Source organism: Salvia miltiorrhiza, chromosome 2, assembly GCF_028751815.1.
Source record: "Salvia miltiorrhiza cultivar Shanhuang (shh) chromosome 2, IMPLAD_Smil_shh, whole genome shotgun sequence".
NCBI lineage: Eukaryota > Viridiplantae > Streptophyta > Magnoliopsida > Lamiales > Lamiaceae > Salvia > Salvia miltiorrhiza.
In genome coordinates this window covers 69,967,864-70,112,042 of record NC_080388.1, presented here as the reverse complement: position 1 = coordinate 70,112,042, position 144,179 = coordinate 69,967,864, and the positions used below count along the sequence as shown (strand labels likewise).

The 144,179-nt window shown below is 33.4% G+C and overlaps 9 protein-coding genes and 2 long non-coding RNA genes across 14 annotated transcripts; 7 read left to right on the top strand and 4 right to left on the bottom strand.

Moving 5' to 3' along the window:
* The first annotated feature begins 13,270 nt into the window (after positions 1 to 13,270).
* Positions 13,271 to 16,045, top strand: LOC131008782 (UDP-arabinopyranose mutase 1). The gene is made up of 4 exons (XM_057935808.1): positions 13,271 to 13,698; positions 14,547 to 14,797; positions 14,883 to 15,051; positions 15,509 to 16,045. The coding sequence occupies exons 1-4, from the start codon at positions 13,387 to 13,389 to the stop codon at positions 15,845 to 15,847; spliced, it is 1,071 nt and encodes a 356-aa protein (XP_057791791.1). The 5' UTR covers positions 13,271 to 13,386; the 3' UTR covers positions 15,848 to 16,045.
* Positions 16,046 to 58,627: 42,582 nt separating this feature from the next.
* On the top strand, positions 58,628 to 70,507 carry LOC131008781 (truncated transcription factor CAULIFLOWER A). Its single transcript, XM_057935807.1, has 8 exons — positions 58,628 to 59,077; positions 60,054 to 60,132; positions 60,244 to 60,308; positions 60,403 to 60,502; positions 66,705 to 66,746; positions 69,732 to 69,773; positions 69,870 to 70,009; positions 70,103 to 70,507. The coding sequence occupies exons 1-8, from the start codon at positions 58,893 to 58,895 to the stop codon at positions 70,215 to 70,217; spliced, it is 768 nt and encodes a 255-aa protein (XP_057791790.1). The 5' UTR covers positions 58,628 to 58,892; the 3' UTR covers positions 70,218 to 70,507.
* A 7,365-nt stretch (positions 70,508 to 77,872) lies between these two features.
* On the top strand, positions 77,873 to 79,974 carry LOC131008780 (uncharacterized). 2 transcript variants are annotated; one of them, XR_009096351.1, is made up of 4 exons: positions 77,873 to 78,126; positions 78,797 to 78,891; positions 79,009 to 79,075; positions 79,665 to 79,974. It is a non-coding gene; the product is annotated as an uncharacterized LOC131008780 (long non-coding RNA). The 2 variants fall into 2 exon arrangements; XR_009096350.1 differs by lacking the exon at positions 77,873 to 78,126 and adding an exon at positions 78,510 to 78,556.
* Positions 79,975 to 84,539: 4,565 nt separating this feature from the next.
* Positions 84,540 to 85,797, top strand: LOC131008779 (uncharacterized). The gene is made up of 3 exons (XM_057935806.1): positions 84,540 to 85,039; positions 85,148 to 85,233; positions 85,360 to 85,797. Exons 1-3 carry the CDS (start codon positions 84,751 to 84,753, stop codon positions 85,642 to 85,644), a joined length of 660 nt encoding a protein of 219 aa, XP_057791789.1. The 5' UTR covers positions 84,540 to 84,750; the 3' UTR covers positions 85,645 to 85,797.
* Positions 85,798 to 86,053: 256 nt separating this feature from the next.
* Positions 86,054 to 90,026, bottom strand: LOC131008778 (ADP,ATP carrier protein ER-ANT1). 2 transcript variants are annotated; one of them, XM_057935804.1, is made up of 5 exons: positions 89,761 to 89,995; positions 88,864 to 89,062; positions 88,228 to 88,517; positions 87,012 to 87,383; positions 86,054 to 86,838 (listed from the first exon to the last, which is right to left on the bottom strand). In XM_057935804.1, exons 3-5 carry the CDS (start codon positions 88,483 to 88,485, stop codon positions 86,530 to 86,532), a joined length of 939 nt encoding a protein of 312 aa, XP_057791787.1. In that variant the 5' UTR covers positions 88,486 to 88,517; positions 88,864 to 89,062; positions 89,761 to 89,995; the 3' UTR covers positions 86,054 to 86,529. The 2 variants fall into 2 exon arrangements, with proteins under 2 accessions (XP_057791787.1, XP_057791786.1); XM_057935803.1 differs by lacking the exon at positions 88,864 to 89,062 and having other exon boundaries at positions 89,761 to 90,026.
* Positions 90,027 to 90,600: 574 nt separating this feature from the next.
* On the bottom strand, positions 90,601 to 93,438 carry LOC131008777 (isoaspartyl peptidase/L-asparaginase 1). Its single transcript, XM_057935802.1, has 4 exons — positions 93,143 to 93,438; positions 92,490 to 92,723; positions 91,711 to 91,797; positions 90,601 to 91,178 (listed from the first exon to the last, which is right to left on the bottom strand). The coding sequence occupies exons 1-4, from the start codon at positions 93,302 to 93,304 to the stop codon at positions 90,699 to 90,701; spliced, it is 963 nt and encodes a 320-aa protein (XP_057791785.1). The 5' UTR covers positions 93,305 to 93,438; the 3' UTR covers positions 90,601 to 90,698.
* A 2,222-nt stretch (positions 93,439 to 95,660) lies between these two features.
* On the top strand, positions 95,661 to 96,684 carry LOC131008775 (uncharacterized). The gene is made up of 4 exons (XM_057935801.1): positions 95,661 to 95,910; positions 96,013 to 96,248; positions 96,328 to 96,446; positions 96,543 to 96,684. Exons 1-4 carry the CDS (start codon positions 95,823 to 95,825, stop codon positions 96,625 to 96,627), a joined length of 528 nt encoding a protein of 175 aa, XP_057791784.1. The 5' UTR covers positions 95,661 to 95,822; the 3' UTR covers positions 96,628 to 96,684.
* A 1,321-nt stretch (positions 96,685 to 98,005) lies between these two features.
* Positions 98,006 to 101,818, bottom strand: LOC131008774 (protein MICROTUBULE BINDING PROTEIN 2C). Its single transcript, XM_057935800.1, has 5 exons — positions 101,417 to 101,818; positions 101,249 to 101,332; positions 99,651 to 99,977; positions 98,775 to 98,993; positions 98,006 to 98,449 (listed from the first exon to the last, which is right to left on the bottom strand). The coding sequence occupies exons 1-5, from the start codon at positions 101,633 to 101,635 to the stop codon at positions 98,297 to 98,299; spliced, it is 1,002 nt and encodes a 333-aa protein (XP_057791783.1). The 5' UTR covers positions 101,636 to 101,818; the 3' UTR covers positions 98,006 to 98,296.
* A 3,368-nt stretch (positions 101,819 to 105,186) lies between these two features.
* Positions 105,187 to 107,358, bottom strand: LOC131008773 (uncharacterized). Its single transcript, XR_009096349.1, has 2 exons — positions 106,054 to 107,358; positions 105,187 to 105,965 (listed from the first exon to the last, which is right to left on the bottom strand). It is a non-coding gene; the product is annotated as an uncharacterized LOC131008773 (long non-coding RNA).
* LOC131008734 (uncharacterized) lies at positions 105,268 to 112,204 on the top strand. Of its 2 annotated transcripts, XR_009096325.1 has the most exons (7): positions 105,268 to 105,793; positions 107,379 to 107,479; positions 109,365 to 109,462; positions 110,058 to 110,266; positions 111,020 to 111,070; positions 111,851 to 111,994; positions 112,099 to 112,204. XR_009096325.1 is itself a non-coding variant. In XM_057935767.1 (6 exons), the coding sequence occupies exons 1-5, from the start codon at positions 105,430 to 105,432 to the stop codon at positions 111,064 to 111,066; spliced, it is 819 nt and encodes a 272-aa protein (XP_057791750.1). In that variant the 5' UTR covers positions 105,268 to 105,429; the 3' UTR covers positions 111,067 to 111,070; positions 111,851 to 112,204. The 2 variants fall into 2 exon arrangements, 1 of the variants encoding a protein (XP_057791750.1); XM_057935767.1 differs by having other exon boundaries at positions 111,851 to 112,204.
* Positions 112,205 to 121,876: 9,672 nt separating this feature from the next.
* Positions 121,877 to 122,392, top strand: LOC131009939 (uncharacterized). The gene has a single exon (XM_057937338.1). It carries the CDS (start codon positions 121,877 to 121,879, stop codon positions 122,390 to 122,392), a length of 516 nt encoding a protein of 171 aa, XP_057793321.1.
* Positions 122,393 to 144,179: the final 21,787 nt, after the last annotated feature.

Below are 144,179 nucleotides of genomic sequence, written 5' to 3'. Positions count from 1 at the left end.
GATCGCAACACCCCTCCCACAAACAATTCTCAAACGGCGGCGCCGCCCTCCTTACACCCCAAACACCACAAATTCAACAACAATGCAACATAAAAATCCAATCTTTATCCCTTCAAAGCTTCGAAGTTTCGTCCCCTTCGTGAGCGTTCTGAAGCCCAGATTTGCCCTGAGATTTGCAGAGATCAGCGTTCTGGGGCTGGGGCTGGGGTTGCGTGGCCGATTTGCAGAGATTGGTGTGTGGTCTGTTTAACGAGAAGGAGAATCGGCCTGAGAAGGCCATCGACTCGCCGATTCTCAAACCACCAGCGACGACTTTCGAGAGCTGAGAATTAGGGCTCGTTCCAGTGGGCAAAATTGAGAGAAGAAGGATAATGAGGCAACGCCTAACAGCGTGGACCAGTCGTCGGAGTACCAGAGCCGCAGAGGCGGCAGATTTGTTGATAGGAGGAGGGGTGAACCTTCGGTCTTGGCGAGGCGAAAGAGGGAGGGAATGTCAGGTGAGAGGGGGAGGGAGCAGAAACGTGTGTGTGTGTGTGTGTGTGTGTGAAGAGGTGGAGAAGATGAATTAGAATACTTTGTTTAATTAATTAATCAGACTTTGTTTAATTAAAATAACCTTTTAATTTAATTTCTGGGCAAAACGACACGTGACTTGCCATCGTGTAAAAAAAAGCCACGAGTAATGCCATGTCATCGCCGGTCAAACTTAAGAGCTGCCGGAATTTTCACCGTGTGTAATTTGCGATTAAATTAAAAGGTGGTGTATTCTGGGGCTATTTTTGAAGGTCATGTGCAATATGCAACTTCAGTGAAAGTTCGTGTATTTTTCGACTATGAACCATTTATCTAAATACTACTCTCTCGTCTCAATTTTTAGTATTCATTTGAGAATGTCACGAATTTTAATAAAGTGATGTAAGTGAAATAAGGATGCCACCTTTTTATAACTTAAATATTGTTTTCTTTTATACTAGTATTATTTATTATCATATTTTTATATAACACAATGCGAATCGGCATCTTTTTATTTGAATAAAAGGAGTTATGTTAAAGGTTGGTCTGCATTATGCAGATACAATCGGTTATAAACATTTCAATTTTTTTTTTTATCATTTTTTTAATTTTTTTTTTTATTCTCACAACCAGTTGTGAACTTGTGAGGTTATCAATAAAGGTAGCCTATGGAAAAAACACCTTACATCGCTGCCGCTAAATCTAAAAGTCCCATGGTGGTAATGTTTATCCACCCAAATATTTCTTGTGCTAGTTTTAAAAGTATAAATTATGATATAGTAATAATATACTTATTCTAAATTCTAGGAATAGTTAATACTCACTTCGTCTTAACGACAGCGGTGCGCTTCTTTTCAGCACGTGATTTAAGGAGAATAAGATTGTAATGTAAAAGTGTGTAAAGGTGTGTAAACTACATTGTTTGTAGTGTAAAATTATTACCAAAAAAGGAAATGCACTACTTTCATTGGGACGGCTAAAAAAGAAATACGCACAGCTTTCGTTGGGACAGATGGAGTATTATTTGGATATAACATAAAATTATTTCATTAAAATTATGATAAAATGTAGCATTATACAAGTAGTTGTTAATTTGTTATACTCCTATTACTATAGAATATCCCTCGGGAATTTGCGATGTGGAGCAATCTCGGCAGCAAAAAGAGAATAAGTAAGGTACCTTCAGAAAAGAAAATTGTGCATAAATCTGATAGTTCGACACTATCCCTACTTTCCTTGTCTATTGCGTTGGTAAAATCGACTATTGATCGGAAATGTATTTTTCGCCGCTAAATTGTCGGAGATCACTGACGAACGTTTGTCCGTCAGTAACATCGTCAAAATTCGGCTTACTTTTTTTATAGTGAGCTAATGAGCTCAAAATTGGAGATAAGTGTTTCTTTCGTCTCAACCCTACTTCGTCAACCTCCAAAACTCTTGCCTTTGATGTGCAGTTTGGCTTCACCTAATCCTTAGGATTTTTATTTCATGATTCTCCGATATGTATTAACTACTCTACTTAATTTGTATTCCCTCCGTCCCACAAAGCATGACCCAGTTTCCTTTTTGATTTGTCTCACGAAGCTTGACCTGTTTCTAAAAATGACAAAAAATTTACATTTAATTCACATTTTCATTTTTTCACCTACCACAGTTAACACACAAAATATCAATTTATTAATTCTCGTGCCGAAAAGAACTAGGTCATGCTTCATGGGACAGAGAGAGTATCATTTTGCCTAACTTTGTATGAACTGCGGCCGGACCGAGGCCATATTGGAAAAATGCACTTTCTTTATAATGATGTGATTATAAAGATGCAAACATGAATAATTGAATATTATGACAGGTTCAACACATTCGTTACCAAAAAAAAAAAATGCAAAATATACATTACTAATTTCAGTAAAAAAAATGGTCCATTCCCACCAATTTGGATGAAAAATAAAAATGGTGTAAGAGTTATACTTGTGGTAGTGGGATTATTTAAGTCAGATTAAGTACTTACATTTTTTTTTTGATCAGTAAAATTAAATTTTTATTGAGATGAAAAGCAAGGCACAAGAGATGCCAATCAAAACAAGAATGAAAGATTGAAACCCTTTGAGCACCACATGGTGAAAGGGATTCTCAACTCCAAAACTTTATAAACCTCATTCCAACTCCAAAGTCTACCCTTGATCTGTAAAACAAGTCTCTCAATATCCCAAATCTTTCCTTGAAAACGACTCTCGTTTTTTTTTTTTTCCAAAGCGTCCAAACCGTTCCCACCCATAACGCATTTAGCAATCTTCGTCCTTTCTTCTTTTTGGCAGCAGAGATGAAGGAAGTGTAGTGATGAAGAGTACCTCTAGGATTTGCCGTTTTGATGTGTAACCATTGGAAGATTTGTTCCCACACCGCTGCAGTTTTCGGGCAATGAAGAAACAGATGTTCCGTCGACTTCTCTCCAGCGACGCAGGCGTTGCATCCTCTCTCTTCCCAGCTAATTTGAATTTGTCGTCTTATCAAGTTGTCACAGGTAGCCAACCGATTTCTAAGACATCTCCACGCCGTCACCTTGGCTTTGTGTGATGTTGGAGCCTCCCAAACCGTAGTCATCTCAGCCGGTTGAGTTTGTTGCGCCTCTCTGGAAGCCGCCACCAAATCATAAGCCGACTTTGTTGAGAATTTACCGTCCGTAGTTGCCCTCCAAATCCATCCATCAGTTAAACCTGTAGAAGGGACAAAAGCCGCAACAAGTCTCAAAAGTTCCTCCACCTGTCCAGTCTCCCTTTCCCTCAAATCCCTCCTCCAATTCACCGACCACACCCACTCTTCTCCTTCCCAAAACCCACTCTCTCCGACGAGGCCTTTCTTATTCGAACACAAGTTATACAATCTCGGGAAAGAGAACTTAAGAGGTTTGTTAATAGCCCACACGTCCTCCCAGAACATTGTATTCATACCATCCCCGAGACGGTGTTGAAGGTGATCAATGAACCATCTATCATCTCTTCCTCCCCCTTTCTCCACAATTTTCGCCCACCACCCCCAACTGCCCACTTCTTCCCACCACCGAGCAATCCCCCTCTTCGCCCCAGACAAGTTCCCCATAAATAGATTTGATCACTCTCGCCCACAAAGCTCCCCCATCCACCAAAAATCTCCAAAGCCATTTAATTAACAGAACATGATTAAACCATTCCACATCCCGAAATCCAAGACCTCCTGTTTTCTTATTGGAACACAAGGAGCTCCATTTAAACCAGGTGATTCTTCCCGACTGAGAGCCTCCACCCCACAGAAATCTGGAGAACAAGGAATTGAGATTCTTGATCACAGTCTTGGGAATGAAAGCGTAGGCCAGTTGATATACCGGAATCGATTGAAGCACCGCTTTAACAAGAGTGATCCTCCCCGCCAAAGAGATAGGTCTTTTTCTCCAGCTTGCAATTTTGTTTGAGACTTTATCCACCTAGAACTTCCACTCGCTAACACCATTGCTTCGGCCTCCAATTTTGGTTCCCAAGTAAAGACACGGGAAGGAACCAATCTTGCAATGGAGAAACGAAGCCCATATCCTCTCGACTGACACATTCACTCCCACCGTCATCAGGCTGCTCTTGGCGAAGTTGACAGCAAGACCAGAGATAAAATGAAAGAGAAGCAACAGACTTTTCAGTGATTCCACATTTCGGTCATCAGCCTCTAAAATAAAGATGGTGTCATCCGCGTACTGGAGGTGTGTAATCGGCACTTCATCCTTACCAATCTTAACAGGAAACAATAACTGTCGTTCCACTGCCCTCTCAACGAGCACATTCAACCCCTTCCGCGACAATGAGGAACAAGAAGGGAGACATCGGGTCGCCCTGTCTCAAGCCTCTCTCCATTTTGAAATCTCTCGTTGATGACCCGTTAACTAGGACACTTGCCGTGGCTGACTGTAGACACCCTTGAATCCATTTCCTCCAAATCCCATCGAAGTTCATTATGTCAAGCAAAGTATCCAAAAAGTCCCATTGAACTGAATCGAAAGCTTTGGCAAAGTCAATCTTAAAGAAGATCCGGCTTCGTCGCTTCTTTTTTGACTCAACAACAGCTTCATTCAAAATGACCGCCCCATCGAGAATGAACCGCCCTTTAATGAAAGCACTTTGATTATCAGAGATGATCGATCCCATCACCTTCGTCAGTCTCCCCGCCAAGATCTTGGCAATGATTTTATACAAGCTGGTAATGAGCGAGATTGGGCGAAATTCATTCAACGAATCAGCCCCTTCTTTCTTCGGTATTAAAACGATAAAAGAAGCATTACCTCCTTTAGGAATTTTACCGTTCGCGTGGAAGTCCTTCAAGACCTGGAGGATATCCTCCTTAACTACATGTCAAGCCGATCTCCAGAATGAAAAGTTAAAGCCATCAGGTCCTGGACTCTTATCGCCAGAGAAGCTCCAGACCGCTTCTTTAACTTCTTCAGGTTCAAAACCTGAAGAAGTTAAGTACTTACATATTACCACATCTAACTTGAAGAGCATCCACATCCTTTGTATCTTAGGTTGTGTCTTAAATCTTCATTTCCACAAAATCCCCAATTCTACACTTTTATTATAAAATTCCAAATTTTCATTAAAATTAAAATTCGAACATTGCAATAAAATAAAAATTACGTAATTTAAACTAAAAAAATTACATAATTTAAATTAAAGAAAAAAAATTACAATAATTAAAAATTAGGTAAAAGAAACTAAAAGAATTAAAAAAATAGATTTAAAAAAAATAGGATTTAAAAAAAGAAAAAAGAAATAGACACAAACCCAACTTCCGGCCCAACGGCCCACACACCCTCTTCCTTTTTTCAACTCCCTCTCTATTTTCTTCCCCAAATTTTCTTCGCCATTTCTGCAATTAATCCCCAATTCACTTTTTTTTTAAATAAAGGTCGCACGTGTAGCGCACGCCAAGCACTCCCCCCCACCATCGACTCGTTGCGCCGCAGAGACGGCCTCGACCCTCGCCCAGGTCGCCAGCGCGGACGTGTCGCCGTCGACGCGCATCGCCCCAGTGCGCCGAGGCGGCGCTGGGAATGCTCTTAATTGTTAATAATAGTGGGTAGAAAAAGATTTCATTCATATAATTTTATGTCATAAACGTCCTTTTCCTGCAACAATAGTAAAAAAAAAAAAACGTCCATCTCCACTGCAAAGTAAAAATGAGTAAGAATCATTTATTGCAAAGTGAATAAGTACTCCTCCGTCCCATTAATAAAGACATAGGTCTTTTGGGCACGGAGATTAAGATGAGGTAGTTTAAGGAATTAAGTGTTGTGGTGTGTATTTGATTAGGGACTTAACTCTCAACTCTCTCTCTCTCATTTCTCGGACTACCACTGCCCACTGCCCACTGCCCACCACCGACCACCACCGCCGCCGCCGCCCACCACCACCGATTCCCTATGCTATGCTGCCGAAAATGGAGCCCAGAAAATCAAACTAGAAATCGCAAATTTTCCAAAAAAATTAGCACAAAAAACTGATTCAAAATTAGCATCAAATTGCAAACGAAAACTATTCTCATTCCAAAACAAAAATTGGCAGAAAGAGGAAGAACCATTTCAAAACAAAATTTGGCAGAATGGCGGCGGAGATGGAGGGTTTCATGAAACAACACAACCAAAAAATCAAATCATGAGAATCGAAAGAACACAACCAGAAATTTCGAATCCATGAAAATCTGTCAATTTTGTTCTCTTCGATTCCCAAATTTGAACCATGAGAATGGCGGCGGAGATTGAGGGTTTCAGAAGGAGAGTGGTGGCCTCACCGCTACGGCCGCCGGAGAAGGAGAAGAGAGGAGGATGGGCGGCAGTTTCAGACGCGCACGCATCTCGAGCGACGCCTCCGCCGCCTCAGAACCAGATCCGCCACTCTCTTCCTCTCTCAAATCGAACCTAGAAATTGAGGGTGGTGGTTTGGCAGATCTGGGTTTTGAAAGGAGACCAGAGCCGCGTGGTGGTGGTTCGGCGGTTCAGGGCGGTGGTGGTTTGGCGGATCTGGGTGGCGTGGGGAAGGGCGACGCTGCTGTTTGGCAGGGCTAGGGCTTGGCCCTCTGCCCCCGTCAGTGTATGCGCGAGCGATCGGAGGCTCACCGGAGGGGCGAGGGGTGCTCGGCGGTGGCCATGGTTCGCCGGCGGCGACTCCACTGAGAAGGGGGAGGAGATGGGCGGCGGGAGTGAAGAGAAATGAGGGAGGCGGTGGGACTGAAATGTAGATTAGGATTTTCTACTTATTTATACCATAATTAAAGTTCAATTAATTAGTTGTAATTAAGCTCTAATTCTTTCCTTTTTGGAAATGTGTCTTTATTATTGAGACAGCCCAATAAGGAAAGTGTGTCTTCAATAATGGGACGGAGGGAGTAATTATTTTAGTCAATTTAGGTATTTCACATGTCATTACAGTGGGCATTTCCAATGCAATTTTCCAATAGGGGTATAGAGATGTCAATCGTACCAATCTATCAAACTTCGGGCTAGCTTTATCATATTATCGGATTATTCGAATGTAGATTAAGGAGGGTGTATTAGTTCAAGATTTATGTAGATTTTAAAAGTCCGTGGATTTTAAAAGTCTATAGAATTCTCACGGATTCTTCATGATTTTAAATGAATTGTTGGTCGGATTTTTAATGAATTAGCAAGAATTTGGCATGATATTTTCGGACTTGAAATCCACAAACCCAGCGAGCGCGAGAATTGAACGAGCGCTAGACCCACTTCCAGCGGCCGCTAGGGGCCCATGAGCACTGGATACCCAGCGACCGCTGGGTTCCAGCCAGCGCTCAAACCATATAAACACTTGTCGTTGTTGTTGGTGACATCAGTCAATATGGTACATATAATCAAGCTGTTGCAAAAGAGGGAGCTTCTCATCCGTTGATGAACCCACGATCTTGTTACGACCCTTCGATTTACTCATCTCCTCATCTTTCATCTGTCCCCACAACACCGTGTAGTACCCCACTCCACATATGAACGCTCCTATAATGCTACACACATCATATAAATTAAATTACATATCCATATAACAAATTAATTAAATACGAGTGAGATGTAATTAACATCAATTACCTTCCATAATTATGTTTGTTGATCTCTTTAACACGAGATGAAAATCATGGCACCACGAGCGCTGAAGAAACTTGACCGCTGGAATCATGGCACCACGGGCGCTAGGGTCCAGCGCTCGCTGGCTTCTTGGCCGCGGGCGCTGGCACCCAGCGAGCGCGGGGATTTTGCAAGATTTGTGAATTCTCGTGGTGTGGCTTCGGATTTGTTCGTGCCTATTTTTTCAACGAAATCAATGAAAGTCATTCCAACTTTAAAGTCCATAGATTAACGAATACACCCAAACTTTAAAAGACTTTTAAAAGTCTTGAACGAATACCTCTAGATTTTTATAGACTTTTAAAAGTCTTGAATTAATACACCCAGATTTTCATAAACTTTTAAAAGTCTTGAACTAATACACCCAGACTTTAAAAGTCTGCAGAAATCTATTAAAGTCTTGAACTAATACACCCCCCTAAGTTGAATTGAAAAATGAACGACTATAGTTATAATTTAATTATTTGCAAAACCCTACACAAAATTTGTCATCGCTTTAGCTATTTCTACGCTAAATCTCAACGACATCATTCTCGAATGTGATAAAATGAAAGAGAGATATGATGAATAAATACTTAAGCATAAGTAGGGGAGAATACGTATTATTAACTTATACTAGTAATTTATAAAGTACGATTTTGAACTCATATTCATCCAAGAAATGGACTTTGTATCTTACTTTACTTAATTTTCAAAGATCGAACTCATATTCATACAATACGTAAATACCTTTGCATTTAGTTTGTAATTATATTCTCAAATTTTAATTTTTTTTTCTAATAAATTTTCATATGATAGTCAAAGGGTGAAATTTCTTTAATCCACTTTTTTAGTATTAAAAATACACGCTATATGCTTCAAATTTGATCAGAATCGGTGGCAATTCCATTTGCCGATGGTTGTGAAATCCATTTTTTTTAGGGGAGAAAAACAACTTAATTAAAATCCCGATGAAGAATATCTAAAAGCTAGCTCGGGAAGTCTGACTTCCAAATGGTTACATCATCAGTAGTAATAGCGAAATTCGCTAGGCTATGGGCAGCGCCATTAGCTTCACGCCGGACATGCCGGAAACCAAAAACACAATGTTCCTTTGCATGAGCAAAGGCATCAAACAGATCCTCGCAAAGTGTATCGAGACTTCTCTTCTCATCTTCAAGCACATGAACTGCAAGAATGGAGTCCGTAAAGACAATCATAGGGCCAAGATCATGATGGAGGTTGAAGCCAACACCCAAGAGCATTGCATGGAGCTCACCCATGAGAGTAGTGTGCGTATGACCGATCCTTTGCGCCATCGCAGCAATAGGTCTACCTCTAAAATCTCTGAATATGAGACCCACTCCCGTGCGAATTTCGTTCGCGTGAATAGATACATCAACATCTAAACGGAGAACACCTTTCTGAGGGGGAAGCCATTTTGTCGAACCTTCCTTAGGTAGGAGTTGTTGGTCCGAAAGGGCCCGGGCGCGAGTCTCCTGAAACTGGAGCAGAAAACGATCGCAGCTCCCCATTTAATTGACCACTTTTCGACAAAGTCAAGATAAAAGTACAAGTTTGACATAAAATGTACTCCCTCCATCCCAGCTTTTGTATCCACTTTAGTAGTAAATACTACTAAAAGTGGATACAAAAAGCTGGGACAGAAGGGAGTATGAGTGTTCCCTATTTCCATGCAAAATTTGTCAACATTGAAGGGCATTTTTGTCCTTCACCCTATATATATATATATATATATATATATATATAGAGAGAGGAGAGAGAGAGGAGAGAGAGAGAGAGGAGAGAGGAGAGAGAGAGGTTCAACAGAGAAGTTAAATATTGTGGAGAATAGAGAATTCGTAAAATAAAAACGAACAGATCTATAATTTTGTTGAACAAATCAATGTACCACATGAATAACAATTTGCCCCGGATTCGAATCCTGCTGGGTGGCGAGTTTTTCTCTATTTTTACTAAATACGTTTGTTCATTACTTATGTTGATCTGTTCGTAAAATATATGGATTTGTTCATTATGAATAAAAAGATAATTCTCTGTTGAACTCAATCATATATATATATATATATATATATATATATATATATATATATTTATGAAAGTGAGTATTTTTGAGATGCACATATTATTCTTGAATAGTTATATGGATTAACACTTTGTCAAATTTAAATGTTTGAATGCAAATGCAAATTGCACAATGAGGAGTTTCTAGTAGCTTAAATCTAACTTTAAATTTACAAAATAAATTGATTAAAAAATAGTAATTTTTGTTTTTTAATTGGCACGCACCCTCTCTCTTTTCTCACTATGCGCCCGCTGCTCACCCTGGGAGCTTGGCACTGCTGAGGGGCTTGTGCGAGTCAGGTGCATGCCCGTTCGTCGAGCCCCGTTATAGATACTCTTAGTTACGCTTTGATTGATAGTTAGTGCAGACAAGAAAGAGCCTGCATTTATATATGGATGGGGAAAAGTATTAAAAAATCGGTATATCGCACTTATGTCAATATTTGAGAATATCAACTCTTTTTTTTTTTAATGATAATGGTATAGATTTTTTAAATATTATTCCTTCTGTCCCACTCTAATAGGCTTGTTTTTTTTTTTTTTTTTTTTGAGACGTCCCACTAAAATAGACTTATTTTTCATTTTGAGTTAAAAAAATGTACTTAATTGATTTGGACCACACCACTTTTCTTCTCAAAAATATAAATTTTTTAATCTCCGTGCTAAAAAAAGTGAGTCCATTAAAGTGGGACGGAAAGAGTACTTAGTATCGATTTGTTTTGTTAGATGTATGTGAATGGCTTATTTTTTAAAAAAATTCATTTCATATAATAAATGTACGCAATCACATTATGACTAGTTTAATATTTTATCCATGTTGTAATCAAAAATATTTTAAATTATAAAAAAATAACTACAATGTGAATAAAATAATAAAACTAATTAAATTTATTTATGTTTTGAATGGGAAATTTTATACGAATCTCATTTTTTTTCTATTTGACTAGTCTAACCATAATATACTACCAAATAGCACCACTCTAGCTATTTCAAAAGTTCTACTCATGAGATTTGACAAGTACCTAATTGACGGTACTAATTACTAAATGTAGCTGATTAATCAATATATGTATAATTAATACTCTTCCATTCCATTTGATTTGCTTTGCTTCTCCTTTTGAATTGTTCCATTGAATTTAGTATATTATTTTTTAGTAATCAATTTTCATTATAATAAATATGAGTTTGTACATTTTAATACTCCTTTTTATTAATTTCTCAAATAAAAGTATTAAAAAAGAATTAGATCAATTGAGACGAGACTAAGGGAAGGGAGTGGATGTGAATAGGGATATCAATCGGGCCAGCCCACCGGGTTTTCGGGCTAACCCTATCGGGTTTCGGGTTAATCGGGTGCGGGCTAATCGGGTTGGAGATTTTTTCGGGTTGTAAATCTTCAACCCTAATCCTAAACTTTCGGGTTTCGGGCTAGCCCATCGGGCTAATCAGGTTAAAGGCGTAAAAATAAAATTATCATTTATATTTTATTATTCCTAATGATCTAATGTATAATGTATAAAATATACATAGATATTAAAGATATAAATTATATAGCAAAGCATGAAATGCAAAAATAAAAGATATTCAAAATTACATAAACAAAATTATATTAAAATGAGATAGTAAAATTTAACATGTATCAATGCACTAGAATCAATCTGGATTGTTACTGAATAATTAGTGAATTTGTCATGCACGTCTCATTGACAAAAAAAAATTGGTATCACTTTAAAATGAGATACTAATAATCAATTTCTAACAAATGAGATACTAATAATCAATTTCTACAAAAAATCCGTAATTAATTTCACTTTTTTTAATGAGATTGCACACACACATATTCTAACTAATTAATTTCACTTTTTTTAATGAGGCTACATATATATATTTAAGCAAATACCATAAATCTAAACATAGCAGAAGTTGTAACTGGATGCATCAGTTACAATTCCATCAGCCCACCGGCCCAGCCCATCGGGTTTTCGGGCTAGCCCTATCGGGTTCCGGGTTAGTCGGGTGCGGGCTAATCGGGCTGGAAGTTTTTTTGGGTTGCGATTTTTTAACCCTAACCCTCTAATTTTATCGGATTATTTGGGTCGGCCCACGGGTTTCGAGCTGCATTGACATCCCTAGATGTGAACAAGAAAATGTAGCATAGGAAACAACAAACTCCACAATAAAATGGACGGCTGACTTTGAAATCGTCGCTAAACAACACTCCTTCTGCCGCTTTGACTCTTCTCTCTTTTGTCCATTTCCCATTCAATCTACTCTTTCTCTATTCCATTTATTTAAGTATATTATAACGTGTTAACTAAGAATTTGTGTTAGGTCAAATTTATTCAAATAGTTAGCACCAAATGTTACTCCCAAAAACAAAAACTATAGTATTTTCTAATAAAAATGTTTAGCGTTATTTCTTATTTTATTATAATACTGCTAAATATATACCAATATGCATTATTACTAAAATAAAAAACAATTTCATATTTTATGGAGTAATTTATATTTTCATAAATTTCATATAAATTTCATATTCTTTTGTTTCTACTCCCCGTCTCACAAATCTTGACACGTTTGGTTTCGGCACGGAAATTAAGGAGTTGTAGATTAGTGTTTTAAATGTGTGGTAATAAAGTATAAAAAGTGATAAAATAGAAGAGATAATGTAATAAAGTGATAAAGTATGAAAGAAAATGTAATTAAGACCTCTTATTTTTGGTAATAAAGTAATGCTTGTTGATATTATTCTTACGAAAATCAAACTTATATCTTCAAAATACGTATTTTTTTCACATAAAAATACAATAATACAAACACTCGCTTGCTTTCTCATTCGCCTTTTTTTATTTTTATTTTTAGAGAATGAATGATCAATAACAATCATCATTCTGAGTTTTTCACAACATTAGTTTTTAGTATATTGAGCTCATGTATGGGTCAAGATCCGTTGAACCGCATTTCATGGGACCAAATTATAAACGTAATAGTATTTATTTTTTATCTAACCACTTTCTTTTTCTTCAATATTATGACATTTTTAACGTTGAACTTAACAAAAAAAAAAGGCATTGCATCGATTTTAATAAAATCGATTTACATTTATCAATACTCCAATAATTATCTTTTCAAAAGGGCATCTAAAAATTTGTACAGTGAAATTTGGGATTCAAACTCCACTACTTTCTGTTCCTGAAGTAAATAAAAAAAAATACTTCAACAATTGTTAAGTTTAACCAAAATTTTCGATTTGGGCAATATATCAATAATTCTTATTTTTAATAATTAAATACGATTTGAGAAACCCAAACAAAATCACACATGGGCGTTACAACTCCAACATATAGAAACAATATCGTTTAATATGTAAACTACAATAGTATTACAATGAATAAGCTCAAATAATCTTCCAACTCAAAATCTTTTCAATTGACGCGTAGAATCCCAACGGAAAACCAACTAGTCGAAATCATCGAAATCCCTCAAAGCTCATAAGTCATAATTATTTAATTTTATATTTGGAAATTTCCATTTAAAAAATAGAATTAATTGGTCATTTTAGCTCTGACCTCTTACAAATTCCCTTTCCCTCTCCTCTATGCTCTGCACTTTCTCCCTCAATTCAATTCAATCAGAATTCAAACAAGCACTGCATCTCAACAATGGCAGCCTCGACGCCGCTGCTGAAGGACGAGCTGGACATCGTGATTCCGACCATCAGAAACCTCGATTTTCTGGAGATGTGGCGCCCGTTTTTCCAGCCCTATCATCTCATCATCGTCCAGGACGGCGATCCCTCGAAGACGATCAAGGTGCCCGAGGGCTTCGATTACGAGCTCTACAATAGAAACGATATCAACAAGATTCTAGGCCCCAAGGCCAGCTGCATTTCCTTCAAGGATTCCGCTTGCCGCTGCTTCGGCTACCTCGTTTCTAAGAAGAAGTACATTTTCACCATTGATGACGACTGCTTCGTGAGATTCAATTTCCCTTTCTGTGTGTTTTGCTTTCGTTTTTTGTTGTTGCGTAATTTTGAATTATGCCATCAATCGTTTTTTCTAGGCTCTTTATATGTAGTATATTGTTTTATTGATTTTGCCAGATTATTGATTTTTTAGCGTTTGTATCATTGTATGCATGTGTGCGTCTGTTTTGTGTTTTGACTTTGCAGTGGCGGGATGATTTCGAAGATGGGATTTTTATTTTCTTTTCCTGCTCCATTTACCTTTTTTTTTCCTTCAATTTCTTGTTTGTTTGAAGGATTGTTTAATGAAAACTGCTGATGGCTCAGATCGACGGTTTATAAAATTATTGTAATTTAGTTTGCTGAATGCAGATTGAAATTTTAAGCTATCCCTCTAAATAATGCTGAAGTATTCTCATAGCCTAATTGTTATTCAATTATATGATGACAAAGTTTTGAGAAATATAAGCTATTCTTGCAGTGGCTTATATGTGAATAAAAATCATTTTGAGCTTATGTTCTTCCAAAACTGCATTGCTTTGCTACTTATACATCAAGTTTTAGATCTCTTTAGTTGCACAGTGTGTTGCTGTCGAACTAATGTGGTTAAGGTGGCAGATTATGGAGCTTAATGATGGATTATGATCCCTGATTATCATTAGGTTGATATACTCTTGTGTTTACAGAGTAATATCGAATTTGGCACCCAATTTAAATGTAATCGTGGTTAATTAATGTGTACATCGCCATTACACCTGCATAGTATATAGTAATCAGAGGTTTAAGTTTATAGGAGCATCGATCTTGGTAGATATAGCTGTGATCTTTATCGACTCATTTGTTCATAATCATATGCAGGTTGCCAAGAATCCATCTGGCGAGGACATCAACGCGCTTGAGCAGCACATCAAGAACCTGCTGTCCCCATCGTCTCCGTTTTTCTTCAACACCCTTTATGACCCTTACCGTGAAGGTGCAGACTTCGTGCGGGGTTACCCCTTCAGTCTTCGTGAAGGTGTGTCAACTGCCGTGTCTCACGGCCTTTGGCTCAACATCCCTGACTACGATGCACCCACTCAACTCGTCAAGCCACGCGAGAGGAACACCCGGTATAGATCCCCTCCTATTAGCTCGCTCAATCTTCTCGTGCTGCTGTATTTTGTCGAGATATTTTCTTATAAATGTTGTCTTTAGGTATGTTGATGCGGTCATGACGATTCCAAAGGGAACGCTGTTCCCGATGTGCGGGATGAACCTAGCTTTCAACCGCGAGTTGATCGGCCCGGCAATGTACTTCGGACTAATGGGTGACGGTCAGCCCATCGGGCGCTACGACGACATGTGGGCTGGTTGGTGCACTAAGGTAGTCTCTCCACACTTATTTCTGCTGGTTGGTGCACTAAAGTAGTCTCTCCACACTATTTTTGCACCCGCATTGTTAGTGCACAAAAACTTGTGTGAGACGGTTTAGGGATTAACAAAATATCCGGAATCCGAATAACCGAACCAAACCAAATCGGAATATTTGAATTTGGTTGGGTTTTCTCATATTCGTTCGGATTTTAAAATAGAAATCACTATTTTGATTTGGTTTCAGCAAAACTTGAACCGAAATCCGAATGTTCACCCCCTACATCTTACGAGTCCGGATCCAAACTCATACATATCGCTTTGTTAGTATTTGGTTGTGTTAGAACTAAGTACGAGTACCGATTTATGAGTTTCAACCCATGAAACGATTCCCATAAGAGACTCCCACTCGTTGGTAATGTTTTGAAAATTCATCCGTTGCACAACGCCTTTTATGGTGTCGATTGCAGGTGATCTGCGACCACTTAGGGTTGGGCGTGAAGACGGGTTTGCCGTACATCTGGCACAGCAAGGCCAGCAATCCATTTGTGAATCTGAAGAAGGAATACAAGGGTATCTACTGGCAGGAGGAGCTGATCCCGTTCTTCCAATCCGTCGCCCTCCCCAAGGACTGCACCACCGTACAGAAATGCTACGTCGAGATCTCCAAGCAAGTCAAGGCGAAGCTGGGGAAGGTGGACGACTACTTCAACAAGCTGGCCGATGCAATGGTGACGTGGATCGAAGCATGGGACGAGCTCAACCCGTCGGGAGCCACCGGCCGCCTCGCCAACGGCAGTGCCAAGTAGAAGAAGAGGGAGTTTGATTCACATCGGTAATAACTTCTTTCGGTAGATAATTATAGTCTAGTACCGGAATAGTTCGTTTTCTGCGAGATATTATTAGCTAATTATCTATTTAAGTTGAGAACCACACTAGTTGTAATATTTATATTTATATTAAGGTGGGTGGGTTTTCACAAGCTTTGTGGCAAACCTATTTGTAGATTTGAGTTGTTTTGTCTGTCTTATATTTTGGGCTTCTAGCGTCTTGTCCAAAGAGATTCTTCCTCTTTATAAATTGCTATTCAAGTTCAAATGCACCTTACAGCGGGGATAAAATGGCTTTGATAATACTACCATATGAGTACAATAATTTTATTAAATTTTTTTGTATATTACAACACAACTTTCAAATTCCGATTGTCTATAATATCAGTCTATTTTTTTATTAAATTAAAGATGTTGTGGCTATTGAAAAAGTACACATAGTGGTTGTACATGTGGAGAGGTTGTTTCATGTAGTTGGCTGGTCAGTCCATAGGAATATATTTGTTGACAATCATGTCACCTTTAATTTTGCCTAATTTTCGTCGATCTTGTAAATCCTACAAATCGTAAAGGTCATACTCCATTTTTTATGCCAAATGTTAAAAATTTGTGTTGTAAACGACATGGTTTTATTTAGCAAGCGATTTATTTATATTTTGTTTCTTCCAATTATCATAGTGAATTTAATGTCAATCGAAGACTTGGTATTTGATTTGGTTGGTTTTAGCCTAGATTTCATGATAGTAGTAGTGAGAATGATAAGTTTTCTTTTTTGCTAATTTACTCTAATATATTTGATAGGAATCAACACATTCAACATAATGTCAATCCATGTTAATCCAAATATTAGTATTTGATTTAAAATAGTGTATAATAATAATATTATCAATTTAACGAGTATTATATAATAATAGTACACATAATAATATCAATGGCAAAGATGGGACACCTAAAAACTCTCATTTGTGAGAACTCTTAAGTTCAATCCCAACTGTGTGCGGTTAGTTTTTTCACATTTGTGTGGGTAGTGTGATTCTATACTCATAATAATAATTAAATTTATAAAATATAAATCAAATAATTTAAGTCAATCTCATTTTGATAAAATAACACTAAACCATTAATATAACAAAATTAATAACCTTCATTTAATATAATAATTTTGTGCTCTTAAAAGTCCAAACTATATTATATTGTTATTAAAAGTTCATATTTAAATAACTCAAAACTAATTAAAAAAAATCAGAAACTACTAATAATATAAAAAGAAAAATATAACAACAAATATGTTTATATAAATAATTAAAATAAATCTATATACTACAAATTTTATTATTCTTAATTGCATTAAAAACTACTATATTTAAAAATATTTAAATTTAAAATAATTATATTTTTTACAAACGAAACGAAAATAATTTATTTGTTTTAAATTCATTTTTTATAATTTTTACATCGAATTAAATATCTTCTCATGTTTAACATCCAAATTTAATATTTTTTTCATGATTCAATGTTAACGATTTTTTGAAAAGAATTAAAAAAGAAAAAAGAAGACGGAGAAAAATCGGTGGGAAAACTCAAAAGAAGAAAGAACTCATCTTTTATATAGATTTATATCCTCCGTACAATATCACACTTTTGGAGGGCAAATGAAGTAATATGAAATAAGGCGTGACATATTTAATTGGTAAGTCTTGTATTATCTAATATTTTAATATAATGTTTGGTTGATTATATAAATTACGTGTTACATGAATTATGGTATGAGAATGAAAATTTGTAAATTTAATATATTAATATATGGCAGGAAGGTAAAATTATGAGTATTTAGTTTATTAATAAATTTATATATTATATAATTAGAATTTGTATTTTGTATCATATTTAAAAAGTGTTATACATAATTTCAAAAATTCATATATCACATAAGAGCCCTTACTTTACAAAATGTTGGTATGTGTTTTGAAAGAAACATATTATAGCAATATAGACATAATCATCCCTAGCAAATAATGACAGTTTAGAAATGAGTTCAACTTGTAACCATTCTAAGTAAACTTTCTAATAAGTAGTTCTCGATTTTGGACAAAATTGGTAGACATAAAAGCCGTCAATCACTGAAATGAGCTACCAATTTTCGTATCATTAATTGCATTTTTAAGATCTATTCATAATTTATCATAATATTCAACAATAATTTCTCCCACCTCTTTATTAACCTCAATTTAATACTCTTCAGATTTATCATTTATAAGATACGACGTTGGGCCGTAACCCTACAACAACTTCGCTTTTTTTTTTTTTAAGGAAGGATGGAATCTGCCACACATTTAATCTCTGTGGAATTTCTCAGAAAATTTTAATTTTGTGACCTACTTTTTTTGTGGAATTTCTCAGAAAATTTTGTGACCTACTTAGAAAGATGCTACATTGGTGAAGGGCAAAATGGCCCCACTGGTTTTGAACTTTTGAGGGCCCCAATTTAGTTGGTTTTATCCTTAGATTCCATGATAATAGTCAGATTTATTATTGTAGTGGGAATGTAATTAAGTTTTCTTTTTGCTAATTTACAACACATCAATATAAGTTCAATTCGCGAGGACCCTTAACAATTTCTACATTTAAATTGATTTTGTCTTGTTTGATTTATATGCTATTAAAATAATAAAATTAGAGAAATATCAATAATAAGAGTATTTATTCATGTATTTTTATTAATCATAAAAAATAAATATTTTTAATTTATTTCATAATGATGGTTATGATTTTGAACTTGGTTGCAAATATATCATGGTTTCTATATGCAGAAGCTAACTTAGATATGGGCATTACATTTATACTGTAGTATTAATAACTAAAACTGTAAGTGATCATAGGAGCAAATATTTTGTGGTTGTGTACGTCGTTTTTTTGATAATTTTAGATATATATGTCTCGCAAAATTATGTAATTTAGTGGTGATTTTTATTTCAATTTATCGAGTCAAGCTTAATGTTGTGATTTTAATTATTTAAGTACTCGTCATTTAGAATCGAAGAAATTGATGGTGAAAAGTGGAGAATTATGGAATTGAAAAACTCAAATCAACCGCAAATGACAAGTCAATTGTGACTGATTAAACAATGAGGTGAAAGATAAAAGTGCAAGTGAGCCACGACTGACCAATGAGCTGCGGTTGACTAAAGAGGCCCAACGAGACATCAAGATAGGTGAGACGCGGCTGACCGGGACAGTTACTATTCATATTTTGATGGAATTTTGAAAAGGAGTTGTTGGCATTTCAAACACTATCTTTTTCATTCTCTACGCCCCTCTTTCGCTTTCATGAAGCAAGAAAATTATAAAACACATGTTTATTTCGCTTTCTTTAGTATTTGGAATGGACTTGCACGTAGAATATCCTTCACTTTAATTCTATGTATTACTTTTTCTTTTACTTTGATTTATACTCTACGATGAACTAATTTCTAATTTAGGGTTTGGTGATTCAATTGAGTTTCATTGATTTGCTTGTTAATTATTGATGCACATATCCAATTTTATTTGATTTTCAATTTAGCAATTGATCACTGTTTTGTTATGTTTGCAACGTGTGGTATTGAGAGAATAACTCGTTGTTTGACCGTGGTTGAATTGGAATTAGACTTTCAAAAATGTATAGTATAATAGGTTAATTCACAATATTTAATTAGTGTAGCCTCAAACATAATGTGAAAGCTATGGTCTGAGCCTCTATGTTAGGATTATTTGTAAGTTTCTTCAGTGTGCATTAATTTCATTTGTTTATTGATTTTCTGAGAGATTCATCGCCCTAGAATCTTTAAATTTTGAAACATTTACTTTGTTTATTACTCCCTCCGTCCTATGAAGCAAGACCAAGTTTCATTTTTGGTATGTCTCACGAAGCAAGACCAGTTTCTAAAAATAGCAAATAATTTACTCTTTATTCACTTTTTACATTTTCACCTACCACACATAACACATAAAATACCAATTTCTTAATTCCCGTGCCGAAAAGAACTAGGTCTTGCTTCATGGGACAGAGGGTGTATCTTGAATTTATTTCTTATTGTTTTAGATACTACACTTGAAATACGGCTAGAATGTTTGAGATTTATTTGCTTTATGTGGGTAACACATAAATCATTAGCCATGTTAAGCTTTCTTCGTGGAATACGATTTGGTTTAAAACGGCATGTTTAAATAAATAAATCTAAATATTAAACAGAATCAAAATATAAACAAATACAGAATATATTTTAAAAATAAAATGATCCACGTCAATTAGTACTTAATACAACTCTGAATTTAAAAACGTAAATTTTCAACTTTGTATAAAGTGTAATGGTAATAGTTAATAGATTTAAATTATTTGATAATGAAATTTGTCATTGCACATTATTATTATAGAGCATTACGCATCATAATAAATAATTTCATACACAAACATAAATAAAAAATTGTAAAATTTTAATGAAGAGAGACGAAATAAAATATTTTAAATATTAAAAACTTCACAACTTATTTGTTTTAAATTCATTTTAATGATTTTTATATCATATTAAACATCTTATAACGAACTTAAATTTAAGATGCATATTGATTTTTTTTAATAAATTTTAACAATTAAATAAGTAAATTTAAAACCGCGTTACGGTGAACTCGAACCCAAAATCTTTGACCTTAGGTCAACACACACACATATTGAATATTTTTTCGTGAAGCTAATTTGACGATGATTAAAAATAAAAATAAAAGAAAAAAATAGTGAAAAAATTGACACGAGAAGAGAGAGAGAGAGAAACTCCCTTTTTATAGATGTCGTGTATTGTATAAATTAATGGATTAGTATTATGTTTCGAGTGAAAATTTAAAATGCCCTATTCCTTAAGCATTATATGCCATATTCTTTAAATACCCTTTGATTTGATGAGTTTATTTGATTTTCTGTGAAAGTCTTACACATTTGACCGATTTGACAGCTATCAGTCATAAAAGTCAACGATTTGATAACTATAAGTCAAGAATACATATGAATGTGTCCGCCCGAGCGGACACATAATCTAGCAACCCACCGGTCATATGTATTATTGACTGATAGTTATCAAATCGTTGACTTTTATAACTGATAGCTGTCAAATCGGTCAAATGTGTAAGACTTTCACAAGAAACCAAGCAAACCCATCAACTTCAAAGAGTAAAATAGGTACTGTATTTCACATAATTAGAGCATAGAATGCTTTGTATAATAACTTTGGGTATTTTTACAAAAAAAATTAAGGAAGTGGACATTTTTGTCTATTAACACTTATATTTCGGTTAGCTGTATTAAAACTATTCAATATTACACAAATTAAATATAGAAAGAGAGTGAAATTTTGCTACGTAAGATAATATATTAATATATGATCACGAGGAATTATGGTAGTTTAGTCTAATAATAAATTAATGTGTAATATAATTAGAATTTGTATTATATATCCCATCTTATAGGTGGTATCTAGAATCATTTGTATGATATATAATGGATATTTACTTTATGAAGTCATATATTATGAAACAATACATAAAGGTGTCATTAGTGTATTATACACTCTAATTATCCTAACAATTAATGGGGGGACTTTTTGGATGATTAGTTTTTATTTATTTATTTATTTAGTTTTTGGATAATTAGTTAGTGATCATTATGTTACTTTGAGAGATAAATGTTCATTGAATGAGCTACCAATTCTCGCCTCACTTAACTGCATTTTAAGATATTTTTATATAAAATAGAAAATTATTTTAGTTTTAAAAAAATTATTATATGTAATTTTTTATGACTAAAGATTTTAAATATGTCTTAACATTATATCCTATACCTTTATTTAGCTAAATTTTTTATTTATGCATACTTAATTGTATTATTATTATTATTATTATTATTATTATTATTATTATTATTATTATTATTATTATTATTATTATTATTATTATTATTATTATTATTATTATTATTATTATTTTATTTTTTTATTTTTTTTATAGTATTTCTAATTTTTCTCGTAATAGACGAAACTGGAACAAATAAAATTTTTAGATGTGAAAAACATATTCCCCTTCACTATACAGATAAAATGTATGGAGTGATTTTATAAAGAATAAAAATAAAAGTTGAAACATTTTGTTACACGTAAAATAAGAGTTTGTTTAATAGTAATCAATTTATTAAAAGTGTGCCTTACTATACATACATGTAAATTAAGGACCAGATCCATTTACAATTTATATACATGTACATGTCTAAAATTATTGAAAATTTAAAAAAATAAAAATATTTGCCTCGGACTAGATAAAATCTAGCCAGTGGGTGTGTGCGTGTATATATATAAATGCAATTAGTTAATGAATTAATAATTAATGGTTGAAATATATTTTTTGTATACATAAATTCATACAATATAATATATTGCAAAATATCCATAAAATGGGCTGGTCTTGGGTGCGACCGTCGCACGGTGTGCGACGGGTCCGCCCCGGCCCGCGCCCGACCTGGCCCGCAATCCAGACCCGAAATCCTAAATCCTAAATTATTACATTTGTTTATAATAATTATTACTTTTAATAAGCATGAAATATACATTTGTTCGCACAAATGTATACTTATATAAATATAGGTATTTTCCTTCATTTAATATACAGTATTATATTTTCTAAACCCTAAATTCTATAAAGTAAACCCTAAACCCTGTAAACTAAACCCTAAGCGTGAACACTAAACCCTTATTTATTAAATTGAGGTTTTTTATAAAAAGAAAAAGAAAAAAGCCTTTGAAAGCACAGTAATGCAGACTAGAGGCACGAGACTCGGAAAGGAGCTCGTCAAACAGGAAACAAAGCAAAAAGCGATTTAAAAACCATTCAAAAAATCGTCCACCTCCATTTCGTCCGACCAACGGCCTGTGGCGATATTATTCATAACACGCAAACTAGCACTTCCGCTATGATCAATGACGAAGTCCATCGGCTTCTGACCCATTTCCTCCGCATTTCTGAGGCGGCTTTTTATGCTATCTTCCTGATTCTGTGGAACGCGCGGACGTTCCATACCTTTTGGAGGACGTCCCCGTCGCTTAGGCGGTGCTTGCTCAACAAGCATTTGCATTCCTTGGTCTAAACCCTAAGTCTGAACACTAAACCCTAATAGGAGTATTTACTTTTAATAAGCATAAGATATACATTTGGTCGCACAAATGTATACTTATATTAATATAAATATTTACCTTCATTCAATATAAAATATTATACATATCAATATACATTTATATGAACAAATGTATATATTATGTTTATTAAAAGTAACCATTATTATAAACAAATGTAATAATTATGAGTATGGGTCAAACCCACGCGGGTCAGGGTTCCGGATCAGGAGGGCGGGCTTGGGCTGGGTCGACCCGTCGCACACCTGTGCGACGGTCGCACAGGAGAATTAGCGCCATAAAATATATTCTTTAGAGGAACATAAAATTAATACAAATATACATTTGATTACGAACATTCAATTAAAATCATTTATCGTGCATAAATTATGAAATTTTTTCTTATTATACATGTAAATCTAATTTTTGTTGAGATAAAATTAAGTAATTTAGATTATGTGTAAAATTAGTATTATATATATACATACATACTATATTAATTATATTTACTAGGATGAATGAATCTTTGTATGGAATGTAATAATTAATTAATATAAATAATGTCGAATTTGTATGGTAAATTATTGTAAATTAAAGATAATTATTGTGAATGAAGCAGATTTAAGAAAATTTGAAATGGTGAAATTTGAGAATATCATACATAATATTATCATTTTATTACTATATATATATAAGATTATAATATTCCACAATACACATAGGCGTAAAACAATTACTCTCTTGCCTGCTCCAAATCTCCCACCTCTTTGTTAACCACATTTTAATTCTCTTGAGATTTATAGGAGGATATGATGTTGGGCCGTAACCCTACAACAACAACTGCTTTTTTTTAAGGAAGGAATCTGCCACACATTTAATCTCTGTGAAATTTCTCAGAAAAACTTTAATTTTGTGACCTACATAGAAAGATGCTAAATTGGTGAAGGCCAAAATGACCCCACTGCTTTTGACGGCCCCAATTTAGTTGGCTTTTTCCTAGATTCCATGGAGTATATAATACAGTTTATTATTGTAACTCGAATAGGGATCTAAAACGAATTTAATCGAATCGAATATTATTAAATTTGATTCATATTATAAAAATAATTATATATTCGAATATTTTTTGAATTTTATTTACTATTCGTACACCGAATACTCGAATCAAATCGAATATTCATTTCATTTTTTTATAAGTATATTTTAAATAATATAAATCGAATATTTAATTCAAACGTTTCTACTATTTAATTCGAATCGAATATATTTAATTCATAATTTTAATAGTGAAAAATTCAAAAATAATATTTCAAACACTTTCGTTTGAATTACATTTGGAATCAAAGTATTTTTAAAGCTTTGATTATTATAATTGTTGTTATTTTTATTCTAAATACTTTTTTTGTTTATTCTACTTTATATCTATTTTTTTAAAAAAATATAAATAATATATATATATATTTTATATATATATATATATATATATATATATATATGGGAGGGCTACGGTAAAAACACTTCTTAAAATATAAATATAAACGTTTTTTAATGTACGAATTTTATCCAATAGGGTTACGAATTCATCAAACATGGTTACGAATTGTGAAAAATAATTTTTTGCTACCTTTGGGATTCGAACCCAGGACCACGAATTCATCCAACAGGGTTACGAATCAACCGTAGATCTTGATGATCTAAGGGCTGAAAATCATTTATATTTTATACACTTAAGAGTGTTTTTATTCTAGCCCTCCCCTATATATATATATATATATATATCGAATATTTTCGAATACCAAATTGAATATCGTAATTCTCAAATCGTATTTGATATTATCGAATAAAAAAAAAGTATTTGTATTCATATTCGAATAATAAAATTTTATAATCAAATGTCAAAAATTCGAATCGAATACAGAATCGAACAAAAATTATTTGATTCATTTTCACTTTTCTTTTTGCTAATTTCCTATAATGTTTGATTAAAATCAACACATTCAACATAAGTTCAATTCGTGAGGACCCTTAACAATTTCTATATTTGAATTAATTTTGCTTGATTCATACTCTTCCGTCCCACGAATTTTGATACGTTTTTCTTTTTGGGCCGTCCAACGAATCTTGATACGTTTCCATTTTGGATAATAATTATTACATTCTCTTTCCTACTTTATCACTTTTATTACTCTCTCTCTCTCTCTCTTCTACTTTATCACTTTTACTACTTTCTCTCTTCTACTTTATCACTTTTATATTTTATAAACTACACACTTAAAACACTAATCTACAACTCCTTAATTCTCGTGCCGAATCCAAACGTGTCAAGATTCGTGGGACGGAGGGAGTATTTCACTAAAAAAAAGTAGGGAAATATCAATAATACAAATAAAAATATTTATTCATGTATTTTATCAATCATAAGAAATAAATACCCTTAATTTATTTCATAACAATGGTTATGATTTCCAACTCGGCTGCAAATATATTAGATATAGGACACTACATACGTACACTATAGTAGTAATAACTAAAATCTGTAAGAGCATTCATGCTGGAGAATCTATATAGGCTCTTAAAAGTGGTCCCCACCATTTAAGAGATCACCTCTGTAGTCAGAGAGCCTCCACCCGGGCTCTTGAATTTATTTTTTTTATTTTATAATTATTTTTGATATTTTTTTCAATTAATTTAAATATTGAATTTAATAATAAAAATTTCATCAAAATTAAAATCAAATATTACATTAATTTTTAAAAAGACAATAATTAATAAATATTACAATAATTAAAAAATATAACTACGATCGTTCTGTGCATTTGGCCGTTTATTTATTTTTATTAGTATTATTATTTCAGGAAATTATGTGATTGGACTGTGCAATGCACGTGCCCATCCAAATGCCGTCCGTCCATACTCGGAACAGAGAAGTGACTCGATCGAGCCCCGTGCACACAAGCCCGAGGCCCCCACTACGGATGCCCTAGGCTATGTCATAGAAGCAAATCTAATATTTTGAACTGAATTTACTGGCCCAAACACCCCAACTAACTACATATTGTACATAGGTAAGACTTGTTATGTTCACTTCAAATGTCGTGTATAGTATAAATGGATTAATATTATGTTTCGGTTAGTTGTATTAAATTTATCCAACATTACACAAATGACAAATCAAATATAGCAAGAGAGTGAAATTTTGCTACGTAACTCAATATATTAATATATGATCCCGGGTGAAATTATGATATATTAATCTATTAATAAATTAATGTATAGTATAATTAAAATTTATATTATATGCCGACGAGGCTTAGTTGAAGTGGCAAAATCGAGGCACCCAACGATTCTCCTTTTTGAGAGCTCTTGGGTTCAATCTCATTTGCGTGCGGATAATTTTTCCATTTTTATGTGGATTACTATTCTCACCTTCGTGTGGATAGTGTTCCGTCTGCGTGCGATTGTTTTTCCACTTTCGTGTGATGCAGAAATTTCGTATTTTTTTTTTGGTCAGAAAAAGATAATATTATTAGTAAAAGTGAAGGTACCAGAGGTACCAGAAGTTACAAAATGAGATGAGAAATACAGTTTGTCATCCAATCCTGAAAACTCGCTTCGCCCTCCAACAGGTCGAAGATTTTACTCCAACTCCACATTCTAGCTTTAATACCACCTAACATCTTATCCATCTCCCAATTCTTGCTCTCGAATCTGCTTTCATTCCTCCCTTTCCATATAAGCCAGGTAGTGCACGCCCAAAGTACCGAGAGAAACTTCGAACTGATCTTCCTTGTCCCAAGGTTTGAGAAGGCTTCAAAGTGTGCTTCGACATTGTCGATTCGAACTGAGTCAACTCCCACCCATTTTTGTATTTCGTTCCACACCATTTCTGTCTTCGGGCATCGTAGGAAAATATGTTGAGCTGATTCTTCCTTCTGGCAACATGCATTACAAAAAGCTTCCTCTTCTCCAAGTGGGATCCTCCGTTTCACCAAGTTATCACAGGTAGGCAGTCGGTTTCTCATGATTCTCCACATTGTGACTTTCACCTTTTGGGGAGCACGAATCTTCCATGCTTTCGCATATCTCTCCTTGAGGCTTGATGTTGTTGTCTCCTCCAATCTCATTTCCTTAATTATTTTATAAGCTGTCCTCGTGGTAAAAACTCCCTCTTTATCTGCAGTCCATTTCCATCCGTCGTCCACACCTGCACAAAGATTGACATTGGCAACAACAGCGGACAGATCATTCACCAACTGATCTTCTCTATTGAAAAGTTCTCTCCTCCACCTCCAATTCCACTCCCAAGAGTTCCCCACCCAAGAACCCATATCACTAATGGAAGCTTCCTTTTGAGAACAAAGGTTGTAAAGTCTAGGAAAAGAAAGTTTCAAAGGTTTGCTCCCCACCCACCTATGTTCCCAGAATTTTGTTCCCTTTCCATTCCCAACTTTTCTTTGTAAATGTCTCACAAACCAAGTCCCCGTCTGTCCCCTTCCTCCAGCGATAGTACTCGCCCACCATCCTTTTTTACACCCCCTGTTTCCCCCAAGTTCCAGACCCTCCTCACCCCACCGGATATCCCCATATAAAGATCTCACTACCTTAACCCATAGTTGATCGCCCCCCGCGAGGTACCTCCAAACCCATTTTTTCACCAACGCTTCGTTAAACCACTCGAGATTTCTAAAGCCAAGACCCCCTTCCTGCACATTATCACAGAGTTCTGTCCATTTCACCCAATTTATCACCCCATCTGTTGTTCTTCCCCCCCACAAGAATTTAGCGCACGTGGAATTTATATTCCTAACGATTGTTTTAGGAATCACATCAAAAGAGAGTTGATAAATGGGGATAGCCTGCAGTACCAACTTAATCAAGGTAATGCGCCCTGCCATTGCGAGGTTCGATTTCTTCCAGCTTTCGATTCTTTTCTTTATCTTCTCTTCAAGAAAGCTCCAATCCGCCACTCTACTTCTTTTTCCTCCAATTTTCTGCCCAAGGTAAGTGAACGGGCAGGTGGCCGTTTTACAGTTAAGCATCTGTGCCATTTGTTCCATCTTGGCATTATCCATCTTGACTCCAATCAAATTGCTCTTTTTGAAATTCACCGTAAGACCTGATAGAAACTGGAACAGCATCAAAAGATATTTCATCGCAGCTGCATTGCCGTCCGAATCCTCAAGAAGAAATATCGTATCATCTGCGTATTGGAGGTGTGACACTTTGATTTTGTCCTTACCAATCTCCGCTGGTCTAATCATTTGTCTTCCCACCGCTCTATCGATCAAAGAATGGAGCCCTTCCGCGACAATGAGAAAAATAAACGGTGAAAGAGGGTCGCCCTGCCGGAGACCTCTTTCAAGACGGAATTCACCCGAAGGTGATCCGTTGACGAGAACGTTTGCTGTTGCTGAGGAGAGACAACCGTTAATCCACTTTCTCCATGTGGAGTTGAAGTTAAAACTCTCAAGCATGGCATCAATAAAGTCCCATTCAACAGAGTCATACGCCTTGGCAAAGTCGATTTTGAAGATCACTCTTCCTCTATTGCTTCTTTTCGCTTCTGCAACCGCTTCGTTAAGGATGACAACTCCATCGAGGATGTTCCGATTGCTGATGAAAGCTGATTGATTTTCTGAGATAATTGAATCAATAACCGTTCTGATCCTCCCGGCCAATATCTTAGTGATCACCTTGTAAAGACTGCAGATAAGCGAGATAGGTCGGAATTCGTCCAGGTTGCATGCCTCCTCTTTTTTCGGTATGAGCACGATGAAAGAGGTATTGCAACCTCGAGGAACTTTCCCGTTGACATAAAACTCCTGCATAACCTTCATGAAGTCCGTCTTAATAATTTCCCAAGAAGCCTTCCAAAAACAAAGGTTGAATCCATCGGGGCCTGGACTTTTATTGCCCTCACAACTCCAGATTGCCTCTTTAATCTCCTTTTCTGAAAATGGTCTGGTCAACCAACTTCTATCCTCTTCCGAAAGCTTTTTCGCCGTGAAGTTCTGAGGCAAGACCGGTAAGACTCTGCTTCTCTTCCTATAGAAACTTTCGAAGTGGGTCTTCACAGCCAACTTGATACAGTCCGGCTCCTCCAACCACTGACTTCCAACCTTCAGTCCAGCCATCTCGTTCTTTTTCCTCCTGCCAACGATAGCTCTATGGTAGAAGCTAGAGTTAACGTCGCCTTCTTTGAGCCACCGGGCCTTTGATTTCTGTTGGAGAAGTTCCACTCTATTCCTTGACTGGATGATAAGATGGGCTCTGACTTCATTCCTTCTAACCACTTCCCTCTCTTCCAATCCGCGAAGATCATCTTGACCATCTAATTCGGAGAGTTCTTTTTTAAAAGCATCAATCTTCTGCTCAATATCTCCGAAGGTCGATCTATTCCAGTCTTTCAGATCGTCCTTTAATTTTTTCAATTTTTCTTTAAATACAAAGCAACTCCAACCCTGGATCCTTGAACCTTCCCACTTCTCCTGAACCAGAGAAGAGAACTGAGGGTGTGAAATCCAAGCATTGACAAATCTGAATGGTTTAGGCCCCCAATCCATCATCTTTGTATTAAGTAAAATCGGGCAGTGATCTGAGAAAGTTCTTTGCAATCCTCTTCCAAAAGTCGCCGGCCAAGTACTAATCCATTGATTGTTAACCAAGAATCTATCCAGCTTGCTTTTGCAACCCCCATTGGTCTGATACCAGGTGAACTTTCTGCCCTGGGTTCTGATTTCGATCAGTCCACAGTCTCGAATGAAAGAATCAAAGCATCTTGCATCCCCCGTCCCATGGCTATGGCCGCGACCTGCTCTTTCAACCGAGTTCCTCACCGCATTAAAATCTCCCAGAATGCATACGCACGCGTCTTTATTTTGCTTCACAATCAAGTTGAGCTTATCCCATAACATCCTTTTCTCCTGAGAATCAGTTGGTGCATAAACGTTAACAAAGCAACACAAAACATTACCCGGTTTCCACCATCCAGTAACCACCACCGCTCCCAGTAAATCCCAGCTGCTCGAAGCCACAAACTTGTCTTTATTCCAGACAGTTAAAATCCCTCCTGACCTTCCCACTGAATTTCTTGTCACAAGTTCTGTATCATTTTGTCCCCACCACGATTTGCATACTGATTTTTGAAAAAGTTCCATTTTTGTTTCCTGTACACAGCATATATCCACATTTTGTTTTCTAATGATTTCACCAATTTCTTTTTGTTTGATAACATTCCCCAAGCCTCTAATATTGTAGGAAACTAAAATCATGGGTTACCTGTTTGCAATTCTCCCAGCTTCAAGTTACTTCCGATTTGTATTGAATAATCGTTGATAATTGTTGCCATTTCTTCATCTCGAACGTTGCTCTTGAGCCCCAATTCTTTTCCAAGATCCCAAATTTTTTTCCCTTCCGTCGGGTCCCCTACAATTTTCTTCTCCAAACTGTCCTCCGTTGTTGAATTGTCCATCGTCTGCTTCTCAACAACAGTGTCACTCTTCTCAGGTTCAGCCTCGGCTTCCATTTGGGCAATGAAATTTCCCCACTTCCTCTTTTCTTCCTTTTTGGTCTGGACTTTTGAAACTTTTTTTGGAGCTATTGGCCCTGCGCCAGCCTCCCCTTTCTTCGTCAAATCTTTTTTCTTTATGAGCCTTGAAAGTTTGCTCCTTTGATCTTTTTCTTGTTTTTCCTCCTTTTCTTGTAAATTTGTTTGAACACTTGACTTCTATTTTCTCGAGGACATTTGCCCCAAGGTCTCTATTTCTCTGATTTGTGAATTCGGGAGAGCTTTGGTTGTTTCTTCCACCTCTTGTGGATCTCCATATCTCTCTTCTTCCTGATATTGTGAGATAATTGCGAATTCTGTACCTTGTTCCTCTATTGAAAAAGTATCATCTGGGGCAGCAGCGATCTGTACATTAGCTACTGGGACAGCAGTGTCTGGGCTTGTCCCTGAGGATGGGCTCACTCCTGTTAATTGGTTTGGGCCGCCAGAAAGGATAAAATTTCCTCCCTCGCCACTTTGACCCAATAAATCGTCCAATTTTAAATTTAATGCACAGCCGAAAGCATTTTCACTTGTGGGTGGCGAAAAGTGTCTCGGTTGAGATGCAGCCGCCTCGCAGTAATTGAAGACCTCGCAAGTCTCCGGAACAACCAGATCATCCTCGAGATTTGGCACGGCTCCGTCATGATTAACGGACTCGGATTTTTGAAATTCTGATGTTGTCGTTGCCGGAGAATTCTCAATGACCGCATCCGCCGGGAGTAGAGATGTGCTGTCCCATGACCAATCCGTGTCTGATTCCTCTTCACAGTCGTTTACCTTCTCATGTTCATCTAATTTGACCTGCACTTCCTCGATTCTGATCTTGAATTCTGCTCCATCAACCCGGCAGGACATGATTCTATCAATGGAGCTAAGTCCCGTCGAGATTTGGATGAAAGCTTCATCCAATCTTTCTCTCTTCCTTGTACTATCATCGATTTTAAGAACCAATCCCATTTTTGCAGCCGCCACATTGAAGAATCTTGTATTCCATGCTTGGAGTGGAACCCCGAGCCACCTAGTCCAGATAATCCGTTGATGTTGAACGTCAACGTAGCTCCACGGTCTACACCATTGGAACCAAAACTTGTTCCACTCCTGAAGATCCTGAATCGTCTCTTCAACTGTTTTCTCACCGAGACTCTGAATAAGCACTAGATTTCCTCCCATCGTTGTGACTTTAAGTAGTCCACTGCATTCACTATTAATTTCCTCTTTTACTTCTTCCCATGCAAAATCATTTTTAATGATACCTGTGAAGGTGCCCGCGAGCCATTCCTTCTTCTCTTCCAAGACTTCAAACTGAAATACTTCATCCATCGGCGGTATTTCAGCTTTCTTCCCTGACAGAACTTGAAGGAAAGAAACCCCCACTTTCCTCTTATTGTCATGAGTTACTTTGGTCAGTTCTTGTGACGATTGGTTCGGCATTTTCTTCTCTGTTTCCAATCGATCGACCCTCTGTCTTGTTCTTTGGAATCTAAGTTTATACACTCTAATTTTAAAACTTCCAATCCAAAGATTGTTGAGGTCTTCCAATAAGACCTCTTCCTCATCTACATTGTCAAACCGAACGAACCCAAAAGGATTACCTTTTTTGTCACGTTTTGTAGGGCAGTAGACGTCGATCGGTTTCTTTACCGTACCAAATTTTCGCATCAAGAAATCGACACTGCACTCCTCGGGGATATTATGGAAGAAGAAGGTGACCACTCCATACTTCGCTCCTGTCGCCGGGGCTCGAACTGTTCCGGAGCTTCTTCCTGTAACAACTCTCCAATGAGAAGTTTTTGATATCCGAGGGTTTGGATGGAACTTCTGTCTTGCCGGAAAACTCTCGTGCCGAGAAGGGCCCGACCCTTTCCTTCTCACCTCTCTCCACTCTCCCTCCATTAGCTGCGCGTTTGCTGTTGCTGTTGTGGGTCTGTTCGAAGGTTCTGCTGCCTCGGTCGGGTGGTTGTTGTCCTTCCTTCAGTGGGTCGTTTTGTCGAGCACTTGGGGGGAATGTTTTCTGGGTATGGTTGAAGCGTGGGTGTGCTGTTATGGAGGTGTTAGGGGGTTGGGCTGTTGGCTGCTTCTGCTGCCTCGGTTGTTATGCAGAAATTTCGTATGCGTACGAGTTACTGATTTGATTATATATTAAATGACTCTAGTAATTTAAAAGAAAAAAAATATATTATATATGCCACCCACCTTCGAGGTGGTATATTGAATCATTTGTATGATACATAATGGGTATTAACAAATTGATGAGGAGTTATTGGAAGAATTGTTAGCGATCATTCGTTGAACAAGCTACCACTTCTCGTATCATTTAATTGCATTTTTGTCTGGTTACAAAAAAATATCTATAATATAACTAAATAAGTTATTCATATGCAAACACGACCTTTACATTATATAAAGAAGAAAAAATAATCGCATGCAGATGAAACCATTACCCACACAAATATGGATAAACTACACCACACGCAGACGAATAGACCTCTACACCACACAAAGATGAAAAAATAATCGCACGCAGGCAAACGAGACCACTAATCCACTAACCACACAAAGGTGGAAAACCACACCACACGCAAGCGAGACCTCTAGACTACACAAAAATAGAAAAATAATTGCACGCAGACAGAATCATTACTCATACAAAGGTAAAAAACTATATCGTACACAAAAATGAGATTGAATCCAAAATCTAAATGAGAGTCATTGAGTGGCTTGGATCCTTTATTATAACATTCACATGATACGAAATAATTAATTATAATACACATTGGAGTATAACAATTTCATGAGATTTAAAGGATATGAATGTTTGCTGTAACCCTACACCACATTATTTGCCACACATTTAATTTCTATGAAATCCCTCAGATAAACTTTAATTTTTGTGACCTACATTCAAGAAATGGTGAATTGGTCGAAATGACCCAATTGGTTTTGAGGGCCCACAACCATTAAAATGCATTATCAAACCAAATAAATTTTGGTACCAACATAAAGGACAAGAGACAACTATAGCATATAACAATATGTAACGCATTAAAATATATGTTGGCAAATATTGAGCAAACAAATGATATGTCGACACCAAATAAAAGGTACACATTTCCACGTGAAATCAACTTAGACGATGGGCCCAACCCACCCAATACGGCTGAGAAAGGGCGGAATCATCCAAAAGGGCTAAATTGGTCGACCAAATCCAACCCCTGCTTTCTTCACTTTTCTTATGTTTTAATTGTTTCAACACATTAATTCTTTACAAAAATAACGAATTTTGACTTGATTATTGTTTTCTGACATGTTTTACAAATTATTGTAATCATATTATTTTTTCAATTTGCAACGAAATAGACATGCTCAAGTATTTTCAGTAATCGAAAAAATTGTGTGCAGTGAGATAGAAATTATGTGAACTAGAATAGCAATGTATGCACGATTATTAGTTTAACGATGTTATTTCAACCTCAATATTGATAGGTTAGGTATGTGGAAGAATATAGAGTCATTTCGAGAAGTCGATGAAAGATGCGATTATGCTTCCGGATTGTAGCTATCCATCTCGTAGTTTGATAAACATGAAAACTCCACGATTTTTGCTTAAATAAGAAAAAGGAAGGTGTATTATGCGTAGGCAAAAGTCGCAAACGGAAACAATATGTATATGGCTCGCGAAGTAGTTCTAGTTCTAGTTCTAGACCAACTAATTAAGAAAACAATTTTAAATTATTTGAGCGTTGTAGTTAAATACGATGCACAATAAGAGCATCCACTGGTGGGTGCGATGGCCGGATCGAACCCGGCCTATCGCACCCACCACCGTTGTTGCTCCCGGGTGCGATGGAGGGGAGGCGAGCGCTCGCACTCGTCGAATGTGGGAGCGAAGGAGGGGGCGTGTAAACACGCGCCCCTTTCCGAAATTAAAAAAAAAAAAAAATTTAATTTTAACGGTCAAAAGACCGTTGCTCAACGGTCTTCGGCCGAATTTTTTTATTTTTTTTTATTTTTTTTTTCTTTTCTTTTTCACCTATATATATCCCCTTCAATCACAAACACAATTCATCCAACAATTCTCTTCAACTCCTAAAAAATGTCTTCATCCACCAATTCTTCCAACAATAATTCTTCTTCTCAAACACAATTCAATTCCGGAGCACCACCGGAGTTCGCCGCCTATTTGGCACGGAATGCAAGCTTGAAGGATGCACGATTGCATGCTCGCCTCCGCGACGATTTGGTTGAGCATATATGGGCACGCTTTGGTCCGGTTGACCCGTAGTTCGACGGCTTTAAATTATTCGAAAATTGGATGTTTTAAATATTTGTTGTTTTTTTTTAATTTTATTTGTAATGTTTGGATTTTTAATTGAATGAATTTTATGTTGTTAAAATTGAAGTTGTTTAATTTAAATTGAAAAATGAATAAAAGTAAAGAGAAAATGAAATTAAAATCTATTGCACCCGGGTGGGTGCAATACCATTGTGGGAGTGGGTGCAATAAAAGTGGGACCCATGGTATTGCACCCACTATGGGTGCAAGCATTGTGGATGCTCTAATAGATATAGTTAAAATAATAAGTAAACATATTGGGGATTGAAACTCAATATTTGACTCACAATCTAATTTTTTTTTCTACTTTTTGTAATTTCGAATTGTATTGCCCTTAATTTGAGGGGAATGGATTGGATTGAGCGCGAGTTCGGGTGATACTTTTAGCTAGGGCTGGCAAATCGTGCGGGTCGGATCGCTATCGGGTCGACCTGATATCAACCCGACCTGATAAGGCCAAACCCGAACCCGACCTGATAAGGGAATGCTAGAACCCAACCCGAACCCAACCTGATACACCTAAACCCGAACCCAACCCGAACCCGACACGAACCCGATAACAACCCGATTTGAATCGGATTGACACGACCCGATAGCGACACGATCTGATTACGACCTGATAACAACCCGATTTGAATCGGGTTGACACAACACGATAGCGACACGATCTGATTACTACCTGATAACAACACAAATTTGATTTGATTCATTCACATGAATAATAATATAAAAAAATACAAAATTCATCACATATGCTCAACAATCAACATATCCAATAAATCAACAATTCAACATATGCCAAACTAAAAAACCAATCAATATAAAGCATTAAACCAATAAGCTTAACAAAATATAATAAGCTCAAATGAAAATAACAATGCATCAACCAAGAGTCGTCAATTCCTAACATAACTACAACATAATCCAAGTGAGCTTAACAAATCAAAACATAACTAGACTAAGTGACAGCCTTCATGCAACATCAATAGTGGAGACCAAAGAAGATTCGGTTTGAGGTTCATCATCGCCATGTAGAAAGTCTTCGGCTAACTTAGATGCTGGTACTTCGCTTTTGAAGGCTTTGAACGAAAAAAATATGAATTAATATTAAATATATATCAATAATATAAAATGTTAACATTAATAACACAAAAAACTCATACCTTTTTCTCCAAACAACCAATCTCTAGTGCAAATAATTGATTGAAATTTGAAATGAATGAAACCCTAAGGGCTAAACTAAGAAATCGAAAATTTAAAAATTAAAATAAATATTTAATAAAAATAATAATATCACTATCGGGTTACCTGAATCCGACCCGAACCCAACCCAACCCGACCCGAAATTATCAGGTCCTTATCAGGTCGACCCGATAAGGACCCGAACCTTATCGTGCGTGTTACTAACCCATTAATTTCGTGCGGTTTCGTGTCGTGTTTTCGTGTCGTGTCGAAAATTGCCAGCCCTACTTTTAGCACTTATGTTATAATTTGTGTCAAAATACCAAATTATTATTATTTTTTTATTATTTATTACTCCATCCGTCCATCAATTCAAGGCCTACTTGCCTTTTTGGTCCGTCCACAAAAACAAGACCTACCTATTTTTGGTAAGTTTTTATTCATTATTTAATCAAAAAAGTCAAAGATTCTTTACAAAAAAGTGGGACCCTTTCTCCACTCAACTAATAAAAATACATTTTTTCTTAAAATCCGTGTTTTTTCATATAGGCCTTTAATTGGTGGACGGAGGGAGTATTTTGTATTTTCATTAGTACTTTTGGCACTAATATTTTCATTTATTCTAAGTAATTTGGTACTTTTGGCACAAATTATAACATTAGTGTTAAAAGTACTAAATTACTTAGTATTTTTTTTTTGTTTTGCTTTCTGTTAATACTTTTGGCACAAATTATAATATTAGTGTCAAAAGTACCACCTGAACCCGCGCCCAACTCGATCCAGTCCGCCCATATTAAGGGCAGTACAGTATGAAACTACAAAAAGTGGCCGAATTTTGTGTTTTTAAGATGGGATGACCAAATATTGAATTTCATTACTCAATATGACTATTTCAAAAGTTGGTTATTATCATTATAAGTTTTCAAATATTTAATTTTATACAACATTCATAATTTTTACTGAAAAAAAAGGAGAAAGAGAGTAGTACATTAACAAAAATAAAAGGTTTAATTTTCATAAATTGATTTTCAAAAAAAATGAAAATTTACAAATGGGCTCAATTACTTTTTCATAAAGTCGTAACTGATTTTAGATATATATACATATAGGGATGGGTTACACACTTATACTGAGAATGCTATCTTTCGTGAGAAATGAGAATGATTGTATGAACTAGTATATAGTGTTGTATAAATTGTAGTATAATACTACATAATCTTTTTACCTATATTCGAATCCTGGAAGGAGCGAAAATTTTATCTAATTAATTGAATTTCATTATGCAGTCATTACAAGCAGCTTATGCAAATCACAAGCATTTTATGCAACATATATACTAGCTTATGCAATTATTCTCCATTCTCACCACATTTGTCCATTCTCATTTGATCTTCTCCCTATATATATATATATATATATATATATATATATATATATATATATATATATATATATATATATATAGTTGAAATAGAAATTTTATTAAAAAGAAAAAAAATATCCATCTAGAGGAAATATATATATATATATTTATAGATATAGATACATGATATTATACATTTACAAATATTTTTCATATGGTATATTTATATTTACCATTTTCATATATATTTGATTTTGTTTAATTCATAAATTAATGCATATATTTTCATGAATACAAATAATAGAGATAAAAGGAGCATATAAATAATCTTACAATTTATGTTATTTGTAAAATTTGTCACTATACAAAGAATCCTTCAATTTTATTTTATTTACAAAATTGCCTTTAATTTTAGTTTGAAATTAATTTCAAATTGAATTTGGCTTTTTAATATACTCGTATAGATAAACTTTTTTTTATTTTTATTTTTGTTTTTGTTTTTATAAAAGTGAATCATCAGAGTATGAATTTCACTACATTTTGCTCAACTAAAAAATAAATAAATAAATAAATAAAAATCAAATATATATATGAAAATGACAACTATAGATAGCGTGGTGCTCAGAAAAAAAAAATGTTGATAATGTCGGTCCCACCACTTAGTGTATATCAAAATTATGTGTGGATCCTCTTCTTTCAGGTGGAATTTCAAATTTGATCTAAACTAGATTTGGATTCATGATTCCTATTCTTTGACTCACGACATGGATTAATGATATTCGGTTTCATATTACTTTCACTTCATGACTCTCCAGTTATGAAACCTGAAAAATATTGTGAAATCGATCATGCGAATAATAAACTTTTTGGATCTGATATATTAGTTTGGACTCACTCATATTAAAGATTTAATTAGGATTTTTTTAATCATACATATATCATATATAGTAGTATTAATATTCATGTAATTGTATCTGAAAATATAGAGTGAAACCTTTGGCTTGGTAGTGTCCTAGAAGTAGTTTCTTAGAGATAAACTAGATAACCAATTCATAGAGACAAATTAAACAATCAATTTTATAGGGTGTTTTCTTACTTTTCATAATAAATTCATAACAACTAAGAAACTTATGTTAACAACAAAATGTAGCTTAGTTGGTAAGACGCTTCCCCTTTAATCAATAGATCGGAAGTTCGAGTCACTAGAGATAAATAAGGAACCACTATTAATCCTCTTTTAAGCCAAAAAAAAAGGAGAAAAAAAAATTATCAAACCTATCTTTTTCTTTTTTCTTTTTCTTGAGAAAATTAACGAACCTATCTTTATTATAAATCAACTTTCACGTAACCTTTGAGTATTAATTTATCTCGCTGAATATGATGTTCGCATCAATCTCAGCTTCCATGTTAATTCCTTTTGTGACTAAATTAATCGAGGTTTTCTTTTCTTAATTATATAGAAAACCAGCTACGCATTTGTCTTGATCTAGTGTTATTAAACTATTAGAATTATTATATGATAAACAGAAAGTTGAATTAATAGTAGTAAAATCTTGATTCGTGGAGCTTGGAATAAAAAGAAACAAGATAATAAAGCCTATGCTCAACTTTGGCACGGCCGCCCTACTCATTAATTCAATTGGAATATTGGTGGCTGCCTAAATAATTGGGGTTCGGTTTAAAGGTACGCTTCACATTCAGGCTTAAATCTTATTGTATTTATACAATCAGGTGGTCTCTCGTGCGCTCCATTATATGGTGACAATTATTCCATTTTCAATTGTATAAAACCAAATTATTCATACGTGTATTTCTCTAAAATTTTATCTTCTTTTATTTTTTTGGAAAGAATTACAATTAGGTCTAACATGCTTCTGTGTATTTTTTATTATAACTAAACATTGATCAACTCCATCCCTTTAGTCGAATTGCCTCCGAATTTTGCTTTATTGCGTTTTACAAATTGTCCTACACCTTGGACCTCGTTTAACCATGCACTCGTAAGAGATGCTTGCAATACTTTCTCATTTAGCCAAACTAATATCACCTTTATTTTACAGACCAAGTCTAACCACACTCTCGCAACAAATGATTACGCGATTATATTCTCTAAGAGTTCTTAGCCTCAAAGCATTAAACTTTGGCTGAAAACGAAAAGTATAGTAATTTAATCGGATAATTGGACAAAAGCCCAAATGTTTATTGAGGAATTATAAATACAATTAAGTACATAAGTATCTCTATCATTGGGAGGAGGCTAACTTATTTAGCTACTAATAATAGCTAGATCTATTATGTACATAGAAACTCATAACTGAAATAAGAAAATCGAAAATATTACAAAGATAGATTTTTGGAGAGGGAAGGGAGTGTTGTTTTCAAAGTGTAGATGTTTTCAAATGTCCTTCTCTTTTCTAAAATTCTCCTTTTATAGAGGTCTTAAACCTTCTATCCCTCTTGAATTATTGGCCTCAAATCCTCCTTCATAACTAGCTCATTGTGATTTTGAAAACATCTTTGTTTGCCGGTCATGATTGCAAGGTGCCAAACAAATTTTCAGTGCTTTCACATGTCGTTAGCCGATAATGTTTTTGGTAGAGGTCGGTGGTTGAGATAATAGACCATTATTGGTTGATAGTGGTCCTCCTGTAGTTGTACTCACTTTTGTTATGTTCTTCTAGAGAGTATCTTCTTGTAGTTTTATCCATCAATGTCGTTGTGTTTTTGGGTGGGTCTCCTCCTGCCTAGAGTCACATGACTCTTTTCTCTTTGTCAGGCATTATAACACCCCGATTTTTCGTTAGAATAATATTAGATTATTTTTTAAAATATTTAGTGAAATTTGAAGGAATTTGAATTCATTTTTAGACATAGAATAATTAGATTGACAATCGAAAAAATGTACTTATTTTTAATTAGCAAATAAAATTTTATATATCATGATTTTCAACTTTTTCATCTTTATAGTTATTATGAAGAATTTATAAATGCAAGCTTGCTTTGTAATTTTAGATAAAATAAAAAGAAATTTATACAAATAATTTCATAAGTAAAATTAGGGTTAGGTCCCGATGAGAATCATATCTTTTCGTGAGAACTGAGAATTATACATGAATATATAAAATACATAAATAAAAGATAGCCAGATTGTGGAAAATTATAATACATGAGATACATGAACAAAAGATGGTCGGATCATGTTTATGTGTTATATTTAATTATTCACGATTTGACCATGTCTTATTCGTGTATTTTATATCTTTGTTCACAATTCTCAGTTCTCAGGAAAAGATGTGGTTCTTACTTGTCCTTTACTAATAAAGCTATATATATGTATAGGGAGAGGTTCAAGAAAGAACCATAAATAAAAAAAGAACGGAGAACCATTTTCATCCATTCGATTATCAAGATCTACGGTGGATGTATCATCTTGTTGGATGAATGCAGATCCTGGGTTTGAATCCTGAAGGGAGCAATTTTTTTTATTTTTTTGAGTGCATTAATTTTATAGTGAATGCATTAGATTTGATGGTTCTCACGTTCTCACAAATAATGTAGTTCTCTCTAGAACCACACCCTATATATATATATATATATATATAGGGAAGGGCTAAAATAAGAGCATTTTTTAAGATATAAAATAAGAATCATTTTCAGCCCTTAGATCATCAAGATCTACGGTTGATTCATAATCCTGTTGGATGGATTTATGGTCCTGAGTTCGAATCCCAAAGGTAGCAAAAATTTATTTTTCACAATTCATACCTTTATACAGCGAATTCATACGTGTTCTACATAAAATTCATACATTAAAAATTGCTCTTATTTCTTATTTTAAGATGTGCTCTCACGGTAGCCCACCCCTATATATATATATATATATATATATGGGGTGAGATCTTATAGTATCCACTCATCTCATAGTATATATAGGTCCAAATTTGGACCACACAATGGGGCCACATAGCTCACTAGGAGCGCGCCACGTGTCAGCAGCCTTCCAAGACCTTCTAAAGCCTTCAAAGGAAAAAAAATACAAAGGGGTAAAATAGTCATTTCAAAAATTATAATTTTTTTAACCGAGAATTCATTTTTTTTTCGTGGCCGTCGTCAAAATTATGCATATAATTGAACATTAATATGCATAAACATAAACTCAAATATGTATAACATTGAATAAAAATATGCATGAGAAAGTATCAATATGCAAACCCTCTGGTGTGTCTCTCGCTGTCGAATAATGTTATGCATATTTATATGTAACGTTGTGCATATTTATATTTTTCCTTATGCATATTCGTGTTGAACTATATGCATAGTACTATGCGACACCATTAGGTAGTTCTCGCCGCTGGTCATTTGACGGATCATACTTTTTCAGATGGGTCACATACTGATACTTTCTCATGCATATTTCTATCCAGCGTCATGCATATTTGTGTTTACCTTTATGCATATTGACGTTCAATTACATGCATAATTTTGTCGACGACCACGGGAAAAAAAAAAAAAGAATTTTTGGTAAAAAATAAATATATATATATATATTAATTTCTAATTTTTTTATTCCTGTTTTACCCCTGTGTGTATTTTGCCTTGAAAGACATCCTTCACATGTCACTTTCCTAGCGCGCCACATACACATATGATGTGATCATTAGTTAAGATCTATATACTATTATAAAGGGTGGGATCTACGCGATCCACTCCACACACACACACACACATATATATAGGGTGAGGTTCAAGAAATAACCACTAAATAAAAGAAGAACGAAGAACCATTTTCAGCCATTCGATCATCAAGATCTATGGTGGATGCATCATCTTGTTGGATGAATGCAGATCCTGGGTTCGAATCCTGAATGAAGCAATTTTTATTGTTATTTTTTTTAGTGCATTAATTTTAACAGCGAATGCATTAATTTTTACCGTGGATGCATTATATTTGATGGTTCTCACGTTCTCACAAATAATGTAGTTCTCTCTAGAACCACACCATATATATATATATATATATATATATATATATATATATATATACAGGCGCGCTCCAGTGAGACCCCCTATTTTTCGTGAGACATTGAGTACAATGAATAAGATATATATACTAATGAACAAGGGTCACAAGACAGTATATACTGATGAATAACGAAATTTAAAAATTTGGTAATGAATAAAACATATAAACTGATGAACAAGGCAGTATATACCGATGAACAATGTAGTATATACTGACGAATAACGAAATTTAAAATATTTCGCTCCCTCCAGGATTCGAATCCCGAGAAAAAAAAATCTCTCTTTAGATACAATATCAGTCATAGGATTGATGAAATAAATACACGAGATCGTGTCTCAGGTCTCATTAAAAATAGGGGATCTCATTATTATAAGGGGTGAGATCTACGTGATCCACTCCCCACATACACACACACACATACAGAGATATATATATTAATGATTATGCCTACGTTAATATAATACTCCCTCCGTCCCATTTTAATAGTCTTGTTTTCCTTTTCGGGATGTCTCATTAGAATAGTCATATTTCTATTTTTGGTAATGATTTTATACTACAAGTAATATGATTCCACACATATTTACACAGTTTTACACTTAAAAAGCAAATTTTTTAATCTCTGTGCCAAAAAAAAAAAACAAGATTATTCTATTGGGACGAAGGAAATACTTAACAGATTAAAATGAGTATACATGTAACATTTTTGTTAATTGTATTTTATCCTTATAACCTATGCAGTAAGCCTATAAGCTATCCTAATAACCTATAGAGTAAGCCTATAACTCACCAAAGCAATTAAGTAAGCTATAAATATGCATCACAATATATCAAAAGTCAATCAAAACAATTAGGCAAGCTATCAATCTATTCGGCTATATATTGCATCACATTATATCAAAAGTATAGCAATATCAAAGAAATAGATAGTTGGTTGCGGAGGTAAGTTCTTAATCCTCTCACTAACATTTTTTTTTTTATCAGAAAAAGTAGAATTAAATAAATAAAGTGGTACCAGAAGTACCAAGGCAGAAGCCTTAAAGGAGTTTACAAATCAGGTCATTGGAACACCACTCTTCCAAGTCCATCCTATCATCAACAATCTGAAAAATCCTATTCCAAGACCAAAGCCTAATCTTGATCTCCAAAACAAAATTTTTGCAATTCATGATAAAAACATTACACACACACGCGCGAAATACCCCCGGCCCGTACACATATATATAGAGTGCGGTTCTAGTATATATATATATTGTATATATATATATAGAGGATATAGAGGATCTCATTACATTACACACACACACACACACACTATATATAGAGGATCTCATTAAAGCGCTCCTCTATATATATGGAGTCAGGGGCGGAGCCAGGCCCCTAAAGATAGGGAGGGCAAAACATGATAAAAAAAAAATTAATAATTTTTACAAAAATTATATAATGCTAAAATATTTTTAAATAATTCCCTACAATTACTCATATTCTGAAAGCAACGTAATATCAGCTCATTGTCAATTGTCTCAAAAATTTCTTTCTCAATATAAGTAACTAAACAATCATTCATCCAACGATCACCCATTCGATTTCGAAGCCGGCTTTTGACAATCTTCATGGCATAAAAAGCTCTTTCCACTGTTCAGTGGCGGGAACTTATTCTTGAGGAGCTTTTTCTCTTTGACTTGCCTCTTCATTCGTATTTGATGATTTTCTGATAATAAATCTGTCCATTCCTATTTGATGATAAATTAATTAAAAAAATTAACAATACTATGTAATAATAATAAAAAAAAGTATTTAAAGTAGTTGATTTTGTATACCTTGTAATCCTCAAGTTGAAAAATCGATTGTGAAGATGAAAAAAATTCTCAACTTGTTGATGAATATTTTTTATTTTCGTTTTTATTACAGTAGAAGACAGACAGAGACAGAACATAACCTAGAGTGAAAATACGGCAATTTATAAGAAGAAAATACCATTTCATATTTTCTTTTGATAAAAGGAAAATTGTGGAAAAAGATAACCACAATTTCTCTTTCCTACATGGAGTATCTTTTATTTATTTATTTGTATCTTCTCTCTCCATAAGGTATATAACAAAAAAAAAAAAAAGGAATCAAATTTTGTTAAGTCCATTTGCCAATCACACTTGATTGCCCCTTTTTCCTCTAATTTTTGGTGGGGCAAAAATATACATATTTTTATAATTATATATATATACATATACTAAAAAAAAAATAGGAGGGGCAATTGCCCCACTAACCTATAAGGTAGCTCCGCCCCTGTATGGAGTGGATCATGTAGATCCACCCCTATATAATAATATATAGATTTTAAATAAGGACCACATAATGTGTGTATGTGGTGCGTTAGGAGAGTGACACGTAACGTATCCCTTCTAAGAGCTTTCAAGACAAAATACACACATGGGTAAAATAAGAATAAAAATTTTAAAAATTAAAAAATATTTTTTTATTAATTATTTTTTTATACCGAATTTTTTTTTTCCGCTACCGTCGTCAAAATTATGCATATAATTGAACACAAATATGCATAAAGGTAAACATATATAAATATGCATGACGCTGGATAGAAATATGCATGAGAAAGTATTAGTATGAAACCCATCTGAAAAAGTATGATTCGTCAAATGACCAGCGGCGAGAGCTACCTGACGGTATCTCATATCATTATGCATATAGTTGAACACGAATATGCATTAAGGAAAACATAAATATTAATAACGTTACACACAAATATGCATGACATTATTCGACAACGAGAGACACCAAAAGGTTTACATAGTGATATTTTCTCATGCATATTTCTATCAACGTTATGCATATTTGGGTTTATGTTTATGCATATTTGTGTTCATTTATTTGGGATTATTAGTTTCATATAGTGAGATTGTTATTTGTATGAGATGTGAGATTAATGAAGAAGGCAGTATATAGTATTGAATAATGATATTTAAAAAATTAGTAAAATTTTCGCTTACTTCAGAATTCGAACTGAATAAAAATTTCCCTGGCCTCTTTAGATAAATATCAGCTATAAAATACATTAAATCAATACCTACAAATCAATTTACGATTTCACCATATATGAGGATTTTCATCGGAACCATTCCTCATACATATTATGTGTATTTGTGTAACGAATGATATTTTAGAAACAATTGGTAGTTTTTACATATCATGATAGTTGTGGATCCTTTTTATCTTTACAAAAAATGACTATTTTTAAAGTTGAGACGCACTATATCTCAAACTACCTGCCTCTTTAAATTCTAATGTGGACGATCTTAATACCCAAATTAAAGAAACTATATATGCAATCTTATCCAATTAAAAAAAAAATCTTAATAGGATGGTCGCAAATTTAACGTTAATCTGGCTTGACATGGAAAGAAGACAAGGGTGATTTTTTTATTATCCCTTATTTTTTCTATGACAAATTTATTAATTAAAGAGAATCACTACTAAGAAAATGGCCTGTTATGACACCTTAAAATGTGACCAAAAATATATTTTGGTGACACTTTATCTATGATGGCACTTGGTGCAGATGTCATGTTAGAAAATGTAATAATAGGTTAAGTGTAATTATAGAACCTCCATAACTACACTTTCAAGCGTCATGAAAAAGGACATATAATGCCATTGAAAAGTGTCTTAAAATATTGTCTAAAACTACACTAATTTACAGGAACGAAAAATTATAAAATACCCCCATATATGTTGAGAATTAAAAAGAAAATTACATTTGTGCTTATGCAGCATTAAAGAGTATTTCTTTTTTAATATGTATTTCCACATCAAATTCGCGATGATCCTCAATTTTTAAGTAGCTAAAAACTTATTTCGGAGATAGATTTGCATTATTTCCTATAGTTTGGATTTTTAATTGATCAACATCGATATTTAATTTATGAATTGACTGAAAATAATTGATGTAGTTTGGAATACATGTGAGTAGTTGGCTTAACATGAACCAAAAGCTTCAAATAAACAAAACCTAAAAACTCAAAAAAGGTGAACAATTAATTTGAGTAAAGCTTTCCTATATATTGTTTATTGTACATGCATAACCGGGCTGAATATAAGTTTTTAATTCGTATTAATTCATGAAATATTAGACTTATTATATCTTTAAACAATAAATCTATGCAGCCACATCTTTAAATACCATTTAATAGAATAAAAAAGAAAATGGGTATGTGTGTGTTGGCCTAGTAGTAAGGTCTTAATGTCCATCAGGTCCTGGGTTTGAGTCATTCGTCGCGTGGTCTTTAATTTTTTTAATTTATTTATATAATTTATTAAAAAAGAAGAAGAAGAAGAAGAAAAAGAAAATGGAATGATTATTTGGTTTCCTCACTTCCCGTGCGATTATTCATTAAAAGCATAAAATTTATGTACGGTGCGTTCAAAGCAAATAAATTTTTAAAGAGCTGAAACTTTCGGGTATTAAATTAGTAAATTTTCATTTTTGTCACTTATATGTATACACAAATACTACAAAATTTCTACCTATTTTCTCATTTTTGCCGGAATAATACATAGGTACCGCATATAAATTTTATAATATATGCAAAGATGAGGTACTAATTTGTAATATATAATTGACCATGACATTTTTAGTAAAAGCAGAAAAAATGGGAATTGACACTAATATTGACCCATATATATCCAAAACCAAAAGTATGGATCTAATGGGATAATTTAAGATAGCATTCAACTGAAACACTTAAAAGTAATGTGACTTTCACATGGGATTGTGGAAAAAAGCTAGATTAATACTTTTGACTGTGACAGAGCAAAATTTCAACTTAGTACAGTTATTTAAACTCTTGTAGTTTAACATACTTAAAAGTTTATATTATTAAAAAAGGTATTGACATTAACATAAAGTTCAGCATATATACTCTATTAAAGTTTTATTTTTACAAGTATATTAATTTTAACACCACTCACAAGTTTGGACTTTAAAAAGGCATATATTAGTGAATTTTTATTATTTTTAAATTATAAGAGGTATCAAATCAAATAAGCATTTTGCATGCAGGCGAGACTTCAACACCACACAAAGGTGAGAAAATTATCTGCACATAGGCGGAACTACTACCTACACAAAAGTGGGAAAATTACCCGCACGCAGACGGGATTGAACTCAAGACCTCTCACAAAGGAGAGTCTCTGGGTGCCTAAACTTTGCCACTTGAATTAGGCCTCATTGACTATATTGGTGAAGTTGATGGTATGAAAGTTGATGATCGATATACACTTTTCTGCTTAGATTACACGTACATGAACGTGAAGTAGAATTAGAGATCCAAAATTAGAAGATGAAAGGACATAGAAAAGAATTGGGGATTCGACGTAGCAGCAGAAAAGAGAAAAAGTGAAAAAAAACTGAAGTTGTTTGGTTATTCGATGACTACTTCTTCGTCACCCGATTTCTTGAATTCACCTAATCTTTCGAGATTGTATAAGCATAAAATTATGTCATTTTGATAAGTATAAACGACATCGTTTTATTCTTCTTCTAATTATGTCACGTCAATTATATAACCATGTGCAAATTAAATTAAATCAATTATTCAATAATTACCACTAGAGCTCGTAATTCGGGTTGGGCTCTATAAAATAGAGGCCCGAAAAATTCGGGCCTAAAAAGCACGCCCAATTAGCCCGTCGGGCCGACCGGGCTTTGGGGCTAAAAAGTCCGGGGTTTTCGGGCCAAAAAGCCCGCCCGATCTTTAATTTTTCTTTATTATTTTAAAATACTCTATTACTAATTAGCCTAATTTATCCTCTTCAATTTTTACATTGCACATCTTCTTTGGTGCACATATTCAAGGCAAAACATAATATGTTAATGATTTGCTTACTTTATATATATATATAGGCCAAGGTTCAATGAAGAAGGCCTAAATGTAAGAGAGAATAGAGAAGTAATCTCATCCGTTGATCTTATCTAATCTAACGGACATGATTTATTCACGTCATGTTCAACAGATTTTTTCGTTGAACATATGGGGGGTCGAACCCTAGAACCCCCAAAAATATTGTATATGTTCAATATATTTGACGAATGTTCAACGAAAAAATCCGTTGAACATGGCGTGAATAAATCATGTACGTTAGATTAGATAAGATCAACGGATGAGATTACTTCTCTATTCTCTCTTACATTTAGGCCTTCTTCATTGAACCTAACCCTATATATATATATATATATATATATATATATATATATATATATATATATATATATATATATATAGGGAGAGGTTCAAGAAAGAACCATAAATAAAAAAAGACCGGAGAACCATTTTCAGCCATTCGATCATCAAGATCTACGGTGGATGCATCATCTTGTTGGATGAATGCAGATCCTGGGTTCGAATTTTGAAGGGAGCATTTTTTTTTAATTTTTTTAGTGCATTAATTTTAACAGCGAATGCATTAATTTTTACAGTGGATGCATTAGATTTGATGGTTCTCCCGTTCTCACAAATAATGTAGTTCTCTCTAGAACCACACCCTATATATATATATATATATATATATATATATATATTTAAAACAATTGTTTTGCTTACTTTAATTCGATCAATTTTTAATTATAATTTCACTTTTTTTTCACCTTAATTGTCCCAACATTGTAGTGTTAATTTGTATATAACAGAGCTTTTATATTTGCATTATAATAGAGTTTTATATTTCATAGGAACTTTTATATTTCACTAAAGTGTTAATAGCTTTTATATTTCATAAGCTATTAGTAAACGCATGAATCAAAATTTGATTTTAGTTTATAATTTTAATAAGCATTTTGTAGTACGATTTATATTTTTATTTTGTTTATAATTATCATTTAGATTGATTTTAATTTATTTAAATTTTTATGAATATAAAAAAAGAATTTAATAATAAAAAAATTCATTGGGCGGGTTGGCCCGACCGGCCGGTGGCCCGAATGAGGTTGGGCCGGGTTTATAAATTGGTAGCCCGGTCGAATTTGGTCCGTCTCGACCTGACCCGGTCAATCTCATAAGCCCGCAGGCCCGGCCCGGTCCGCCCATTTTGCCGGCTCTAATTACCACTTCAAATTTTAAAGGTAATAAAACTAAAATTTAATATTAATTTATAAGCAATTAACCCTTAAAAATACTAATAATTTATAATTTAACTTTTAATTTATTATCAAAATTGTCACTTTCTTTGAAAGATAGTATCAATTTGGAATCTTACGTACCTGTCAATTTGTCAACATCTTCAAGCTCAAATTGATTTTTATTGGAACGTCAATGTTATTATAATGACATCCATTTGTATAGTTGAAAAGGTCAGATATCAAATTGAATTATTTTATAATTCTTTATCTTAAGTAGTAATAAATGTAACCATGATTAATATATCACTAAAAATAAATTATAAAAAGGTATTCATCCAAACTTTGGATCAATTAACTCTTATAATTAATTGAAAATTCAAAAATTAAAAATAAATATAAAAAGTAATTATAAATTCTAAATTAAATTAATGAATCTTAAATTATATTAAGATAAAAAAAATAATAAACTATTAAAAAATAAAAATTGAATACGGAGTGCGACACAAAAAATAGTACAGATCCCAGAAACGATCACATATCCTTCGTGGGCAACCATAACGTCCCCATCACTGATCACTGATGTGGCAATTTTAGTTACAATAAGATATGTTAATTCTATTTTCTAACTAAAATTATACATTATGCTTGTCCACGGTGAATTAACGATCGATTCCGGTACAGATCATATAGGTCTCCATCACTTTCCATACCCGTAATTGATGCTCATATATGTACCACCAAATTTGGCCGCAAATATCATTTTTCTTTCCACCCTTATCTATTTCGCCCTTCTAATAATTTTTCTTTGGATTTTACATTTATAGATTATGGTGACTTACTGACTTCTTGATGTCTATTTTCCGAAGGAAATGAGGAAATTGCCATTGCAGTCAAACATATAAAAGAGACCACAATTTGTGATCATTACCAACCATCCTCCATAAATGGTCCACACACAAAAACAAAATCAAGTGGTAGAAGAAATTATCACTTGAGCATCAATAATCTTACTATTTTGAATTGACACATAGTGGAATGGAGGATCGTATGAGTTCATGAAGTGAATTAAAATCTTGAACTTAATAAATTAAAATAAGAGCCTCCACAACACATGACTTATCCTAGAATTCTTCTTATCTCCGCGATAAAAACATATGATCATTACCTTAGAATTTCACGAGTGCTCTAGAAATAATATATTATTCCATATAGGAAGGCCAATTCCCCATACTTATATAGGTGATTTTCACCACACAATATTCCATCAAGTTCGTTCTCATAAGATCATCCAAAAAATTGCTATGGTAGATTTCTATCAATAAGTAAAGACCATCAAGTTCGTCCAAAACGAACCACTCTGACCAAGGATATGGTTTAAGCAATAACAAAAGTGAAAATATATAGAAATGTAACAATCAAACGACTTAATCTGATCTGTTAAGTATTTCCTCATGAAGGTTGTAATCTCATTTCTTTAAATGTCTACAACACTAATATTTGTGTTAGTCCTTTCCATTATAAAAATCAGTCGGTCAGCGACTAAATTTTTCATTGCTAAAGATATTTAATGATGGATTAGTGACTGATTTATTCCGAATGTAGATTCATTATCGGTAGCAAAAACAATGATGAAAAATTAGTCCATTATTATATCTAACGACAGACTAACGATAAAAAATTTCGTTGCTACGTAAATTTCATGTCGTTGTTTGGTCGTCTGTATTTAATTACAGACTAGAGACAAAAAAAATTGGTTGCTAACAGCGACATAAAATATTCCATCACACTTTTGGTTATAGAGCTTTTGTTGTTATTATGTCGCTAAAAACAACAATGCAGATAATTTTTATTTTGTAAATATTTATTCATTCATTATATAAAAGTATTTAATTCATTAACACAATATTAATGCAAAGTATACAACATGTAAACCACAAAAAGTCAAATATATATCACAATAATTCATAGAAATCTAACAAAAGATCATATGTTCAATCTCCAACATAACAACAATATTCATAAAAAGCTCAAGAGGAAGATGGTGAATGTCCTCAATCGCTATCTAGCTTCGAAGAAACTCGCTTAAGAGCCTCCTACTGAGCTCGTAACTGAGCCTGAAATTGTGCTTGAATTTGTGCATGTGTTTCGTCCCTCGCCCTCAGCTCAGCTTGCATCCTTTCCTCGTATTATTAATATTCCATAATTTTAACTACATAATAATTAGAGTGGATTGTGAAAATACTCACTTTCCTTTAGTAAAATTATAAATTAGCCATTAAGATAAAAACTTAAAAAAATACTCACTCTAAAAAAAACATACTCACACTTACCATTTTACCCCTTCAAACACTACCCTTTAAAATATTTCCGCATTTCACAACCAGAATTTTTTGGTTGTGAATTCACAATAAGTTAAATTCACAACCAGAATTTATTTTGGTTGTGAATTCAAGTAGTTGTGAATTTGAGTTTTAAAGTTTGAATTCACAAGTAAAAGCATTAGTTGTGAATTTACAACTAGCAATAAAGTTGGTTGTGAATTCGAGATTTAAAACTCGAATTCACAACTAATACTAACAATTCTAGAATTTACAGCCAAAACAACTAGTTGTGAATTCAAGCTTTAAAACTCGAATTAAAAATCGGGATTTATTTTGATTGTAAATTCAAGTAGTCGTGAATTTGAATTTTAAAGTTTGAATTCACAACCATAACAACTAGTTGTGAATTCGAGCTTTTGGTTGTGAATTCAAGTAGTTGTGAATTTGAATTTTAAAGTTTGAATTCACAACCAAAACAAGTAGTTGTGAATTCGAGTTTTAAAACTCGAATTCACAATCAACACTAGCAATTCAGTCTTGAATTCATCAAATTGATTGTGAATTCTAATTTTGGTTGTGAATTCAAGTACTCGTGAATTTGAATTTTTAAATTTGAATTAACAACCAAAACAACTAGTTGTGAATTCAGATTTTTTATAATTTGAATTCACAACCAGCAATAGACTTGGTTGTGAATTCAAGAACATTCAGTTGTGAATTCATAGATGTGGTTGTGAATTTAAGAATATCAAGTTGTGAATTCATAGATCTGATCGTAAATTTAAGTATATTTAGTTGTCAATTCATAGATCTGATTGTGAATTTAATAACATTAATTAATTATCTAAAATCTCTTTCTCTTTGATCAATCCATGTAGGTCTGCATTACTTAACCACAATTATGCAAACCTCCCCGTATCCATCGCCGCCTCGCACAATTAAGCACAATATATTATGCATTACTTAATCAATTAATCAACTATTTCCATTGCAATCAAACAAAATTCTCTCTCTCTCGTATATTCGCAGCAGAAATATTGAACGCCAAATGTCAATTTCAAACCAAACTTAGATTGGAAAAAGTCAGAAATCTTTTTTAGTCTCAACTATCAAATTTCCCCCAAATTCGAGGTATGGCGTTCTCGATTCACTTGCCGGAAATTTCATTGCTCGCCGGAAGTGGAAGGCCTGAGAGAATCGCTCCGGCAACCAGAAGAAGAAACGTGATGGAGGCGGCGGCGATCAGCCGCGAAGGATCGGAGACCGACGAGAGAGGAGAGAAAGAGGAGAGAGAGAGGAGAGAGGAGAGAGAGAGAAAGAGGAGAGCCGAGCTTGTCCTGGAGGTACTCGACGAGCTTCTGAGCGTCGGCGAGGGTGAGGCCGAGATCGACGACCTTCTCCGGAGCCTCGACCGCGGCGAGGGGGCGGACGGCGGCGGAGGTGCGCGGAGCCTCGATGAGAGTTGTCGAGGAGAGAGAGAGAAAGAGGAGAGAGAGGAGAGAGAGAAGAGAAAGAGAGAGGAGAGAGAGATGGTACGGAAAAAAAAAGAGAAGAGAGAGAGAGATGGTACGGAAAAAAAGAGAAGAGAGAGAGAGAGATGGTACGGAAAAAAAGAGAAGAGAGAGAGAAAAGAGGAGAGAGAGAGAAAAGACTGAAAAAAAGAGAAGAGAGAGTGAGGATTTTGGAAAATTGCAAAAATATTTAAGAAGGGGTATTTAGTCTTTTTGGAAAAAAATGGGTAAAATTTTATTGTTTTCATTCTAGTGGCTAAAATTTATTTTTGCTATATAAAAGTGAGTATTTTTATATATTGACACTAATAATTATGTCGTTAATTTTAATTATTCAAATAATTTAGTATTCTTTATTTTGAACGAAAGAATAATTCTATCGTAAGAGTTTACTTATTTAAATTACTAATATTTCTTACTTTTAATGACGAAAAATTCCATAATAAATTCTTATAATGAATAATTTATTGCTAATTCCATCGTTAAAATATTTATGTAGCAAATTCGATGCAAAGTTCATAGTAAATTGTAGAAAATATAAAATGGCATTAGTCTATCATTAGTCCGTTATAATTTTACAATGAGATTAATTGCAACGTTAATTTCATCGTAGTTCAATAGTTTTTTGTAGTGTTCGTCAATGGATCGATTATATTCTTTTTTGACAAAAATTTCTGTGAAACCGGTTTACGGTGAAATTAGTTTCACAATAACACTATTTCAACATACAAATGTCATTTTATCATTTAAAAATATCATTTGTATGTTGAAATAGTGTCATTGTGAAGCCGGTTTCACCGGAGACCATATGTTCTTTTTTTACCTCATAGATTTCAATGAAATTACACCCTACTGTGAAACCGACAAGGATCCTATGGTAGATTCAACCTATTAATAGCTTCGATAACATATTTTATTATGTGTACTTATGTTGATGAGCTAAATATTTATAAATTATTGTGGACCACATTAGACAATTAAATAAAATATTTTCTTAAGTTTATTAGTAAAAGGATATTCAATTAATCATCTCTACTAGATAGATAATCCACAAGGAGACTTAACTTACTAACTATTTTAAGAATTAGAAGTATCCAATCTTTCTTTTTTTCTTTCTTTTTAAACTAGAAGAATCCAATCTTTAATCATTTATATCATGTTTATGTAGATGGACCAAACAGTTATAGATTATTGTCGACACATCAAACACGATCGAATATTTTCTTAATTTTAGATGATTAAAAGAAATGTAAAGTTATGTTCTCTATAATTATGTATAGACAACAAATTATACAACAGTTACTTAATTTGTTGTCTATAGCTTAATAGATCTTCGTTGTCTATGTTATATTATTTATATGCATTTTTCTTGTAGTATAAATAACCTACGAGGATCCTTTTGTAGGCTTAGCCCCCTATTATATTATCGAGCTAATTGTTAAAACAAGATCGTAACTTTAATTAATTTTACAAAGTGGACTATATGTTACGGAATTTGAAAATGATGACTATATATTACAGAATTTGAAAATGAAAACTATAGTCTTCGTAAAATAGGAGTGTAAATATAAAAAAATGAAAGCTATAGTACTCAATTTTTAAGTGGCAGCTGCGGAGGGAGAACTCAAGAAAGCAGAGATGCGTGAGAGAGCCCACAGCCTGATTATTCTATGCCTTGGTGATAAGATTTTGAGGGAGGTGGCCGGCCAGGGAGAAATTTGCAGCGGCGGTCTGGGCAAAATTGGAGGCGATATATATGACAAAATCGCTTGCGAATCGGTTATTCTTGAAGTAAAGATTGTACTCCTACAGAATCTTGGATGGAAAATCTATTGATGATCAACTTGAGGCATTCAATAAGATCATTGATGATCTTGAGAATGTTGATGTGCGAATAGGAGATGAGGATCAAGCTATTATCCTGCTCAATGCTCTCCCAAGTTCATATGATCAACTCAAGGATGCGATGTTGTATGGGAGAGAAAGTAACATCACTGTGGAGGAGGTTCAATCTGCTTTGAAATCCAAGAAGTTGCAGAAGGCATCATCAACATCATCTCACAAGAAAGAGGTTGTTGGTGAAGGTTTGACTGTAAAACAGAAGGGTAAAAAAACCAAGAAACCCAAGAAAGATTTCAAGAAGGGAAAACAAGAAAAAGGAAGGCAGGGAAACATTGGCTCAGATGATGAGCCTCAGGGGTGTTTCCACTGCGGGAAGCCGGGGCACTGGAAGAGGGACTGCATTGCTTGGAAGAAAAGCCAAGATTAGTCAAATGCCACTAAGAGGGTGGAGTCAGAAGAGAAAGAGCCATGGAATTCCGCGGAGGCACTGAATGTGCTAGAAGGGGGTCTGCAGTGGGTTCTTGATTCTGGAGAATGCAATTGATGCATTGACTAAAGCCTTTGCCTACTGCTAAGTTTGAACATTGCCTTGAGTTGGTGAATCTGTTGTTTTAAGGTCTGATACAGAAGTAAAGTGTTTTCGGAGGCAGAACTGGAGTTAGTTGTTGCTGTCGATTATTGACTTATGAAATCAATTAACAACAATATCTTTTTAAAAAATACTAAAAATTGCGATCTTATTTTAACAATTAGCTATTACATTGTCAACTTTGATCATTTAGGTTATCGTGTATCCACGTAGCTGGACCAAGCACTTACAGATCGATTATTGCAAACCACATTAGATACAATCAAATGTTTTCTTAGATTTAAATGATAAAGTTAAGAAACATCATATTATGGAATCCCTTGATGGACTATTTTATAACCAATTAATTATTTGGAAGAACTTAGAAGAATACATTAACTCTTGTTATCGGCTTAGGACCTCCCTCCTATGCCCTTAACACTTCGTTATTACACTCGACAATGAATGTTAATTACCCCAATGTACAATTTTTTTTTTTGAGGCGGTACCACAATGTACAATTAATTATGAACTCATTATGTATAACTGATGCAGCTAGGACTATCTTATATCAATTGAACAACTATATTTGTGCTAATAAAGTCTAGTTCAAGTGTCAAAGTTGAGGTACCTAAACACTTTCCTTTATAAGAGATCTTGAGTTCAATCTCATCTGCGTGCGGATAATTTTCCTAATTCAAAAGTAAAAATAAAAATTGAGCAACTATATTTTGGGAAGAAGTACGTTGGAAAAATTTAATCTATAATATATTTAAAAGATAACTTTCAATTTGAAATCAATTTCAAAATTGAATGCTAATAATTTCTATATTGTATGTATTTTTTTCTTTATCTTCTTATATACTATATTTTTATTTTATTTATCTTCTAAAATTGTGAAATTCGGCTGATTATAAAATATTGATATGCTTATAAAATTAAAGATCACGACAAAAACTTAATTTGATATATTTTATGTGACTATTGAATTTAAAATGTAAAAGTTAGTTTAAAATTAAAACTTAAAAACAAATATCTCTCTTATCTTCTTTAAATAAGTCCATTTTTAATTCTTACTACCTCCGTCCATGAAAGAACTTCCTAGGAGAAAGTGGCACGGGTTTTAAGAAAAAATATTGTTGAGTGTATTGAGAGTGGATAAAAGGTAGTTGAGTATATTGAGAGTGGTGAAAATGTGTTATAATTATTATTGAGAGTTGTGAAAAGTGAAAAGTAAGAGGATTATAAGTGGTGGAGTATAGTCCAAAAATATGTAGAAAGTTCTTTTGTGGACGTTCCAAAAAGGAAAGATAGAAAGTTCTTTCGTGGACGGATGAAGTATTTATTTTCATTTTTTTCTTTTAACTTACTATTATTTATTTATTTTACTTATAGTAAAGATATATAAAAATATTTCTTGTACATTATATAAGTGTAAATGCTAGTTATTGTGAAATAATTACTTAATCAATTTTCTCTATGTAGAATTATTTTCGGTTGATCAGAAAATTTTATTTATTGAGACATACTTGCTGAATCAATTTTCTACATGTGGAATTAGTTGGTTTCCGTCAGACTTCGGATACGGAAATTTAATTGAGAATTAATCCCCATCTGTACAAAACAAGGATTAATTAAAAAAAAAAACACTTTGTAGAATTTGTTTTTAATTACCATTATTAATAATTTATTATTGTGGTTCAGTGATATTCCTTTCATTTATAAATATGAAAAACTAAAATGCGATTTCTCAATATCCATTAACTTGACGCTGAAAAAAAAGTAATAGGTTAAATAGTCAAATTTCTCCCAATCTATAATTGTTATGGGAAAGTATGCAAATCTATTCCCAAATATTTTGGCATTTGAAAATTGAGTAGAATCATTGAAAAATTTCGATACCATCGCAAAAAATTCAATTCCGTGATTTTTTTGTGAGAGTCCATTTAATCCACATCAAATTCGCGATCATTCTATTCAACATTCAAGTACTTGAAAATTTATTCAGTGATAGATTTGTGTAGATTCTCATAGTTGTTGAATAACATACTTTTCCGTAGAATTTTAACAAATATTACCGCACTAATAAATTAAATTTTCTCATCTGATTATTTAATTGGACAATTGACTTGCTCGACGAAATAATAAATGTGTGCGATAGAATAATACGTTTATTACATTAAAAAGGATGGACGCTACATATTTTTATGAAAATTAACATATATTTTTAAATTGAAAAATAAGAAATTATAATTGATTTTATTTTTAAATAAATAAACATTCTGCTTGGTAGAAAAATTGTGCACCCGAATAATCATCCAATATTAATTGCAATTAAACAAGGAAATATGGGTGACCGTACATCGATGACGTGGCGCTCGTACGGAGATGGCGAAACCATGGTCAGACACGTAGACGGCATCCCGCTCCCTCGACCAATCAGAGGTAGACAACCATTTCCAAAAATCCACCTCCGGTTTCGGAAAACCACTCTTGTCCACATCTGAGGACTGTTCTTCCCAACAGTCGCTATATATTCCAAACACACACACAACGCGTATATACATACATACATACGTACGTAGAAATGAATGCTTCGCCCCCTCCTAAAACAAGGAAATAAATTTTCTCAAAAAAGAAAAAAGGAAATTAATGCTTAACACAAATGTACCGAGAGAGACACAGCAACAAACAAGTACAGAGCCAATATATATGTATATGTGATGTATGAGAAATTATGATGTAATTTTGTATGTGTGGTCTCCCTTTTACTATAATGGGTGAGGGGGAAAAATATCTGAGTGGTGGGGAGTGCGACAGAGCATGTACATGAAAACGGTAAAAACGAGAGCAACTCATCATCATCATCATCTTCTTCCTCATATAACATACACATACATATATATATAGAAATAGGTCACCATATATATATATATATATTCCACTTTTTCGCACATGTACCTATACATATATACATACACTCACCCACCTAGAGAGAGAGAGAGAGATAGAGCGAGTAAAAATGGGGAGAGGGAGAGTGCAGCTGAAGAGAATAGAGAACAAAATTAATCGGCAGGTGACCTTCTCCAAGCGGCGATCGGGACTTCTCAAAAAAGCTCATGAGATCTCCATCCTCTGCGACGCCGATGTCGGCTTAATCGTCTTTTCCACCAAGGGCAAGCTCTTTGAATATGCTACTGATTCGTGGTATGATTTTCGCTATATTATTTCTTTTCCTTTAGGTTTAATTCTCCGAGATTCCTTCGTTTCATTTTGATGATTTTTTATTCTGCGGTTTTCGATTGTATGAGTTTGGGACCAGATTTGATTTGTTTTTCTTCTTTATCTCCTTCACTCTCACATATACACAAATTTTACTCATCAAAAAGAAGAAAAAAACATCGGTTGTGAAATCATTCTTCCATTTTCCTATGAGTTTATCTGTATTTTGTTTGATTTTGAAAATTTTAAAAGCCGATTTATTTTTCGCTTATTTTCTTTTAGGGTATTATTAAACCAAAAAAAGTTTGCTCGAGTGTATTGACAGTAAAGTGTGTGGGAGTGTATCTATATTATATGTAAATATATTCAAATATTGCCTGCTTTTGCAGTTTCTGATTGTTACTAACCACTCTCCTCATTGTCATGCAAAACTTTCCTCACTATTTTATTAGTAGTATTTATTTCTCCCTCTTGATTTTTGATTTTTTTTTTATTTAATTTACACACTATTTGTTAACCAAATATATATACTAATGTTATCAAAATTATAAATGGTTCTTCGATCGAGTAAAATGATTATCCTAGAATCACTTACTTGATTTTATGATTTTTATTTCTCCGTATTATATTTCTAGTAAAGCGCATTACTCCAAAGACACAATGAGCTTCTATTAACTTGTAAAAATATAGTACTATAATATTTTGTTTAGTTTATTAATGTTGGTGTTCATTTTTGTAGTAGTGTTTTAACACTGAAAAAGGCTTTATTTTCTTATTACTTGAGAGCAAAATTCACTAATTTCCTTATCAAAGAATCAAATCATGGCTCTATTAAGAATGTGCTTGATTATTATCCTACAATTATATAATTTCTGTATATATATACATGAATGTAGAAATGTTTTAGTCCTTAAACAATGGTGGATGATACAAAATTTAACTATTGTTTTATTACTTGCAGCATGGAAAGGATCCTTGAACGATATGAAAGATATTCATATGCTGAAAGGCAGCTAAAAGAGCCCGACCTTGAATCACCGGTATATGGGATAAACATAAATTGATTCCATCTATATGTATATATTTTATAGGTTAATATTATTTTGAAAATAGAAGAAAATGCACTATGTATCTATACTTGCATTTGATAGGCAAGCTGGACTTTGGAGCATGCAAAGCTTAAAGCTAGAGTGGAAGTTTTGCAGAGAAATCAGAGGTACGTCATTATATTAATTAGTTTATAAGTACTGTATCTTATTTTGGCGAATTAAACATAGTCTATTTTGTTTTATTATCTATTTATTTGGCAGGCATTATATGGGAGAAGATCTGGATTCTCTAAGCATGAAGGAGCTGCAAAACTTGGAACATCAACTTGATGTATCTCTTAAACACATTCGCACGCGCAAGGTACCTTGAACTTTTTTTATTAATTATTTATGTAGAAAGCTCAAATTTTAGGCTAAAAACCTCTACAAATAAATTTTCATTATACATATTTTTTCTCATTAATTGAAAATTAAATTCAAACAATGAGATAAAAACTAAATACTATAATTCTAGAACGAAATAAAAACATAATTATGCAAGATACTCTTTGCCATATTCCATTTGGAAGTCTAGAATGTTGGAGATGGATGAAGTTTGTTTATTTAAGTATGGAAAGGATCAATGTATGTGCCTTTTTGTCTTCTGTTTAAGGATACTATATAATGAAATTATAATTACATTTGTGTTTCTTGTTTGTAAGTTGTAACCGAGCATTAAAAATTGAAGTGGGTAATTGCATATAAAGAATAAGAATGTAAATTTTTTTCTTCTAAGGGGAGTTCACTTTTGCATTATTGATAAAATGGATGATTGAGTATTTTTATCCTCAAAAGTAGGTTTACTTCAATCTCACCCTTTTAATGAGATAATAATCAAGCAAAACTAGCTTAAATAATAAAAATAATCAAGTGCTTTGAAATATTCCAAAATTTCAATAAGTAAACAAGGGATCAGTCTTATTATTTTCCTATAAATTAGTGACTTTCTGGTCACATGAATTAATTCGTTTATAATCTTTAGTTATAAATTAATCTCTTAGTGTCACATGGATTCATTGAAAATACTAAAGCTGAGTGGCCAGCATGAAAAGAAAGAAAAAAATGAAATAGGACGGAAATATATATGCTGAACTGACGTTGACGTACATTTAATATGCGTAATAAATTAATGACAGAAAATCTCGTGTTTACGAGGTAGGGCGGGTGATAAGATTTGTCTCATCAAATATCTGAGAATGGTTTTGGAAGTTGGTCAAACGAAAACCTTATTTTCTGCCAATAGTCATGGACTTATGATGTTAATTGTCATACTTTTCTTTTCGAAAGTCAGGTTTTAGTGTGGAATTAAGAATCCTCTATCCTACTCCCCTTTTAAAGGAGTATACTATTAATTTTATTATTTTAATAATTATTATTATAAAATAAATACTAATAATTATTACTCCATTCATCCATGAAAAAACTTTTTAAGAGAAAGCGACGCGAGTGTATTGAGAATGAAGAAAAGATTGTTGAGCATATTGAGAATGGTGAAAAAGTGTTTTAATTAGTATTGATAATTGAGCCAATAAGATGTAGCTCAAGTGGCAAAGCTAAGGCACTCGAAAACTTTAATTTGTGTGGTGTAAAAGTCTCGTTTTGCGTGCGAATTGCTTATTTGGTTATATATCATACTTCTTCTAATTCTAAAAAAAAAATCTTTCATGGACATAGGTAGTATTAGATAAGGCACCATGATTAACATTATTCCAAAACATTGAAATTTTGAAATATATAGGTATACACTCTAATTTTGGAATAATCAGTCCAAGTAATCATTCTTTAGCTAAAAATAGGAAATTAAATGTAAAATAATAATTAAATTAGATTAATAAATCCTAACTAATAGTTATAAAATTGAATTAAATTACAACATATTGAAATTAAAGAGAAAATAAAAAAATTCAAACGAAAGCTGGAATAGAGGGGACGAGGCCCATAATTAAGTGACAAAGCTCCCAACGAACATTGATCCCACATGTTGGTGTTGAATCCATCAAGGTCTATAAATTATTGTTGCAATAACAAAAACAAAGATTGAAAATAAAGAAATCACAATTTGAAAACAATTTACAATCAATTGCCTCATGAAAATTCAAGGGAACAAAAATCATAAATATCAACTATGAATGTGTTTTCTCCTATTGCAAATTTATCATAAGATAATGAGAACTAAGAAAAGATGAAAAAATCTTTCGAATTTTAGTGGGAAATATTATCACAATCTTTCTTTCTTTTTTAGGAAATGAAATACTATCACATTAATACCATGTGATAATATTATCATGAATTTGAGATGTATATGAGAGAAATTATATATGTTCCTCGAAACCATCTTATAGAATCTATATCAATAGAAAAAGAGCCTAAAACAGTCTAAGACACAACTTGTGGATTGCTTATTGCTTATTTTACCCCTGTTATATATTTATTGTTATATTTATAAAAATATAAATCTATCATGATATATATTTATTTGTCACCCAAATCTATAAAGAATACTTTATATCTATAGTTATTGATTAGGCTTATAAATAAATATATCCATCAAATAAATTATCTAATAAAAGTAATGAATTAATAGATTTTTTTAAATAATAGATTATCAATTAAAATAACATTAATTACATATACAATGTACGTTTTTTCTATTAATATGTTAAAAAGAGTAACGATGGTGAAGACATAAAGTTTTGCACCATTTTCCATATAAAAGAACGCACTCTATAACTAACTAGTGTTTTACCCGTGCAATGCACGGGATTACATATGTTGTTAAAGTTTTATTGTAACATTCTCGAAGACATTTTTGTATAATCTCTAAAATAAATGAGTGTTAAAAATATTTCATTATACAATTGTTATACCAATTATATTACTACTAAAATATATTTAAGACTATCATTTTTAATTACATAAAAATCAATGTAAAAATAATAATACATGAAAAGACAATTGGAAACTTCTCATCTTATTATTATAAATTTTGGAAAATTTCTTTATATACAACATTTGTAGTAGTCGAACATTCTACTTTATCTTCATTACATATCAAGATTTCAGACCCCTTCAACTTGTCTTCCATCGTTACAAAATACAATTTTGACTACTTTGTGATAAACCACACCAATTACATCTACATATATAAATGCATACCAATAATGTAGATATATCAAAATGTTGAGTTTATAAAAATATGAATTTTGAGATTATCAATTGAATATACATGTATAAGGAAATAATGAAATAAACACATTACCAAATAGCATCTTGTCATTGCAATGGAGGCCACTTCTTCAAAACTTTTTAAGTTAAATAGTTGGCGTGGAAAACCTTCTTCATAAATTTCAACTATATGACTACTATTAATAAATTTAATATAGTAGACATTTGTCGTTGTTCTATACTTTTTGTTGGAATCATGCATCACCAAAAAAAATTTTATGTCATAAACACTGTCTTTTTTCAAGATATGTTTGAACTTGGGGATCAACGTGCGATCAAGTGTAGCATGGATGCGGTCACCCTATATTAAAAAAATAACTAAATTAGAAAAACATAATAATGTTGCAAAAATGCTTAAATACGTAATAGTTTAGTGAATAGAGAATTTTTACCTCACGATCATGAAAAATACACTCATAGCTGATAACATTGTTGGTGCTTTGAGATGAGCGGTTGTATGCACGCACAAGTCTCATTTTAATTGTAGATCTGACATTATTTGATTGAAAGTTTTTTACTAAAGACCACATGGTCGGCATGCTTGTGATTAGAGAAATGATGAATATCAAAATGAGAAGGGAGTGTAAGTAAAATTTTAACACGAAAAGTTAGTTTATATAGGCCATGGGGATGCACATTTCATGGGAGATATATATGAAACTTATATATTTAATATATTATATTAAATGAGATACTTTGACAATGGAGTTGATTTTGGTTTGATATAATAAAAAGTTGCTGCATTTTTGGAGATATATGTTGTCAAATTTCACATTTCACTCTCTCTCTCTCTCCCACAAATTTGACGCCATGCATACCTTGAAATAAGGCTTCTTCATCGTCTGTTTAGCTGTGAATATCATACAAAAAATCTCATTGATCATGCATACCAATCCCTTCGTTTAGCGTGTAAATCAGTAAGAATTAATATGAGATATTGCTAGAGTTCGTAAATAAGTTTTTATTCTCTTGAATTGAAAAACAATCTATAGTCAAAAATTGTGTGTAAATGAAAAATAATATTCACTTTTGCAAATGACTACAAGATCCCATGCAATTTATATGTATTTATATTATGAATTTTAAATATTGGATGCTTTTCACAAAAGATTTAATTGAAATTGATAATTTTTCACAAAACTATAAATTTATATTGGATATTTCAATATAAATTTATCTAAAAATATATAAATTCACAAGAAAAGGATATTTTTCAAAAAAATATAAATTCTAAGTATAAATTCATAAATTTACTATTGGTGATTTTAAATTTTAAATATTGGATATTTAAATTCACACGGGTAAATTCACAATATATATATATATATATATATATATATATATCAAAATTTATATAAATTCACACTGAAAAATATTGGTGACTTTAAATTTTAAATATTGGATATTTATATAAATTTATCTAAAAAAAATATAAATTCACAAAAATAAAGGATATTTTTCACAAAACTATAAATTGCATGATATAAAATAGCACTGTATAGATTGTAGCAAGTGGGCCCCGCAACTTATATATATATCATCCTATGAATTAATGAACTTTCTAAATATAAATCAACTTTCCAAAAATAGATTGAGTAAAAGAGCGGGAATTTTTTTTGCTAGATGGACCAGCTTTTATATATGTATAGATTAAACACAATCAAACCTAAAACTAGGATAGCAAATTGGTCCGACCTAATTGAAGACAAAAATATCAGAGGTGTGTGTCGAGGTGGGAGTGTTGAGTTTGTTGGTGAGCATGTTGAGTTTGGGCAGAACCATGCCATCTAAGGCACTATATATAGATTCAGTGAAAAACATTTGATGTTTCACTTTTAGCTTTTCTTGTTTCCCTTTCATCTTTCTATTTATTTTGAATATTTTAATTTAATTTTGTAATTAATTAAGGTTTATTCCATTCAATTAAGGTGTATGATTATTCTTTATTATTTAGTTTTACTTTTATCAGTTAATAATTTATTGCTACGTTTGATCATTCCCAAGTTAGGGTATAATTTTTTTTCTAATTCTAATTTTTAAAAATAAAATTAAGTATACTTGTAATATTATAATAAATTATATTTTTAAAAATAATATTATTGAAATAATAGATATAATAGCAGACACGGTAGCACACACAAATTGTGAGACATTAGATTCTATTCAACCCAAAAATAAGAAAAGTGACAAGGATTTAAGATATATATAATTATTATTAATTAATGAATTCGATATAATTGTCATGTACTTAAATTCAAACATATCATTTTTTGAGGGAATATCCAAATTCTTACTCCCTTCGTCTCACAAAAGTATGCATCATTTTTGGTGACATGAGTTTTAATGAAGTTGTTAATATTATGAGTGAAGAACGAAATCTATTTTTATTAGTGTTATTATAGTGTGATAAAAAAAATGTGTTTTTTAGTGGGTATGTATGATAAAATTGTGAATTAGTTGATAAAATAGGAGTAAAAAAAAAGAGGTTTGTAGTGGGGCAATGTTTTAAAATGAAAAATGACAAAAAGTGCATACTCTTATGTGACGAAAGGAGTATTTAAGATTCAGAATTTGTTTGAAGTATAACTTTTAACTTTATTTGATCATACACTTTGTAGCGTGCTGATTTTTCAAAATTAGTAAATCAAAAGAATATTTATATTAATACATCATGTCAAAAATTACATGAATGGGACAAAAATGTAAAAGGTCAAGAGCAACGACTATAAAAAAAACCTTTTCTGTAAATTATTTGAAATATTATATTCGCACAAATTAAATTGTACGATTGTTAATTTATTATATTTATGGATTAGGAATGTTTTTATCGTATACAAGATTTGAGATGAACAAACATGACAAAAGAATATTCGTATGAAAGAAATTTTACAATAAGTTAAACCATTTGATCTCTCTATACCAATATAAAAATTTCATATTATATAATTATTAATTAGTTTACAATAACTCTTTCAAACGAATATTCTTTTGTCATATGTCAATTTGATAGAAATGATTTATTGAGAATTCATAAGTAGTATGAGTATTGAGAATTCGTATGAATAATTACAAATAAAATCATTTCATTTTGATGAACAATTCAATAATTTTTATGAAAAAATATTTTGGTCTAGAGTTCGAATCATGGAAGTGGTCTGTTCATCAGTTACATTGATTTTTTTGTAGAATTTGTTGATTTTATTCATTATTCTCATTTATCACAAAAAATTAAATTCTCAATTGAATCTAACACTATGTATATATGATCATGTTCTAAATCATAAGTTTTTACATTGCAGAACCAGCTCATGAATGAGTCCATTTCAGAGCTTCAGAAAAAGGTTAGAAGCTAAGCCTTCTTTATTTGTATCAGATTGCTTTAATCTTTAACATTTAGATTTATGTAACATATGAAAACAAAGTATTTCCACAGTTCCACTAGAAGGAAACCAATGATGGGGTTTTAAGAAAAAACTGATGGAATTTATTAATATTCCAAGGGGAAATTTGAATAACGATAGTTGTTGGACTAAAACGTCATACAAATATTTTAACCATAAACATATATAGTTCCATTTTTGTTGGAATTTGAATAAAATGAGTTGTATGCTTTGAAGGGTAGAAAAGTACTGTGGTGTGATATAACATCTTGAAATGTAGAAGTACACAATAAAAGTGTGTAAATTAGGTACCAACTTGACATAGCCTTGTTCTTTGGAAAAAAAAATTACTACTCCATCCGTCCCACAAATTTTGACACGTTTGGATTCGCCACGAGAATTAAGGAGTTGTAGATTAGTGTTTTAAGTGTGCGGTTAATAAAATATAAAAGTGATAAAGTTGGAGAGATAAGGTAATAAAAGTGATAAAGTAGGAGAGAAAGATTAATAAATATAGTTCCATTTTTGTTGGAATTTGAATAAAATGACGAATCATTTTTCCCGCTAGGAATTATTATGTTTTGGAATTTACTTATATGTGTAGTGAGATAAGTGTTGTATGCTTTGAAGGGTAGAGAAGTACTGTGGTGTGATATAACATCTTGAAATGTAGAAGTACACAATAAAAGTGTGTAAATTAGGTACCAACTTGACATAGCCTTGTTTTCTAGAAAAAAAAAAATTACTACTCCCTCCGTCCCACGAATCTTGACACGTTTGGATTCGGCACGAAAATTAAGGAGTTGTTGATTAGTGTTTTAAGTGTGTAGTTAATAAAATATAAAAGTGATAAAGTTGGAGAGAGAAGGTAATAAAAGTGATAAAGTAGGAGAGAAAGATTAATAAATATAGTTCCATTTTTGTTGGAATTTGAATAAAATGACGAATCATTTTTCCCGCTAGGAATTATTATGTTTTGGAATTTACTTATATGTGTAGTGAGATAAGTGTTGTATGCTTTGAAGGGTAGAGAAGTACTGTGGTGTGATATAACATCTTGAAATGTAGAAGTACACAATAAAAGTGTGTAAATTAGGTACCAACTTGACATAGCCTTGTTTTCTAGAAAAAAAAAATTACTACTCCCTCCGTCCCACGAATCTTGACACGTTTGGATTCGGCACGAGAATTAAGGAGTTGTTGATTAGTGTTTTAAGTGTGTAGTTAATAAAATATAAAAGTGATAAAGTAGGAGAGAAAATGTAATAAAAGTGATAAAGTAGGAGACAAAGATTAATAAAAGTGATAAAGTAGGATAGAGAAGATAATAATTATTATCCAAAATGGAAACGTGTCAAAATTCGTGGGACGGAGGGAGTACTAATTTCGAACTTTGGTGGAAACTATATACTCTTGGGTATAAGAATACTAAAAACATCTCAAAAAATGAAACCTAAGAAAGGAACTTTATACTAATTCTTATTAAGAATGAAATTCAAAGAAAACATGCAATATTAAGCCACACCTCGAATTAATTACTTGAAATTTTTCTCGAGATATCTAGTACTCCCTCCGTCCATGAAATAATTTCCTCTTTTTTCTTTTTAGGATGTCTCCAAAATAACTTCCTCTTTCTTTCTTTCCATATTTGGACAACTACCCACCACTAATAATATTTATTTATTCTTACTTTTCACCATTCTCAATACTAATTATAACATTTTTTCTCCACTATCAATATACTTTACAATTTTTCCTTAAACTCCGTGCCGTCCCCAAAGAGGAAGTTATTTCAATGACGGAGAGAGTACTAATTTTCAGTAACATGCATGTTCAATAATGTTTCTTGGAAACCCCACGGTACTTGTATACAGGAAAAAGTTGAAGCACTCTTGACTAAGACCATCTCCAACCATTTACACCAAACCCAAACCCATTTTCCAGTATATGTCACATCCAACAGTAATTCTTCTCCAACCATTTACACCAAACTCAAACCCAAAAGAATATTCTTTAAATATTCTCTTTCCACTTACTTTTTATATTTCTTCAATCATACCTACATATTTCTTTTAAATTATACATTTGCCCCAATTTTTTAATTAACAATTTCATATTAAAATAAATATTATACAGAAATTAATTTTATTATTATTATTATTAATTTTCTAAGTCGTCATCTTCTTCTTCTTCTTCTTTTTCTTCACTACGAAAAATGGCTGTTCGTGGTTCTAGCTATAGTAACACTGAAGATATCCTATTATCTCAAGTTTATATGCAAATTCTCGTGTAGTTTATTTATTTGCGTCTGCTTGATTTTCGAATTATGTTGTGTAATTTTAATTATGTTGTTTTTATGTGATGTGGTATTTATGTTATTAATATTATTTTAAATATTCTTGTATTATACATTTTAATATGTCATGTAATTAAAAATTAATCTATTTTATTGTTGCAAATTAAAACTCTATTTTCAACTAAATTATTCTCAACCAAATTATTATTATTATTATTATTATTATTATTATTATTATAAACCTACGAAAGTAACAAAAAATAATTAACTTTCATTCTAATCATTTAAACCTACTAAATTAACAAAATAATATCTAGCAAGAAGAGGGGTTAATTTGCACTTCTTAAAATTAATTAAGGGTTTTGGTGTAGTGAATAGTGTTACATCAAATTTGGTGTAACACTATTCAAATGGTGGTCCCAAACCCATTTTGGGTTTGGGTTTGGTGTAGCATTGGAGAGGATTTGGTACACCAAAATGGAGATGGCCTAAGAAAGGTGATTCAAATTAATGTTGGAGCTCTGAGGTCAAAAATATTATTGAAGATCATATATAAAATATCGCTAATTAAACATGATGCTCAATCAACTTGTGACATGCAATCCCACCACATTTTTATGATTCTCTTATACAAAGTCACGTTGTTGCAGGATAAGGCATTGCAGGAGCAAAACAACTTCCTAGCGAAGAAGGTGCGAGTTATAATTAACTAATTTGTCTCCTGCTACTTAAATTAAAACACCAAAGTTGAAACCTAAAATAAGCGCATGCTTATAAAATAAATACAGATCAAAGAGAGGGAGAAAGAGATGGCGGGAAGGACAACGGCGGCGGCGGCGGTGGCGGCGATGGAGCAACAGCAAAACCATCATGACTTGAACTCTTCTGGTATTGATCGCCCACAGACTATGGGAATCTTGAACATCAGGTATCCATCCAATCATGATTTCTGAAAAATTAAGAGAAAGAATTAAGAGTAATTTGATTGAAGACATGTTTTTGGATGTGAATTTGTACGCAGCGGCGGGAATATTTACCCAGTTGAAGGAGAAAACGGAGGCCGCGCGACGCAACACCATAATCAATTTTCGAATCCGGTAATGCCTTCGTGGATGTTTCACCACATAGATGGATAAAAACAACAGACATATTTATGCTGCGATCCACTCTATTATCTTCCTAGCCTAAACTAGCTAGGAGGAAAAAATTAAATGTAGAGAAAAAGAAAACCCCTAAAAAATAGGTGTTTTATTTCATGGATCGTGTTATCGTTGCTACAGGAAAAACAATCTCTAGGGAATTCGGAACTGTGTAGTCCAAAGACACTCCTAATATGCGTGTGCTTAATTAAAATTACGTGTATTTATTAATGTCGATACTTTATGTATGTGGTATATATATTGTACAGTATCGAATGCTTATTTTAGTTGTGTGTATGCATTAATTAAGACGTGTATGTGTAGAAATGTGTTTTTCTATGTTTAACCCTAGCTAGTTATTGCATGGGAAATTAAAGAATTTGTTTTTAAAATATTTGTGGAGCAAATAGTATAAGAAATATTCAAAATTTTCAAAAACACACAAGATCGACCCAACCCCCACTAAAAAGAATAACAAGATTAAATTTTAAGTAATTACGAACAAAAGAAAGAAAACAAGAAATGCTCCTTTGTATCAGACCGTTTACTTGCTTGGAAATTTAAGGGTTTAATTTGGTTTCTTGTTTGTCTGATAAAATTGATAATGACCTAATTCAAAAAAAGAAATTACATTTTCTCACAAAAAGATGTGGGTTTCCCACTTTATATCATTTTTATTATTTAATCGCTCTTCTTTTTAATGATGGTGTCAAACAGTAATGATCCGTTGTCAATGGGATAGAGGGAGTAAATCAATAAAATTTACAAAATATCTGTATCCATTTAATATGGTTAAAATCTTATCCCCTCCAAGATTCGAATTCAAACAAAAATATTTATTCATGTATTACATTGGTTTATTTTTAGAAATTATTAATGTATTCGTCCTTGCTCATAGGCATTCGCAATTCTCACAACATTTAATATTTTTAAGAGAACCTTTCTTTCTCTTTATATATATATAGGGTGTGGTTCTAGAGAGAACTACATTATTTGTGAGAACGGGAGAACCATCAAATCTAATGCATTCACTGTAAAAAATTAATGCATCCGCTGTTAAAATTAATGCATCCGCTGTTAAAATTAATGCACTCAAAAAATGCTCCATTCAGGATTCGAACCCAGGATCTGCATTCATCCAACAAGATGATGCATCCACCGTAGATCTTGATGATCGAATGGCTGAAAATGGTTCTCCGGTCTTCTTTTATTTATGGTTCTTTCCTGAACCTCTCCCTATATATATATATATATATATATATATATATATATATATATATATATATATGGGAGGGCTAGAATAAAAATATTTTTAAGTGTATAAAATATAAATGATTTTCAGCCCTTAGATCATCAAGATCTACGGTTGATTCGTAACCCTGTTCGATGAATTCGTGGTCCTGAGTTCGAATCCCAAAGGTAACAAAAATTTATTTTTCGCAATTCGTAACTCTGTTGGATAAATTCATACGTCTTCTACATAAAATTCGTACATTAAAAAACGTTTATATTTTATACACTTAAGAGTGTTTTTATTCTAGCCCACCCCTATATATATATATATATATATATATATATATATATATATATATATAGGGAGAGGTTCAAGAAAAAATCATAAATAAAAAAAGAACGGAGAACTATTTTCAGCCATTCGAAGATCTACGGTGGATGTATCATCTTGTTGGATGAATGCAGATCCTGGGTTCGAATCCTGAAGGGAGCAATTTTTTTTATTTTTTTTAGTGCATTAATTTTAACAGCGAATGCATTAATTTTTACAGTGAATGCATTAGATTTGATGGTTCTCACAAATAATATAGTTCTCTCTAGAACTACACCCTATATATATATATATATATATATATATATATTAGGGTTATTAGCATGTAAATACACAAACTTTTCTCAGTTTCTAAAATTTAACATGACTTTTATTTTCTGCCCACAAATACATGAACTTAACATTTTTCCTGATTTTTTACATCGATAAAGAAAAACTCAATTTACGGTTGACGTGGAGGCCATAATACATGACGTAGACTACGGAAGATGCACTTGAATAAAGTAGTTGTATTCATTATTTTGATTGGAGAATGAATGACTTGGTAATATGGCCTTCACGTCAACAATAAATTAGAGTTTTTTCTTGTCGGTGTCAAAAATCAGAAAAAGTGCTAAATTCATGTATTTGTGGGCAAAAAATAAAAGTCATGTTTAATTTCAGAAAGTGTGAAAAGTTTATGTATTTACAGGCTAATAGCCCTATATATTAGTATTAGAGTTAAATAGTACCTTTAACAGGCTGTAGTTAGAAAAATAGATCGTACTATATTCTTATTATGAAGCGAGTTGTTTTAAATCTTAAACTCAAAATAAAATTAGTAGAATGTGTTTATCAAAAAAATATTTAACTTTATTCTCTTGTTCATGTATTAATTGGGAATCTGGAAAATTGTATCAAATTATCAACTGGAAAGATTGGATTGATTTGAAGCTGTCAGTACTTGAAGGCCTACTTACTTTTTTTAATGTCACAAATTTCTGAATGTGGGCCTCTATGATTTAGAATAATTAACCAGTGTGTTTCGAATATTGTTCTATTCATATTTTCAAATAATTCAAGTTCTAAATTGGTACAAAAGTTTCTTTTAGTTCTCACATTGATATTCAAATGCTAGACGATTAATGTGGTGGTAATCTCATCTGCAATAATAATAATTCAAATGCATTTACAGCAACATTTTTGGCGTGACGTAGTATGATGTATATTGCATTGTGACAGAACAAAGTTTCTCTTGCTAAATGGCAAGTATCTTTTTCTAAAGAAAACATATGCTATAATTTTTTGAGATAACATCATATACTGCCACCATGTTTGAATATTCTTTTTAAAAATGAAATTGTTATTTTAAATTTTGATAAATTTGTACAAAATGTTTCTATATTTTGTAAGTAATGTTACGATACTCAAATTAAGGCATCAAATAGTCAAAGTAACACGACATACCTAATGTGAAAATACATGACTACTATAAAAATTTAAAATAATTAATTATCAATTAATTTATTGGAGAGAGACAGAGACGTTGAAGACATGTACTTCCTCCGTCCAAGATAAGTATGGCATAAATGTGAGGGGCATAGTAGAGAAAAAATACTATTAAAATTGATTTGTTAAGTAATCAATAAATACTTTATGAAATGTGAATTTTATAAATATTGTGTGTAAATAAAACTAAAGTATAAAGTTATAGTATAATATTCGAAAACAGAAAGATTATACTTATTGTGAACAAATAAAATAACAAAAAAAAATCACGATTATCTAATGAGCCATGTAGGAATTCCCTCGAATTAAGAGAAATAAAAGTTTTATAGGTGAGTGTCCCATCACATGATCTCTTGGTCAGTTAAACGAATTTCATATTCGAATCAGTCGTATTATAGGATGAAATTATCAATAAATTTGAAAATTTTATCATCCATTAATTGCATATTTATATTACATAATGTCTGGAGAAGTTGTCTGAACTTGTATATATTAAGTGGAATATTCATTCTTGAAAATTGAGCCTCTTGACGTAATTGTTAAAATTTACTACTAGTTTTAGTATTAATTGTTATTTTTAGTGTAACTTAATTGTGAAAAAGTCAATAAATTAGGTATTAAAATGTAGTATTTTTCCCTGTTTAAAAAGTAAAGTATTTTTAGAGATTAGAGTTACTTATTATTGTGTGTTTCCTTTTAAAATTAGTAATACAATAAAACCTCTATAAATAAATATTTTATTCAGGAATAAATTATATTTAGAAATAAAAATTCATGGTCACAACTTGGAACCAATTATATGAATAGGAATAAACTCTATATTGTTATAATTCATATTTTTTTCAGGTCCCCCTTTAAGAAAATACACCTCCATTTACGAATAATATATATACATGTGTGTGTGTGTCTCATTACAATTGATTTAAAATACTTGTCTAGAATTAAATGTGATAATAAATAACTTAACCTTTTTTTTATAAACTTATTCACATGAAATCTTTTGTGACGTTTATCTACATGATTAAGGAAGACATCCATGCAAGTCCATTTGGTGGTTGTAGTGAAGTCCTTTTTATTTGTTTATTCAATTCTTTGAATAGTTTTTATTCTCTTCATCTATCTTTCTTTTGTACTTTCCTTGCAGTTTAAAATTAGAAAAGGATCACCTTAAATTTCTGTTTAAGCATAATATGTATTTGAACATACTCAAAAATACTACTCCCTCCGTCCCTGAAATAAGTTTCTCTTTTTCCTTTTCGCGACGTCCCCCAAATAAATTCCTCTTTTCATTTTTTGACAACTACTACATCACTAATAATACTTTATTTATTCTTACTTTTCACTTTTTCACCACTCCCAATACTAATTATAACACTTTTTCACTTTTTTACCACTCCCAATACTAATTATAACATATTTTTCTCCACTATCAATACATTTTACCATTTTTTTTAAAACCCGTATCGTCCCCAAAGAGGAACTCATTTTGGGGACGGAGGGAGTATGATTTAATAGAGGTTTTATTATATTTTAAAATTTTCGTTTCTGTTAGCTAGAGGCGGAATATATTTTTAATTTCATTTTTGTATTGTAAAATAAAATATGGAAGTTTGTGGTCAATCGTGGCAGAGGAATAGCGAATGATAGTGTGTGGGATTGTGCGCCCTTCCCTTCATCCAATCGAGGAACTAAGTTATTCCGTACGTTTTATTCTATTTATTCTCCTTCAATCAACATTTAATTACTCCCACTCTCTCTCCTAACAATAAAGAGTGATGCTTTCCATGGTTAATTGCATCTTGCACCTAGTGCACCTAGGTGTTGGATGCAAGACACATAGCTTTTGCATTTTAAAATTTACTAAGTTAAATGCTAAATGCTTAGGTGTCTTGCATCCAGCACCTAGGTGCACTTGCACCTAGGTGTAAGATGCAATTTACCTGCTTTTCAGCCATACCGTCGCCACCCACAATTTATCTAAATAAAAAATAATTTAATTTATTTTTAAAATAAAAATAAGATTTAGGTATTTTATTATATTCTCTACATTGTAGTTATTTTTTCTAATTTTTTGATAACTTTTTTATTTTTATTAAAAAATAAATTAAAAATTAAAATACAAAAAATAAAATAAAATGGTAAGTACTCCCTCCGTCCCGCTAATAATGGCACGTTTCTTTTCGGCACGGAGATTAAGGAGAAGTAAGTTAAGTGAATAAGGAGTGTGGTGTTTGTGATTAAGGGATTATTAATTGTTTCTATTTTATCAAGACTTTATATGTCCAATTTTAATTCAATAATCTGAATAGCTTCAGATTCACATTCAATGACTGAGCAAAAATTAGAGAATCGTAGAATAAAAAATTAAGAAGATCGCAGCAAGATCACAGCCAAAAATCAAGATCACAGCCAAAAATTAAGAAGATCGCAGCAAAGATTGCAACAAGATCACAACCAAAAATTTCAAAAAATCTGAAACATTTGGCAACATTTTCGACTTTTCTTTCTTCTGCAACAAGATCACAGCAACATAATCTGAAAAATTCAAATTACTCAAAACTAAAAATTCCAACAATTTCTATAATAAAAAATCAACAAATTCCAAAATTAAAAATCGAAATTCAAGATCCATATTCACTAGCTGTTATCCATCCGACATGATGAGGGAGTGAAAGGGCAGGGCGCGGTTATCGTCACCTGAAATCGAGTGGAAAAATTGGGAATCTAGGGCTCGGTTCTTTTACAGAGAGGGGTGTGAAGTCTGTGAAGTCGCTGGAGTTTGTGGAGCACTCCGTCGTCGCCACTGCTACGAGCGCTAGGAGGTGGTGAAGTCGGTGTGGGCAGCGCACTCCGCCGTCGCGCACTCCGACGGCACTGTGTAAGATAGAGTAAGATAAAGTGAGAGACAGATCTGAGACGGACATGGAGGCGGAGTGAGCGAGGAAGAAAGAGGGAGCAGAGGCAGCGGCGGCGGCCGGTGCTGCATGCGCCGCCGCGGCTCGCAGCGGCCGTGCAAATAAGAGATAAATGGAGATCGAGAGGGAGAGCAGAGAGAGGGCAGGGAGAAATAGATCTCGAAAGATAGAGAAAGAATGGGGTTACCTGAGACAGGGTGGAGGCAGCGGAGGAGGGTGGGTGGACCGGAGTCGCCGCGCCGACGCCGTGGAGGAGGGTGAGGCGGCGAGGGTGAGAAAGAAAGAGTAATCGGGAGAGAGAGAGAGAGAGGGGGGTTAGGTTTTAAAGATGTTTTAATTAGGCTTTTAATTAGGTTTTAATTAACATTAATCACTCCCTTATTTTTTCCAAAATAGGAAACGTGCCATCAATAGCGGGACAACCCAAAAAGGAAAACGTGCCATTATTAACGGGACGAAGGGAGTACAATTTAGAGAATACAATAAAATAACTAAATCTTATTTTTATTTTAAAAATAAATTAAATAAATTAAGATTTTTCTTATTATTCTAGTATGTGGGTGGTCATAATATGGCTGCAAAGATTAATTGTACACTAAAAATGACTTAAAACCTTTTAGCACGAAAATTAAGAAAAAATTATAAATTGACTCAAAGTAGTAGAATCTACAATTTTTTTAAGAATTAAAATTTTCTACTTATGAAAATAAGCTACTTATAATGGGACGGCCCAAAATAAAATACAGACTACTAGAAAAATGGTCTATTACTACACTAAATTTATGACACTTGATAAAAGCTGTCATTATAGGTACTCAATCAATACACTAATCTCTTACTACATTTATATAAAAAACTAATACTACATCTCGAAATAAATGTCATAATAAGACTCATTTACTGACAGTACTAAATGTAAGGTGCTATACGTGTATGTAAAAAAATATATATGAAGAATTTTTTTTTAATTTAAAAGTTGGCTTTTAAACTTATTGAACGATATTTAATTATTTAGAATACCACCAATCAACTTCAATTTTATTTACTTAAAAAAATTAACTACGAGTAATCAATTCAGACTAAATAATCTGAAAAAAATGATTTAATAATATTAATTTATCTATCTAAAAAAACATTAATTAAAGTAAAAAAATGATAATGGTAACAAAGTTACACACCACCGCAAAAGGAAAAGAGTTTAGAGCACTCCCAGCAGAAATCTCAAAATTATACTCCTATATTCCTCCCTAAAGCTTCCCTATTTAATTTTAGGATCTTGATTTTATAAATGCATACACCAGATCTCCTATTTTCTACATAAAAATAATAATTATGTGTGGGCCCTACTAATTATAAGTTTAAAATAAATTTAGGGTGGGTGTAAATTTAAGATTGAATTTAGGTAGGTGTAAATTTTTTTGTGGGCCCCATCCAATTTAGGGGATCTGCTGGATGCATTTTTTATCTCATTTTCAATTGTTTTAGCCTAAATTTAGAGTTAGTGATGCATTTAGGTGATCTGCTGGGAGTGCTCTTAATTTGTTAGTTTTTTTTTTTAATTGCTAGTATAGTGAGGGAAATAATAGCTGAAATCTTTATCTTTCCCGGTAAAACTAGAGAGTTGGCGGTTATAAAAAATTAAGAAATTAAAAACTCCTAATTATTAAACAATCGTTTCACAATTATCGTATCCCCTTTTTCCTCCTAATCAAAATCCCTAATTTTTAAGAAGCGAATAACAAAGAAGGGCAAGAAGCCACCCGCTTTTCCTTGTTAAAATCACGCACACAAGAACATAGTAATTATCCGTATGCTTTTTTGTTGATGATAGTTCATGGGTTTCAGGTCACCGGCGGATTTCTTGGCCACAGCTGAGGATTTGAAGTTTCTATTGTCTTCAAATTAACAGAGTCTGCAACAGAGTGAAAGCTACTTTCTGGTAAAATTTTAATCCATCGTTTTCAGGATAGATATATAGTCGTATAAAGATTATGTGTGTGGCAATGTTGAACAATTTTTTTTTCATTCAATTTAAGAATCCGCTAGCTAGATTTTCTTAGTTAGTCTATTATTTTGTGAGCACAATTCTTTTCTTTTCATTGTTTATTTTTATAAATGATTCAATTTTCTCATCATCATTGGTATAATATTCGTCATTTGACTTTGAGATTTGTTGCATTTTCCCCACATTTAAGTTATAGTAGAATCCTCATACATTTCATTCAAAAATTTACAAACTGGAATTGAAATTGGTTGTCTGAAAACGTTAGCCCTAATTTTAAAATCTATATGTGCACTGAATTCTATTTTCATTTCCACTTTCCCTCCACCAGAAGGTGGAGACACAGCAACTGCGCCACCTCCAATAGGTATTGAAGCCAACCCTTCCAGCAGCAATCAACTTAGTTTTATTCTAATGCGTATGTAGCTTATCCTAGTTCAGTTAGATCAATGATGGAAATTTTCTAGTTATAATATGATATTTAAATATTTACTCATCAAGTAAATCACACAGTTTATAGTTGTCTGCATGTGTACCTATGCATTATTATTATATAGTATTACATCGTTGCGTATGCTATTTGTTGATGAGATTTTACTAGTTTCAGGTTCGCCGGCGAATTTCTTGGCCACAGCAGAGGCTTTCACGTTTCTGTTGTCTTCAATTAAACAAGGTCTGCACCATGGCGAAATATACTCTGTGGTAAAAAAATTTGTCCATCGTTTTCACTTTGATTCATCTATTGCTCAAAGTGTCATACGAAATCATAAAAATATAAGTATTAACTTATTCTCTTCATGTACTTATTTTTTCATGTAGGTCACACTTACTCAATATTGACACCGATTGAATATTGATAATTGCTCGGTTTACACTTAGATGACAGGTACTCTAAATTTTATCGACTACCTGTATTGTTTGCATAATCATTCTTGGCGTATGTCAAATTTATTAAATGGTGTGGATACTTATAGCATCTGTGAGTCATTTGGTTTTTGTGCTGGAATATGCTCTTTCACTTTTCATACCATGGTTTGTTTCTAATTTTCTTTGCCTTGTTATTTATTAACTTCATGTCATATTTTATTTCAATTTTCATGACATAGTTATGCATTGGTTTGTTTCTAATGTTTTGTTGGAAAAGATATAACTTTTGAAATTACAGTTTGCTTTTTATGCGTAGGAACCATTGAACATCCCGTTGCTTCTTTTTTATAATAATGTTGTGAAATAGAATTAGTACTTAGTCCTTTATTAAAGGTGAGATTGAATTTGTTTTATTGTAGAAATTGTTATTGACTTGCATTTCCCAAGTCTTTTCCTGTGAGATGTGTCCTTTTTTCCTTGTTAAGTGTTAGGTTGTTGGGATGAAAATGCTTGCTATAAAATGTCCAATTTTATTTTTCACATAAAAAATATGTTGTTACTATATTATGACTCCTTATTGAATATATTTTGGTTTGATTTACATGTAGCCTAGACGGATTTAGAGCGTTGCAAAGCTTGGTAATACAATGGAAGAGAAAATCTGGAGTGGATAAAGACATGAAAATGTTTAGATCAACGTCTCCTACATTTTCCATGGATTATTTAAATCAAAGTTCTTGCGGTGAACTCTTAGACTTCTTTTTATACTTGTGAAGTTATAGTAGAAGATACACAATATTTTATATTGTTTGGTATATGTTAGCAATTTACATTAATGTGGCGTAAGGCCATTTGACAGTTTGGATATCTTTATGTTCAATTTGTGTATTTTTTTAATGGATTGTTCATTAATTTTTATTGGGTGATTATTAGTAGTTTAATATGAATTTCATACTTTTATGTTAATATCAATACAATATTAATATTTTAGTATTAAACATTCTATTCATTTTTTTACACAATATATTAATTAGAAATTAAAATGTAATTATATTTATAATGTAAACATTATATTTTTTGGCCAGGAAAATTAGTGTAGTATTAGACAACATTTAGACACACTTTTTAGTGACATAATACGTCATTTTTCATGACGTTTTTAAGTGTAGTAATAGAAGTTCTATTGTTACATTTAACCTATTATTACATTTACTAATATGACACCTGTATCAAGTGCCATTACAGCTAAAGTGTCACAAAAATATATTTCTGATGACATTTTCAAGTGTAATAACAGTCCATTTTTCTAGCAGTGAATTTTTCATGAAACGATTGGAGTATATATTTTGGATTATCTATGTATACTAAAGAAGAACAATAATACTATTTGAACAAAATATGTTCGGATAAAATATGTCTAAATACTTTAAAAATTAAATTTATTTAAAATTCTTGGTTCAAAATAAAAAATAATTTAGTTAGTTTCATTATTTTCTCCATATTGTAGTTTTTTTTTATAATTTCATAATAACTTTTTAAAATTTTATTATTTTTAAAGTATAAAAACTACTAAAATAATAATAATGATTAAAAAATTGTTAAAAATTTAGAAAAAACTACAATGCGGAGAAAATAATAAAAGTAGCTAAATTCTTTTTAAATTTAAAGCTATTTTTTTAAAGAATTATTTTTTTTAAGTATTTAACCTTTTTTTGTTCGAACAGATTTTGTCTAAATAGCACTACTCAAAGAACAATATACTCCTACTACTATAATTTTAAATTATTTGTATGGTGAGTTCTTTATTTTATGAAAAATTAAAGCGTTTTCTTGTCTAAATAAAATTCAATATGAAATTAATAAAGATTATATAAAATGATCCGTGTAAAAGCCGATGCAACATTTACATTATTATACTCACTTCATGTCAATATTTTTGCCCAACTTACTACTTCATTCGTCTTACTATAATAGGCTCACTTAGTTTAGACACAAAAGTAAAAAACTTTTAAAAAAAAAAAAGTAGTGTGGTCTATACCAATTAAATATATATTTTTTTTACTCAATCATAATAGAAAACGATCCTATTCTAGTATAACGTCCCCCAAAAAAAACGAGTCTATTCGAGTTGGACGAATGAAGTATTTCGAACTATTTTATTATTATTGATTCATTTCCATAAAAAAAAATTAAAAGGTGCAAATCCTAGTACTTTTTTTAAATCAATTTACACATTTTCTTAAATCCTTATATCCATAAATTTTAGGACAAAAATAATGAAACAAAGACTAGTATTATTACAAATCTCCCTGGTCATTATTTCAACACACCAAAATTATTTTCTCAACCATGTTCTTTAACTTCTTTTTTCCACCAGACATCTCAATCCTGTTTCTCTTTCAAATTTTGCAACTATAAGAAAATAGAGTTTTAAACGAATAGTCTCTGACATTAAATTTTCTCTCCGTTATATTCTCATTTTTATGTTTTGATTTTTTTTTTAAATTGTCAAATTTGATCTATTTGATACTCATTAAATTTAGACAATGTGCTCTCATATAATCATATTAGGGATTGAAACTCAATATTTGGTTCTCCATCTTAAAAATACAAATTTTGGTAATTTTTTACAATTTCAGACTCTATTGTCCTTAATTTTGTGGACCGAATTGGGTTGGGTACGGGTTGGGGTGGTACTTTTGACACGGATGTAATAATTTGTGCCAAAATTACCAAATTACTTCAAACAAAAAAGTATCAAGTAATTTGGTATTATTAATTATGATAAAAATAGTAAATTAAGGCTGGATTCCAGATCTGAACTTTTCATAAATCTGAGTGAGAAACGTTCAAATCAATCAACTTATGTGATGAAATAAAGTATTGCACATGTGAACTAAGCTCCTCTACTAAATCTTTCAAGATTTTATTTTGTAAATGATAGTTCAGTAACAATGTATTAAGTCGTAGTTGATTTAATTAGGATCTAAGGGTGGATTCTAGAAACAATAGTTGGAAGCATTACATATATGAAACATTCTGCCCAAGTTGAAGATTAGTAATATTAAAAGAGAATAAAATGAATAGTTGCCAAACCCACTAAAATTAAAAATAGGATGTGCATGCAACTCTTATTTTGTCAACAATTACATGCCCACCCAAACAGCCAAAACTAGATTGCGACAAATTATTTATTAAATGAGCGATGACTATAGCCTATATATACATGCACGTCTACCGACAATTAATTAGGTCGCTCAACATCGGTACATAATATACTACAACATATACTAATTCTTATACTTTTTTTTTGAGGGATACTAATGCTTATACTAAATAATTAATATTAGGGGTGTAATCGAAACGAGCCGAACCGAATAGTGGTGTGCTCAAGTTTGGTTTGTTTAGTATCGAATCGAATCCCGAACTTTACTTACCGAATACTTTGAGGCTCACGAGCGGCTCACGAGCCTAATCGAGCTTATACGAACTTTCTAAATTTATATTTATATTCAAAATATTGAGTATTTTATTTTAAAAATAAATTATTTTATTTAAAACAATAAATATATTAATTATTTTCTTATAACAAACACAATTAATTAGAGATTTAATACAATTATTATTAATTTTAGTGGATAAATATAAGTTGTATCTACTAATAATTTATATTTTTCAAGCTGAATCACTTGACGAACATGTTCACGAGCTAACGAGCCGAATACTACTAAGCTCAAGTTTGGTTTGTTTATTTATCGAACTTCTCTAAACGAACTTGAACGAGCTTTTTTCGAGCAGAGCTCCGAATAGTTCGCGAGCGGCTTGGTTTGTTTACACCCCTAATTAATATATGCAATTTCACATACATCGCTTACTCAACCTTGAACAAGGACGACAATAACGGATTTGCAATAAATATTGTTGGACAAAAAACAAATTGTCAAATTCCTCGTATCGCCAATGAGGTCCAGCTTAAGTGGCAAAACTAAATCATTCAAAATTCATTTTTGTGAAAAGTCTTCAGTTCAATCCCACCTACGTGCACCTTTGTGTGAGTAATAGTCCCACCTGAATGCAAGTGACTAAGGTCCCGCTTGCATGCAGGTGAATTATCCATCTCTCTCTCTCACACACACACACACACACAAAGATTTTGTTTATGTAATTTATATGTTGTTTATGAAATTATAATTCTTGTAAATTTCAAATTTTTTAAAATAAAATTATAATGACCATAAATAAATATGAACCCCTTGATTATTTATTTATAGAACTAAAAATAATTAAGATTATAAATAAAATCAAAGAACTACATCAATTTTAAGTTCTTAATTAAAAAATCATTTTCACATGATCCTCACTCTATCTCATTACTAATAGAATTATACAACTAATCATATTTTATGTTGAGATCCAAATACTATAAAATAAGCGCATCGTATAACTTTTAAGATAATGTCACACGATATTTAGTGAAAAACGATTACAAATATTTAAGATTTACAGCATTTTGGTTCTTCATAATGGAAAATGTAGTAGCACAAAAGGAAACTCCTAAAAACGTAGTTTACATTATCCATATTTTAACCAGTTTATAAGAAACATTAAAATAATTGAAGAAGAGTTGTGGTCACGTTTGTAAGCAAGTCAAGCCCGCGATTGACTCCAATCATATCATTTAAAAACAAAGAAAAAGAAAAAAGAGGAAATCATACACCATTTATAAGCATTCATCGTAAATAACGCTAACATATAATTCACGTTAGTATGTGTTTTTCTTTTTTATTTTATACTTAGAGAATTATAACTAGAATTATCAATTACAAAAATTAAATAAAATTAAATATTTTCTAATCTTATCACCTTCAACTTCCAAGAGAGGTAACAAATTAATAAATCATGCTTTCATTTTTATATAATTTGTAAATTTGATAATCCTAATAATAATTTAGAGTGTCTATAAAAGAAATATATTTTAAATAATACTGATGTGATTTACTAGTATAACTATAAAAAAAGAATTATGAAATACATTTTAGGATATTACGCAAAAAAACAAATGATTAATTTATGCTTTTCTATCATTGAAATTACAAGAAAAGACAAAATTATCAAGGTGTAGTGGAAAACATCAACCATGTAGCATGTTTATAAAATAATACTCTCTTCGTCTAAAAAAATAATCATATACATTCTTCATCAACAATATTGTTTCTATTTTTATCAATTTGGTTCGTCCATGATATTGTTTCCACTTCCATTTATAACAGTAAAATTCACAAACTTTCACTCACAACAATAATGGGACCCAATCTCCACTCGCAATTTATTTTACAGGTCGTGGAGGGTATATGAAAAACAGCACATATTCCCAAACAAGAATTAGAAAACTTAAACATCAATTTGGTTGTAGTTTTGATGTCATTTTCACTATGACATTAATTTCAACAACCAGTCTAACATGGGTCCTTCTGCTTCACGGTAGGCACGTCGCACAGCCCCACCGTAGAAAAACACACACACACACACACGACACAGAATCAAGAATATGATCACCATGATGTTTAATATTGCAAACACATAATTAATTAAGTCAACATAATATATATAAGACTAAATGAGACAGTTCCACATACAAGTCTGAGCAGAAACAGAAATAGACGAGAGTTGCTTCTTACACGAGTTGAGGAAGAGATGCCTGGTTTCTGCATGAGTCGTGCTGCTACGCGCATCCGTGCCCGTGTTCGGGTCCGTTCGCCCTCTCAGCAGTACAAGAAAACTGCAAGTTTCATCAAAGCACAGGACAAGTCAGATGGGGTCAGTGAGTTCAGCTTCAACAGCTGTCTGCCCGAATCTGAATCCGGGAACAGGGTGATGATCGTAGTTGACTCCGGCCCCGAAGCTAGGGTGGCGCTCGAGTGGGCACTGTCTCACACGGTCCAAAGCCACGACACGATTGTTCTGTTGCACGTCGCCAGAAAGGGTACCACGCTGCGTAATTTTTTCCTCCAAATTGAACCAAGTGATCAGTGTTTTCGTATATTGTACCTTAAACAGCGTTTAACTGAGCAATGTGTATACCGTGTTTCAGATGGGAATACAAACGGGGAGATTGATCAAACTGCATACGATCTTCTGCACTCCAGCAAAAATATGTGTCAGCACAAAAGACCTGAGGTGAGTAGAAAGTTAAACCAAATGATTTTTCAGTAAATCTGTTCAGATTCTAATGATGAAATCTGCATTCGACACAAAACACGAAACTGTATCAGATGCTAAGGCATATCGTTCGCGATGAAACAGGTGCATGTGGAGATGGCAGTCCGAGAAGGGAAGGACAAGGGTGCTACCATTCTTGAAGAAGCAAAACGAGTAAGGGTCTCGTTACTGGTTCTTGGACAACGAAAGCAATCATTTCTAAGGCGACTACAGATGATTTGGGCAAGCAAGAGGAACGGGAGCAGGTTCGTGGATTATTGCATCCAGAATGCCAATTGTATGACAATCGCAGTTAGAAGGAAAAATAGGAAATATGGAGGATATTTGATCACTACCAAACGTCACAAGAACTTTTGGCTTCTGGCCTAGCCGAGTACCGCGGAAGCAAAGAGCTTTTAATTCCAAATGCAATCAATTGTATAAAACAGAAAAACAACATTTCATTTCATAGTGTACTGAATTTTCTGTCACAAAATTTCCAAAGATGAACAATTTGTAATTAAATAGGATCACATTATCATACTTGTACCTCATATCAAGCTCAAAGTCCATCTTGACAACCAAGAAACTGCAGTAACAAGTGAATCAATGTTAGCATAGATGTTGGAAGCCTGTGAAGTCCTGCAAAAAAGAGAAACTTTCAAGTAAAGTAAAGCAGGAGAGGAAATGAAAGTGTGCAACAATAAGAAGACAGAAAACAGTGCCATTATCATACTCTGAAAGTTTCTGCACTGTGCTTTGCTGTAGTAAGGAATCTCAAACTGTGAAAACACAAAAATTGCAATAGAAAACAGGAAGAATGCCTTTGCAAAGTAAATATCTTATGTCACAGTTAAAAGAACTTCCTATAGTGTAATGTCCACACAATGGAATAAGAGAACTAACGATAAACAAAGAATGGCTGTATCAATCAATATTCTTTTGCATCATATCACTGTACAGAGAAAACAAAGCTTGCCCCCGGGATTGCTACACGCTAACAAACCAACTAATTGTAAGAGGGAACAACCAAGGAGATTATCCTGCTTCCAATCAGAAATCGGACGGCTGAGAGCTGCATCCAACATATTTCGCCCAACTTTTGTATCTACCAACAAATATTCGTTTCCTTCAATTGAGTTCAGTTCTTGGAGCCATTTCATACTTATGTATACATTTTTTCCACCTTTCTTTACATGGGTTTTCAACAACAATGCCCTACCAGCTGAGTAACATTTGTGAGAAATAATTATTATAAGAATCTTCATACATGATTCATTTGAAGGCCTTCTGAGAGCTGAGGTTATAATGCGGTGTATATACAATTCTGTACAGCTTATCATATCCAGCAAGTACTCCAGCACCAGCGACACCAAGTAGCATGTTCGCTGTGACTCCTCTATACAGTGCTGCAAAACCTTCAACCCGAACAATTTCAACGAATGCTTGCTTGGCACTGTGATACTTGACTGATTGTCCGGACGTGAGCATCATTCTCCGTCGTAGAGTGTCAAATGGGTAGGCACATACCCCAGAAACCGTTGTCACACTCCAACCCAAGAAGAAGCTAGCAACAAAATTGTCCTGCAAAGTTCGGGTTATATTTAGTACTTATTTTTAACTACATTATAAGGACCAAAGTGAGCAAAGAATCTATAACTACACTTTACAGCTCAATAAATTATTCAGATTTGATCAAATGCAATCACATCCTACCAGGGGAAATTCAAGTAAAAGTAAGAATGTGATATCTTTACCTGAAACGGTCCAACCAAAACTACAGGTTTCATGGTGTCATAGATCCCAAAATACATTCCACGATAAAGAGTAATTCCCAATATCGAAACCCCAAACCCTCGATAAAGACCTGCCATTCCATCACTTGACAAGGTTTTACGATAAACATCCAGTAGCCCATTAAATTGGTGCTTCCCATTGATACGGCAGTCCCTAGCATCTGTCGCCAGTCGAGTCCTTGCATAATCTAGGTGATAAAGAAACAAAGAAGTGGTAGCTCCTGCAGCACTCCCAGAAGCAACATTTCCAGCAAACCACTTTAAGTATCCATCCTTCTCTTTTGAGCATCCGAACAAGCTTTTGAAGTAGCCTTTAAATGCAAAGTTGAAGGCCTGTAGAAAATCAGGAGAATGACACCACTTTTTTCCTACAAACTTTTAACACATAATTCTTCTTACCAAAAAAAAGAAAAAAAGAACAGGTGAGTTTGAAACCAAACAATTTGCATATATACATATGATAAATGGAAAATGATCAATGTTTCAAGTAAGTGGAGGTCGAAGAAAAAAAATGCGAGAACAGTCATAATTATATGGCAGAGGTGCCTTCAAAAACTAATGGCAATTGAAGGGGGAATCCATAATTCTCACAAAGAAGGAATAGGAGCATCCAACTGTGTATGATGAAGAGTGTGAAGTATTATACATCAGTCTGCTATGAGTCACTGTTATGTTCTACATATATCTCAAGACGTATAAGAAACAAATTGTATGGTTTTCATAATAAATCAATCTAGCCTGCAAACATATCTCAATTTAAAGTGTGTTGCAAAAGAGTGAAAGTGAATTGATTACATAAAAATCTGAGCACAATTGAGAAAAAATATATTAAGTGAGAGATAATGTAAAAATAGAATAATGCAAATGAAAAGATTCCCCAAGAAATTCAAAATAACTATAATGATTCATTAACTAAAACTTTAGAACACCTAGCTTAATGTCAATTGAAGAAATCACTAGGTTCTTGTCAAATAGAAATCTTACAATTAAAGATATTTAGATGCAGTGAAGCTATTAGTAATATGACAATCTAATAATTTATTTAAAAGAAAAATGTACTGATGCTTTCCACAAGCTACAATAACAGAAACATAACAGCGCCATCAAGTAAAAGCAGACCTTTCTGTTCAAAAAAAAAAAGAAAAAGGAAAAGAAAAGAGAGGAAGTAAAAGCATACCTGAGTGGGGAAATATCTTATAACATTGGCTTGATTACCCCTCCAAAAGGACAAAACCCCTTGCTCCCTGTAGACCCTCCGGAAGCAATTACCAACACCGCCATAAGGTCTTTGAAGCTGCCCTTGCTTCACTAACTCTCCTTGGTTCTGCAACAAAAGCTTCACTCTCTCAATCGGTGCAGCAGCAGTTTTTGCTGTAATAGCCGCAGTCCCTCCTAGGATGAAATCTATTGAAAATTTCTCCGAGTTTTTTGCCATAGAAGGCCCTCTCCCCCTTTATAGTTTCAGCCCTGAGTGACAAGCACACATCATAACTATGCAAGTATACCTTTCAAGTTTCTCAGTCTGTTTCGTGACTGTTGACAGAAAGTTATTTATATACAGAAAAGACAAGATAATGAAAACAAAGAGTGAAGAAAATCTACAATTTCAAGAAAGGGGACAGGAAATTCCTTAAGTTATTGGCATAGATACTCCAAACTGAAAGGTGGCAAGCACCCAAAGCAGGAGAAACGAAATGTAGTAGCGTATTCAATATACAGTATACAGAAAATGGATGTCTTTTGCTGTATGAAGAAATCAAGAGGAGGAATAACACTAAGGAAATTCATACTTCAGTTGGAGAGCAAAGATTACCTTAAGACAGCTTTAAACAGTAGAACTGCCAATTCTACATAACATGCTTCTCATCTCATAACATGGTGGGACAACATTTTAGTCTCCTGTCTAAGGGGGTGCCGGAAATAGTAAACTTTGAAATTTAAGGCTTTTTGGCGACGGGTCATAATTGAAATCTAAAATAAATAAATAAACCTTGAAATCTTCACATAGGAACCTGTAAACCAATAAAAAAATTCTATCAATTTTAAAATTATTCTGTGAAACCTTCATGTGAAAGTCTTCGAATCGCAACATTGGCATTGGAAAGCCCCAAATCTCAAGGTTTTCGGCGAAATTAGGGCAATTGGTACTAAAATTACACGCTTCGAAAGATTTTTAGGAGTTTCTTTATGCCATTGCCCTTTAGTAAGGACTGAAATTGCATTTTTATCCATCGACATTACTTGTGCAAGTGGAGATGAGCAACACTGCTAAATACAAATCTGGATTTGGATACTACATCAAATGGATAACATAATCACTTCTTTATACTATCCCATTTTTCATCAAAATGGTTGCAAATAAAAAATTCTCAAGCTCGCGCCAACAAAATAAGCTTTCTTCATTCGCTACTCAGGAATGATCAAATTGGCGGTTCCGCAAAATTCTAAAGCTAAAATAAGCTTTTCACACAATTCATTCACGTTCACAAAATCGTCAAGCAGATTACAAATTCATCATCATTACTCCCCTTTTCCTCAAATATTTCTCAGTAAACCGATGCATTAAATCTTCATTTCCTATTCCAATTTGAAGATTATTACCATGATTTCATAAAAAGCACCTTGAAATCAAAATGGAAAGAAAATGCACATATACATGAACACGGAACGAAAAAGAATTCAAAAGCAAAATGAAACGGGTAAGATTTACTTGGGGCCAAAGGGCCTGTGAAGGAGAATCTTTTCCTTGCTCCCTCAAGATTCAATTTTTTGCTTTTCCTTTTTGCAATATCTTTTGATTCCTTGTGCTTTTGCCGCCTGTGGTATAACAAATGGACCATAAAAACTCTAATTTCTTAGCTCGAAAATAAATACTATAAGAAAAAACTATAATTTTATTGCTAAGAATTCGCGCCTCATTTCAATATTTGGCCCACTCTTCTCGTTATATTTAGTTGGAGATTTATTCATTTATGAAAAAAATAAGGGGAAAGGATAATGTCGATGAGTCGATGACGCCTAATCACTTAAAAATTCTCACTGCTCGTCTCAAAAATAAAATAATAATAAAAAAAATCCCACTTCTTTTCCTTTTTTTATGAAAAATCAGAATTTGTAATTTACTAATTCTACAGTTATCACTAATTCACTTCCTTATTCACTAATTCACTACCTTATTTTCGGAGATAAAGGTTTTTATTCCTTCTTTTGGCAAAGCCAGTTTTTTTTAGATGGGGGTTGGGATTGGCATATGAAATTTGTTTTCTGATTTCTCACTTTAAAGAGAAAAGGAATATCAATAAGCTACGAACAAATTAAGTTATTTTAGTTCAATTAAGAAATTATAAATAATAAAGTTTCCTTTAAAAGAAGAAAGAAAAAAAAATTATAACAAAGCTGGTAAAATCTTGTTTTTGACAATTCAAGCGTTACTCATATTTTGGAATGGATCTTGGACTTGAATTTGTAAATGAATATCGATGAATTTAGGTTTCGTTCTAAATATATTTATATCGATTGATTCATCAAATTTCATATAAGTATTAAGATAGATATTGAATATTTTTTTATATATTAAAAATAAAAGATAAGAAGAGCATAAAATCCATTCTCACACATCTCATAACATGTCTGAAGTCATAAAAAAGCTCAATCACAAGACTCATCCGGCCATATCGCAACCTCAGTATAGCCAGCCTCAGTAGCGCAGGCTCTGAACATGCCTACCGTGTTGAACGGCATCGCAACGTCTCCAGCAGCCGACACCGCCACTAGACCCGCAGTGTGGCTTGGCGCGCACTCCTCAATCACATACGCCGCTGCCTCCTTGAGCGACAGCCCCTTGTACTCCATAAGAGCAGCCACGTCCCTCGCAACTGTGGCCCGGATGATGGACTCGCCCTTGCCTGTAGCAGACACGGCGCACAGCTTGTTCGCGTAGGTTCCTGCGCCAATGATTGGCGTGTCACCAATCCTCCCAGCCATCTTGTTCACTAATCCGCCAGTTGACGTGGCAGTGGCTAGGTTGCCATTCCCGTCCACAGCCACGCACCCGACTGTCCCAAGCTGACTGTCTCCATTAGGAGGCGACGCTTCTTCAACTTTCGTTAGTGGTTCTGTATAATCGATCTGGAAAAATGGCAATGGCGTGTCTCAGAAGCACATCATCCACTTTAGTATCAGTCATGGTTTCATATAATGCAGTACAATTCTAGAAATGAAGAATCTTAATTGAGCAAGTAGAGATGGAGCTGGTTCAACAATAGCAACTCATTTTGAACTTGATTGTTGAATGACCAAATCACGTAAACATTTCATCTATATGCCATTCAACATGGTGTAAACATTTTTAAGAATGTAATCTACCTAAAAAGAAAATTAAGGCTAGACATTTTCCATTTCATAGCAGCTAGTTCTTGCATTTTTGGTTGAGTATTCTGAAATTTGGCCAATCTTACAAAACAGACATATTACCATGTGAGTTTGACATATCACAAAATTAAGAGATGGGTCTAAAACGAAACAAAGGCGACCATTTGGGGAGAGAAGATAGACTGTCAAAAGCTAATACAGATCAAACACAATCATATGCTTATGCTCAATTTTACAGGATGATGCAAGAGGCAATGGTGATAAAGAAGTTAAAATAGGAGGAGCTTACCTGAACTCGATTAGCTTCTTTTGCTTGTTTCAGTCTTTCAATGTTTTCTGGAGTTATAAAATGGCTTGAATCTATAGTTTCCACGCCCTGCACACGCACAAACAAAAAAAAAAGAAGGAAGTTCAGGATCAGGACATATATGATTGACGTCAGCAGCTGAAGCATAAGTTTTCAATTCCATAATAAATAGTTTTACAGTCTAATAAACTATCTAGGTAGAGGACATTATTCAAAATACAGTAAAACTCATACACAGAGCAGAACAAGACACCAGAGCATTGCAGTAAATCAAGAATGTCATAATAAATCGACTGAAGATGAAACATGGATCAATCATGGCAACAAAACAATTCCACTTGATTTTACCAGAGGAAGACACACAGAAAGATTGCCAATCAGACAAGACTACTGTAGGTTCAAAATCTAAAGGTACCTCTCGTAATACAGTGTCAATGGTATCTCACTTATAAACTTCAGAGGTACAAATTGACTTTTTTTTTTTGAGAAAAGCTTATAAGCTCTTATTAGATGTTTTTTAGAGGTTATATCTCATTTGTAAATAAGTTGCTAAGTGTTTGAAAAGTGGATCCTTTTGAGATGTTAGTATTGACATATCTGTAATCAAATGGAACAAGCTACATGCCAACACATGCATACCTAAGAAAACCAAAACAGATAGTAGCATAAAGCATCACAGAAGTTTAATAGTATCATAAATTAAAGGGCAACAAGAAAATAATTACTCAGAAAAACCAATTTAGCAGAAGCATAAATCATACTTGATCCCTTGCAAAAGCCTCAGCCCCATCAAATCCAAGATATATATGAGGAGTTTTCTCCATAACTAGCCTTGCTAGAGAAATTGCATTTTTGACAGTAGTAAGGCCAGAAACAGCTCCACAGCGCTTCGTATTCCCATCCATGATACAAGCCTCCATTTCCACCGTCCCGTTGCTTGTCAAGACAGACCCTCTCCCCGCATTAAAGAGTGGATGGTCTTCCAATTCGCGAACCTGCATACATTACTTGAAATTACAGGATAGTTTTTCTGAATTTTCTGTAATACTCCAACTTGAAATAAAATAACAGGAAAATTTTTCACTTGTCTACAGAAGTAGAAATAAAAGAGGTGAAAAGAATCACAGTGCTGCTGCTGCCAGATCAAACAACATTCAAATTCCCCTAATTTTACGGTGCTAGATTGAAACTCAATAAACAGATGGATTTATGAATACTATTGCACTTTACCGTGATACATAAACAAAATTAGAAACAAAATAATTTGTAGGTTAAAACTCCATACTTGGATCCAGCGAAAATAATCTCACAAACTCAATAGACGCATTTAATCAGAAAGAAGCATAGGCAGGGTGAATCTAGGCAAGCAAGAACGCAAGATGGTGAAGAATAAACGGAGCTGGATAGAACGTACGACGAGTTCGACGACATCGAGTGGTGATCGACCAGCTTTAATAGCGGCGACGCCGACCTGCAGAGAGTGGCGGAGGGCTTCTTCTCGGGGCTGGATGCGCTCCGGCGGCAATGAGCGGGGGATTTCACCGCCGCCGCCGTGCAGTGCGATAGCCCAACCCATTCCGCAGCGAGCTAGTAGGTAGAGCAGAGCAGTATGAGCATCTTCTGCGTAATATTGGGAGCAGTTACTAGATTCCTTTTGTTTTTATTGGACGGACGGACATCTCCATGATTGAGACATCTTCCTTTCTTTTTCTTCTTCTTTTTTTAATTATGGGAAAGACTCAAGCATCTCGTGGTATTTTAAATTCATAGACATCTCCCTTTCTTTAGACTTTAGAGATAAATACTTCCCCGTCCCGTGAAGCTTGAACAAATTTTTTTCGACACGCGAATTTTAAAAATATTTTATGTGTTAGTAGGTGAGAAAATGAAAAGACGAATAAAGAGAAAAAAAACTTTTACCATATAAGAAAAATGCTCAAGCTTCGTGCGACAATTCGAAAATGAATATTGTTCAAGTTTCACGGGATGGAGGGAGTATTTACAACTGAGTCGTTAGTATTAGTTGTGAATTCAAGTTTAAAAACTCAAATTCACAGTTAATTATTTTGGTTATGAATTTGAGTTTTTAACTATAATTTATAATCAGTTTGATTAATTCACAATTGAATTGTTAATGTTAGTTGTGAGTTCGTGAATAATTTTTAAGGTTTTTTTATGTGAATGCTAAAATGATAAGTGTGGTCAATTTTAAATTTTTTTATCTCAGTGAATAATTTCTATTTTTATTATTTTAAATTGATTATTTTAAAAATCCACTAAAAAAATCATGAAAAATAGTATGAAAAGGAAAAAATAGAATGAAAAAAGATGCAAGCCAACCATAGAAATGCACTGATAAAAAGAAGAAAAAAGTAAAAAAAAAAAAAAGAAGAAAAATGGAAAGAAATTAAAAAGTAAAATTATTTCCTCCGGATGTCAGTATTCCAACAGCATCACTTCTCCCTCCTCAGAGTGCCTCCCCATTGTAAAACCCACCCTTTTGCAATTTTTAAGGCTAATTTTCAATATTTTTCAGTATCGCAGGTCCGAGTTTGGACATCATCAAAAAGCGTATATGATATATCAGACTTGATGTGAAAATATTTGCAGTGTAGCATAATAACATCAAAATTCGACATGTCATGTAAAATTTTTAAATTTAAAATTTGAGCGTTTTATTAATGGTGCTCTCTTACATTGAAAATCAAATTTATTGGATGGAAATTTACACCGACTCGACATTGGTGACAGATACAAAGAAAGGGAAGAAGCTTTTACATTTATTAATATGATGAAGATGGCACCACAAAATTTTATTAATGGCATATTCCATGTCTATGGGGAAGCCAATATTGACTGTCGTCATTTAATTTAATTTAGCGAATTTTTCTATTCATATTTTTAACCCGAATGCATGGACTAAAGAATTTTCAGCCCTCAAAGAATTAGAAAAATATTGTCACACCTACACGACTACACCGACCAAAATGAATTACTAGTATAATTTTGAAATAGATGAGTGGGCCCCATCATACAATAAATACTGCATACACATTTGCCCGAGACGACAAACAACCATTACGAGCCATTTGCTGATGCATGAATACTCTAATTTCCAATATTAGTTATGCATGTTTAGTGTAATTACATTATTTATGCTTGTATTAATTCATTATCTTATGCAGCCTCTTGATACAATGTATATGATTCAATACTCTCTATCCCATTATACTATATATCCTATAATAAAGTATAATTTTTTTCATTTTCGTTCATTCCAATTATTTTTATTTTAGGACACGACACACACATTAACATTATTGATTTTTCTAAAAAAATAATGGGTCTTTTACTCCAGTCAATATATTATCTACAAAATATTTCTTAAAATTTGTGTCATCCTTCAAGTGATACTCGCTTGAATTGTATATAAATTTTAATATGTACTACTCCTACATGTTTAAATATTTTAGTTATACACTTTTAGTTTTAAATACTATTGTTTTAATAATTGAAAAAAAAACTAGCCAACTACACTCAGTATTTATATATATATATATATAAGTTAAGTGGGGTTTTCATATTATATTTAAATATTTATGATAATTATATTTTATTCTATTTATAATTTTTTATATGATAATTAATTGAGTAGTGTTTATTTATATATAAAAAGAAATATAAAAATATTTCTCATACATTACATTGTACGAGTGCAAATCCTAATTTGATGTTTAAATAAATACAATACTTATTTGCAAAATGATTGAATATATTATTTTTATTTTTCAAAAAAAAAAAAAAGAACTTTTGAAATTGATCACGATTTGAATAGTTGGTTGAAGTAAATAAGTAATGTAAGTTTGATGAGGTCTCCTTGCAAATCTCCACGTCTCACTTCCATTCCATTATTCCATTATCCTCAACAAAATCATAACTGCTCATGAAATTGAACGTCGCAATAACTCCATTGCTCACTATTTACTCTTCAATTCCCTTCTTTTTCAAATTTAAAATTTCACTCTCACCACTCCCATTCTCCACCTCCAGTGCTTCCCAACCACGCCGCCGCCGCCGCCGCCGCCGCAACCATAATGAACTCACCATGCGCAGAGCCAAAGCTTCGATGTAGAGTTAAAGATTTAGTAGCATCATGTTTCAATACTCGCCGCCTACCTCTAGGTAATTCAATTATCAACAAACCTTTTCAAATTCTTAATTTATATATACTCCTTTTATATATGATCAAAACATTCAAATTAAATTTTCTTGTGTTTGATTTAGAGGAAGAGGAAGCAGCTGACAGCAAACGGCCGCCTAAAACAAGCTTGAAAGCGTCTACTTCTTCACATAAGAGCGGCGGCGGCAGTTGGCGGGCGGCGGCGGAGGCTGAGCCGCGCTTTGCTGAGGAAGACTACATAGTTTTCTGCTTCGGAGAAGATGGGGAAATTCACATGATAAATAATGACAGAAAATCATCAGAAATATTACAACCCTGCTGCAGCGTTAGTACCACAAAGGTGCATGTGACTAATATATGCATGTCACGATTTAATTTAATACTCCATTTCTTGATTCATTAATTTAAATTTGTGACAGATGATGAAGAATGAAGTTGAGCAGCCAAATATTAGTGGAAGCAAAATGGAGTCCTCTTTTGAGTCGTGTGATTCTAGCCTATCAGAAACCAGCACCTGCAGCTCCTTTGCCTTCCCAGTGTGAGCTCCAAATTAATAAAATTAAATCTAACATGCAAAAACATCATATTATATATACATATAATTAGGTTATATTGTTTTGAAATTTGAATGCAGGTTGGGAATGGAGTGGATAGGCAGCCCCCTTCACATGCCCAACGCAGAAAAACGCAACGCCTGCAGGCGATGCGCTACGCTATGAATATTTTTATTTGAACCACTCCCTATATATATATATATATACATAAATTGATTTTTCATGGTTTCTTGTTGCAAGATGTGTACTTTGATTACTCTTCATCTTGAATGGATATATACTATGGATTAATTTGATTGTACTTTGATTTTTTTTTTTTTTTTTTTTGAAACCTTGGATTTGACATCTAATTTCAAAATGCAGGCTTAATTAAGTTTATTTCCCTGCTTTTGAGGGGGAAATTAATGTAACCTTTAATATGAACAGTTGATTACAGATTGTCAGCAAACATGGAAGAGAATACAAGAGTTTGAGACGAAGTAGTTATATTTGAAGTGTTAATAGCCAAAAATGCCCCCTTCCTATTATTGAATGGTAAGAGATTTTTATAACTTTTTTTTATTATTATTATTTCAAGGCATTCCCAACCATACTACCATTTTGGAGTTTTGAATTGTGATACGAACATTATATAATTTATATTCCATTGTTTAGGTAATTATGAAAATGCATGTAAACCATTAACCAATAACGTAATTATAATTATGTTGTAATGTTATTGTAAGTTCTATCTTGCCGTGCTATTCTATTTCTTAATTTTTTTTTCTTTACCTTTATCTTTATTTGATTTCAAATATTTAATGTATCAACAAAAATGTGAAGACTTGGGGGAGTTGGGGAGGGGGAGCAGTGGGGTTTGAACCCGGGACTTCACTGTTCACACACAGGAGAAAAAAAAAAACAAACAAAAATGTGAAGAAGATTATAAAAAGAACAATGCATTTCATATGTTATTCCACTAAGTACATGATTACATTTCATTTAGACGAATAAATCAAATATATGCATTTTATAATTGGTTAATAGAAACATAGGCATGACGCTAAAATATTCAAACAAGAGGACACAACTAATTTTATTTATTTATTTTTATCATATTTTGTGTGATGTCATGGGTGTCCACATTGTGTGCGTGTGAGTGTGCAAATAGTATGCAAATCACATGGGAGAAGTAAATCATGCTTGAAAACCAAGTGTGACAAGCTCTGCATTATAGATTTGTTTGGTCATGTTTTAACAAGGGGACATATTGTTCATGTTATGTTAAATTGATTATTAAATAATTATTTAATCTCGACCAAAAAATTAGGTGGATGACAATGTGGATCGAAAATATGACGTGAATGCTACGTGGACTAAACGACATTATTTACTCATTTTCTATCGGATTTAAGTAAATGGAAGTGTCCACGTCATTTTTTCAATTCATGCGAGCATTGCAAAAATTAAAAATCGAAGGTCATATTGCAAAATAGATGTAAGTTGATGCGTTATTTTACAATTACTCCTGGGCAAGTTGAATAATGAGCGAAGATAAGCAAGCTACTACAATCACTTTTTCAATTGAGAGAGAGAGAGAGAGAGAGAGAGAGAGAGAGAGCTAACAAAACCATATCTTGTTCAATTACAGTACCATCTCAACATACAGCAATACAGTTTACTGAAATACCTAAAGGATTCTATTCCAAATAAATATCAGCAATCATTTAGATATCACTTCAATTCACAACAAGCCCTTCCAATCATTTTACCTAACACGACATGCAATAGCTATAGACATATACGTTTCAGAGAACAAAGCCTCAAAGCTGCGTGTTGGCTCTCGCGCTGGCTGTTAGGACTGTTGCAGGACTAGTGACTGCAGATGAAACCTTGCTCTTGCAGCAGCAGAGACAGATTCTTCGTTTTGCAATTCTTTAGAAGCCGTCACAGCAGTGATATAAGCTGCCCTTGCAGCTTCCAGTTCCTGCATATCCATTTCATGATCCTGCCAATTTGAGGAGATGCTGAGTGTTCGTATGGCAGAAACTCCTAGGACTATATCTGACAATCCAGTAGCTAATAACACAAATAGGCATCATACACTACAGACACAGTGACTCCATCGCTTGCAAAGTAATGTATGAGTCTGACATAACCAGTCAAAAATGGGGAAACGAGGGAAGGAGGGGAAGTGTAAAATAAAGAGCGACATAAATGTATCTAAAATTCTGTAGGAAGGAACTTAGTTTCTAGGTCATAATTGTTAGACCAAAGCTTCAGAATCCTCAGGAGAGAAAGAAGCAGCTGCCTCTGAATGGTAATTGACTTACTATTTCGTGATTCGGATCAATAGGATTGAGGACGTCATCATAATCTCCAGCAGAAAAGGCAGAGTCATCTCTTCTCAAGCCTTCAATTAATATCATAAAAGATGATATCTCCCCTTGCACCTTATCTAGATCTTCCTGGAGCCTCTCCGCTTTCTTGTTGGAAGTCATTGTCTCCCATTGTAACTTTTCAACAGCTGCTTGTTTGTCGGCAAGCTTAACCTGTAAAAAGAATTTTCCCCAGAATAAAAAAATAATAATTCAAAAAATCAATAAACTTACAGAAAATTCAGAGTGAGAAAGAGAGAGATTGGGAGAATGCTCACATTTTATGATGTTAACCCTAATCACATAAAGCTTCCTAGAAGAAGCTCAAGTTAAATACAATCTAAGGACGTCAAGTCAAACTTTTTTTTTCAACAGTCTTACTCCGGTAAAAAAAATATGCTTACTAATATCATGAAACCAAAGAGCTCCAAACTAATGCAAAGAGTGAAAAACGGATAGGGATTCCTGGGTGAAATATTATTTAGATCAGAAATGAATGTATATCAGAAATCAAGAAATCCGTTTTTATCATCTAAGGGGGAAGGATGAAGCATCTTTACGTGCTGCTCATTTTATTCATTCTTTTCAAGCCATATATATGATTGAAAATTACTAGAGCTATACTGTAGGTTCAGTGTTTCAGAGATATAAGATTAGATGAATATCCTAAATCCAAAGGAAAGAGATAGCGTAGAGCTAATGAATGGCCGTCCAAGATGCCATACTGAAGGATAATTTGGAAAGCCAGTCCAAATAAATAAACTCAGCAAGGTCCAGAACACAATAATATATCTGTAAACAATAACTTGTAGCTTATAAAAATAGCCATGCCTTTGCATCGGAAAGCTGTAGTTGAGTGGACTTAATTAGTGAGTCCTTTTCTGCAGCCTCACTTTTAAGTTCCTCATATTTTGTCTGAATTGAAGTCATCTCATTCTTTATGAGTTCTGCTGATCCCAAAAGTTCATCTTTTTCTGATAACTGCCTCTTCAGATCCTCTACTTGGTCCCGCAATGCCATCAGTTCTTCTCTATCCTTTTCAGAGAGCAACGTCCTCGAAGAAATTGATAGGTCCTCCGTGTCTGGACTGTCGGCTGCAGTCCTGTCTCCCTGGTCCCTGGGCTTTTTTGTTGGAAGAGTAGCACTCTTTCCAGCTGTCTGCAACATTGGCAAAAAAATTACTCTTTAGGCGAAATCATAGTGAATAATTGAAGACCATTAGGAAAGGTGTATAAGATCTCAATTCACTCACTAAACATGTACGATACTAAATCTTAGAAGTTTCTTATGTTTAGATCAACAAATGTACAAGCACTTAAGTCCATCAAAGGTGGAAATCTATGTTGTTCTTTTTCTATAGAAGCCATAAGAAAAATAGATACTGCAACTGTCTTTTCCGTTTCCTTTATTGTATTTCTTTTCGCTCCTTTCTCTTTTCCTTTTAATTTTTCCCTTCATCCTTGTTTATTCCCTTTTATCTACTCCGAGTTTTCTTCTCCTGATTTTCTTCTTCTTCCCTTTATTTCTTTTCTCTATTCCAACTGTGGTTGTAGCAGCCGACAGCATTATCAAAACTACTTCGCATCATCCAAACAACTGCAAATTCAACGTTTTGTTACTTTCTCTTTTCTTTATTTCCTTTTTGTTTTCTTGTTTTTCGCGGTTTCTCCCTACCTTTACTAGTTGCTACCCCCCCCCCCCCCCCCCAAAAAAAAAAAAACAAAAAATCCCTTTTTTAACTTTGCACAGAAAATATGCGTCTACACCACCTCAGTTTGAAGGAAGCTATTATATGAGTTTTATAGACATCACATCTGATCAAAGAAATAAGGATACCAACCACCTAACATCTATATCCAAAAACTATGCCTAAAACGATACCAACCATCAAACATCAAGAAGCATGGATAGTTGGATAAATAAATGTTACCATAAATCAGTAATTCCAATATTAAGTAGTAGTAAATAAGTCATAACTCTTCTTGCCACAAATAGAACTCCATCTAAAACCTAAGCAGTCTCCTATGCCACATTGCGATACAGATGCAGTAAAAGGGTCGAAGCTGCTAAACCCGTACAGATAACAAATCCACAGATATGTAGCTGATTCATACAAAATAAGAATAGATGCCCATATAGATTCGACTTAGTTAAGTAACTTACTAATTTAGTTAATCCAGTCAAACAAACTTCCATTTTGTGGAGAAGTATTTGGAAATTCATTTAAAGAGATCAATGCTAATTGGATTGAAATACTCTCCAACATTGCGCAGTCATAATAGATTATAGCATACATTGTTCAAACTGGATGATTACTAAATATGAAATATGAAATTGCAGAAATTTACAAGCAATTCAATTTGCAAATTCAACAAAGACATAGGTATTGCAAGTTCACAGACACACAGAGTAGAGGGAGAGTATTTTACCTTTTTATAGAGGGCTTCTCTAGAAGGCGTCTTTGTGTAGATCATAGAACCCCGCCGCTTGAACGAGGAATTCGATTTCCGATCCTGACGTTGCAAAAATTAAATTAGCAACAAAAAAAAATAAGAAAAAGAAGGGAACAAGAAAGTGAAATTGGCGTGGTTTGTTACAATGAGCGACTGGACGAGTGGGACCATCTCCACGAGGTCGTTGAAGAGGACCGGATCGACGCCTCCGGTGGCGGAGGCGGTGGCGGCGGCGGCGGAGAGAGAGGAGAGCGTGCGGCTGAGGTCGTCGCCGGAGAGCCATGACTTCGGGTCCGACCCGAAACCACTGGTGTCTTGCAAATCCACCAAATGCTGCTGGGATTCGTACATCCTCCCCTCCATTGATTTTGAAATGGATATCGATCAGCTGAATTTCCTGTATTTCAAAGAAGAAGAAGAAGCTGAGAATTTTGAAAGTGAAGGATTTTTGTTTTTGAATATCTCTTTAGTTTTTTCAAATTTTGTTGTGATTTATGCAGGTTTATCTGTGGACTGCTGTATCTAGAGTAACTGGAATTTGAATTCTTTTTTGGGTTATTAGTGCCTAAATACACCAACTTTGGGGCTAGTTTGGTTTTGCACATGAACTTTAAAAGGTGTAAAAAAATACATGAATTTTAATGTTGTAGCAATTTTATCACAAATTCAAATATTAGATATTTGAACTCCATAAAAATGTTACGATTTACGAGTTTAGAGATGTCTTATATGATATATTTTAGAGATGTCTTATACGATGTCACAAATTCAATTTTTTCTCAAATTAAAGATGACGTGGCAAGTCGAAATATCGACGTGTTTTCATCGGACGTTTTAAAAAATGACATCGTATAACACATCTCTAAAAGATATCGTATAAGACATCTCTAAACCCGTAAATTGTAAGATTTTTATAGAGTTTGAATATCTAATATTTGAATTTGTGATAAAATTGCAACAACATTAAAGTTTATGTATTTTTTTACACCTTTCAAAGTTCATGTGCAAAACCAAACTACCCCTAAAGTTGGTGTATTTAAGAGCCAATAACCCTTCTTTTTTTGGGGCTAACACGTGTTAATATTATAAATTTTGAGCGTTCACCTTCAAAAAAAAGTAAAAAATGAAACAGCATTAATATTATATATATTTGTGTCGATATATATATGATATATATGATAACAGCATTAATATTATATATATGATTTTTATATATTTGTGTCGATATATATATGATAATATTAATGTGTCGATATATATATGATAATATTAATGCTGTTATCATATATATAATATTAATGCTGTTATCATATATATCATATATATCGACACAAATATATATAATATTAATGCTGTTTCATTTTTTACTTTTTTTTGAAGGTGAACGCTCAAAATTTACCATTCTCCTCAAAACACAATCAAATCAAGAGGGTGTTTGGCTAAGCTTATAAGCTCTTTAAAAAAAATTATAAGTTGTTTAAGAGTTTATACGTGTTTGGCAAAATAAACTTTTAAAGAGTTTATAAAATGTAAAAATAAGCTCTAAGAGCTTATAAGTTCCTAAAAAATAAGTTATTCTACCCCAATTTATTTTCTCATTATCTTATAAGCAATACTCATTTGACAAAAATAATTCAATTATAATTTTTTATTTTTATTATATATTATTCTAATTTCATTTTTTTCGATTTTCTTTCTCTAACAAAAAATTTCTCTCACTAACTAAAAGTTCGCTCTCTAACTTATAAGATCAATTGTCAAACACTTTAAAAACTTATAAGCTCTTAAAAAATTACATCTTATAAACTTCAAAAACCTATAAGCTCTTTAAAATAAACTTAGTCAAACACCCCAAGTAATATCTTGTCGGAGCACCCTCGATCACCTTAAGCATCGTTGACTTGCTAAAGGCGATGTGATGTCGATCTTGATCACTAGAACTTTTCAACAAAATACAAGAGTTTTTAATTGAGATAATCTTTTAGAGTCACTAATTAATTAATTTTTTAAAAAATATATCAGTCATTGGAATTATACCAAGCAAGTCGAGAGCTTGTTTGAGCATTGGATGCTTTAATTTCTTCAGCCTTGCATTTAAAAATTCTAGCTTTGCATCTTGTTGCCATAGGTTGAACATAGGTCCTAAATCATTTTACAGTGAGTTCCTACTTTTTTTTCCAAATTTTATTTGAGCATGTTTTAAACTGTTACATCATTGCTCACGTCACATGCCTATAACTATTTAATGTTTGTGTGAAGCATGCGCATCAAAATTATATGCATAACATTAGACATGAGTTTATGCATGCTAAAATGTTTTATGTAAGTATCATTAAAGCCCAAATTATTATGAATCCAAATTATTGCAAATCTCAATAGTATATCTTTTAGATCCAAAAGTTACATCATTTTCAGAGCCCGCGAGATGTCCTATAACTTGAGTAACATGATCATTCTTTCTAACCTTTTTTCAAATGGATTTCTTCTTTATTTTTTTTTAAATGACATCAATTATTTATTTTCTATTCGATTTAGAGGCTACATGCGTAGAGATGAGAGCGTGCAATTGAGGTCTATCACTATATGTCCGAAGTAGGTAATTAAGAACTCTTATTTTTTAATTAATTGTTGCTATATTTATAGATGCATCAAGATTCATGGGACGGAGGTCGGAGGGAGTGTATTGTCGTTGGACTTTTCTTTGATTTTAAAATAGAGATCAATCAATTAAATTTCATCAACTAACTTTCGTTATTAATCCCCAAACTAAAAAATAACTTTGTCAAGCTAAAAAGGAGTCATTTTCACCATGGATACTAATTAAATTTCTAATATTTTTTTTTAAAAATACTATATTATTGGGAATTTTTTCTTTAAAAATCAATTATTTTAAAATTGAAAGGTTAACTATGATATAGAAAAAAATATTAAAAAAAAAACTATGATATAGAAAATTAGGTGAAACTACCAATTTCAGACGATGGTCAACATTGACAAGTATGGCACAAGGATTAAATTTACAAAACTTATATTGTTATATTTTATTCGGAAAGTATAAAAAGACTAAACTATTGGGAATACTTTTTTGAAAATCAATAATTTAAAAAAGATTAATTATATTATGAAAATTTATTTGAAAGTGGCGATTTAAAACAATGGTGGATGACGCAAAATCGACAAGTGGAACAAATATTTTGGGTACAATAATACAAGTTTTAATAAAATAGATGATGATTTTTATGTAATTAAAAAAGAATCTCACCATTGTAAGTCATTAATAATATGATTACTGATTCAAACTCTCTTTTTAATTCGGAGTGCTACATAGCATCTTCTACATCATTTATTCATATTTATTTTAAAATTATCATTTTGTTCATTTTTAATTCACATATTTTTAAAAATATTGAATCACACATTGAATTTTTAATGGACATTGCCGACTGACGAACCTATATGAAAATATTAGAAATAATATTAAAATATAATTCAATCATCTATCCTATATGACATCTCCGTATTTTTTTTTATCATTATTTATCTACATTCTAAAATTAATCTATATATTTTGGAATTATTTATATCAAATTTTTGGTTAGGAAAATTGTATAAGTTCACTATTTATATTGATAATACAAATACACATAATAAATTTAATTTTTTTATATATTGGTTAAGTAGCAAACACGTTCTAAATTCCTAATGTTTACAACTTAAAATAAATAGATCAATAACGTTTGTAAATTGAAGCAAATAAGTTATTCGTCTAATTAGAAGTTAAAAGGTGTTAGACGAAGAGACTTATTATTTGTGAATTAAAAATCTATTTATTTTTCACATAAATTTTAGGAATGTATTTTCTACACGCTACTTAACTATTTTTATTTTTTTTCCTAAAAAAAAGCTATTTGGTGTGGAACGGGTAAAATTCAATAAACAAATAAATATTTTAAACAATAAATAATTGGTGGGCATGAAGCTATTGTATTTATACGAGCAAAATCAAAGTTTAATTTCCCGGGAAGAGAAGATGCGTATTAAGGCTGTATAGAGTTCCATAAATTACGCCAACTCACAATTTGGCATCAAAAAATTTGTAATGCCATCTCCATAGCCAAACTCTTCTTCAATTCCATCGCAAAATCTCCCAATTCGCAATGGATTTCTGGCTGAGAGCTCGGGAATTCGCGGAGGAGGCGGCCAAGAAATCGCAGCAGTTCACGCAGGGACTCGGCTCCGCCGGTTTATCCGGCGTCGTGTCGGAGGCGTCAAAGCGCTCCAAGGAGCTGGCGGCCGGGGCGTCGAAGCTGTCGCAGGAACTCGCCGCAGACGCTCTGAAGCGCGCCGATGAGATCAAGGCTCACATTCCTCCCGCCGCCGTGGTTCTGAACGGTCTCGTCGATTCCGCTCAGAAGGCCGCCTATGACCCTGCTGATCTGGAGAGGTTCGGTGTTACGGATGAGTTGAGGGAGTTTGTGAGAGGCATTACGACGAATACCTTCCGTGATTTCCCGCTTGAAGGTATGCTGTTCTCTGATTTTCTGAGTGCTGATTTGAAAATTTTCGCCTTCTCTTTTTGTGTCATCGAATTACGCGTTCGGGTGATGAATGTGGTTTACTGGTGTTGAGATTTGATTCAATCGGAACCGCATTGTACTGTATCTGTTTTTCCTTGTTGAATGCGTTCCGGCCACTGCTGAAACAATAGCTGTTATAAATGCTAAACCAGACGAGAGTATGCGTAATTATAACGAAAACATGGAAAATGCGCGAATACATACTATCTTCATTGTCATCAGCTTCATCATAAGGTTAGTTACATATACACTTATGGGACAATGCTGACTGGAACATAGAATCTGGTCCTATAGCAGGCAACTACTGAAATTTATTTTCACCCTGATACAACAGAAAACAGAGGAATTTAACAGAAGTCCAACAAAAGGTTGCTATAATAAAATGAAAATTCTACTTTTGACCTTTTGCCTTTCTGAAAACAGTAGAGGTGAAGATTATAATCTGCCGGTGTCAAGAAGTTACCGATGGTCCCATATATGGGCATCAAATACTTAACTTAAGAAAGTCATTAGTTAGCCTTGTGATTCTGTATATCTTTTAGTTTTCCATTTATTTTTCTCTAAATAAAATCTTTGTACTCAATATGTTTGGCCTATGTGAAGATATTATTCCATACTTCATAAGCAGTTATTCCAGCAACATCATAAGGATCCGTAGATGCTTGCTGGAAGTTCTGAAATCCTAGGGTATTTAGTTAGGAATATAGCTATACGATCATCAAATGCTTCATTTAACATCATTTCCGGGTTTCGAAGTGTTGGCATCTTAAGAAATGAGATTAAAAATAAACAGAATCATTAAATTAAATACTAACTACTAAGCATTACATAAAGTTATCTATGGGTAAAACAAAATTACCTTTCCTAAAAAAACCTTTTAAAAACTTTATGGTGTACAATTGAATTTTAAAATCGTTGTCTATCATTTTAAAAATATATATACTTAAACAAGTTATATCTATAACTAATTCATTACAGAACTTACAAAAAAATTTACGAAAATCTTCAGTAAAAATGCAGTTGAAAACTTGAAATTTACTTAGGATGTGAGTGTATTACGAAAAACTTTCTTATATCACAGACAGCAGATTCTTTCGATCATCTCAAATGAGTTGTGTCTGAAGTTTCTTCTGGTAACATCAATTTAAACGATACTATGGTGATACACGTGAGGAAGAAAATAAATGAAAGTGGACAACAAGGTGCTTTATTCTCGAAAAGGATACACACAAAATTTCTATGACCTGTTTTTGCATTCTACTTCATGTTCTCTTTCATTCTTTGAGTGAAACTATCTTAAGAACTTTCTGAACATTATTTAATAAAGAAGAAGATCAGGACATTTAATGTCAATTTGAGATGTTGGGACTGAGTTGTTACAGTTAGAATAAATGTTTTTGGAATCTTCTGCACAATTTGTAGTTTTAGAATTCTTAGTCTCTTTAAAGATGCCAACGAAAATTCTTCAGTACCGATGCATCTCAGCATCTAATGCAAATATTTACTTCAATTAGCATTCTTATGTGCAGATGAGTCAAAAGTGTCTGATATTCCTACTGTCTCAAATGTTCGGCAAGATCTCACAGAGTGGCAAGAAAGGCATGCCAAGCTTGTTCTTTTGACAGTGAAGGTTAGAATCTTCATATCTATAATCTACACTTATCTTGGAGAGAGAGGATAAATCAATCCTTGGAAAACTATATGTTTCATCTGTCTGGAAGTAAAAAGTTCCTCTTAGGATATATAATAAGATATTTATTTCAACTCTCGTTTGAAATTTGCTGACATTTCAAACCAAGACTTAGAATTCTTGTGCAGAAGGGCAAATCAACATATACTTAAAAACAATACCAGATTGTTTGGCATGTTTAAAGCTTGCAGTTCCTTTGTGGGTATTGGACAGTACTAGGAATTATAAATAGCAGGGCCAGCTGCTGGACCTGTGGGGGGAATGAGCTTTCACAAACAAAATATCCAGTATGCAATAATTATATTAGAATGGGCTTCGAATTAGTGGTCTTAAATGGACCTATATTTTATGAGGTTAAAATTGTCCTATTCATGACTCACAGGGGTCATAAATTTTCAGTTCAACAAACTCCAGCATTTTCAATACGTACAAGTAAAAAATTCTTCAAAACACCATAAATGATGTAATGTTAGAATGCCTATTGCCACAGTAGACCATCATGAATTGCAAAGGAAGTATACTCTTCTTGTTCAGCCTCCCCATTGGCAACACAGAACTTCTCTGTCTACATTCCCTGCATATCAACATAATCATATGCTCTTATTTTGGCTGCTAAATATTACTGGACCTCCCTGGACTGTCATTATTTCTACCCATGCCATAATAGGCTACAAAATTTTTCCTACATCCTATGCTCAAATCATGCGCTGCCCGCAGCACAGAATCCAGTTGTTAGCAAATACCACATGTTTAGGTGAAAAATATCGCCAAAGGCAGCACCTCAATTTGACTCAAATAGGAGGAGCAAATGATTGGTGAATTAGGTGAGATGGCTTTCTATATAGATAATTTCAGTATCCAGTTGTCAGCAAATACCACAAGTTTAGGTTAAAGGAAAAAATTTCACTCTTCATCCATTTTACAAGACAAATATCGCCAAAAGGCGGCACCTCATGACTCAAATTGGAGGAGTGGTGAATTATGTGAGATGGTTCTCGATTTAATTATTTTCAGATCTCAAGTCACTGGTTAGAAATGAAGAATGCTGGAAGAGTTGAAGATGTTCTTAGTAAGTGGAGAATGATGGAGGAATAGTGAAAAGTTGTGTCAGCAGAGAGTGACCAACTGAAAAACCATGGAACTGAAACAAAAAATGCAGGGATCTCCACTTTAGAATTTAAATATTTACCAATGTACTGGGAGATGAAAAGGTAATAAAAATGAAAAAGGAAAGGAAAAAGATTGATGCAGAAACTGTATCAGTATATGAAAGCTGAAGGGAGATTGAGCCCAAAAAAATCGCATGGAAGAAAATGACCATTTTGTTGGGAGAGATGAAATAGGCAGAGAAGAGGGAGTTAGGGCTGAAAGAATTGACATTACTGTGTAAGTCAAAATTGTTTTGTCTTGAAAAAACAATCTATGTTAGGCCTATCTCATTCAACATCATTTGTAACTGTTACTGTTGGGATTCTGTCCATGTTATATTTTCTCCATGCCCTAGGGACCTCTGCCAGATAACAAAACATTTTGATGATGGGAATACTATCAAGGGACTTTCAATGATTCTTTGTTCTATATCGTTTATGTCTATAGCATAATTTGAATTTAATCGATCAATCTTTATTTTTACTGACACCGGAGTGGCGGAGTGATATGTTACCTCACATCATGAATTCATGATGATAACCTCAATCTGGAAAAGAAAAGGACAACATGTAGGCCAACCTTATTAGTTTGGCATTGTTTAATATAATTGAACATGAAATAACTTAAAATCATTATCGAATCACTCATGACCGTGACTATTTGCATTTGCTTTCAGGAAATCTCAAAGCTAAGGTATCAACTTTGTCCACGTGTGATGAAGGAATGGAAGTTTTGGAAGATCTACTTCATTCTTGTTAACAGTCATGTGGCAATGTAAGTAACGTAATAGGAAATTTTACACGAGTGCTTGTGTTTTTAATCGTAAAACCAGATAGAAGTAACGTAATTTTTCAGTATCACTTTGTTGCTTGACTTCATTTCATCTTCATTTTTTATTTAACTTACCTATTTATATGTGGCCCCTACTAGTGTATCATTTTCTATTTTGTTAAGGTAGATGCTTATCAACTTCACCCTGGTTATGTAATAATGAAGTAACAGGAATTTCTAAAGCCTTTTGTCGCTGCTTTCAATTAGCAGAACTTTCTTTGTGTCTCAAAGAATAGGTCTTGTAGATCTTACATTTGTATGTTTATCAATCATAGATTTTTATATATTTGTGTCGATATATATATGATAACCATGAATTCTCAGTTATATATGCGGATTTGTATCAATCTAACATCGAATCATATTGGTTTTGGAATAAATAATTTGGTGTAATTATGTTAACGTTCTAGATATTATGATGCTATACTGAGAACATTATGGACTTCTATAGACTTCTCTTTGACTGTGTATATTTCTATTTCTGTGGCTTGATCATATGGGTATTTTTCTCTTAATGTAACATGTTTGTTTATGTTAGATATGAGAAACGCTATATGGAAGTTGTAAAGCTCAAGGCAGCTGAAAATGTTACAGATGCTGAGGTTGAGGGAACTTCATCAAGTGTAAGATCTGAAAGAGCAGATGAGATTTTAAAACCAAAAAGCAATACTCAGAAGTCAGCATCTGCTGACAAGGATCTGGATGTATTTCTTCTTGGAGACCTTGAGGACAGTGATGATGGTCCAGGTACGATATGCTTAGCTTTAATTTTTTGTTATAACGAATTCTTTACTTACTCAAGAAGATTTTATCTTATATTTCTCCACTTTTTGGTACTATTTCTTGTTGTCTTAGCCAACTATCTGACCTCATTATTTTTAGGTCTGGTTAACCCAAAACGATCTAGTATTTAAGAAGCTAGATTTTTGTATTGCTTTGATTTTGATGGAAATCATACAAAGAATATAATGCCCTTTAGCGAAAATATTTTATTATTTTTCAAAACCTAAAAATTTGGGGGGTTCTTATTATGTGTTTTTTTTTTCCTTTTTTATTAGCATCATATTTTGTGAAAGTTTATTTTTTCTGTCTTAGGACAAGATTCATTTCTTTCCCTTAACTTTAGGAGAGTACCCTTTTCCTGTTACATATTGCAAAGTAATGTTCCAAAAAAAGTTATCAATTTTGTTCATAAGATGGTATAATTTTGGTCCTTTCTTTAGCTTTTCAAATCCGAAATCTTGATCTCTGCCTACCTGGCTACCATATAGTTAAATCATACATGAAGATTTGCAAGCCGATTTGGTTATATGCATATAACTGAAGGTCACTGCTCTTTTCTTTGATCAAAACTTCAAGATGACCATAAAGCTCTGACTTTTATTGTATTGTTCGTGTATTGACTGTATCCTGTTTGTCCTAAGTTAGAACTTAAATAGTGACAACTATTTGTTTTAGTTGTTCAAGTGTAGCATGTTCATCGTGTATTTAATTTCTCAGATGATGGGAATGATGGCTCAGATGATGATGGCTTTGAAAAACTATAACTAGGTAAGTATTGTTTCTCATTGCAGTTGCTTCTACCTCTATTATTATGTTGACAAGAGATATTATTCATGAATTTTCTTTCTATGGCACATGATTTTATTTTTCTCTGAGCTCAATCCTGCAGAGCCTGTGATCAGTAATCTGTTAATCCCCCAGCTGTAACTAAGAGTTGTATAATAAAAAGAAAGTTCATTTTCAAATGGATTTGAGTATTGTTTGCTTTAATCTATCAAAAAATACAAAAGGAACATAAGTTAAATGACTAAAGTCTCAGAGTCTCTTGCAACATATATTTATCATTATATTTTTCTAAATAGTAATTATGCGTCTTTCTTACAATACTTCAGCTACATTACATCCATCCTAAGTAACACTATTGTTTCCTATGTTCTATGATGTGCCATATCCATATTCGTCGTTAACTCATAAAATTGAGTAAATGAAACTGAACTTTACATGAGATCCACGTTACCGAGTAAGAATACACAAACGGGTCAAGAAGCACATTACACTTGAAACAAGTTAACTATTCTAAAATATTTCTTGTTAAATTCCCTTGGCTACTAAAACACAGTTATAATGGTCACTGTTTGTGAGTGGCATTAACAATCAAATTCAACAACCAAGTTGATCATTAGATTCTAAGAAATCAATGTAGAACTGTTCTCTAGCATCTTTCTTTCTGTAGACTTTCTCTAGATAGTGCATATTATTTTGCTTGCCTCTCATCTTTTGAACTAACGTTGATATCAACTGAGTTATTTTTGTAATGGATACTTTTAGGAGGATGATAAAGAATCTCAGTGGAAAGGGTTGCATACAATAATACTGGTGCTTCTTTGAGATGGGTATTAAAGCAATTCTAAGGAAAGGGTAGAAATCATGATGCTACTCATAATTCAACTGCTGCAAAATTTATTCAAACTAGTAAATCCCACATTCTCTTGTTTCAATTGAATACATTGAGACTGTTCATATTTCTATTTTTGGTGTCAATCTCTCTACTTAATAATCTTTTTCTTTGTGTAAAGGGTTGTTGGAGGGGAACTTGGGATTTGATCGTCGTTGATGTAATATGTAATTCATAGCCTTCCTTTTCCTATCATATGAAAGAATTGCTGACAATCATTGGTCAAATTATCCTCATGTTTTGGCTGGTTCGTGGCACCTAGCTTTATCATTGCCTAATTTGTTGGTTTATACGTAAGACCATGTATTTTAGAAAACACAGATACTCCTACTTATTATCTCATTTCCATCACATTTTTAAAATCTTGGCTATGAAATTGACCTCTGCAGTTTGAACATTCAAACTACATGATAAATCTTGTTAGCATTACATATTTCTGAATCTATGAGTCCTGCAATGAACATGTGAGACCACTGTGTTCACTGCTATAATCATAGTGTTGTGCTTATTCAGAGTCTAGACTCTCTTGGCAAAATCACTACTTATGTAGTTTTTATTCAAATTGGGTGCCTTTGGAATGTGCAACTTTCTGGTACTATAAATGTTTCTATATATTAGCTGGTGCATGTGATTTTCATAAATGTCTAGTTTCTCATTTATGTTATTTCCTTTTTAGCAGTCTAGATTGAATTCTATCCTATAATGCTACTTCATTTCCAGCTAGGTTGTGCATATTCACTGTCTTTGTTCAGCCGTAAAAGAATAGAGAAACTGTGCTGGTTCTGCAGCACGACTATTAGTAATTACATTAACCCTTGGATCTACTTATGTATAACAGTATAAGCAACGGATGTTTGTCTTGACTTGATTATTGCAGGTTTAAATTGATTCAATCTTCTGTAACTTGGCTTCTTTGATAGTATTTTATTTGATTGGCTCGACTTCTTCATGTTTCCCTGTTGTGTGTTTCTTAACTATTCTGTGAAATGTACACTGCGATACCAATTGAAATCTACAGGTTGGAGTAAATTGATGAGTGCCTCAGATATATTTCCAGAAGGTGATATGAACAAAAACATTGAGGTGAAATATTGTCTAAAATTGATTTGATGTTGACATTAGAATATGAATGTGCTCTTTTTCTTCATAAATACCTTTGTTTGAGTATGGTTTTGGTGGTTGGTCTATGTTGAATGTTGTTATGAGATTAGCTAGTTTGATTTCCCTGCTCATTTTCCATGAAATATTTGCAGAAAAAAGGTTATTGTTTGAAAGTGGAGATCAACACTCTGATCCATGTTTGAATCTATAAAAACAGAGTAATTTTCCTATCAGTTTTTTATATGGGTCAAAATTAAAAATATCTACTTTGTTAAAAAAAAAACATGTAGAAAATACCTACTTTAAAAAGAAGGGACACAAAAGTCCTTAAATGTGGCAAAATTTGCGTGAAAAATTAGTGATACTATGACTGACTACTCGAAATGAGTTTGTCAGTCGATAGTCGACCTGCTAATGGATTTGTTTGGACAAAAAATTCATTTCGAGTAGTAAGTGTGAGTGTCACCGATGTTCATGCAAATTTTTTCATATTCAAGGAGTTTTTTGTCCATTAAGTTAATTTGATTTTTTTTAAATGTTTTTTTTATAAAAATAGATCATTTCTACTTATGCCTTATCAAAACTAGGTAGTTTTATCGATCTAACACTCCTCGTATATTTATCCTAACTAATAATTATACTTAATAGTTAAAGCCACAGTTGAGTCAATTGTGTGCATGAAAATGAATTTGATTGCCATGATTAATCTGAATCCGTTTAGTAGTAGTAATCTTTGTTAATTAATTCCAGTTAATCACACAATAATACAATATGCTTGCTGATAGGTAGGTAATTGTTGAGGTTGGTTTTAGTACCAGTGGGTTGGAAAGCTCAAGGTTTTGAATTCATAATTTAGTGTTAAATGTGTACACATTGTTTAGCAGAACCGATCACCTACCCACCGTGGGTATGCATAATGTGCCCACCATGATGTGGCAATTGTAATTATAGTAAGATAATTTTAATTAGAATAAGATTTATTAGTTATCTTTCCTAATTAAAATTGTCACATCAATGGTGGGCACGCTATGCTTGCCCACGGTAGGTAGGTGATCGGTTCTGCATTGTTTAGATAGTTTGGAGTCATAGATTTCTACATACTTTTTAACGTAGCTTGGTTTTGTTTTGGTAAATTTTAAGATATTGAACATTTCTATTATTGCCAAATTTTTATCTGAGACCTAAAGTTTATGGAGTATTTTTTTTTTTTTTTGAAGTTTCTAAAATTTATATTTTGCAATGTGAGTGCAACTAAACATTAATTTTATTTTGCAACTGTGGCTTTAACTATTAACTAAACATTAATTTTATGCTGAGAGATTATCAACCCGATTAGTATCTGGCACGTAGACGACGTAGTTGTAGACTTGTAGGCTCAAAACTCAAAAGACCCATTTTTTTTTCTATTTATTAAGCAACATGAAAATATATTCAGATTGGCCAAGGCAAAGTTCACTTTCAAATTGTAAATTTTTAATCTTTTTATTTTATTTAGTCTTTATATGTTTATTGTTTATATGGGATACTTTTAACATTACAGAATCGTTCAGTGTGAACAAGATCGTTGAGGACTATTCTACACAAGCATGACTCAAAAAACATGGTTTGATATCTTTGTTATATTTTCATATTATATTTCGTATTTTGTTCTAACAATAATAAGGAATCAATCTGTACCGAAAAAAAACACAAATATTCTATAGTATGCACACGAACGACTCAAAAATCAAACTTTAAGGGCGTAATAAAATCTCAGAAGAAAATGTATATGAACTCACAAAAATCAAAACATGGAAAAAAGATTGTACTATAATCTTTTTTGTCGGAAAAAATTAGGGGATCCAAAATTTATTTATTCTTGTCGGACTGGAACAGATCACATGCCTTTAAATTAATACTATTAACACAGTTGTAGACTAGTAGTTCCCTCTTTTTTTTTCTTTTTTTCTTTTTAAACCAAATCGATTGACTTATTTTCTCTTACCAAAAATATTGGTGGATGGTATACAGTATGACTAGTTAAACGGTTATTTTGTTTTTCTGTCCAATGTCTCGACTCCATTTCCAAATTTGACCATTTATTATTATATCATACATATAGATGATTAAATGTAAATGCAATTACATCATACATATAAATGATTAAATGTAATGTATTTCTGTGCTTATAAGGTTTTAAATGAAAAATAAAAATCAGCAATCTCTTTTCCTACTTTTTTATTTCAATTCATAATAATATATATTTTTTTATTTTCCTTTTTAGAGAACATGAGAGAAAATAAGGGTGATAAATTTTTTCATATTTTCTTATTTTTTATTTTTATTTTCTCATGATAATTTTACATTTAAAGAGAACACATCCTAAATACTAATAGCTAAAATTCCCTTAATTCATGGGGCTAATTCATCTTGTGATACTTCTTTTTTCAGGGGAAATGTTATAATACTAATTCACAAATAAGTACATAACTATATACAAATCTAGAATTCATAAATTACATCGAATATTCGACTAAGGCCATTAACATGACACATGGTGAGTTGCAGAAGTTGCAGTGAAGAAATATGGTTGACCAATCACTAATTTATTTTCCTTTTGCATGAATATTGACTGACTTCCATCCATTCCTTTCCTTTTTTGCTTGCCCAATTAAGTTAGACTTCTAAAATATTAATTTAAATTTGATTTTGGAGTGGGCAATAACCTCTTAGAAAGCAGTACATACAATTTTCTTTGAAGATATTGGCAACAGCCAACATAATAGGTCCCACACGCCACGATTCGGAAATAGTAGTCTAGATGCTTTTTCTTTTTTGCCTAATATTAAAAACACTTGATACAAATTTTTTATATTCAAATTCAATTAAACTTGATCGAAAACTTTTATTTCTCGTTTGCACTACAACATATAGCATGAATAATTATAAAGCTGTTTGCGCATAATAAGACGGTCAATTTAACTCCCAAAATATTTAGTTTATTAATTCTTGATCACTTAATTACATGTACTTTATATCGGTGTAAAAACTAGAATAACCATTTAGTGATAATAAAATAAACTTTTTCTATCCATCTCATCAAATCTTACCCTTTTTACCGACTTTTCATGGTTTGTAGTATCCAAAATTTCCCCACTTTTAATTTCTTTCATATCCTTTCATTTTTTTTCTCTTTCCTTTTTTTTCAATTGATATAAATAATATGTTGTTCTTTTTCTATATTTCCTGATCGATGATATAAGAAGAAAAAAATATATCAGAAATAAGGAAAAGGGAAAGAAAAGAATCAAAGAGAACACAAAATAAATGACTTTTTAGACATAACAATAAAAATAACTAAAACCGTATCGTTTTTTAGAACCGACTATTTCGTTATTTCAAATGTCTACTTTAATTTAATCATGCAATGGTAACCATACATATATATATATATATACGACTGAAAACACTAAGATGAGTTGGGGTGTCACACCACAAGAGAATCATTAATTAATTATACAAATTTAAATTTTATCTAGATTAAACGTAACTAAAATAATTTTCAGTTTATTGGAGCATGGTAGCTTATTGATATGTGTCTTGTTTATAAGAATGAATAATCAGAATACGAATCTCAATTCTTTCATCCATAAAATAATAATAAAAAATGAATAATCTTAATTTATATAAAGTAAGAATATCCCCACCGATAAGATATCGAGTAATTTTTTTTCTCCAGCAGCTAGGGTTTCTCTAGGGTTGAGAGAATAGACTTTCGCTTCGAGCGGTGTTCTCCCTCGGTTTCGAAGGGTTTGCTGATCGGTTTGGGGGGGAGTTTTTGGATCAATGGATCCAGATGAGATTCAACGTTTGGTGGAACAACTTCAGTTATCAGAGGAGGCAAATTCAAATATTGTTACTCTATCCCAAAAACTCACAGAAGATCTGTTGGTTAACTCAAAATTTCGCCTTGCGGGGAAAGTTTTTGCGGGTAGACAGATTAATAGAGATCTTTTGTTAACTCACTTGCCTAATATTCTGCAGGCAAAGTGTCGGATTGATGCGGAGATAATTGGACCAAATATCTTTGTAGTTCATTTTGATTCGGTGGACGATAAAAAACAAGCTTTGTTAGGGGGGCCTTGGCACTTTTTCCAGGATTTATTATTGTTTGCGGAGATTGAGGGTTTTCAAAATCCTTCAGAGGTGAAGTTCGAGGAGTTTACGGGATGGATTCAATGTCATAATTTACCTGTGGCCTGCATGCATCCCGAGGTGATAAGGAAGATTGGGGAAGGCATTGGTCGGGTGGAAGAGGTTGATATGAATGCAGGAGGGAGGTGTCTTGGACGCTATGCTAGGGTTAGGGTTTCATGGGCTTTAGATAAACCCATGCAGCGATGCGTGAGACTGTTACCCAATGGAGAGAGGGAGGGTGCGATTATTTTGCTCCTATATGAGAAGTTACCAAACTTCTGTTTTAAGTGTGGGAAAATTGGGCATTTATTAAGGTTTTGTGATTCTTCTTTGGAGGCTACGGGACAACTGAAGTATGGTACTTGGTTAATGGCTCCAAAAACTAATGAGATCCGAAGAAAGCAGTCGAATGGTGACAAAACAAAAGCTGATTCAGTTGAATCACGTCCTTCAAAGGCGAACAAAGATCTGGTTTTGCGATCCTCACAGCAGAATGAGGGGGAGAGTTCGTCGAGAGGCCTACAGGAGGATCTAGCCACAAAAGATACTGTTCCCAAAACTACTAACATGGAAGAGGATAATATTATTGTGACCGATAGGGTTCTGAAGGGGGTTGGTGAGGGAGGTGAGGAGGGGCGAGTGGAGCAAATGGAGGAGGAGGAGGTCAGGAGACAAGACCGTTCTCACCAGAAAGTGGGTTCATGGAAGAGGATAGCTCGTGTTTCGGGTTGGGGGGCGGAGGGGAGAGGTCGTAGGGGAGGGAGAGGAGGTAAAGGTTGGCATGGGGAGAATGGGAGGAAAACTGATGGGAGAGTCTCCTCTGGGAACGAGGGAGTGAGGAGTGGGGAAGAGGGAGAGAGGGAGTTAGCTGGGAAGGATTCAGATGAGGAGGTTTTCTCAAGCACCTCTAAGAAAAGGCCGGGGAGTGCCGTGGGTGATGCGGACGCGGACTCTCCAATTCGAAAGATCCCGCGTCATGAAACGGAGAATACTTTAGAGTTGGCAATAACGGCGGAGGCTGCCTCGCAGCCCCGCCGAGCCCAATGAATGCGGTAATTTGGAATGCTCGAGGCTTGGGCACTCCTCGTGCATTCCATAACCTTTGCCAGCTAGTTGTTGGCGTGTCTCCAAGCATACTTTTCATTTCAGAGGCTAAAGTATGTGCGGCTAAATGTGTTAATTGGAAGGCGATTCTGGAGTTTGAGGGACATTTTGTGGTTAATCCGGTGGGTGCGAGTGGGGGTCTGATGTTGTTCTGGAAGAAGGATTGTGATGTGAATATTCGGAGTTATTCAAAGGGCCACATTGATTGTTGGGTTAAGCATGAAAGTACTGGATTTCGTTTTATAGGTTTCTACGGAAATCCAGAAGCGACTAAATGTCAGCAGTCTTGGGAACTTCTTAAAAGACTGGCGGATATTGGTGATGCTTCGCTCCCCTGGATTGTTGGAGGTGACTTCAATGAGATTATGAAACAAGAAGAGAAGATAGGAGGGAATCAAAAATCGTGGTCGTGTTTACATAATTTTCGAGCAGCGACTGAGGCTAGTGGTCTAAAGGTCATTGAAAATGATGCTCGGTTCACTTGGTTTAATCAAAGAGAGGGGGAGGCGGCTATTTTTGAATTGTTGGATAGGTTTTTGATCAATGAATCGGCACTTTTGGCTGTAGGAGTTTGTGAGGCGAATGTGTTAGATTCTTATGGCTCGGATCATAGAGCGGTTAGGGTGAGGTTGGAGAAACAGGAGACGAGTATTTCCACCGGGGGATATAAAAGATTTCACTTTGAGCAGAAATGGATGTTGGCGGAGAATTTCAACGCCGATATTTTATTGAATTGGCGGGGTTTTGGTGGAGTTTCTGTGTCAAAGCGTCTTGCTTTGTGTCAACAATATCTCAAAAAATGGGTGGATTCCGAGTATAAGAATCCTACTAAAACCCTCGAGGAGTTAAGGAAGAGACGGATTAAGTTGCTTAATCAGTGTGGAGACAAAGATGTTGGACAGGAATTACATGAGATTAATGTTAAAATCGAAAGGATCTCGGAAGCAGAGGAAATCCATTGGAAGCAGAGGTCGAGAGTTAATTGGTTAGGCCTGGGGGACAGGAATACGAAGTACTTTCAAAATTTTGCCTCAGAAAGAAAGAGGAAAAATAGAATTGAGGGCCTGGTTGATTCGATGGGTGTGGTGCAGAATAAAGATGAGCATAAGGCGATCATTATTCAGCAATATTTCAGGGAACTCTTCCATTCAGATAATCCTCGGGCTGAGGATTTCTCGGCGATCACTGGCTGTGTCAAGAGAAGATTCCAACAAACGGAAGTAGCTATCCTTGAGGAACCTTATACTAAGGAGGAAGTTCGGAAAGCTATTTTTCAAATGAACCCGAATAAAGCTCCTGGTCCTGACGGGTTTCCACCTATTTTTTTCCAAAAATATTGGGGCGAGATTGGAGGAGTCATAACTAAGGAGGTCTTGGGAATTCTTAACGGGGATGATAGTATTAAGGAGTGGAACAAAAGTTTGATTGTTCTGATTCCGAAAGTTAAGAAGCCGAAGCAGGTGAATGAATTCCGGCCTATTAGTTTATGCAACACCACTTACAAAATTGTGACAAAAGTGGTGGCTAATCGGTTGCGAAGAGTACTGGGAAAGGTTATTGACGACAATCAAAGTGCTTTCGTTCCTGAGCGGCTGATCACTGACAATATCTTAGTGGGATATGAATGCATGCATTGGCTCAAAAATCAAAAGAATGGGAAAAGTGGATTCGCGGCAGCAAAACTTGATATGAGGAAAGCATATGATAGAGTCGAATGGGGCTTTATTAAAGCTATGATGAAGGTGATGGGTTTTCCTAGCAGACTTTTGCGGGTGGTGATGGATTGTATCACTTCGGTGGAATTTGCTTTTGCGGTGAATGGAAAAGTGTTTGGTTCTCTGATTCCTACGAGGGGAATTCGTCAAGGATGCCCTTTATCGCCGTTTTTATTTGTTATTTGTGCGCAAGGGCTGTCCTCGATTCTTCATGAGTATGCGGAAAGGAAAGCTATTGAGGGATTACGAGTTGCTAAGGCTAGTCCGGCTATAAGCCATCTCTTTTTTGCGGACGATAGCCTTTTATTCTTTAGAGCTACTGCTGGCGGGGTGGCTGCTGTTTGGGATGCTTTGGATATTTACTCTGTAGCTTCGGGGCAACTGATAAACAAAGACAAATCTGCTGTTTCCTTTAGTCCATGTACTCAGGTGAGGGATAGGGAGATTGTGGTGAATACTTTGGGTATTTGCCAGACCCAAGGTCATTCTGTTTATCTTGGTCTCCCTACTATGGTGATGAAGCAAAAGAGGATCCAATTTGACTATTTACGGGAAAGGGTTTGCAAGAAGCTTGGATCTTGGAAGAATAAACACTTCTCTATGGGCGGCAGAGAAGTTCTCCTTAAGTCAATCATTCAAGCGATACCAACTTATACCATGAATTGTTTTAAGGTTCCTATGGCAGTGTGTAGGGATATGGAGAAGGCTAGTGCTAATTTCTGGTGGGGAATGACTGATAAAGGCCCAAATATGCATTGGACAAAGTGGCAGACTCTATGCTCCCTGAAATCGAAAGGTGGGATGGGCTTTCGAGATTTGGTCAAGTTTAATAAGGCCCTTTTAGCAAAACAGGTGTGGCGTCTGATCAAGTTCCCTAATTCGCTTGTTGCAAGAGTGCTTAAGGGTCGTTATTATAAGAACGGGGACGTGTTGAATGCAAGCTGCCCCCCTGCGGCCTCTTACTCTTGGCGATCGATTTTGTGGGGGGGAGAATTGTTGAGACGTGGTGTGAGATGGAGAATTGGAAATGGGCGAAATGTGCGAGCTTTTAAGGACGCTTGGATTCCCAATGGGGGAGACGGTACAGCAGCTGATGGAGTTGTGAAAGATGAAAATATTATGGTGGCTGATTTCATTGATCAAAATAAAAGGTGGAATGAGGAGCAGTTGAAGGAGAATTTTCTTCCACATGAGGTACATAGTATTATTTCTATTGATCTGCAAAGAAGAGATGAAGATGACAGATTTTGGATTCATGATGAGAAAGGGAGATATACTGTCAAATCTGGATATCTTTTAGAGAATGATTGTTTCATGCCGAAGGCTAACACGACGTCTGAAATGGAGGAGGAATGGTGGAAGTGTGTTTGGAAACTCTTTATTCCACCTAAGATCAAGGTTTTTGCATGGAGATTTATGAAGAACCTACTGCCTACTGCTATAAATTTGAAGAATCACCATATCCCCATTAATGGAATTTGTTTCTGGTGTAATCGGGACTGGGGAGTGACAACTCATTCTATTATTTACTGTGAGTCCGTGCGTGATGACTGGAAGAGGACCAAATGGTGGTCGTGGTTGAGAGGTCGAGAATGTATCGATAGTGAGACTCTTTGCCGAGATTTCTTGGATGTTTTTGGTGTTGGGGATTTGGAGTTTTTTGTTACTTTCTTATGGTGGAGCTGGAAGAACCAATGTGATGTTAAACATGGAAATAAAGCTGATGGACCGATGGAGCTCATTGAAGGTGGTGAGAATTTTCTGAATATGTTTTAGGAAGCAAGCTGGAGATCGAAGGCGCCGATGTCGGTATTGCCGAAGGAGGGAGATAAGAGGTGGATTCCACCGTGCCGGGGTATCTTCCGGTTAGACGTGGATGTCTCTATCCATGCGAATGGGAATTTGGTTGGAGCAGGGTTTCTGGTTCGAGATCATGAAAGAACGGTGTTAGCGGCGGCTGCGAGACGCATTGGACGAACGGAGACCACTCTTATGGGTGAATTACACTCGATCTTGCTGGGTGTGGGTTTTTGCATGGAACAAGATTTTTGCCCTCTTGAGGTCTTCACTGATTCACTCTTGGCGGTGCATGTTTTGAGTGAGAAGACGAGGGGGATTGATTCTCTTTGCGACGACCTTTATGATGCTTTTATTTCTGCAAAGGAGAAGATAGTGCTTGATTTTAAACATGTTCGTAGGGAAGCTAATAGAGCGGCCCATTTCTTGGCTAATTTAGCCGTGTGTGTTCCTGATGCAATGATCTGGAGATCTGATTTTCCATCATCTCTCTTAGATATTGTTCATCGCGATTTGAATTAATAAAAGGTCTCTGGTTGGTCTCAAAAAAAAAAAAAAAAATATCCCCACCGATATTATATTTCTCATGAAGAGTAAAATTATAGTATGTTAAAATCCAAAATAGACATGATACTAGGGATGTCAATCGGGCCAGCTCACTCGGGTTCGGGCCAACCCATTCGGTTTCGGGTTATTTTCGGTTCGGGCTAGTCGGTTTTTTTTATTTTTCGGGCTAAAATTTTTCGACCCTAACCCTAACCCACTCGGTTTCGGGCTGGCCCGTTCGGGCCCGCAAGTTTTACAATATTTTTATATGTTTTTTTATATATAAGATAATCATATTCTTTTAATTAAAATATGTCGTATTTTTTAAATCAAGACATTTCGCTATATTTTAGATACAAAAATTAGTATTTTTTTAACATAAGTTTACATATTATCTAACTTTAATTTCGTTTTTATAAAAATTGTATATAGATTTAATATAAATAACTATCTTTATTTGACTTTTATATCATAGATGTTTGTTATTAACTGGGAAAAAATCAAAACATATTCTACAAGCATCCAAATGTTATTATTGAATTAAAAAGTAAAGTATTAAAATTTAAAAATCAATTATTAAGAATGTGTTCGGTTAATCGGGCCAACCCACTCGGTTTTCGGGCCAACCCTATCGGGCTCGGGCTATTTTCGGTTCGGGCCATTCGGGCTAAATTTTTTTCGGGCTAAAAATTTTCAGCCCTAACCCACCTTTTTTATCGGTCTATTCGGGTCGACCCATCGGTTTCGGGCTTTTTTGACATCCCTACATGATACTAATAAAAAATGAGCCGTGCACACAAATATGACTATACTAATCACAAACGTGAGCAATCACACAACCTTAAGCAAATAAGGTTAAGTTTTTTTTTTTTTTTTATCTTTTTTTCTTTGTTTTTGTTCTTTTCAATTTTGGGCTAATTTACATCGTCCTTCACGTTGGGCCCCTACGGATTTAAGGAGGCAGTGCCTATCATTTTTGTTCAAAAATTGAATTATTTAGTGTTCTCGTCTTCAAATTTCAATTTTTAATTAAGTTTCACAAAATACGAATTAAGAAAATTGAAAACGACACATAAAATCCGTACTGACTTTTGATGACCCAACCGACACTCCCGCCACCGCTACCAAATCTAACACCACTCCCTCAATTTCTCATCTCATTATCTCCCCATTTTATCGCCCCTCTAAATTAAGAGATATTTATTCCACCCCTCAAATAACTTTATAATGAAAATACGTTGTAATTAGTATTGAGAGTGATAGAAATGTGAAAAATAAGGGTAATTGACATATTGTTAGTGGTGAAGTATAGTCCAAAAATAGAAAGAGAATTTTTTTTGTGAACGTTCCGAAAGAAAAGAAATTTAGAAAGTTTTATTATGGGCAGAGGAAGTATTTAAATTTTGGAAGATTTACACATTCACCTAGTATCAAAATTTAAAATTTACTAAAGATTTTGAAATTAAGTTCATTATTTGGGATAATTATCTTTTCAAGGTGTCAATTTTGATCGTTGGACGTCTAAAATTACAATTCGACTGCATTAATTCTCGAACTCATCATGGACTGCACCGTTAAATGAATTGATTCCTTAATATTTTTGGTATTTGTTCGTATAGAGTAATTTTTGGTATTTGTTCGTATAGAGTAATAACTCTATCAAATATTTCATACAAGTCTTTGTTATATTTCATGTTTTACTATAAATTGTTTTGGACTTTGCCTTTTCACTCTTCCCCTTTAATTATGTGCTGTATAATATCACGAGTCATAATACTGTATAGCTGTATAATATTAGTTATCAACTATTGCATTATCCCACTCGCACGTCAACCATCGGAATTATCTTATTATACATGCTAATATGCTATGTTTATTTCATAAAGTAAATTTAGATGGAAAGGATACATTCATGTACAATGGGGGTAGGTGAAGGTAAATAATTGAGGGGAAAAAAGGTTTGAACATTGAAATCTGAAAATGATCATTTTTCCAGATGACAAAGTATATAATTTCCATATTATCTATGCTGGAAAGTGAAAAGGAAAATTATATATTAATTGGAAATTTAACATAATCATCTGAGATTCATTTGTATTTATTAAATTATACGTGCCCAAATCTTGCGTTTGGATGTATGCTAATCATGTTGTTTCAATTGACTAATTAACTATATATATTAATTATTTCTTATATAGGATTTAAGATTTGATTTTGGTAAGAAAAAGAAAATTAAGATTTAATTTCGCGGTGAAGACGGCCGCACCAGACACTAGCTAGAGTACGTGTCTCATCATTATATATTTTGGTAAAAAAATAATATAAAAAAAATATTTTATAACCTTAGCATCGTACATTATGTCATATGATTAAAGAAGCATCGGTGATATTTAATTTGGGAGTATCTCAATGTGGTTAGTAGATGAGAGGGCATGAAATTAGTCATTTCGATTTAATGAGTACTACAAGTTTGCAGTTAGACTTATATAGTGATAAGTTGTACAAAGGGCTTTAATTATATGCATTCTTAATTAAGTTCTTTAATGGGGAAAAAGGATAAAATAGATTAGGCACGTTAGAAGATATACAGTTGAGTTCTAACAGTGGCGTCGATCGATAAATGAAAGTGATTTAGGTAATAAGTGAATAATGAGAAAATGATATCTCTTTTCCATTTTGTTATGATTAGGAGTATTTAAAATGGAACAAGTATGGTTTTTTTTTTTTTTTTTTCATAAATATACTCTTTATCCTCGCTTGTAAGATGCAAAATTCACACAGGTGTGTGCGTGTGTTGGCCAAACGGTAAAGGGTTAATGCCTAAAGCCAAAAGTCTTGGGTTCGAGTCCCCTGTGGCGCGACCTTTTAATTTCTTTATTTAATATTATAAATTTATCAAAAAAAATATTTAAAAAAAATCACGCAGGCGAAAATTTGGCAATTATTTTATTTCTCATAAACTTAATTAATTAATTATGCATCAAATAATTAATTTTTAATCACTTCTCTAAGTCATTAATTATCATCGTCGTGTTTGCACGCATAAAATGCAACTACTCCACGACTTCATAAGTGGAATATATAAAGAGCTGTTTAATTAATTTCTAAATGTAGCTAGTATAAAAAAACATTAGGAATTACTCGCTATTATAGTTGAGTCGTTGACGTTATTTAATTAAAGCCATTGTCATTTTTAATGCTGTGCTGTCTTAGGGGATAGAGTATAGTCTTAGAGGGTGTTCGGCTAAGCTTATTTTAAAAAGCTTATAAGCTCTTGGAGCTTATAAGATGTTTCAAGAGCTTATAAGATGTAATTTTTAAGAGCTTATAAGTTGTCAAAGTGTTTGGATAATTGAGCTTATAATCTAGAGAGAGAATTTTTTGTTACAGAGAGAGAAAATCGAAGAAAAATGAACTTGAATGATATATAATGAAAATAATAAATTATAGCTGAAAAATATTTATAAAATGATTGTTGCATATGAGATTATAAAAAAATAAGTTGAGGTAGAGTTAGGAGCTTATTTTGCCAAACACTTTGGAGGAGCTTATAAGCTCCTAAACAACTTATAAGCTCAGCCAAACACCCTCTTAATTGGTAGTGACGACGCAAGTAACTACTGTATTAGTTCACATATAGTATATGATTTTATTTTAATTGAAAATTACGAGTTCAAATTTTAATTTGTAATTATTTTAGATGAATCACCAATTAAACATGCAGAGCAAACAATAGATCAGTACGGTACGATTATTAGTTGTATATATATATGTAGTAACATTCACAAAAATATTCATTGTGTGCCATTCATGTTTCCTTTCTTTATTTTTTTCACTTGTGTGTGTGTGTAGCAGTGCAATATTAATGAGCTAACAATATATATACATGCAATGTATGCTGCTGAAGAGAGTTTCCTGATTTGGAGTGATGTGTTCATGTATGAATTACGATGGAGGTCGAGGTCCCCTCACCTGCACCGTATAATTACTTTTTGTGCCAAGAGCTTCTATTTTGGTATCAATACATATGTCATACATCATAGGAGTAATTTATAACACTAATAAAATAAAATATCATGTAATTGAGAGATTCAATATATACTTAATTCAAGAACGTGTAATATATAGTTAGACACGAGAGAATTAATAAAGCTATATATAAAAATAACGAAACCTAAACTATCCTGACATGTACAAATTTGAAATTTAAGAATTGGGTCTAGTCAAAATCTCTTTGATAAAAATTCAATAGGAAAAACACTAGAGTAGAAAAAAAATATATCTGTGTAAAGAACAGTTCATAAGAAGAAAAAAAAAAAGTCATCCTTGAAAGCTAAATCTAGGGGTGGCACGGTACGATATACCTTATTAAATCGACCATACCTTATACCTTACTTTTATCTCCGGTATGGAGAAAATTCATACCTTTACCTACGGTATACCTTAGTTCGGTATACCTTAAGTACGGTATGGAAAATATACAAAACCTTTACCGTACCTTTATTTCGGTATACCTTACCGAATTTCGGTATACCGTACTTTCACGGTATACCGCACTTTAACAGTATACCAAAATAATCGGTATTATCAAAATCGAAAAAATTCAATTGGTATACCGTACTTTATATTCGCATACTTGTATACATTCATGTAATATATAGTAAATTATATAAATGTTATAAGTTACATATAATTTATATGTTAGAAGTAATATTATTTATAATATAATACTAATATTATAACTATGCTATTATATGTGTAACTATTATAAGTTAGATGTATAATTTATTGTAAAACAATAATTTTAGTCATATATTATAACTATACTATAATATCAAAATAAATAATTTTATTTTATTGTATAACTTATACTATATACTATATTTTATTTGTTTTTGTATCATTTGATGATATTTATAAATTTATAAGTTATATAGTATATACTATATACTATATAGATGTTATAAGTTATATGAGATTTATAAGTTAGATGTAATCTAAGTTATAATATAATATCAATATTAATTATAGCTATGTTATTATATATATAGATGTTACACGTCAGATGTATAATTTATTGTAGAACAATAATCTTAGTTATATAATATAGAATATTATATTATAACTGTGTTATGATATCAATATAAATAATTCAGTTATAGTAAATTATATAACTTACATACTATATTATATTTTATTCACTTTTATATCATTTGATGATATTTATATTCGCATACTTGTATGCATTCATGTAATATATAGTAAATTATATAGATGTTATAAGTTACTTATAATTTATATGTTAGACGTAATATTATTTATAATATAATACTAATATTATAACTATGCTATTATATATGTAACTATTATAAGTTAGATGTATAATCTATTGTAAAACAATAATTTTAGTTATATATTATAACTATAATATAATATCAAAATAAACAATTTTATTTTATTGTATGACTTATACTATATACTATATTTTATTTATTTTTGTATCATTTGATGATATTTATAAATTCATGTACAATTGTATATATTCACATAATATAGATTATATACATCATTTTATAAAATTTATAAATATTTTTAAAAATATAAACATAAAAATAAATATTATATATTTTAAAACTATAGATTTTGATACGATATATACCGTGATTTTCGGTATACCAATACATACGGACAACTGCGGTATATCAGAATAAGGTATTGTACTTTATTACCGGTATATACCGAATATTAAGGTATACCGGAATAAGGTATGATACCGCATCACCGTTATATGCAGTTATATTCGGTATACCAGTAATACGGTATCATACCGTATTTCGGTATATACCTTTAATACGGTATTTATTGATTTTTTCGGTATATACTGCAGTATCGGTATACCCCGGTATTTGGAAAATCCATACCTTTACCTTACCGTAAATCTTCGGTACGGTATCATACCTTACCAAAAAAACCGGTATACCTTAAATTCGGTATTTTGAGGTATTTTACGGTACGGTATGGCCGGTATACCGAGTTTTCAGTATATTTTTCTAGCCCTAGCTAAATCGATGCAATGAAAAAAAATTCAATGGAACCAAGTCGTAAGTTAGACATGACACATGAGCATAATAATAATAATAATAATAATAATAATAGTAATAATAATAAATGATATAAATAATATAAAATAGAATCAAAAGAAAATATATAATTTTTAACAAAAAAAGTCAAAGAGAGAGGGCAAGAAAATAATTTAATTTGAAACTTCTAACTTCGACATCTTTCTTATCTTAAATATATTTTCTATATGATATAAATCGTATTAAAGTTCTTGTCGTAATATTTATTCTGATAAGTAGATTGAATATTTTATTATAGCTAAATTGCATGATTTAAAATATATATAAAAAAAAACCCGGCAATTTAATCCCGTAAAAGTGTGTTCAAATGTGGGTTTAATAACTACAGTAAAATTTAAAAAAAAACTAAAATTTTTAATTTTAAATTTTAATTTTTTTTTTTACGAAAAAGAACTCATTTCATTTTTTGAACTATCACATCATACATTCTCTCTTATATTTAACTATAAACCGTATCTTTATTCTATAATTTTTTGTACTAATATTATATATTTATTCTCTTTACATTAACTTTAACAAAATTAATAAAATATATATTCATTTTCAAATGAGACTCTTTTTCGTGCACGGATGGAGTATACTTTCTTCATAACCTAAAATTATGTTTTCGTATACATGTATCACATATTTTGACACGTAACTATACACTTCATATTTTTATATATAGAGAAAAATACATATACTAATATTTATAACATGCCCACCACTTTCTATGTATAATTACGAAGACGACCACCGTGCATGTTTTTTAGGTAGAGAATGAGACAACTTTTGTACAAATGTTTGATGGACCATCAAAAAATCACACAATAATTAAAGACAAGGTGGGAAGAAAATATTTATTGGCAATAAAAAGAAAAGGTAAAAAAAAAACTACAAATGTGCACTTTAATTAGTACATTTTGCAATTAAGCCGAAAGCTTTTAATTGCAACGGTTTCAGATAAAAATTTGGTACGATCGCATGTATCGTGCAGACAAAAATAAAATTTCGTAATCATAATTAAAATTTAATTTATACGAATTCATTGTGCATCTAGGTACATATGCGTGTATGGTTAAGGATGTTAATTCATTTTGAAACTCTTGGCCTGACCTAATTAGATCGAAAATTTGAGAGGATTATAGATAAAAAAAAATTCAATCCGAATAGCCTGTAACTAAATAGTCTGACATTCGATATCGTTTATCCAAAAATAATCCGAACGCTATAGAACTGATTCGAAAATAATGTGTTTGCTTGATTATATAAAAATTTTCTCGTTATTTATTTTTCAATTTCATTACTTTATTTCTGAAAATTAGTATAATAAGACTTTTTTTTTTCAAAAATTTGTAAAATATATTTTGATTCAATATTAGAAATTGAATATTATAGAGTTATTATACTCATCATTTCACTTCTTTATATTTTTAATTCAAACTTAACATAAAACATAAGGATGTAAAAATTAAAAAATTATAATTATTTAATAAAAATTATTGTATCTTTATATCTCTAAGAGTTGTATATTACTCCCTCTGTCCACGAAAAAGTGCCCTACTTACCCCTTTTTTTTTTTCCACGAAAAAGTGCCCTGTTTACCTTTTTGGACATTCATACCCTTTACTTTTCAATTTATTTACAACTTATGTCATTAATAAATCCACACTTTTATTTAATCTATGCAATTAACCCACACAATTAATCCCATTTATTTATTTATTTTCTTAATTTTCAGTTTATTTATTTATTTTCTTAATTTTCAGTTTATTTATTTAATTATAATCTGAATTTCAAGTTTATTTATTTATTTATTTTTGAATTTTTAGTTTATTTATTTCCAGTTTATTTATTTATTTATTTCCAGTTTATTTATTTATTTTCTGAATTTTCAGTTTATTTATTTATTTCCAGTTTATTTATTTTCCATTTTATTTATATATTTATTTTCTAAATTTTCAGTTTATTTATTTATTTATTTTCTGAATTTCAAGTTTATTTATTTATTTATTTTTGAATTTTCAGTTTATTTATTTTCCAGTTTATTTACTTATTTAGTTATTTATTTCCAGTTTATTTATTTATTTTCTCAATTTTCAGTTTATTTATTTATTTATTTTCGAATTTTTTGTTTATTTATTTCCATTTTATTTATTTATTTATTTCCATTTTATTTATTTATTTATTTATTTATTTTCTGAATTTTCAGTTTATTTATTTATTTCCAGTTTATTTATTTTCCATTTTATTTATATATTTATTTTCTGAATTTTCAGTTTATTTATTTATTTATTTTCTGAATTTCAAGTTTATTTATTTATTTATTTATTTTTGAATTTTTAGTTTTTTTATTTTCCAGTTTATTTACTTATTTATTTATTTATTTCCAGTTTATTTATTTATTTTCTCAATTTTCAGTTTATTTATTTATTTATTTTCGAATTTTTAGTTTATTTATTTCCATTTTATTTATTTATTTATTTATTTCCAGTTTATTTATTTATTTTCTGAATTTTCAGTTTATTTATTTATTTATTTATTTATTTCCAGTTTATTTATTTTCCATTTTATTTATATATTTATTTTCTGAATTTTCAGTTTATTTATTTATTTATTTTCTGAATTTCAAGTTTATTTATTTATTTATTTTTGAATTTTCAGTTTATTTATTTTCCAGTTTATTTACTTATTTATTTATTTATTTCCAGTTTATTTATTTATTTTCTCAATTTTCAGTTTATTTATTTATTTATTTTCGAATTTTTAGTTTATTTATTTCTATTTTATTTATTTATTTCCAGTTTATTTATTTATTTTCTAAATTTTCAGTTTATTTATTTATTTCCAGTTTATTTATTTTCCATTTTTTATATATTTATTTTCTGAATTTTCAGTTTATTTATTTTCCATTTTATTTATATATTTATTTTCTGAATTTTCACCTAATAAAATAATGCCAAATAGTTAGTGCAAGATTAGTAAAAGTAACCACAATACATTAACACTACCCTTTTAGTCTTTTACACCACCTTTACACCACCTTTTTCAGCTTTCTTAAAACCCGTGCCAGCACCCAAATGGGGCACTTTTTCGTGGACGGAGGGAGTACTAGTTATTAGTAAGTCGATGTTGATATGTCTTTTATTTATGCATGTATTTGTCTGTTATAAATATAATATTGTCAAAAGAAATATATTAATTAATTTTTTTAAATAAATTTTCGAGTTCGATAGGCTAATTTGAAATTTCAATATTTAAAATATTTTAATTTAATTTTTATAATTCAATTAATTTCATTTTAATATTTCTGACAATTCAAGAGAATTGGCTCGAAATCTGGTGAATTGACCCGATTGACATCCACACCCGTGAGCAGGGGAAGAGATGATTAGCGTATCGTGAGGTGAGATATGAGGAGAAATTGTCGGTTCGGTATCTTTGAGGCGACAGAGACTGAGACAATAATGGGTTTTGGCGATACTGAGGTTTGTTGTACTGTCATCTGGTACCGCCACGTAGCGCCCCATTCCCCGCTTGATCTTTGACACGCTGCCAAAAACTTAATTCTTGTGGGCTCCTTCTTAGCTGGCTCTCATTTATTGGCTCTTTTGCCCTCTTTCTTGATTCAATTCTACTTGCCCAGAGCTATTATCCGCCACGGACGACCACATGCATCCACCACTCTCTAACCAATCACCGATACCTCACTCCTATTCTACTGCTCTTATCCACTGTAAAACTCTGATGATACAAGTGCAGCATGTTGATCACATGTTTTTCTTTTCATCAATAAATTTTGAGATTCCAATCATTTTAAGACTTAACATTTATTAATTGAGGTTTTTTATAAAAGAAAAAGTAAAAAAATCCCTTGAGAGCACAAAACGCAGACTAAGGGCACGAAACTCGAAAAGAGATCGTTAAACAAAGAAACCTGAAGACACTAACGATCCCATAAATCAGGATAGTCGTCCATCTCATCTGACCAACGTCTATGAACTATATTATTCATTGCATTCATGCTATCACTATTGCTATAATCAACAACAAAGTTCCTCGGCTTGTAGCCCATATCCTCCGCATTCCTGAGGCGACCTTTTATGCTACCTTCTGGAACTGCTTGCATCGGCTCACTTCCCATGCCCTTTCCCGTGCCCTTTGGGCGGCCACGTCCCCGCTTGGTCGTCTTGTCCGAGAGTAATTGCATTCTCTGACTAACCTGCTCCTCTAACCGACTAATGCGACTAGTAATATTGTCCGGGCCAAGAGTTGACAAATCCTTGTTACCTTCATGCGAAACACCCCCGCTTTTGTCCAAAGTTTGGTCACGTTCGAGAGCAACAGTTGTGTCGTCAATAAGCGGTGTGTTCAAACCCGTGCCATCCGGAGTCTCCATCTCCAAAGTTTCCTCCACATCCGAGTCCTCCTCGTTAATGACCAAGTCACTATCTTTAATCAATTTTAAGACTTAACATATCTATCATATTTTGATAATAATATATATATATATATATATACTATATATTTGGAAAATGTAAAATATCAAGAGAGTACAAATCTCAATTCTTTATCTTTAGTTCAATCTTTCTTTTATATCGAAAGTTTAAATGATTATTGAAATTCTACGTATAGTATGAAAACTCTTAATTATTACGAGAACGGATGGTAATTTTCAATCATTCAATCGTCAATATTTACGATAAATGCATCTATTTAATGGATGAATACAATATCTAAATTTGAACAAATAAAGAGCGAAAATTCCATTTTTTTTTCAAATATATTTTATTTCACAACAAATACAAAAAAAAAATCACAACAAATACAATAAATTTATATATCCAATGCAATATTATCATGTTTTCACAAAAAAAATTGTACGTAATTCACAGTAACCAACGCTGATATATCTTTGTGTGTGTGTGTGTTATATGATTGAATAAACTGTTTGTAACACATGAATAGTCATAATTCAGTTAATTGGTGAAATTTTTCGTCACCTCTATTATTTAAATCCAAATTTGAATAATTATTCGTGTTTTACAAGCAACTTATTTAACCTATATATTGATTTATTCATATTCATTCTCATTTTTATTGGATAATTTCTCTATATATAATTAATATATATTATGTGAAATTTCGTTGTATATATGATGTGAAATTGGTTTGCGCTTTAATAATGAACACCGTCATTTAACATTTACATAAAAAAGCATAACAATTTGAAGAGTGTTTATTGTTTTTTATTGTTAAGGGTTTTTTTTTTTCAAAAACTTGTATCATGAAAAAAAAAATGTAATTTTTATATAAATTACACTATCTATGAGATTTCGACAATCAACTAGAATTTTTTATACAATATAATTCAACACAGTTTAAAATTAAATTTAATAAATTAATCCGATATTAATATTATCAAAATGTGATTTAGGTTTCATAATCAATCCGAACTTAGGGTGTAAACATATAATTTTCCTCAAATATATATAATAAGATTATTTGTTATCGATGTTATCTTTTTACTCGAAACAAGAGATATTCGCTACAAGATATGGAATCTTAATGGGTTGTTGGTTTTTTCCTTTTCCCCGTATATATATATTTTAATAAAATTTTAATTCAGCGTTACAAGATTAAAATAAACATTTAAGGTGATCATCACCAGTCACCACTATGCCACTATGTATGAATTATGATGTTGCCAAAAACGTCTCTTATTGCAGTAGTCAAACTTTTAAATGACCATAATTAATTATGGTGCGAAGCAAGTCCATTCGTTTCTATTAAAAGTTAGTGAGCAATTAATCGCAATTGTGTCAATCTCTAAGCGGTCAACTTTACACCCTATCGTATTAAAGATAATCATAAATACACTTCATCTATTACCACAATTTTAGAGCTGCAAAACAAATTTTTACCATACTCTGTTTTCGCCATTTTTGAATATCGATCGCTTCAGATTTAATAATGTTGGTGTGCCCTTAATAAATATTGTTGGACAACATGGATTTACTCTCATGATTTAATGCAATCAAATTTAGATGAAACTTCGAAATCCACCTTAATTATGTAATGTTGGTAGGCCTCTGAGTAATTTTCATATTCTTTTATAATTTTTAAGGAAAATTCATACTCCTTCCGTCCATCAAAAATATTTCTAAAGATGGACGACACTAATTTTAATAAAAATAATTATTGTATTATTGTAAATGAAGAAATGGGCTCACTTAAAAAATATTATTTATAATGTTAATTAATTGTATTGTGAGTGGGGAATAGGGCCCACCATGTGATGGATAGTTTCCAAAAATAAAAAATGACTAATTTTTGGGGACAATCCAAAATAGCAAAAAAGTGACTATTTTTTGTGGATGAAGGGAGTATGAAAATTTAATTTATATTTACATGCATGTATTGGTGGACTTGATTGAAGATGGATTTAATTTGCTAAAAAGGAAAAAAGAAAAATAATCGCTCTTTCAAGTTGTTGAACATGCTTTGAGTTTTGTAAACTTATTTATTCAGTGGCAGATGCATAAAAAGTTACTCATTTCGTTCGTTAAAAGTATGTCATTTTTGCTGTTTTTGATATCCGTGAAAAGTATATCATTTTTTTAGGATATGATTCCACACTTTTTTATTACTCCCTCCGTCCCAATATTCAAGTCCCGTATTCCTTTTTGAGCCGTCCCATGTAACAAGTCCCCTTTCCTTTTTTGGCAATAATTAGGACTCAATTAAGCATTTAATTAAGTCTTTATACCCACTTGCTTTTCTCTCTCTCTCTCCTCTCTCTCTCTCTCGTCTCAACCCCACTGCCTCTCTCTATTTTCTCTCTCAATCTCCTCCACCGCCATCCTCTTCCACCGCCATCCTCTTCCACCGCTTCCCACCTCTCCACCTTCACCGCCTCTACCACCACTGCGCCGGACTCCAACACCTCCTGCTCCGCCTCGCGTCTCCGCCGCCAACGCAACTCGCGCCGCCTCCAACACCTCCTGCTCCGCCTCGCGTCTCCGCCGCCAACGCAACTCGCGCCGCCTCCAACACCTCCTGCTCCGCATCGGGTCTCCGCCGCCTCGCGCTTCCGTCTTCACCGACTCCAACGCCACCGCCGCTTCGCGCCTCCTCCTACGCCGCCTTCCACCACGGGCAAATCTGCTCAAATAATTTAGGGATTTGCAGGTATTTAGGGAAAATTGTCTGGTTTTGGTTGTTGGGGTGGGGTTGCATATTTACAGAGGGTGGTGCGGTTGTCGCCGGAGACAGGGAGAGAATAGGGAAGGAAGAGGGCGCTGGTGGTGGCGGCGGACAGATCTCTGGCCATGGTGGTTCTCTGCCCAGCGCCGGACTCAATTTTGCTAGATCTGGGAGAGAGACCGCCGGAGATCGCCGGAGAGAGACCACCGGAGAGAGAAGGTGGTCTGTGAGAGATAAAATTTCCAGAAGGTGGCCGGAGAAACCACCGGAAATGATTTTGATTAATTTCCAGTTTTTTAATTTTGCTATATTCCTTGTTGTATTAGTTAATTGAATTAGTAAATTTATTATTAAAATGCGATTATATAAAAAAAGAAAAGGAAAACCAAACAACCCTTGAAAGCACAGAGAAAGCTGACTAAGGGCCGAGCCTCATTAAAACCTCATTAAGGAAAACCCATTGGGAAAAACCTTAAGGAGGAAAAAGAGTGCTCGTCTATCACAAAGAGAAAAGCCAGAAGGAACAGATAGAATGTGGAAAAACTTCAGGAGCTCCGGCCTAACCATCGCCCCTAAGTAATCCCGGCCATTCCACTGCTCGAAAATCCACAAAAAATTCAAAACAAAAAACCAGAAAAGCAAATCATAAATAGGCAAAAGTCGCCAAGCTTCCAGCACCTCAATGACCAATCTGCCAGAAGCAACATAAAAGGCTCGAAGCCAATGGAAAAGAAACTCCATCGCCGAGCACCCAGCAGAGCCCGACCACTCAAACCCCAACTGTGAGCGCACCCAACAGCTGTAAAAAAGCCCGAGCGACGCTCCAAACCCAACCACCAAGCAAAGAATCATCTCGCTTTCAATCTAACGTGGCTATGAGTAGCCATATCCAGTCTAACCGCCTTCTTAATCTCCTCAACTTCATGCGGCCACCAACCCTCCGTCATATTCTCACTTGCCATAATATCAGCTGGAACGTTACCCTCACGATAAATATGAGAAACCTGAATATTAAAATCTTGAAGAAGCACAAGAATCTTTTTCCAAGAAGCAACAAATCTCCAAGGAACAAGACTAGAACGAGTATGAAGGAGATTGACAATATAAGTGGAGTCAGACTCCACCCAAAGATCGAACCAACCGCGACTATGGGCAATTTGAATTGCCATGATAACCGCGAGAAGCTCAGCTTCAAACGCAAAGCCAATACCACCATCATAATGAAAACAGCCACGAACCCAACCGAACTTATCTCTAAAAACACCGCCAGCAGCAATCTTTCCCGGAGCTCCCAGAGCAGAGCCATCTGTATTAACTTTCATCCAGTGCGAAACAGGGGGCCACCAGTAAACATTAATCATGACAGGAGGAGGAGCAGCCCTGGTGGTGACATCAATAGCTCGAAGAATCAAATAATCCGACCAAGTGTTGCTCATATGACCAATTTTGATAAAGCTACCGTCAACCTCTTTGAAAGCAACGCGCACCATCTGAAGAAGATGCTTGGCATAGAAAACTTTGTCTTTGAAAATACAATCGTTACGAAGAGTCCAGATCGCCCAGATAAGGGTGATAATGCCAACTTTCCAGAAAGTCCGCACCTGAGAACTTGTGTCACGGTTCCAAGCAGCCACAAGAAAACTATGAATATCATAAGAGAAATCCTCAACATTAAACCACTTTAAAAACTCACGCCATATAGGCTTAATACCACTGCATTGCCAGAAGATATGATCAGCAGTCTCCTCTGCCCCAAAACAAAAACAACAATAGGAAGGAGCAATAAGCCCTTGCCTCCGCAAACGATCGAGCGTTGGCATGCGATTATGCAGCAGCCGCCAGCAAACAAGAGATCGCCTAATAGGAATATAGTTTTCCCAAATCCAAGAGCCCCACAAAACTTTGGGAAAACGATGACAGTGCTGTGCAAAAGCGAGGGCAGCAGTTACCTGACCATGCACCGAAGGCTTCCAGAAACGAGTGTCAGAGTCCGATCCAATAGGAAGAAGCAAAATGTCGCAAACAATCTCTGGATAATTATTAATAAAGTCCTGAGTGAAATGCCAGATGCCGTCATAGAAATAATCAGCCACCGAGCAGCTTAAATAGTCCAAGACATAGAACGGAACGCGACATCTATCCGCCAGTTTATAGCCAAGCCAATCGTCTCTCCAGAAATTAATCGAAGAACCATTACCAATGTAGCTATAAGAGTCGTCAACCAAACCCTGAATCTCCGGGCGCAAACCAGACCAAATAGAAGAAGCAACCACATTGTTAGCCGTACAAAAGACACTCAAATAACGAGACTTGATAATACGGTGGCCAAAATTCTGCCCACAAATGACCTTCCAAGCCATATTCATGAGAAAACACTTATTCATCAATGAAAACGAACGAAGGCCCAACCCACCTTCTTCCTTAATAGCACAAATACGATCCCAGTTAACTGAGCAATTGGGTTTTTTCATGACATCGCCAGTCCAAATAAAATTACGACATTTACGGTCAAGCTCTTTAAGCAAATTCTTAGGCCAACGATAAACCATCATCGAATGAGTAATAGAGCTTTGAATGACCGATTTGACCAGACAAATGCGCCCCGCCATAGAAAGATGCATGCCTTTCCAACGAGCAAATTTGAGAAGAATGCGATCATGAATAGCTCTCAAGTAAATAGCCTTAATAGCGCCCACAAAGATCGGGACCCCAAGATAAACAAAAGGCAAAGTCCCCTGTCTGAACTTCAAAATACTCTTGATGGAGCGACGTAAACTGTTCTGGACCTTATCCCCAAAGAAGATATGAGACTTCTCCATCGAACAAATTTGGCCAGAAAGCGAGCCATAGAAATTCAAAATATGGAGAATGGTCCTCGCATTGGCCTCCGTGGCTCTACAAAAAACCAAAATGTCATCAGCATAAAGTAAGTGTGTCGCAAATGAAGTTTGCCGATTCATCCTCATTGGATCAAGATGCCCCGACGCCACGCAATTCTTAAAAAGAGCACTCAACACATCTTCCGCGATACCAAATAAAATGGGAGACAGAGGATCACCCTGGCGAACGCCACGAGTGCACTCAAAATACCCGTGCAGCTGACCATTATAAAGTATCGATAAACGAGCAGAGCGTAGAATGATAGAAATCCACTGCATAAATCTATCAGCATAACCAGCGACCCGCAAAACTTTGAGCAAGAAATCCCAACGCAGCGTATCAAACGCCTTTTTAATGTCAATTTTGCACGCCATATTGATACCGCCATTACTACGTTTCATGCAATTCACGCCTTCAGAGCCTAACATGATGCAATCATGGATCGACCTGCCGCTAATGAACCCAAATTGATTAGCAGACACACAACTCATCGCAACCAAGCTAAGTCGCTTGGCAAGGACTTTGGAAATAATCTTGAATAAAAAATTAGAGAGAACAATCGGCCTAAGATCCGTCACCGCGTTCACCACATCTTTTTTAGGAATCAAAACCAAAGTATTGGAGTTGCACCCACTAGGCAGATAAGAACGCAAGAAAAAAGCACGTACAGCATTCCAAACATCCGCCTTGATGATAGGCCAACAAGTTTGATAGAACTTACCAGAGAAACCATCCGGACCCGCTGCACTATGAGGGTCCATGTCAAACACCGCAGCAGTAATCTCCTCATTCTCTGGGATTCTCGTAAGCATGTCATTCTGAGAAGGAGAAACCACATGATCAATAGTAGCCTCAATCGCCGTAATATCAACCTCCTCCAAATTATCCTCGGCAAATAACGTAGAGAAGAAATCCACAATATGAGCACCAATCTCATCCTGATCATAAACCATGTTGCCCTGAATCTCCAAATGAGGGATGATATGCGGACGCCTCTTATACTTCAACATGGCGTGGAAAAAAGCAGTATTCCTGTCCCCATCTCTCAACCACGAGACCCTACTTTTCTGCCTAAGTAAACTGCTTTTACGACTCAGTGCCACATTAATTTTAGCTTGAGCGAGAATCTCAGCGTTAAAAAGGCTATCAGTATACCCCTGTTGAGCAACCAACGACTGAATCTCAAGGAGTTCCTGCTGTGAGTCTGAGATGAACTGATCCACATTACCGAAAACTGTTCTGTTCCAAATCCGGAGCTCTTTACGCAACCTCTTGAGCTTAACCATGACTTTGTAAATAGGGCAGCTGGCATCAACCTGTCCGTTCCAAGAATTCTCCACCATCTTCTCAAAATCCGGGTGCTCAACCCACATGTGGAGAAACTTAAAGAATTTATGTTTCGCCTGAGAAGAATGACGACACATAAGAAGTAGCGGTGAATGGTCCGAGGAAACTCTAGGGAGAGCATGCGAAGAGACATTGTTCCACAGCTCAACAAAGGAATCAGAAATGATAGCTCTATCCAAAATAGACTCAACGTGAGAAGGCATAAAACGCCGACCAGACCAAGTGAAACGCAAACCAGTAGTCGGAGGTTCAATAAAACCTGTGGCCGTAATAAAATCCCGAAACTCCTGGCAGGCAGCAGTATTGGGCAAACAGGTACTAATACGTTCATGTGCACCTTTAATAGCATTAAAATCACCCATGAAAATAGTCTGACCATCAACATGATCAAGGAGATCCAACCAGAGACGACGTCGAGCAATATGACAATTAGAACCATGAATGATAGCAATCTTGAAACAATAATGCATCCAGATGCAACTCACGATAACCACTTGATCCGAAGACAAAATAACCTGAGAATTGATAGAAGGGTGAGTAAAGACCCAAATATTAGAGCGCATATGATCTCTAACATTTTGATGGCAAGCCATCAAATTAATAGATCTCCAGAAACTCGCAGGAAAATCATCAAAATTAGACTTAGGCTCCAGAATGCCCACAACAATCGGAGAAAAAGAAGCACAATGCTCCTTCAAAATAAGTTTGGATTCTTCCGTGAGACCACGGACATTCCAAACTAGAAAATTCATCACAAATGATTGGATTGCGTGGCATGGGCAGACCCCATCTCCACTTCGTCACTCCATCTACCCGATGCTACATTGCTCATCATTCTAGCACTTGCCGACGCATGCGAGTCAATCTGAAAATCACGTGGACTTTGGCCAGAGTCCAAAGCCGCCTTCATACGATCATGGATCATCTGTTCCGATCTCATATTGGATGCCGTCTTCATCGTATCATTCTTTCTAAGTCTTCCCTTGATAGTATTTTCTGGATGGAAAATAACCTTGCGCACCATCTGCTCAGAATTTTGCTTCGGCGGTCTGCCTCGCTTCTTCACCGGATTTTGAGAAGACTCGGCCACCCTCTGAATCTTCATGTCTTTCTCCACCTTATGAGTCTGCTGTTCCTGAATAATAGACATAGAATTTTCCCCATAAACCTGTTTTGAATCAACCTTAGAAGAAGGTGTAACCATCTCCTGCGCCGGCTCCGCCAAGCTCTCATTAGACATCTTATCAGCGATAATTTCCTCTTCAAACTCCTCCTCCTGCTGACTCTGTGGATCCAATTGCTTTCGTGAATGAGGAGAAACCGAGCTCAACAAATCTGGTCCATAATTTGTATCCAGATTTTTCAGCATATCGGTGCACTCCACCTGCTCGATGAAAAAATCCCGACGCTCTGACTCCTGAGCTCGACTCCTGAGACCAGTGTCGTGCTGATCAGTCTCCTGAACAACAATGACTTGTTGCTTCTGCTGAATTCCCGTCTGTCCAGAATCTCTCATCGGAGAAGAATAGCTTTGCATCACCTGAGAGTTATTGCCCGTCTCCTGTTCGATGAAATGTTTTGTTTGCTCCGGCCCCTTCTCAGTGGACTGCTGCCTTCTCTTTTCCAAAGGTTCTTCATCCACAAGTGCAGCAAATTGATTGCCCAAAGTTGGTGACTCGTCTCTTACCTCCCCAATAGCCTTGGCACTTTTCTTCTGTATCAAGTTTTGTCCACTTCCCTGTCCTAATTCCCTTCGAGGAGACTCTTTAGCATTCTCTCCATTCGCCAACTCCTTTCCTCTCCTCACAATAGGAACGAATTCTTGAGCAGCTTTCTTAGGTTTCGTATTATCAGGCTCGATGCTACTTTTCGCAGGCTCGACGCTACGTTTACACTTGTCCAACGAGTGCCCAGTTAACCTGCATCGCGAGCAATATAAAGGGAGTTGCTCATAGCTAAACTCAACATAAAACGAGTAATCTTCACAGTTAACCATGATAGAGTCACGCAGAGGCAGCGATAAATCAATTTCGATAAGCACTCTAGCAAAATGTCCAAACTCTCTTTTAGTAGAAGCACCATCCACACGAATTGGAAGACCAATAAATCTTGATATTCCGGTAACGACCTCTGGATGCCAATACTCCACCGGTAGATAGTATATCCGCACCCACACTTGGCATAAAGAGGAGACTTCTTTATAAGGATCAAAATTGCGAACCCATTCTCGGACACGTAGAGAGCCCGTCGACAGCTCCCAAATTGTGTGCTTTTTGGCTGAAGCCTTGTCTTCCGCCGACGTAAATCTCATAACAAAAAAACCTTTACTCATAGGGATAACCTGCCATTCATTCCGAATCTTCCACATTTGCTGAAGTTCAGTTTTCAAATCACTCGTCGGTCGTGGCTTATCTCCCTTTCGAAGAAGTAATCGACCAATAATGGCAAACTTGAATTCCTCAACTTGCTTTCTATAAAAATCCGAAGGAATAGAGATAGCATAAGAATCTCCAATTTGTTCAGGCTGAATACTGGTAAACTTATTAGCAAGAACATCCGGCGTTCTTTTGGTTTTGGGCCCAACCATATCAGCGTAGGATTTGTGGTCTTGTTGCACCCGATTAGCGTTAATATCCAAAACCCTAGAAACTCCAAGAGTAGGGTTAAGGTTCTTGTTTCCCTGTAAAGTATTGGCGACTTCCTCATGAACGTTACTGTGTCCATGAAACGTGCCTCCATTGAAAATTTGCGCATTAGAACTGCTGTTTCCCAAAGCCATGACGGGAGAGTTAGGTGCCGAATGGAATTTCCTGGAAGAATCGAAGTTCGAAGAGATCTTGGGTAAGTTAAGTGCAGCACGATCTGCACTGCCGGTCATCGGAGCACCGGCGGCGGCGCCGTCACACGTTGACGACATGAACTAGGTTACGCAGAGAGAGACGTGGGAGAGAGGCATCAGCTTTTCAGATCTAGCATCCATTCGTTTCTCATTAATTGAATTAGTAAATAAAATAACATTAAATAAAGTACTAATTATGTGGTCCCTACTACTTTTACATTCATTTTAACTCTCCTAAATACTCGTGCCCAAAAGAAAGGGGACTTCATTAACGGGACGGAGGGAGTATCATTTATCCATACAAATACTTTTTATTTACAGAAAAATCACCTTTAATTTATTTTATCTCAATCACGCATTTCATACAATGTTGGTGGGACCTTTCTCCACTACATAAAAATCATTAACCATATACATGTAAATATATTTTAAAACATACTTTTTGAAAATATTAGTTCTTTTCTACCCAAAAAAAGTGCACACAAATTATATTAGAGACATTTCCCAAATGTAATCGGATATTTCGAAGAAATTTAGAATAGATGTCTTTTGACATCATTCATTGGGAAGATGATGACTAAATGACTCTTGTTAGTTTACCATATATTTGCAAAAAGTGACTTTGTATTTTTATGCTTGACGCCTAAAAATGAAACTTACTTTGTTTGATGCCTAAGATAGAGATTTGCATAATTAGAAAGCTTGTAATTATTCTAAAATAGGGAGACATATCCCAACTGTAAAAAATATTTGAGTGATCATTAGGATATTCCAAAACTAGGATATATCAACTACTCTTTCTTCTTTCTCTTTTATATGTGAACATTATTTTTTGTTTTTAACAAAAAAAAAAAGCAGTTGATAGAGATAGCTTTCGAAATTGATAGTGTCCCATTTCTCTGAAATTTTTCTATATTGAGAATATGTTGTCCTTTTGGTTCTGTCAAAACTATATAAACCGTCAATTATTTTAAGGGAAAAATTATACAATAAACTTGAACAAATAAAATACATAAAAATGCTTCTTCTCAATATAACGTACTTCTTCTGTCCACAAAAAATAATCAATTTTTGTCCTTTTAGAACGTCTAAAAAAATTAGTTCCATTTATAAACAATACTTTACCGTATAGTGGATCCCTTTCTCCAGCCATAATATAATTAATTAATTATTATTAATAATAACTTTTGAGTGGAACATTTTCTTCACTCACAATCTATTTAATTATTTTTATTAAAACAAGTGTCATCCTCTTATACGACTATTTTTGTTGGACGAATGTAATAATATTTTTATTCATTGGAGAAAAATCCAAATGATGATGAGCTCTTGTGTTAATAGTAGGGTTCAGCTACAATTAAAACCCTACTGT

Excerpts from the sequence above, each read along its gene's own strand:
- LOC131008782 (XM_057935808.1), top strand. The coding sequence starts at position 13,387 with ATGGCAGCCTCGACGCCGCTGCTGAAGGACGAGCTGGACATCGTGATT. Across the intron at positions 14,798-14,882 it reads CCACGCGAGAGGAACACCCG|GTATGTTGATGCGGTCATGA; the intron begins GTATAGATCCCC and ends TGTTGTCTTTAG. Across the intron at positions 15,052-15,508 it reads GGGCTGGTTGGTGCACTAAG|GTGATCTGCGACCACTTAGG; the intron begins GTAGTCTCTCCA and ends TGTCGATTGCAG.
- LOC131008781 (XM_057935807.1), top strand. The coding sequence starts at position 58,893 with ATGGGGAGAGGGAGAGTGCAGCTGAAGAGAATAGAGAACAAAATTAAT. Across the intron at positions 60,133-60,243 it reads AGCCCGACCTTGAATCACCG|GCAAGCTGGACTTTGGAGCA; the intron begins GTATATGGGATA and ends TGCATTTGATAG. Across the intron at positions 66,747-69,731 it reads TTTCAGAGCTTCAGAAAAAG|GATAAGGCATTGCAGGAGCA; the intron begins GTTAGAAGCTAA and ends ACGTTGTTGCAG.
- LOC131008779 (XM_057935806.1), top strand. The coding sequence starts at position 84,751 with ATGCCTGGTTTCTGCATGAGTCGTGCTGCTACGCGCATCCGTGCCCGT. Across the intron at positions 85,040-85,147 it reads GTTGCACGTCGCCAGAAAGG|ATGGGAATACAAACGGGGAG; the intron begins GTACCACGCTGC and ends ACCGTGTTTCAG. Across the intron at positions 85,234-85,359 it reads GTCAGCACAAAAGACCTGAG|GTGCATGTGGAGATGGCAGT; the intron begins GTGAGTAGAAAG and ends GCGATGAAACAG.
- LOC131008778 (XM_057935803.1), bottom strand. The coding sequence starts at position 88,485 with ATGGCAAAAAACTCGGAGAAATTTTCAATAGATTTCATCCTAGGAGGG. Across the intron at positions 87,384-88,227 it reads TAAGATATTTCCCCACTCAG|GCCTTCAACTTTGCATTTAA; the intron begins GTATGCTTTTAC and ends GATTTTCTACAG. Across the intron at positions 86,839-87,011 it reads TTTTGGTTGGACCGTTTCAG|GACAATTTTGTTGCTAGCTT; the intron begins GTAAAGATATCA and ends CGAACTTTGCAG.
- LOC131008777 (XM_057935802.1), bottom strand. The coding sequence starts at position 93,304 with ATGGGTTGGGCTATCGCACTGCACGGCGGCGGCGGTGAAATCCCCCGC. Across the intron at positions 91,798-92,489 it reads AGGCTTTTGCAAGGGATCAA|GGCGTGGAAACTATAGATTC; the intron begins GTATGATTTATG and ends GTGCGTGTGCAG. Across the intron at positions 91,179-91,710 it reads AAGAAGCTAATCGAGTTCAG|ATCGATTATACAGAACCACT; the intron begins GTAAGCTCCTCC and ends CCATTTTTCCAG.
- LOC131008775 (XM_057935801.1), top strand. The coding sequence starts at position 95,823 with ATGAACTCACCATGCGCAGAGCCAAAGCTTCGATGTAGAGTTAAAGAT. Across the intron at positions 95,911-96,012 it reads TACTCGCCGCCTACCTCTAG|AGGAAGAGGAAGCAGCTGAC; the intron begins GTAATTCAATTA and ends TGTTTGATTTAG. Across the intron at positions 96,447-96,542 it reads AGCTCCTTTGCCTTCCCAGT|GTTGGGAATGGAGTGGATAG; the intron begins GTGAGCTCCAAA and ends ATTTGAATGCAG.
- LOC131008774 (XM_057935800.1), bottom strand. The coding sequence starts at position 101,635 with ATGGAGGGGAGGATGTACGAATCCCAGCAGCATTTGGTGGATTTGCAA. Across the intron at positions 99,978-101,248 it reads GAGAAGCCCTCTATAAAAAG|ACAGCTGGAAAGAGTGCTAC; the intron begins GTAAAATACTCT and ends CCAATGTTGCAG. Across the intron at positions 98,450-98,774 it reads TTGATCCGAATCACGAAATA|GATCATGAAATGGATATGCA; the intron begins GTAAGTCAATTA and ends TCAAATTGGCAG.
- LOC131008734 (XM_057935767.1), top strand. The coding sequence starts at position 105,430 with ATGGATTTCTGGCTGAGAGCTCGGGAATTCGCGGAGGAGGCGGCCAAG. Across the intron at positions 107,480-109,364 it reads TTGTTCTTTTGACAGTGAAG|GAAATCTCAAAGCTAAGGTA; the intron begins GTTAGAATCTTC and ends ATTTGCTTTCAG. Across the intron at positions 109,463-110,057 it reads GTTAACAGTCATGTGGCAAT|ATATGAGAAACGCTATATGG; the intron begins GTAAGTAACGTA and ends TGTTTATGTTAG.
- LOC131009939 (XM_057937338.1), top strand. The coding sequence starts at position 121,877 with ATGTCGGTATTGCCGAAGGAGGGAGATAAGAGGTGGATTCCACCGTGC.